This window comes from Dendropsophus ebraccatus, chromosome 1 (genome assembly GCF_027789765.1).
Source record: "Dendropsophus ebraccatus isolate aDenEbr1 chromosome 1, aDenEbr1.pat, whole genome shotgun sequence".
Classification (NCBI taxonomy): Eukaryota; Metazoa; Chordata; class Amphibia; order Anura; family Hylidae; genus Dendropsophus; species Dendropsophus ebraccatus.
In genome coordinates this window covers 150,586,024-150,730,202 of record NC_091454.1, presented here as the reverse complement: position 1 = coordinate 150,730,202, position 144,179 = coordinate 150,586,024, and the positions used below count along the sequence as shown (strand labels likewise).

The 144,179-nt window shown below is 41.4% G+C and overlaps 1 protein-coding gene across 1 annotated transcript; it reads left to right on the top strand.

Moving 5' to 3' along the window:
• Positions 1-31,970: 31,970 nt before the first annotated feature.
• TRPM1 (transient receptor potential cation channel subfamily M member 1) lies at positions 31,971-140,723 on the top strand. Its single transcript, XM_069981942.1, has 27 exons — positions 31,971-32,102; positions 81,106-81,185; positions 81,473-81,668; positions 83,032-83,245; positions 84,482-84,606; positions 85,791-85,962; positions 87,971-88,145; positions 92,300-92,423; positions 102,423-102,495; positions 103,393-103,493; positions 104,904-105,074; positions 112,380-112,514; positions 113,112-113,162; positions 117,045-117,185; positions 117,496-117,525; positions 120,968-121,257; positions 121,440-121,668; positions 123,483-123,605; positions 124,131-124,262; positions 126,910-127,038; positions 128,049-128,300; positions 128,965-129,139; positions 131,919-131,939; positions 133,012-133,156; positions 138,059-138,261; positions 138,845-138,977; positions 139,442-140,723. The coding sequence occupies exons 1-27, from the start codon at positions 31,971-31,973 to the stop codon at positions 140,721-140,723; spliced, it is 5,034 nt and encodes a 1,677-aa protein (XP_069838043.1).
• The last annotated feature ends 3,456 nt before the right edge of the window (positions 140,724-144,179 follow it).

Below are 144,179 nucleotides of genomic sequence, written 5' to 3'. Positions count from 1 at the left end.
GACGACTTGTTTTTGAAAAAATAAAATTCAAAAAATAAAAATAAAAAAAAGATTCAAATCTCCCACCGAGTGACATGAAAGACTTCGGTGGAGCAAGGTAAGGTAACATAACACATAAGATTTTTTGTACGGTTTTGGTAGTTTTCTCTTACATAGCACTTACATGTTGGTTCTCTGAAATACTGTATAGGACTATTATCCTAATTCTTTTACGCTGCTTCAATTTCCTGCCAGTAGGTTATGGAACCAATCACCTCATTTTGCTATGGGGCTCTATGAATTCTAATAACTACTTATATGACACCTTAACATTAAAGGGGTATTCCACTCAAACATTACTTTGATATGTTGCTGCCCATGGCGAGACTAACAATTCCTTCCATAATTGCTTTTATTTATCCAGTCTCCTTCCCCCAGTTCTGAGCTGCAGCTTTCTGCTGAAGACACAAAAACACAAGACACAGCCTCCTCCTCCTCCCCCTCCCTTCTGAGACAGCTGATGTAAACAAGTCCATGACTGCTTTATCTGCAACATTGTATCTTCTTTGTAAGGGTGGGTTCATACTGAGGAATTCTCGCGGATAAACTCTGCGGAATTCTGCAGTATGTCCACACGCACGGCTGCGCGCCTTTCCGTCGGCTCCATAGACACCATTCTATGGGCGGGCGTATTCCGCTATCCGCCGAAAGAAGTGACATGTCACTTCTTTCGGCGGATAGCGGAATACGCCGGCACATAGAATGGTGTCTATGGAGCCGGCAGAAAGGCGGGCGGTCATGTGCGCGGACATACTGTGGAATTCCGCTGAGTTTATCCACGAGAATTCCTCAGTATGAACCCACCTTAATGCTGGGAGGGTTATTCTAAGGTGAAATTGCTGATGAACTCACTAAGGGGGAGACAGAAAGAAAGGCTAAAACTGATTTTTGTGTTTTTAGCAGAAAGCAGCAGCACAGAACTGGGGGAAGGAGACTGAATACATAATAACAAGTATGGAATGAATTGTTAGTCTTACCATGGACAGCAACATATGAAAAGTTATGTTTGAGTGGAATAACCTTTTAAACTCACTAATACATGGTTGATATAAATGCTATACATATTTCAATATTACATTATAACATTCTAATGGGAAGCATTTTACCTTCACAAAAAAAAAATCATTTAAGGATAGCATTACCTGTGTTTCCTTACAAGTTCAAGATGAGATTAAGAATGTGGTATGAATGAGACACCAGAAATATATATAATTTTTTTTTTAAATATCACAGTTAAAGGGATATTCCCATCTTAACTAACAAAGATAAACCTGTAGGGCGTATCACTTTGAATATTTTTGCAAATACATTGATGTAGCAAATTTGTCTCTTTCTACTGATATACCGCTCAGCTCTTTCCCTCCCATTGTTAACAGTTTATTTCTAGGGTACCGACCACCACTCTGCTTTTTAAGGTATCCCCGGTAACCTAGACAAGGAGCAAGGAGGGAAGAAGCAGCATATCAGGAGAAGGAGACAAGATTGCTACATGAATGTGTTAGTTAACTATATTATTTAAGATGAGAATACCCCTTTAAATATTTTGTGATACCTAAATGAGGTTTTGTAACACAGTTGTCTAGGAAACGCCCTTAAATATTAGAAAACAACCATCTATATGTCATCCTTAAGCTATGTTCACACGGTTTTTCAGCTCTGTTTAAAATTTCATCCGTCATTTTAAGATTAAAATGACGTCTGTTATTTTGAGGATTGGTCGCCTGTCAGTGCAATGACGGCTGTTGGTACATTATTCTAGTTCAGATGGACTGATTGCCCTTTGGCTGTGTCTTTAATTGAGAAGTCCATTGAATTTAATAGTAAAAAATGGAGAAAGTACGGTGAAAAACGAAAAACTGTGTCTGAACAACTAAAAAATAATGTCCGCTGTTTTTAAAAGACATCAGAAAATAATTGTTTTGATGATTATTTTGACGTCTGCGCAGAAAACATCCATCATTTTATACACTGTGTGCATTGGACGTCCGTCATTCCATTGATTTCAATGCATTGCATTAAAGTGAATGAAATTCCTGCAATAACGGATGTTTTTTTTAAATAGAAAAAGCGGATGCCTGCTCTCTTTTTTTGATGGTGTGGGAACATAGCCTTATTTTCAATTGTCTCTTGTAGATTTGTTTTGGATTACAGCAGCCATTTTTGGTTTAATCTCTGTGAGGGGTTTCCTGACCTTTGCTATATCATTGTCTTCTCAATACCATTACCTTGGTCAACTCAGAAGTCTTTTTATAAGATAAGTAAAGCCGTAGCAGCCTTTAGCCGCAGTGAAGCTTATCTTAGGGAATTAGGAATTAGCTTTTATTAGAACAACAGTCGATGCTTGGTATGCTTCTATCCTGGAGTTTAAAGACCAACTAGGAATCAGTGGAGGCTGAAAGAGTATGTCAGTGTATGTGACTTCTGTACGATTTAGGAGACATCCTAAGGATATGGTGCTTTCTCTATGTCTGACAAGGTATGTTTATGTTCATAACGTGACTGGGATATTACAGATAATAAGAGTTCTTTAATATATGGATGTTCCTAGTTTATAAATGTATTTTAGCAAAGATAACATGACATGCAAAGAGATGTCTTTCTGCTCTTTGTATGAATTGGTGCCTCTGTATAAGTTTATATTCATGTCTGTAAATAGATTAAAAAACACATATTTAATGCAAGAACTGAATTGTGAACATGTGCAATGGTAAAATGTGTTTCAGGGCTTGTAATGTCCTCCATTAACCTATGAAGCTCATGAAATGCAGTAAATGTGGACACGTGGTGTCAATATAAATTGTATTCAGGTGTTGGTAAATCTTGGTACCCATCTATGAATATGTGTGGTATACCTCTTATATATAAATTATAATTGTAAATAGAAATAAACAAAGCAATAACATTGTATCTAAATGCTCAGTCAATTCATTTGGTATAATAGACTATTATTTTTAATTCTAAGGCTATGTTCCCGCACAGTATTTTTGCTCAGTATTTTGGTCAGTATTTTGCAACCAAAAGCAGGAACGGATTGAAAACACAGAAAGGCTATGTTCACACACTGTTAAAATTGAGTGGATGGCCGTAATTTAATAACAAATAACTACTGTTATTTTAAAACAACGGCGGTTGTTTTGAAATAACGTCCGTTATTTGCCATTAAATAGCAGCCATCCACTCAATTTCAACAGTGTGTGAACATAGCCTTTCTGTGTTTTCAATCCATTCCTGCTTTTGGTTGAAAAATACTGTGCAAAAATACTGTGTGTGAACATAGCCATAACATAGCATGATTTCTTATTTTTACATTTTCAGCACAACACACAACAAAAAAAATAGCCCAAACAGTCATTCATAAACTGAACCTTGGGGTAAAAAAAACTGGAAAAAAACATTTCAGGGGACTGTCTTATGAAGACAATCTCTATATGTCATATTAGAGCAAATGGACTTCATTTAAAGGTGTGCCCCACTCGGATTCCTTTCTGCAGCCAGAGCAGTGATATTGTCTGTAACAGTGACATCATTCTTATGGGCTGGAGCCATCTGTTTATCATATTGATGGCCATTCTCATTCAATTACGTCAAAAACGTAGCTGGCTGCAGCCTTTGCCAAGATTATTAGCCGTTGGCTCTTGGTGTTGGTAGTATGGCTAAACCTATATTATGGCTATGGCAGTGATGAAATACCAAGCTTTTGGGTGATTGTCCCACATTACGTTATCACATAAAGATGAAACTGAATTGGCTAGCAAAATTAACCTTTGTAGTGGATTTTTTAACTTACCATGGCAGACAACTACTGTCAGTATATTGGATTCCAAATGTACAGTATTGTGGTTTTAGTCAAAGCTCACATTTAACAAGAAGACACATTGTTACCATAACCTAAAGGGCTATTCCCATATCAGTAAAAAGGTTACTTCTTGCCCTGTCCAGGGTGTTTGTGGCTGCAGAAGATGGCTGCCTTAGCTGACATTTCTGGCCCTGTATCTGTACCGACGGGCTGCTCAACCAATCACTAACCACAGGACTGTCCTGTGTTGGTCACTGATTGGCTTAGCGGCCTGTCACTGAAGAGACAAAGGCGGAATTGTCAGAGGCACCTGCAGGATGCAGAAAATGCACCAGAACACTGGGGGAGCATGGGTAACTATGAATTTTATGATTTTATAAGCGCTATATATGCTACACAGTTTTCAAGCCATCTAATATACTCAATTAATGAGCCCTCTCTGTAGCACACCTCTCCCAGTTCATAGCAGATAAGGTCTGATCGGCCATGCTGTCTAATTAACCATTTGATTGCCACTGTCAAAATTGGCTGTGGCATTTATATGCTCTTAAAATGCCTTCCCTGGTGGTCCAGTGGGAGGATTAGCTTCTGGTGATTTGATTGCATGAAGCCGATCCATTATACATACTGTTCTGGATTTAGGTGACGCTCCGATGCTGGTCCTGGCTCGGCCATTGCTAGAGGCTGTCTTCAGCAGCCTCTAGGAATCGATTCCAGGTAACATTAATTGATGCAGTACATATGTACTGTTTCCAAAGCTTTAGCTGTCCAGGCATGATGAGAAATTAGTTTTGCAACAGCTGGGGGGCCTGCGCTTATTGTAAAGTGTATAAGGCTCAGTGAAAAGGGAACATGTACTGCACATTTGCTTGGATTTAATACTTCCAACTAGCATATAATTTGCTCTGAGGCTACAAGATAGGCCTAATCTATACATAGGCCTGTGCCTCTTAAAAAAATTGTGTATAATACACCTAGAACCGGACGCAGGGAGTTCCCAAAGTGTTTCCAACAAAAGAAGCAGCAGGCCACCACTACATCACATACTGGGCATATATACCTATGGGCTAACATACTTGAATTATTGGAGCAGCTTTCAGTAACGTAAGTTAGTAGGTCCCTGCTGTAGCCCTGCAGTCATGGCAAAATACAGGCCGCCATTTTTGTGTATAGTGCTGCAGGATCTGGATCTTACAGGTAAAACTCAGCTTTAGGCCTTAAGGAAAATTATCTGAATTGGTTTCTTGCATGCAGCAAACACTGGAAAGTCTTGCCCAGAATCTTAATGCAGGCAAAGATCATGTGCAGGTGCTGTTCTGTGTAAATGGTGTGACGTGTTGGGCTTGTTATTTTCTCTCTGTCATAACTGTCTGCAGATAAACGATGATTGACAGTAAAAAAGAAAAAAAATCTGCAGAGAACTTCCAGACTCTTAAGCATCATTAATATGAGACACACTTAGTTGCTCTTTTCAACTTGTCAATCATCTAAATATAAGAGGAAAGTTCAAAAGGTAACATCATATAGAAATATTTCTGCCATGTCAGCATATAGCAGCTCATAGCTATGTAGTTTGTATTTTAGCATTATAAAAAAAAAAATATTCTCTGATATCATATAACGAATTACTTTTTTAGAGATATGAATAGCATTCATTAAGACTATATATGCAGTCATTAAGACTAGAGATATCTCAGGTTACTATATACCGTACTTTATATTTAGGGCAAATTGCCCTTGTAGCGCACAAGATGTTTTCTGCATACTGACTACACAAGAAAGCTTGCTTTGGCAGTACTTTGAATGTGTTCCAACCATCTGGGATCCAGCAGGACAATACTACATTTTCGTCAATGTCCCGAAAAGCCTGCTGCATATTTCATTGATTAATGGTCACTTTTGTTTCAAACAACTTCGCTTTATTTGATAGCCTAGTTAATGCCAAACATATTTGTAAACCACTTTTTTCACCATTAATTACTTCTTAAAAGGGTTGATCGGGGAGAGGATGGCTTTACACTTCCTGTGAATCCTTGTCTTAGAAACAAGCCTTTGGAGATGTGGAGAAGGCGGAGGTATATCTCATTTAGCTATTGTGATGATCGAGATATACGACTGACCCTCCACATCTCCCACAATAGTGAAAACCCAGGTATATCCAGCCTATGACCTCTTACCCACTGCATGTGTAGCTGATTTTCTGGCTACTCCATTTTAATTACAGTCACTAGATAAAGAGGGTATGGGCTGGACTTATTATGGCCTTTTGATATATATATATATATATATATATATATATATATATACACTACCGTTCAAAAGTTTGGGGTCACATTGAAATGTCCTTATTCTTGAAGGAAAAGCACTGTACTTTTCAATGAAGTTAACTTTAAACAAGTCCTAACTTTAATGAAATACACTCTATACATTGCTAATGTGGTAAATGACTATTCTAGCTGCAAATGTCTGGTTTTTGGTGCAATATCTACATAGGTGTATAGAGGCCCATTTCCAGCAACTATCACTCCAGTGTTCTAATGGTACAATGTGTTTGCTCATTGGCTCAGAAGGCTAATTGATGATTAGAAAACCCTTGTGCAATCATGTTCACACATCTGAAAACAGTCTAGCTTGTTACAGAAGCTACAAAACTGACCTTCCTTTGAGCAGATTGTGTTTCTGGAGCATCACATTTGTGGGGTCAATCAAACGCTCAAAATGGCCAGAAAAAGAGAACTTTCATCTGAAACTTGACAGTCTATTCTTGTTCTTAGAAATTAAGGCTATTCCATAGGAGAAATTGCTAAGAAATTGAAGATTTCCTACAACGGTGTGTACTACTCCCTTCAGAGGACAGCACAAACAGGCTCTAACCAGAGTAGAAAAAGAAGTGGGAGGCCGCGTTGCACAACTAAGCAAGAAGATAAGCACATTAGAGTCTCTAGTTTGAGAAACAGACGCCTCACAGGTCCCCAACTGGCATCTTCATTAAATAGTACCCGCAAAACACCAGTGTCAACATCTACAGTGAAGAGGCGGCTACGGGATTTTGGGCTTCAGGGCAGAGTGGCAAAGAAAAAGCCATATCTGAGACTGGCCAATAAAAAAAGATTAAGATGGGCAAAAGAACACAGACATTGGACAGAGGAAGACTGGAAAAAAGTGTTGTGGACTGATGAATCCAAGTTTGAGGTGTTTGGATGACAAAGAAGAACATTTGTGAGACGCAGAACAAATGAAAAGATGCTGGAAGAATGCCTGACGCCATCTGTTAAGCATGGTGGAGGTAATGTGATGGTCTGGGGTTGCTTTGGTGCTGGTAAGGTGGGAGATTTGTACAGGGTAAAAGGGATTCTGAATAAGAAAGGCTATCACTCAATTTTGCAACGCCATGCCATACCCAGTGGACAGTGCTTGATTGGAGCCAATTTCATCCTACAACAGGACAATGACCCTAAACACACCTCCAAATTGTGCAAGAACTATTTACAGCAGAAGCAGGCAGCTGGTATTCTATAGGTAATGGAGTGGCCAGCGCAGTCACCAGATCTGAACCCCATTGAGCTGTTGTGGGAGCAGCTTGACCGTATGGTACGCCAGAAGTGCCCATCCAACCAATCCAATTTGTAGGAGCGGCTTCTAGAAGCGTGGGGTGCAATTTCTCCAGCTTACCTCAACAGATTAATAGCTAGAATGCCAAAGGTGTGCAATGTTGTAACTGCTGCAAAAGGTGGATTCTTTGACGGAAGCAAAGCGTGATGTAAAAACAATGTTATTTCAAATACAAATCATTATTTCTAACCTTGTCAATGTCTTGACTCTATTTTCTATTCATTCCACAACATATGGTGGTGAAGAAGTGTGACTTTTCATGGAAAACACAAAATTGTTTGGGTGACCCCAAACTTTTGAACGGTAGTGTATATATATATATATATATATATATATATATATATATATATATATATATAAGGAAAAAGGCTTGTAAGTTGGCCTTGGAGAGGACTATGGAGCTAAGAATAAGTTATACTTGAAATCATGATGAGTAGCCCTGTCTAGCACTGTGCTAGGTGAATAAAGAGCACCTGTGACTACAAAAACCTTTTGACACGGTTTAGAGAAATTACAAAAGGTATGGGTCCAACAGTGAAAAAGACAAATTTGGTCAGCGCTCCTATAACACCGTTCACACTAGGCAGGAGCACGTTGCTATGGCTGAAATTGCAGACACACAAAAACTGGCAAAAATGGCAAGACAAAGACCCAATACAGATATGAAAATCACTAAAACAGCCCCTCAACTGCAAAAAAAAGCTCTATAAAAATAATGAGACTCTTGGCACACCATTTGCAAATAGTGTGAACCATCCCACCACAATAAGGTGGCCTCATCCCCTGGATGGATCCAACAGCACTGTTAAACTGGGTTCAAGAATTGGTAGGTAGATGTGGGATGCATGTTAGATTGTCAGTTAACCCAATACTGGCCAATGGTACATGAAAAAGGGAAAAATTTTACAGCATATGTGATTCAGTCAATTTTGTCAAGCTTTATTGCATATCCGAGGACATAACAGTGACGTTTCAACCCATTGGGTTTTTATCAAGCATTCTATTTATTAATAAAGACGAGAGATGAGCGGAAGTCAAGCATGCGTGAGTCCGTTCGTTTGGCAGTTTAATGCAGCCTTAGGAAGTCCAGAGAAACATGGATACAGCCTGTTGCAAATGCCGAATGATCATACTCGAGCATGCTCAATTGATTCAATTCAGACCTCTGCAACTGATCAGAAGAAAAAGTCGGGAGAGTCTGCACGATTCTCTTCTGGATCTCTGTAATGTGCCCTGGATAGCCACACAATGCAAGTCTATGGGGCCCACCAGGTCAGACCGACACAGAGAAGCACAGACTTTTGCCGGCTCATTCTCCTGTTCAGTCATGGTCTGAACATTTAGAGCTCGACTGATCACAGCTTTTGACTTGTCTCTGTGGGATATAAAGGAGATTGTTCAACAGTGTCTGTAGTGTGAATAAATCTGAAGTTTTGCACTACGGATGATCATCTTCTTTCCAAGTTCTGTTGCCAGCATTGGGATTGTGGGCTTTCCAGTGTACATCTATCCTTTAAGAGAAACAGATCGCTGATCTCAGGGAGACCAGCCAAAAAAGCCACAACACTGCCGGCTGCTAATGAAAGCGCTCAGTGCAGTGAAGTCCTCTTGCCCCCTGGGAAACATGAATATGCAAAAGAAGAGCCTGTGGAGCCTCATCAAAGAGTCTTAAAACACAGGACTAGCCAGATATCCCTCTGGGAAGGACCCAGCCAAGAGGTGGCTCCTGTAAGGATAACACCAAAACCACCATATTAAGTGGCCCTATAAGTCAATGTAATGACAAGGGATAAACCAAGACCAAGTTCCATCCACATAAAGATGTTTCGGGGTGTTGCCCCTCATCAGTGTGAAGCAGGATTCTGGCTAGGTGGGAGTAATGCCTCGTAGACTCATAAGAGAAACAGATTGCTGATCTCAGGGAGACCAGCCAAAAATGACAACAATGCCGGCTGCTAATGAAAACGCTCAGTGCAGTAAAGTCCAAGGTGCATTGCCCCCTGGGAAACATGAATATGCAAAGGAAGAGCCTGTGGAGCCTCATCAAAGAGTCTGAAAACACAGGACTAGCTAGATATCCCTCTGCGAAGGACCCAGCCAAGGGGTGTCTCCTGTTAGGATACCACCAAAACCACCATATTAAGAGGCCCTATAAATCAATGTAATGACAAGAGAAAAACCAAGGCCAGGTTCCATCCACATACAGTTGTTTCAGGGTGTTGTCCCTCATCAGTGTGAAGCTGGATTCTGGCAAGGTGGGAGCAATCCAAAGGAAGATAGAGGCTCTCAGCTCCAAAAACTTGTATTTTTATTACAAATGCATCTTAAAATAACAAACAGATAAAAGTGTAGCAGCGCCAACGCGTCCCCTAGCAACATTAATGTTATTAACGCACGTGATTATAATAAAAAAATAAAAGTATAAGTAACACCAACTGGCTTAACACTACAGGCTTTTATAAATGTGGAAGTCCTAAACGTATACTATGAAAATATGCCATTAAACAAACATCAATTACATCATATAAAACAGGACACAATTTTGCAATTAAATCTTTCATTAACTGTAAAAGCACATATATTATTTATGTAGCAGAATGTAATCTATGTAGTCTACAATATGTGGGTTCAACGAAAACAATGTTAAAAATTCGCAGTAGCGAACATTTGACAGATATCTGTTCACACAATGCGGTTCATAGAAAATCTGTTTCTGGTCTTTCCAGACACTTCATTGATTGCCACGGGGGAGACACCAGTAGCCTCTCAGTGTGTGCCCTGGAGAGGGTTAATAAACCCACACGGGGAGGAGACTGGGTCCAGCTATTAAGGAAACCAGAAGCTTTTTGGATTTTGTACTTAGACACTCGCTATCCTAAAGGTCTGAATCTAAAAAAGATTTATATTATATTTATTGAAGTGTATTTATATTTTGTATCTATATGTACTATTAATCCATTTCTCATTTTCCTATGTACCTTGGTTTGTAAGTAAGTCATGTGGTTTCCACGTCAGACTAGTTACGCCCCAAGGGGTGGTGTGTATGTGGAGACATGCATCTTACCATTATAAAAATGTACCAGTATTAAGCACAATTTGCCATGATTAAGAGGTTACACCTCGCAACGCATCGGCGCTGCTATGCTTTTATCTGTTATTTTAAGATGCATTCGTAATAAAAATACAAGTTTTATGGAGCTGAGAGCCTCTATCTTCCTTTGGATTCAGAACGGGTGATGGCCCGCCATACCACTCTACGTGTTCCTAACCTGGAGAGAGTTCAGAGCACACGCATTACGCTGAGGGGGTGCGCTGATTCCGTATTTCCTTGTCTACTAGGTGGGAGCAATGCCTAGTAGAGCCATAAGAGAAACAGATCGCTGATCTCAGGGAGACCAGCCAAAAATGACAACACTGCCGGCTGCTAATGAAAGCGCTCAAAGCGGTGAAGTCCTAGGTGCATTGCCCACTGGGAAAGATGAATCCTTCCTTTACTACTTGACCTTATTGGACTCATTTCCTTGGTGCTGTTGGACTTGTAGTAATGTTTCTGTGATAGGTCAAAAGTTTCTTCTAATAACAGGTATTCTCTAAATCCCTGAAACATGTTATTATTGGACAATAAAGTAGTGGTTTGTTATTTTAAAACATATCCATGAAGGTATCCATGAGCTCATAAGAACAGTGGTTTCCTCAAGCTAAAAAAGCCATTGAGGTTGTCCATACCACCACCTACCGCGGTAATTTTCCCTCCACAACTCCAACAAACTTCCCATCCCTAACTACTGTCAGACCTAGAATAGTAGTGGTCTTTTACTCACTGTTATCTCTGCAACAACAAAGTCCTTCTTGGCAAAGAATCTGAGTCACTTTAACCTCAGAGACTGTTCTTCACAGGACAGGTGACTTCTACAGTTATAATTAGGCTTGTGTCATATTCCCTGGAGTCGAATACACCAGCACTTTAGAGTCATCCAGTCTCTGCCTTTTCTGCAGAAGGACAAGCTTGAAGCCTACTCCTGTTAAACACTGGTCACAACACCCTCTACTAGCACTTGTCCACAGACACTCACCCAGTTGGTGCCAAACTCCTGCCTGTTATATTCCTTAAGGTTTCCCTCAGCCATAGCAGCAAGTAATGCAGAATGCAGAATAAATAAACGTATCACTGAATAGTCCCCCAGATGTAAAGTATCCATTTAAAGCAGCGGTGGGGAACCTCCTGCCCTGCGGGCCGCATACGGCCCCTGAGACCTCCCGATGTGGCCCGCGGCTCCCCTGTGATGTGCGCCGCTCTGGTGGAGCAGCAGCCGGCATACACAGCATCCTCCTGTCTCTGTGACAGCTGCCATCCTCTTCCCCACCAGAGCGGCGAACGTCTTGCTTCTCCTGCGGGCTGCGCACAATGACATTATTTCATCACGTGCCACCTGCAGGAGAAGACGGGCAGAGGCTAGAGGAGAGAGAAGAGGACCTGGGCAGCATGGGAGCGAAGGAAAGGTGAGTGGTATGTTTATTTTTTTTTATTTGGGACAGGCACTGGGGGTTAACTAGGCTACCAGGGACATGCCTGGGGAGGTTAACTAGGCCTACCAGAGGCATCACTGGGAGGGTTAACTAGACTACAAGGGGCATCACTGGGGGTTAACTACCATAGTAGGGGCACTAGGAAAACAATACTTTGCCCTGCCCGGGTGCTGCAAACCCACACTACTAACTGCCGCGCACAGTATGTGGCCCTTCAAATAATTTTATTAATGCCTGACTGTCACTTTAAATCCGGGGTGGGGAACCTTTTCCATGTCGAGGGCCAAACAACTACCAAGAAAGAATACAGGTCGTGCAGAGGTGGAATATATAGCTGTGTCTACTGAAAGGAGGTGGGACTGCTATGTCTACTAGTGGAAAGTTTTCTGTCTACTGGGGGTAGGATGTTGCTGTGACTACATGTGGATGGTGTTGGCTTTCAACACCTAGGAAAGAGGAGAACCTGTTGCCAAGAAGAGGAAAAGTGCTGTTAATAATTGGGGAGAGAGGAGACACAGCTGTATTTCTAGCAGGGACACAGGGACAGTGTGATAATTGCTGTAAGGGGGATATTACATTGGCTGCTCTTGGTGATGGTGACTCCTGGATATTACAGGGGGAGCACTGGCTTTGTTGCTTGTACTGTACATAAGATCAGGTTCTCAAATCTGGTTTAAGAAATTGTTACAAATGGGGACATTGATGTTAGCTATAATATACCTCAGTATCTATCCATAAAACTCATAACCACTGTGCTAGTAGTTAGTGATGACATAAAGCATCTATATGTTGTGTGGAAAGTGAAAATTAGCATGTTATATCCATCTAGTAAGAAGATTTACCAGCAGGGTTAATTCTATATGGCAGTGTGGTAAATCTCCACTGTAAAGACTGACAGGAAAAGACCAATCTACTCCTGTCTTAATTATAAATAAGGACCTTTATGTCATGACTGATATGCTGATGAATGGGAAAGCCTTTTTGTGCTAATCTGCTTTGGTACTATAGTTTCCCAGTTGGTCAGTGATTATCATCAAGGCTGTAAATACAGTTCATGCAGTCCTAACCACTATGTGGGTCATATAGAGAGAGAAAGAGTTGGTGGTTCTAAGTTCAGCCATTCAATATATATATATATATATATATATATATATATATATATATATATATATATATATATGCAGTGTCCCAGAACAGAGTATTTTTCTGTAACTTTATGTCTACACCTTTATTATAGTCAGTTCTGTTCTGGAAACATAATCCCACTGCAAACTGTGTATCTTATGTCACCCCTCTCAGTATTCAGGTCTGCTATTTATTTCTCATGCATATTCAGTTATCAGTGCCTAATGGTGTGATGATGCAATGGCTTGGTGAGTCACGTGACTGTTCACCGGCTGCCATAGTAACCCCAATAGCTGTTGAGCTTTGGCTGGGAAATGCTATGTCACTTCCTGTCTGCCTCTACCTTTAAGAGGGAAGGGTGTTTTTCTCTGCTGCTCCTCAGAGGTCTTCTCTCCACCTTCTGGGTAGAAGGGTGTGTGTTGTTGCTGCTCCTGTGTCACAAGGCCGCAACCCCGCGGTACCTGCTCCTGTACTGACCAGAAGTGCGTCGGTCTGGTCGGGACCTGTTTCTCCTTCTCAAGATTCTCAAGATTCTTCAAGATTATCATCTCTAACAAAGATCTGGGTGTCGTTCTTCAGTCATTTCTCACATCATCCTTCATTATCATCAACAGCAAGTATTCATTTCAACTCCATTCCACCCAGTATCATATCTCCGGCACTACTACTCCCATCATTCAGTCTTCTTGCTACAAGTAACGCTATCATCACAGCCTATTGCAGCATCACCCATTACTCCGTTATATCCAATTCTGCCTTATTCCTGGTTGCATCCAGAGAAACTGTTGCTATGGGTTACCACTGTTAAAATAAACGCACAACTACCGTTGTTTCTGAACCCTGGCATTGGTCTAGTTATTGGTGCCTTGACTAGGGACAATGAAGAATTGCCCAGGCCCCGCATTGTAAGGTTCCCGTGGGTTAGTCAGCTCCCCTCGTGCCTATACCGTGACATAACATCTGACAACTGGCTGCCCGGGTCCTACCCAGTACTACCACCTACTACTACTCTCAGCGGGTCAGCCCCAGTGCATATATATATATATATATATATATATATATATATATATATATATGTAATGGGGTTCAGTAATGGACTGAAAAGGATTGCCACGTTGATGTTTTTTTTTCAGTCAGATTGTAGGTGCGTATGTGGTTGTGCTACATATGCATAAAGGGGAAGATTTATCAAACATAGTGTAAACTGGCTCAGTTGCCCCTAGCAAACAATCAGATTCCACCTTTCATTTTCCAAAGAGTCTGTGAGGAATGAAAAGTGGAATTTGATTGGTTGCTAGGGGCAACTGAGCCAGTTTCACTTTACACCAGTTTGATAAATCTCGCCCATTGTCTTTTCTGTAAAAAAAAAAAAAAAAAAGAGAAAAGGACTTTACTAGAATTTATAACATACATGTAAAATATAAGTGGCATATTGAGAAGTGTTGTATATTCCTCATGAATGTAGTACAAATGTCTATTTTAAGGCTAGTTTCACACAGGATACTCCATTTTGTACATTAGGTAGAAAGTGAGTTGCCCCTATGCAGGGCAGTGAGCACAGCAGAAAGCTTTGAAAATGGTTTACGTGCAACACAGCTATTCATATATGTCTAAAGAAATGACATGAACTTATGGTGCAATATAAGTATGGTATTTTCTATGAAATGGTCATATAGAAGTGGATTAGAAGTCCATTTGTTGTAAAGCTCATATAACACCTAAATTGTATTCCTGTATGCCGTCATATGTTTTCCTATGCGGCCAGTGCCTATTGGTTGGTTTGAGCTATAAGGCTGGGTTCGCACACAGTATATTTCAGGCAGTATTTTGTCCTCATGTCAGGTCCTCATGACATCTAAAACCAGGAGTGGATTGAAAACACAGAAAGGCTATGTCCACATAATGTTTTAATTAAGTGGATGGCCGTCATTTAATGGCAAATATTTGCTGTTATTTTAAAACAACGGCCGTTGTATTGAAATGATGGCAGTTACTTACCGTTATATGGCGGCCATCCACTCAATTTTAACATTGTGTGAACAGAGCCTTTGGGTACAAACCCACTTGACGTATTTGCTGCGTAAATCAGTCTTAAAAATAAGCAGGCAAAACGCAGGTTGGCTTTATACAATTGTTCTGCGTTAAAATACGCAATTGCGTATTTTTGAAGTGTGAAGCTACATGCGTTTTTCGCACAGGTTGTTAACAACTGATGCTTTGCTAACAACAAGCTGCACGCTTCAAAAATACGCAATTGCGTATTTTAACGCAGAACAATTGTATAAAGCCAACCTGCGTTTTGCCTGCTTATTTTTAAGACTGATTCACGCAGCAAATACGTCAAGTGGGTTTGTACCCTTTCTGTGTTTTCAATCCTCTCCTGGTTTTGGTTGCCATGAGGACCTGACATGAGGAGCAAATACTGCCTGAAATATACTGTGTGTGAACCCAGCCTTAAAGAGGATGTACTACCAGATACTACCTCTTTAATCTGAACCAACGGATTGAACGACGCCATCACAGGGAAACCGGTGCCCGGTTCCCGAGCACGGCGCCGTTCTATGCATCGGAACCGGCCGGTGCTCAAGCACTGGAGGCCGGCCGAGCCGCCCCCAGTGGGAAGGAATTCCCTCCACTGTATGACGGGGTCCATTCATTCTTATGGAGCCGTGTCATACAGGGGAGGGAATTCCCACCCACTGGGGGCGGTGCTTGAGCACCGGCCGATTCCGGTGCATAGAACGGCGCCGTGCACGGGAACCGGGCCACGGTCTGAAAAATGGACCACGGCACAGGCTTCCTCGTGACAGCGCCGTTCGATCCGTCAGTTCAGATTAAAGAGGATGTACCTGGTGGTACATCCTCTTTAAGGTGTACATTGGCTATGCATCACTCCTATGGCTGTATGTACTTCAAAGGCAATCTATGATTTGGTGTCTATTATACATTTTAATAAAGTTACCCTAATAAAGTTGGAAGGTTGGGCCTGTTAGGATTTTCTGCACTTTGACATAGCCCTGTATCTAGTCCATGAGAAGCCTGACTTTGGCACTGCCCATGAGCTGACTTGAACTGGCTGTATTTGTGTTACACACAAGCCATATAGCAAACATAAAGAACAAATTGTCTCTATTCACACTGCACTCAGAGGTTCAGTCTAGAAGTTCCATTGGCAGATCCCTCACATTTGTACAGCAACACTAGCACAACATGCAAGAATGTTCTTTCTGTCCAAACAAGAGAAACAACAACAGAACCTTGGCAGGCCCATTTGTAAGGAAAACACAGCCTTTGGGCCAGTTTTTGAGAGGATGGATGGAAACTCCATAAATGCCTAAAAAATAATTTAGAGCAATATCCTAGTAATGGCACATCCACAAATTAATATTAATACAGCCAAAGCTTTATTGAATTCAGTTATACACCCCTGAGGAAGCTAGTACTTACTGGCAATATATGCAGGGCAAGAAAGGTGCTGTATTTAGCCCACTTTACATACAGCACTCATTCTATTTTGCTTTGATTTCCTGACTCAAATGTATTTAGCTTATTTTTGACGTCTCATATAAATTATCATGTATATGTGGGATTATTACTGGGATCAAGTTAATTCAGTTAGCTACATACTGTTTGGCATAGATATATGGATTGAGGTGATGACTGTGTGAATATTACTTTCACAAACCACTTGCACCTGGAAACAGATCATTTTGCTATGTTCCTTTGATCTTTTTCTGTATACAGATTTTTTATTTTGTTGATATGCATTGCTCTGTTGTTATGCCAGCCTTTGCTTTGAGGCGCATTTCATAAAGATATGTTAGACCATGATCAAATGTCACATAGCTAGTGCTCTTTGATTAAGAACTAAGAGCAGCATTTTCATCATGGGCTTAATAAACCAGTAAACAATGCACCCAAGACGGATGAAAATATGTTAACAAGCATAGGTTCTTGGATAATAGAGGTGGCACAAGAGGTACTCAGACACCGGAAGGGGTGTAGCAATTACTTGGATACTAGAGGTGGCTTAGTGGTAACTTTGATACTGGAGGTGGCTTAGTGGTAACTTTGATACTGGAGGTGGCTTAGTGGTTACTTGGACACTGGAGGTGGCACAGCAGGCACTAGGTGGCACTGGAAATGCATGAACTTGTACAAAGGAACATCAGGAACTCTGACACAGGAGGTGGCATTGAAACACAAGGATCTAGGGCTCAGGAGGTGGAATTGGAACACCAGGACCTAAGGCATTGGAACATTTTGAACTGAATGGCCAACAGCCGGCAACTGCATGCAGCAGTAATGACTGGACAAGACAGGGTATTGGCACAGCAGGTATTTGGACACTGGAGGTAGCACAGCAGGTGTTTGGACACTGGAGGGGGCACATCAGGTATTTGGACACTGGAGGGGGCACATCAGGTATTTGGACACTGGAGGGGGCACAGCAGGTATTTGAACAACAGAGATGGCACAAGACATGCTTTGACACTGGAGGTTGCATTGGAACACCAGGAACTTGGACACAGGAGGCGACACTGGAACATCAGGAACTGGGACTGCAGATTGGAATACACACTGTATTTAAAGGTGTAGATACAAAACAGATTGAGCCAGCAGCAGCCAGCAAAATTAGCAAATTTACCTGCATTTTGTACACAAAAATGTAAAGAATGTGTATAAACTGAAAGTATTTCAGTAATACTTGTGATCTTTTTTACACTATTTTTTTGGTGAAAGCATTGATAAATTCACCCAACAGTTTTTGGTCGGACACATATTATTCATGAAGAAAGTTGTGTACTTATTTTCAGTAGTAACATATAACTTAGCTTATTAAGTAGTAACATATATAGCTGTATATGCCCCAACTGCCGATGCCCTGTGCACCGGAATTTACATATACGTTCCTGGCGTGGAAGGCCCTTAAGTGTGAGCAACATCACACACAATAAAGTGCCAGCAGCCAGTACAATGATGGTAAGCAGTGATCACATTGCTGTCTGCCATTAACCCCTTAAAGCCTTAAAGCCTGTCAGATTGGCGATCTCACAATGCTATTCAATTGATCAACTCTGTACAGCTTTCTATGGGAGTATCAAGCTCTGGTTCAGTAATATAAGTGATGCCTTATGTAGCTTTTTAATTTTCCATTAGCTTCGGGAGATGGTTTTTTTAAAGTTAATTTTAAAGAAGAGAACATTTTCTGTATAGTTTAATGTAAATAGATTAACAACTTTTTCAAAAAACTTTCTTACTAAACTGTAGCATATAATTTGGAGAAACAAAAACATATAACATACCAATGGTAATAACAAGGGAAAATATTGAGTATGAAGGGGGAAAATTGCTTTCAAGTACAAAGTAAATGTATGGTAATATGATATAATCCACAGATTCATAATAAAATTGATGGGTATTACTATCTCAAATAACATAAGTAAACTTGTAGGACTCATCAAGTCAAATATTTTGGCAAATGCATTCATTTGGCAAACTTTCTTCTTTCTCCTAATATAGCGGCTCCTTTCCTCCAATTGTTGGCAGCTTATCGGGTACCGGCCACCACTGCTCTGAAAGCAGTGGTCTGGTTGGTATATGTGTAATTTTATCTATCTATCTATCTATCTATCTATCTATCTATCTATCTATCTAGCAAAAGAGAAGAAGCAGCACTGCTTTAATGTGGTAATGGTGGTGCCAGCGGATCTTGATCCAGACCAAAGATCGTAGTGAGTATATATGCAGAGAATCCACAGCACTCCAGTGTAGTGAAAAAGCTCAATAAGCTGTGTTTATTCAGTCAATTCATAGTGCAACACTCCAAACGCAACGTTTCAGTGACTCTCTGTCACCATTTTCAAGCATTTTCACGCTTGAAAATGGTGACAGAGAGTCACTGAAACGTTGCGTTTGGAGTGTTGCACTATGAATTGACTGAATAAACACAGCTTATTGAGCTTTTTCACTACACTGGAGTGCTGTGGATTCTCTGCATATATCTATCTATCTATCTATCTATCTATCTATCTATCTCACTATACAGCTACTATATATTTTTTGCATAGAATGTATTTTTTTAATTTTAAATTTTGGTATGCGTTATAACCACCTGGAATTAGCATGTTTGGGCTACTGTAGAAAAAAATCGGTAAGCCATGGTTTAAATATGTGTTTATTTGGAATTAAATGTATTTTTAGTAAAAGTATTTTTCTGTAGAAGGTTTAGGAGTCAGATGTGTCAGTGTTTAATGCCAGTTACAATATAATGTACATACTATATTCATAATATAATAATCCATTTTAGTCTTCTACAGTCAAAACAAAGTTTTTAGGATTTCTGGGTTACTAGTTATTTTATGATTTTCTGCATTGCCAACAGATGGCAGTATTGACAAGAATACTCTTGGTAAAAACAGTTATGTTGGTCACATAAGGACAAGTTTTCTCTTGGATAATCATGAGACTGTAAGTGGCGTGAAATGTTATGTCTAGCAGGGTTGCCCTAGACGCATTTTGCTCTATCAGAGTATTCAAAGCTAAACCCTATTTTCCATGTCTTGTGATTTCGCAGGAAAGTTCACATCCTAATAGTAGCATCTATGTTTGGTCATCAGTTAAAGGGCAACATCATATGAACTATGTTTTGTAATTTTCAGATAAGAATTGTGTTACGAAACATTAATGGCTCTACATTTAAGAAAGTTTACATTGAGCCCTATGCATGCAGTAATGAAATGAAATGAAGTAATCTAAGAGCTTTCTGTGCTCACAATTTGCATTGTACAGTATTTAGCCATATTGTGTAAATCATTTCTTTATAAATAGAAGGAATGTGTCAAAATGTGTTCCTTATTCAGAAACACTGCTTGTAATCAGATATAGGAAATATATATTAAGAACCTTAATTTAAGATTACATACAGTGCTGACGTTCCATATCTGTAGGTTATATAGGTTTTTACAGGTAGAAGAAAGAAAAAAATATATATATAGTTCACCAATGTTAAATATATGTACATTATAAAGTAACATCCCCACTATGTCTCTAAAGATGGCTTCACGAAGCATTCTGGCCTGTGTGCCACTGCCAGAGGAGGTTGGAAAGCTGAAAACAGGAGGGAATTGCTCATTTTGTGTATCTCCCATTGACTGTTATAGGAGTTGTGCAAAGAGTGTGGCCTGTGAGCTCCACTGTTTAGATAACTCTTGACAAGACATATAGCTCATAGAGCTACACAATTTTTGCAACTCCCATTATAGCCAATGGCTTCCTGACCATGTATGCTAGAGCGCTGTTGGCTATATAATGTTTTTTGGGGTGACAGATTCCCCTTTGATTATGTCCTCCCTTTCCTCCCTTTCCTTCTTTCCTTTCAGACTATACAGATTTAAGGGGAAATTTGCTAAGACTGGTGTACTCCTTAAATAAAGCCGGCCCCCATTTTTCCAGTGCACATCTCTTAGTATAGCCAGCCATCCCTGCAACTGTCGCAAGGCTTGCACAAAAATATACACCTGCTCTGTTTCCAGGTATAAACCATGATAAAGTAAGCATGAGAGGAGGCCACGCCTCCTATCTGCTTTGCAATGCCCCCTGTCTCAGGTGAGCTGGGGTTATGGCTGGCCAATGACAGGGTCCCAAGTTTAATAAATATGCTAGTTTTTTTAAGTGTAACGGACATTTCAGGGACTATTCAGTATGTTCTGTGTGTTTATATGAGGAACAGGACTATATAAGGTTACAGTTTCTAGATATGCCATTATTCCCCCTGGTTACCATCCTGCAAACTCCATCTCTCTATGCTGTTCCTATACAAATAAATATTATTATTATTATTATTATTATTATTATTATTATTATTATTATTATTTTATGCTCAGCTCCTGTGTGGATGCAGACTAGCCTCTGTGCTGCCTCCTATACACTAAACAGTCATTAAAAATAAGATCCTGCACTCCTACTATAGCAAACCTTCAGAAGGTCCTAGACCACAGGCACTGAGCAGTCTAACATGTAAATCCAGCGTTTTGGCAATGGCTGCTTCTCTACTCTTCCTGCTCATTTACCCCCTCGGCCCCTACCTCATCCTTAGATTATAATGGGCTGTGCAAAACCTTTTTCACTTTGCTTCTCTGCAATGTAGACGCCTTTGCCTTGATAATGAACAGAAAAGTAGAGAGGGGAAGGAGGTAGGAAAACAGCCTTGTGAGTACAAGAGGAAGCTCTTTTGCCTACTAGAACCTAATACAGAGTTTCTTATAATTGCGTGTACTATTGATTTCTGCAATGTTTTTTTAAATCACATTTACACCTTAAGTTCTTCCTTCTAAAGCCCCTATTAAACGGGGTGATCGCCGGGAGCAAGCAAACCCTGAACTGTCAGGTTAGTGCTCGCTTGCTCCTTGTTCCCCACTTGCTGCCGGCGCTAGTACACGGGACCTTTCACCCTTCTTTAGACCTGTTCTATTTTATCAATATCTTTAAAAATTTCCTATTCCTATTCTGGAAATTCCTATTCCTTTTTGGAAATTCCTTATTCATACTTTTATCATTCTGTTTGTTTTAGGTGCTTTCACTAATTATGATTGTAATATATTTTTTTAAATACAGTACTATGGTTTTTATTCAAGCTATCACACAGAAGGGATTTTCAGTTGCAAGAGCAGAGTATTCAGGTCCATTCTCGTTTACATGTCTGTCAAAAATAATGAAATACCTCAGCACACAACATTATACACCTACAATAGCCTCTGCTCCCCAAATTAACTGTAAAAGTGTAACAACAATAAAACTAAATAAGTATACTTTTATTGAGCAATAAAATAGCTGATTAAAACAATTAAAATAATATGAATGTGGAGGATGGAGGAAAATGGAGGACGAGACAGGTCATTACAGGCACAGATGGTTAAGGCAAGTAAGAAAAAAGTGCTGATACAAATACACATTGAAAATGCAATAGGAGCAACACAAATAATATGCAGTCAAATACAAAAATAGAAGCTACAAAAAATACCACTGAATGGCTGCCAAAAAGACTAAGCGAAGGTGCAAGAAAAAATGAAACAATGACTACACAATGGGGGACATTTATCAAACCAGTGTACAAGTACGTCACTCTAATAAATTTTACTCCCCCTGTGCGCTGCATTGGATTTACTAAGGCTCTTAATAAATCCAGCCAGCCTGAGACTAGTGGGGAATTATTATTATTATTATTTATTTATAAAGCGCCCTTAATTCCAGAGCGCTATACAATAGATAGGGGTAACAAGCAGAACAATACAAGATCAAAACACATTACATGAAGGCAAAAGACAGGCTGGTACATGGGGAAGAGGATCCTGCCCACGAGGGCTTACAATCTATAAGGTACAGGGAGAGAAACAGAGGTAAAGTGCAGCCAGTCAAGTGTGTTGCAGAATTTTTATAGGTTGTAGCCTAGTTTGAAGAAATGGGTTTTCAGGTTACTTTTGAAGGACTTGGTGGTGGGTGAGAGCCGGATGTGTCGGGGTAGCAAGTTCCAGAGTATGGGGGAGGCTTGGGCAAAGTCTTGGAGGCGGTTGTGCGAGGTACGAACGAGGGGGGAGCGCAGAAGGAGGTCACTGGAGGATCGAAGGTTGTGTGAGGGACAGTAGCGGGATATCAGGTCAATACAGGGGAATACTTTCAAATAATAGCAGTGACTGGTCTGAGCAAAAAATTGTGTTTATTTTCAGGTATTCACCAGGCGCAGCCATAATAAATTTAGCAACTTGGTGCAGCTTCCTGATGTATTAGAGCAAAACATTCCATAGGGTAAAGAGTTTCATGTTTTTTTTTCAAGACATTTTTTGTATTGATCAGCATAAAACCTCAATTCATAGTCCCTGTAGGTGATGAGGTATTCTGCTTCAGGTTCTGTCTAAATAGGATTATAGTGTATTTATTATTAAATGAGACTTAGGGTGGTATTACACGGGCCGAGCAGGGCCCGATAATACCAGTAAACGAGCAGCGATCTGCTAGATTGTTGCTCGTTTACTGGGCCTATTACACGGCCCGATAATCGTTTGACAAGAGCTGCAAGGACATCGTTACCGATGTCCTTGCAGCCCTTGCTAAACTGGCATACTGGTCCGCGCTCTAGCTTCACAGCGGCCTGTCAGCTGGTAGGCCGCTCAGCCAATCACAGGCCGGGACCGCAGCGGCCTGTGATTGGCTGAACGGCCAATCAGCTGACAGGCCTCTATGAAGCTAGAGCGCGTGCGGGACCCCGGGAGAAGCGGACGGCAGGAGCAGCCCTGGAACGTGGATGGGTAATGTATATCGTTAGTCGCCGGCCACGCACCACTATTACACGCAGCGGTGCGCGGTCGGCGCCCGACAAAAATAGGGTCTAACCTATATCAACGATCAGCCGATGATCGTTGTCATCGGCTGATCATTGCATTTATTACACGGAGCGATAATCGGCCAAATCGGGCCAATTCGCCGATTATCGTTCCGTGTAATAGTACCCTTAGTTTTAGCTAACAGTCTAAATATTCCAAGCTAGCTAAATTTGCCATGTTATTTACAAATCAAATAAAATTTACACAGGATTTGGCCAAAAAGCTTCCTAATTAAAATCTCTAAATCCTAACAAAGGAAGCACACTGATGAAGCACATGTTTCTCATCAAATCATCATGCCTTACAACATAACATTTCAAAATCTAGTTTCCAGACCTTTTTGAAAGATTGCTAAAAATTGGTGTCTCCTGTTATTTTCAATATATATACTGAGAATTAAAGGGGTAGTCTAATCTCAGTTTATACAGTTACATTTGTAGGAATCAAGTGTAATATTTTTGCAAATACAATCATTAAACAAACTTGTCTCCTTCTCCTGATATGCCTGCTTTATTCCTTCCATCTTTGTCAGTTTGTTGTCTAGGTTACCGACCACCACTCACTTCTACAAACAGTGGTCTGGCTGGTTTATATAGCTATAATGTAGATGTATAGATTGGGGAGATTTATTACTGCCCACAAACAACCCACAGCAACCAATAACAGCTCAGCTTTCAGCTCTAGTAACATGAAAGAGGAGCTGTGGTTGCTGTCGGTGCCAATGTATATTTTACACCCTTTGATAAATCATGTGACAGAAGTGGGTGGGGGGCAAAGTAGTCGAGTGTTAACATGGAAGTGAGGATTTTCAGCTGTCTTAGGGTGTAAGTCAGGAGGTGCTGCAGACAAAGGGCCCAATGTATGGAATAGAAACCTGTTACAAACAAGCTTAGATAATGGAGTCTCAACATGACAGTTTTATAGTACAGAAGCACAAGCCAGGATGACAGAAATGGCTGCACATCGCACCCATGGTTGATGCGAAAGCTTGTTCAGCTACATTAAAAGCCAACATCAGAAGTTAGTATATAATTTGATAAAACCATATTGCCTCATGTACCACGTGCAGGTCTTCTGATACACATGAGTCCCTACACTAAACGACACTGTGTCGGTTAGTGAACCCCAACCCCACAAAGCAAGCGCAAGCAGGGAAGGGGGGCCATAGAATGGCCATGCAAGACCACTCTCACGGGACCAAACCCCAAGGGCCCCTCCATACCCTGCAGGCGGAGAAGGCAAATGCCAAGCAATACAAGTGTGAACATAGTCTTACTACTCACCAATGCACCAGCAGGTAGAATGAGAGAAATAGGAGGTACCTACCATATGTACACAGGTGCTTCCCGCTAGTTTGGATCACATGGGTTTTACAAGGGAGAAGTGCTAGCCACAAAGAAATGGGAGGGGGGGGGGCTCTGGGTCTGGTCCTGTGACAGTAGGGTTGCAGGGCCATTCTGTGGCCCCCCTTCTCTGCTTGTGCTTGCTTTATGGGGTTGGCAGTCGCTGACTGCACAGTGTCGTTTAGCGTAAGGACTCTTGTATCAGAAGACCTGCACGTGGTACATGAGGCAATGTGGTTTGATCAAATTAAATACTAACTTCTGATGTTGTTTTTTAATGTAGCTGAACAAGCTTTTGTATCAACCATGGGTGCGATGTGCAGCCATTTCTGTCCTCCAGGCTTGTGTATTTTATAGTACTGAAACTATCATGGCAATCAGCTGGGTTCGGCTCTATACACTTTGTAAATTTAACCCCTAATAACATTTATTTTATTTAAGGGAACCAATCAGCAAATTTCTGCAGATTGAGCTTCCAGGGACGCTGCAGAGATGTTGCTAGCACATCTCCTACCATACCGGGGGTTGTGTGTTCCATAGCTTTATTGCTTTGCAAAAGGATCTTTAATCAGGTGTGCGGTTTTTGCCTATGACATTTTTTTGCCTATGACATTTAGGCTGCTGTTAGTACTGTAGGAATATGATTTTTTTTTTAAGAATTATATATAAATTACAGTATGTTAATTTATGATGCCTTGACCTCAATTAGACTTTCTCAAACAAGACTGTAAATTAGAACCAAGAAGCACTTAGTGATGAAAGAAGGATCTTTAAACAGTCTTGGTTGGTTCATGTGTGTGAAGCATATCCTAGCAGTGTGATGTAGGAGAGCAGCTGATGGAAAGAGACATCAGGCACGTCTGCAAATAAGCAAGTGAAGCATTATAGTACCCCCACCACTTACACCCTATTTTTAAAGTGACACTGCCCCCCCCCCCTTTTGCATTCTGGCTCCTCTACACAGATGTAAAGGGTAAATTTAGCAGTTTTCATACCTTATTTTATATCATACGTCATGGTGCTTCTTCCAGTTAAAAGTGATCTTTTATCATCTGCAGATTGTGCCACCCGGGCGGGGCTTCTCAACCGAAGCACCACTTAGCCCCGCCTACATCGCCACCATAGACCCCAACAATTAAGAAAGGCAAAAGCTTTGGAGGATTCCCTAGTTGGATTGTTATAGCGAGATATGCCCATAGAAACAGATTCACCTAAATATCCTGCAGAAAGGTATTTTATTTGCACAGTTTGACCATTGGACTGAGGATGATAGGCAAACTTCAACTTAAACTTGACCTCTAATAACTTTTAGTGAACACCAGAACTTGAAGATAAATTAAATTCCATGGCAGTTTATTGGAAAACTGCCTCTGCAGATTTGTGCCAAAACCCAAAAATGAATTCAAATGGGATAGAAATATAAAAGGAGAACTTCTCTTTTTTATTGTATCCTCTTCTGGCTTTAGCACAAAAACTGTAGTGGCAGTATTCCCAAAAAATGCAGTGTGTGTTTCCAGCCTGTAGGCTCAGGCAACATGTACTGCCTGTAGTCTCTGACCATGCACACAATACAAGTACAGGAGCCCATAAATCCGGACCGTATAATGACATGTCCTTTTAAGGGTTTTCCAATATAACAAACTTTTCCGAACAAAGTAATTGAGAGCATATTACCCATGTTATCTTATGTTCTGGAGACATATTATTTTTAACATTGGGTAAGCATATAGAGGTTGATGGAAGGAAATAAACAATGATCAAGGTCATGTTATATAATTATAATAGCATTAGCTATTCTGTCCTTTGGTTGGATTGTCAACCATAACGAAATAGTCCTTTGCTGGTAAAACAAGGTCTTGCACAATGACCTGTTGGTGAGACCTATAAAACTAAAAGGAAAATTAGTGTGTGCGTGTGTGTGTGTGGGGGGGGTTGTCCATAGGTCTCCAAGTGCTCCATATAGATGTTCATTAGGAAGTAGGGTGAACTAAAACGGGGGGGGGGGGGGGGGGGGGGGGGGTTACCTGCAATATTATTGTTTAAGTATCAGGTCGTTTGGTGAAAGGTTTGTCTCATTTGTGTGATATGTCCTATTCTTTTGCTTTCCGGGCCCAGACCAATGCAATTGCAGGCCCAACATTGCAGATAGTATACAGACCATTGCACATACACACAGGGGGATTGTGAAAAAGTGTGTGCACTGTTCTGTGGCAGGAGCAGGGTCACATTTCAGAGAGGAAATCAGGAAGTGATCAGATCCATGGGGAGAAGAACAGTACAGGGCTGTCAGCTATTGTACTTAAATACAGCACAGAATTATGATCCATATAACATATAGTACATTCATCCATATAACATAGTACAAAACCCCACATTTCATCTAGCTATACTAACTCAATTTTTAATCAGTAATATAATATAATATTTTCCTACTGATTTATTGATCTTCAAAAATGTATTTGTGTTCAAAATTTTGACAGCTGAACACAGGATTAAAATGCTTTATGGATTTGGCTTTGTTCACAGCTGTGTCAGAGGTTCCACCAAAATTCCCAGGCATAACATTGCAGCATGCAATGCTATTTTGTCTGTTAAAATATCTAACGCCAAGTTGGAAACCTGATCGACCCCATTAAAATCAGTGGCTCAGCCGGGCAGCATTAGTGTCTAGCTAATTGTTCTCTTAGTTGGACTGTTCCTACATAGTGTGCATGTAGCCTTATGGACATCAGTTTAGATCCTTTGTTAACAATGAAACACCCACAAAATATTTCAGTCACTAGCCTAACCTTACAGGCTTCATTTACGTTATACAATAAGAGCAATGCTTTTATCCATGTTGAGGCTAAGTTCACACAGTATATTTCAGTCAGTATTTGGTCAGGAGGGGATTGAAAACACAGAAAGGCTCTGTTGTCGCAATGTTAAGTGGATGGCCGCCATATAACAGTAAAGAACTGCGATAATTTCAATATAACAGCCGTTGTTTTAAAATAGCAAATATTTGCCATTAAATGGCGGCCATCCACTCAATTTCAACATTGTGTGAATAGATCCTTTCTGTTTTCAATCCACTCCTAGTTAAGGTTGAAATATGAGGACCACAATACTGACTGAAATATGCTGTGTGCAGGGGCGTAGCTAATGTCTCCTGGGCCCTGGTGCGAGAGGCCAACTTGGGCCCCCCCCCCCTCCTTTCACGACCAAGTGATGCTATTGGTGTGTGTATATATATATATATATATATATATATATATACACACACACCAAGACAGATATTACCACTAACACCAGCATATTGGAAGAGAAAGTATTATCACCGTACATATTACTGCCATACTGTTACCGACCAAATCCTGTATACTGAGACCTATATTACCAGTAATACCAGTATATAGGAAGGAAACATTACTGCCACACCACAACCACTACCATCACCACCATATTGTTACTGACCAAATCCAGTATACTAAATCACCTCATCCAGTCATATAGAGGTGGCCCCAGCTCTACACAGGCTCTATACACCATTACAGTGCAGATATATCAGGTGACTCACAGGGGGACGTCTTCTCTGATCGGAGTTCTTCCCTTTTCATCTTCTTCTCCATTTGCCCTGGGCCGTTATGAGAACTTCTCCGAGCCACGAATCCACAGAATCTGCCAGACAGACATATTAGTCTCCTCACTCTGGCACCATCCTCATCTATATACACACTGCACATCTGTACTGTCCCCTTTACACACTCCTTTAGTGGGTAGCCTGACTCTATGTGACCCCCTAATAATATATGCCCCCCTCTGTGTATTCCCTCTCCCCCTATGTTGCCCCCCCCAAATAGATGGCCCCTCTCCCCCCATGTTGCCCTCCTTATAGATGGCCCCTCTCCCCCCATGTTGCCCTCCTTATAGATGGCCCCCTCTCCCCCCCACCCTCCCTTATAGATGGCCTCCTCTCCACCCTCCATATAGATGGCCCCCTTTACCCCCTCCCTTATAGATGGCCCCCTCTCTCCTCACCCTCCCTTATGGATGGCCCCCTCTCCCCCCACCCTCCCTTATAGATGGCCCCCTCTCCCCCCCTCCCTTATAGATGGTCCCCTTCCCCCCCCACCCTCCCTTATAGATGTCCCCTTCCCCCCCACCCTCCCTTATAGATGGTCCCCTTCCCCCCACCCTCCCTTATAGATGGTCCCCTTCACCCCCCTCCCTTATAGATGGTCCCCTTCCGCCCCTCCCTTATAGATTGTCCCCTTCACCCCCCCCCTCCCTTATAGATGGTCCCCTTCACCCCCCCTCCCTTATAGATGGTCCCCTTCACCCCCCCTCCCTTATAGATGGCCCCCTTTCCCCCCCTCCCTTATAGATGGTCCCCTTCACCCCCCCTCCCTTATAGATGGTCCCCTTCACCCCCCCTCCCTTATAGATGGTCCCCTTCACCCCCCCTCCCTTATAGATGGTCCCCTTCACCCCCCTCCCTTATAGATGGTCCCCTTCACCCCCCCTCCTCCCTTATAGATGGTCCCCTTCACCCCCGCCTCCTCCCTTATAGATGGTCCCCTTCACCCCCCCCCCTCCTCCCTTATAGATGGTCCCCTTCACCCCCCCCTCCTCCCTTATAGATGGTCCCCTTTCCCCCCCACCCTCATAGATGCCCCCCTCTTTCCCCCCACCCGTACAGGCTGATAAAAAACAAAACTTAACTCACCTGACAACGCGCTCCCACGTTGATCCTCACTCCTTCGGTCTGTGCCCGGCTGCTGCGCGGTTGCCGGGGGTGTCGCGTCTTATCCCCGGCAGCGCGCGCATCCCAGAGCTCCCTGCGCGCCGGAACCAGAAGTCAGGGCCCAAGGCGCGCAGGGAGCTCTGGGATGCGTGCGCTGCCGGGGATAAGACGCGACATCCCCTGCAGCTGCGCAGCAGCCGGGGTAAGACAGAGTCGGACTCTTGTGACCGCAAGCAAAACAATGCTTGCGGTCACAAGAGTGATTGAAAGGGAGAGCCTTGCGGGGCCCTGAGGGCCCCGCGGGCCCCCCTTTGTGGCGGGCCCGGTCGCGGCGGCGACCCCCGCGACCACGGTGGCTACGCCACTGGCTGTGTGTGAACCCAGCCTGATTGTGAGTCACACTTACATAGTGGCTATGTTCACAGGGAAAGGTATCCAGAACACAATGGCGCCTTGGACCATCAGGCTGAAAGGATCAATACACCAGCCAGACTAGGCACGGCTCGGGGCCCTCGACCCTTCGTCATGACGCCTAGCAAAGATGCATACTCAGGTGTGTCCTTAAAGCGTAACTGTCATGTTTTTTTTATTGCAGAAATCAGTAGTATAAGCAGTTTTAATAAACTCTGTAATAGGTTTCATCAGCCAAAAAAGCCTCTTTCTGTACTCAAGAAGCAATTTCCCAGCCTCCCCCCTTGACTTCTTATCTTCTCATGTCTTCATTACAGAGAAGCCAGTGAAGAGCTCTGCTCTCTCCATTGTAAGCCTATGAAGGGGAGAGGGGCTGAGGGAGATGAGGGAGAAGGAAGAGGTGACATGAAGGTCAGCTGTTTGTAGACTGTCTGGGCACCTAAAACGCTAAATTCAGGTTTCAGAAAGGTCAGTGCTTATCTATTAACTTACTGAGAGAAGATTGCAGGGTGTTGTGCTCTGCAGAACTGCTCCGTGCTCAGTCACTCCTAACAGCCCCTCCCCTCTCCATAGCCACATAATGGACACAGAAATCCTGCTTCATCTGAAGTCAGGGGGGAGGCTGGGATCATTGCTTTTTCAGTCCAGAAGGAAACTCTTTTGGTTTATAAAAACTATTACAGAGTTTCTTAAAATCGCTTGTACTGTTGATATTTAATGTTTTCAGAAAAATGACCCTGAAATGACAGTTACGCTTTAAGCATCAGTGCTTTTGCTTGCATTGATTGATGAAAGAAATCCGTACCTGGCACATGCCTGCATGGGGAGCGCAGCGTTTTTGCGCAACGTATCCTGCCACCCACAAAACATTATAGTTACCCTTTAATTAAAACGTCCATTGAATTTGATAGTAAAGACTGTGAAAGGACGCTGAAAAAAGAAAAACTGTGAACAACTAAAACATAACATCTATTTGCAAAAGACATCCACGAATAATTGCCATGATGATTATTATGACGTCCGTACACAGCGCACACAGCGTCCGTAATTTAGTACACTGCATTGGGCATCTGCCATTCCATTGATTTCAATGCATTCCATTGAGATCAATTAAAATGTGGTAATAACGGGCGTCATTTTAAAAAGAAAATCAGACACCTTTTCTCTTTTTTTTTTACTTAGTATAACCAACAGCAGAATACAAAAGTGAAGAGTTTATATTTATACAGGTTCCAATGTTAGTAGAATGACAAGTTACTAGGTTAGTCGGTTGTATTTAATCACCTAGCGGTGTATCTGTTTTACATTGTAAGCTCCTCGCGGCAGGGATTTCTGCCGCCTGTGCACTCTGGGAATATACATGTACAGGATATGTGTTTTCATAAGGATGGACTCCGCACACTGTGTTGCTCTTTTTTCTGCTCAGCAGCATTAAGCTAAAGCCACTCTTGTTTTTATGATCCAGATCTTGTCCTTATCTGTAGATCTGCTGTAGGCACTTTTGCTGCACAAGCTGCTCCTGACATTTCACTATGCAGGCTCCTAGCTCCTGGCCTGGACACCATCTGCTCCTTTTGCAGTGATACCAGAATGATTGACCTATGTTTTGCATTGGGAAAAAAAAACAACTTTTTGGGCTGATGCTTCACAAAGTAGATTTACCTTCAATCACCATTTATTAAATCTCCATCCATTAAAAACCATAGCTTGCTGGAGCTGCGTGCATTAAGCCTGATTATAGAGGCTGTAGCAAGGGGGATGGGATGCAGCAGTCTGTACCCATGTGTTGCTCAGTTTTGTTCCCTCTCCATGATAGCTTATTCCCTCCTAGCTATGACTACAAGAGCTTCTATACTCTGGGACTTTTCTATATAAATGTGATGTCTTATTCTCTAGTCTTATATGCTGTCTTTCCAATCTCCTGAGCTGCCTGGCCATTAAACGGGGGCTCAGGCTATGCGAAAAAAAGAAACTAAAGTTCTTCTTAATGGCCTGATGCTGATATAGTGTACATGGAGGGAAAAGGACAAGGGGGTAAAAGACCTGTTGGAGCTAGAGGAGGGAAGCTCTCAGGTTCTTTAAGAAGGATGAGCGGTTCCTTCAAACGCACATCTTTAAAGGGCTCATCTTCTGGATCCCAAAAGGTACGTCCCTAATGCTGGAATTAAACTGTTGCATCTCCGTGTTCTTAAGACCACTATTGGTATATGCACTTGTGTTTCTATAAGTATGTGAGATTTCTATAAAAGGTCAAGGTCAATCTAATTCTCACCTTTAGGCTATGTTCACACATAGTACTTTAATCAGTATTTCTGTCAGTATTGGGGTCATTATCACTAGCTAAAATCAGGAGTGGAACTGACAGGGCAGAAAAAAAAATGCACAATTTCTGTATTTTCAACCCACTCCCAGTTTTGGTTGAAAGAATACTGACTAAAATACTGACCTAAATTCTATGTGTGAACATAGCCTTTTTGTTACTATGAAAAATGTGTGCGTTTCAATGTATAGTATCTTTTTTCTTATTAATTTTTATAAGGTACTGATATGTTTAGACATTGTAGCATTTCATTGAATTTGCGTCAAAATTTTATTTACTCTGTTTCGAAACAAAGTATAATATATTTTTTGTAATGTAATTGCTTCTCTACAATAGAATTTTAACTAATTTTATTTTAAAAAAACTTAGTTTTGTGTTCAGTCTCAGATTTTGGAAGTATATTTTCCTGAATGTTTTATAGTTTGTTATTACTAGATTGTTATGATATCACCATGTAAATTCTAATTAGAACTCATATATTTCCACCATAAAGCTTTGCTATATGACACTTAGTGTCATTTGTCACTTATAGACTCCTATCTTCACAAAATGTATACAATGCTGTATAAGTATTTTTAATCCTGTTCTATGGCATGACACGGAGGCCTGTGCTATTCCATCTAGAAATTCAAAGGGAACCCCGAAAGTAACAACTTAAGAGGAGGAAATGACACAGCTATGGCCCCTGTCAGGTGATCGGGACCTATTGATATGTTTGTCTTTCGGTGCGTTTACACAGACAGATTTATCTAAAAGATCTTTGAAGCCAAAGCCAGAAACAGACTATAAACAGGGATCAGGTCATAAAGGAAAGACTGGGATCTATCCTCTTTTTAAATCCATTCCTGGCTTTGGCTTCCAAAACCTGTCAGATAAATCTTTCTGTGTAAACGCACCCTTACATGTTGACACAAATGGCAAACAGACATCTCAAATGTAGAGCAAGAACCTCTGCATTGTGATAGAGGGATGGAAGGTGTTACTCAGAATAATATATAAATGTGTAACATGGTGTGGAAATGACACAGTCATGATATGCTTACTCTAAGGTTAACGCCAGCCATATTTTATAACATCATCCATCGTTGTGTCAAAAAATATTGGACGTTATTTGCACAATGACGGCCATCATTATGAAATACGGACATCATTTTTTATATAGTGTGAACCGTCCTAGCCTAATACTGTAAGGGCCAGTTCAATATATGGAAGAAAGAAAAACTTCGTCAGCTCACCCACTCAGCCTTGTTTCACCTTGCAACTGGATCTCCGTAGTGATAAAGCACGCAGATGCAATATTGCGGGCCGCAACCCGATTCATCCAAAGTAAAAGGAGGTTCTGCATCCACAGCTTCTAAAATTAGGATTCTTTATTAAATCGTCACAACAAAACAAAACAAAAAAAACAAACTCATAAAAAACACTCCGACGCGTTGCGAGGTAAGTCCCTCTTAATCATGGCAGTAGTCTTCTGGTTACAATCTGTATAAGTAAGGATGGCGGTGACTTTTAAGCCACTCACATCACCTCCGTGGCAGTCAACATAATGCCTAGAGAGGCCGGAGAGTGAGCGAGCATTAGAAGATGACATTGTCATCCTGACATCAGTCAGGTGCTCCCCTATCCGGGTCTTAAGTTTTCTAATGCTCGATCCCACATACTGTAGGTCACACACTGTACAGTGAGCAATGTACACAATGTGGGAGGAATTACAGTTCAGAAAAGATTGAATCTTGAGATCCCTACCTGTATTGGACAACACCACTGAAGTTTTTTTGGAGACATAGCGGCATATGCCGCAGCGCAGTGCCGCACAGGGAAAAAAGCCTGTAGTTTTTAGCCAATTTTGTGTGTGTGGCTGTGCATCCCTGCCGATATCGCTTGGGGACAATAAATTGCCCAAAGTCTGGCCTCTCCGTGCAACATATCTTACACCTTCATTAAGGATTTGTTCACACTTGGGGTCTGCAAAAAACAGCGGTAGATATTTGCTTATAATATTATGGATATCGTTGAACTGTGGACTGTAATTAGTTGAAAACGTAATCCCAGGTTTATCACTAGGTCCCTCTCTAGCATTCTTGGGTGTGTCCCGAGCCCTATCACGTAAATGATATGCTCTATTTTTCTGTTCTGCTAGACTTCGAGCTCGCTTGATAATGTGTGTCTTATACCCCCTAACTAGGAGTCTCTGCTCCAGATTGTGCACACCCGCAACATAAGCCGCACGGTCTGAACAGCTACGTATGAGGCGGATAAACTCCCCGATTGGGAGGTTCCTGGTGACGTGGGGTGAGTGGCTGCTTTTGGCATGCAGCACCCCATTACCCGCAGTGGGTTTGCAGTACAGGCTGGTGACAATTTTACCATTTTCAAATTGTAATTTGACATCCAAAAAGGAAATTGTCACCGGTTCAAATTGTGAGGTGAATTTTAAAATTGAGCGTATTGGCGTTAAGGTAACGCACCAAATCTGCAGCCTGTCCCTCAGACCCCTGCCATACCAGGAGGAGGTCATCTATATAGCGCCCATACCAGGTGATGGCACCTAGATAAGGGTTATGGATGCTATACAGAACCCAGTAGGCCATGTAAATATTGGCTAAAGATGGTGAAAAACTCGCGCCCATTGGGCAGCCAAGTATCTGGAGGTAGAAATCATCTAGGAATTGAAAAAAATTATTAGTGAGGAGAAAACGGGTTACAGTAAGAATGAAATCTGACAGGTTGTTGCTATAATTGCTATACTTGCCAATATGGTAGGCCAAGGCTTGTATCGCCATGTCATGGGGAATGTTGGAATAAAGCGCGACAAGCCATGACACATTCTCCATCGGAGGCAAATCTTCCATACTCGCAAGCAATCACGGGGGGTGATTGGACTCGCATGGTTAGAAAGAGGGAGGCGCTATGGATTCTTAACCTTAATACCAGGTTCCCGAAAGGGCTAAACTATAAATCTGATCTGTATTACATTTACTAGGGTTATACAGCTCTGTGATTCAGGCTAATGGTCACTAACCTGTATTGTAAGTTTGATATGTTGATAAGCACTTTTTTATGTAAATAGTTATGTGACGTACCTGGATCAGGTGCATGGGCAATCATGTGTTTTTGAGCCTGGTGGGCGTTCCACATTCAGCCTAACGTCACATCCTATCCTTACTTATACAGATTGTAACCAGAAGACTACTGCCATGATTAAGAGGGACTTACCTCGCAACGCGTCGGCGTGTTTTTTATGAGTTTGTTTTTTTGTTTTGTTTTGTTGTGACGATTTAATAAAGAATCATAATTTTAGAAGCTTAGGATGCAAAACCTCCTTTTACTAAGGGCCAGTTCACACTGAGGAAACACGGCACTTCGAGTGGAGAGGAGAGGAAGCTGACGAGCGCGCGCTCTCCCATTCGCTCAAAGCAGGACACCGAGCGCGGCAGGATTCTGCGGTGGAGAGCTCCGCCGCGGAATTGCGCTGGGTTTCCTCAGTGTGAACTGGCTCTAAGTGTGGCTGCAATAGTGCATTTATGCATGCTGAATACAGTAGCCTCAGTTTACCAATCTCAGACATAAAGTGTGTCTAATTTTAGTCTCAGACAAGTCACAGCCAATCACAGTTCAGCTTTCATTTCTCAAAATGAGTTGTAATTGGTTGCTATTTGTCTGGAGACAGAAATCAGACTCATTTTTGCCTGATAGATTGATAAACCTGGGCCAGTGAGTTAGCTAAAGAGTAGGCCTCAACAGTCACCAGTGTCTCTCCCCTTTTCTCTATTAGATTTGAAGGATTTAGAGGTGAAGGAGAAATCTATAGGCAAGTTTGTTGTTCTGATTCTTCCTTCTTTTTTTTTTTATGTGTACAATATTTTTGTGTCAAATTCTTTTCAATGTAGCTAGAATTGTCAAATTATCAGACATGATTTACAATGAATTTAGGGGATTGAATCTGAGATAGATTTGCTGTCCATTTCTTTAAGTATATTAGCATTACTTTTTGTAAAATAAATAAGGTGGAGACTTCCTGATCACTGGCATTACCCATACTTAGGCTGTAGCTGAAATAAGGGTTTTAGTTTTTATGCCCCAAAATGCCAATACGGTTCATGGAGTTTTTCCATGTGCTTGCTTTTTTTTTTTTTTTTTGAGGGGGGGGGGCAAATGAAATTTTTTTACTTTTGCCTGTCAGGATTGTGCCTTTGCGCTCCTCGGTTCAGGTTGTACAGCGGAGAAGGCGCTGATTCCTAAGCATTGTCTGAACAGGGATCTATCTTGTTTGTTCAGCCCCACCCGTTTTGTCTGGCAGAGTTCTGGCAGTGAAGCAGTTAGGGCCCTATTACACGGGACGATTATCGTGCAAAAAATCGTTAAATCGTTCGAATTTAAACAATAATCGTTCTGTGTAATTGCAGGCAAAGTTTTACCTGAACATGGCCAGAAGTCCGTGTTTGGGTCAAAATGCTGACTTCGAGTCTGGTCCCAAGTTAACCCCCAGTGGGCCGGACTGTGTGGGGGGGAGGGGATTATAACATCCATTACTAAGTTGGGCCTAGTGTTAGGCTGCATTCCCACGTTCCGTGATCCTGACGGATCACGGAAGTGGAATGCATGTACCAGAGTCCCCCTGTGCCCGGACAGCATCTGTAATTAGATGCTGGGAGCGGGGGAGACTGTATTCATAAGCGCCGCGCTGTAGTAACAGCACCGCGCGGCTGATTCATTACAGTGCGGCGCTTATGAATACAGTCTCCCCCGCTCCCAGCATCTAATTACAGATGCTGTCCGGGAGCAGGGGGACTCCGGTACATGCATTCCACGTCCGTGATCTGTCAGGATCACGGAACGTGGGAATGCAGCCTTAGCCCATATAAAATTGCTAACAACATTACCCCCCCCCCCATTATTACCCCAGTACCCACCGTACCCTTCGTTAACCATTTTATCAAAATGCTGGTCATCAACGTAGCCCACCAAATCTAATACAAGCCTCTGGATACTGATATCTAAAAAACAAAAGGGAAAACACACACAAAACAGGAGCAGAACACGAATCATTTTGACAGATATTCTGCAGCTTGCAGTATGCAGCATCTTGCCAGGTGCTGCTTACAGTCATCCACACTTAACCTTTTTTGTGCCAGACTAAACAATATGGTCCCCAGTGGGTTAAGTGAGGATGCATGCCATCCACACTTAATGCCATGGGAGCCAGATTGATTTCACACTGTACCCATTCCAGCAAGGAAAGGGGTTAAGTGCCCCCTTTTCTTGCTGGGATGGGTGCAGTGCTGGGGGGGTGAAGTGGGGACTGTTCATACTTACCAGGATAGCTGATGTGTCCCTATAGTGCACGGGGTGCTAAAGATGAAGGTAACTCTCTTACATTGATCCTCTGCACTGTTTTGGGGGACCCTGTAGTTTAATTCATATGCTAATGAGGTGGTTTTGAGCACTTGAGTTGCACTAACAATCTCCCCTGCACCAACCAAGGTAAGAAATTTACTTTCCTCCTCAGCGCCCTGTGCACTATAGAGACATATCAGCTATAGGGACATATCAGCTGGTTAGATGCTTCTTATACCTTATATCCTAAAAATTTAGAAAGATGTACTTTGTCTTCCGTGCACTTTGTCTAAGCCTAGACGAAGCGCAAGGAAAGTGAGTGAAACGGTCCGTTGTCCGTCTGTGAAACCTCTACTCCGTGACCCGAATCAGCAATAAAGGTGTTTGAAAGTGACCCACGGTGAGTGCCACATCTATCTTCTGTAACACAGTATGAATTGGACGTATATGCAGAGCACCAATGGAAGGTGTGTTGGAGCCGGCAAATAATGTAGTCAGACTGCCGTGACTATAGATAGATAGATAGATAGATAGTCAAGTAGATGAGCGAGCCCTGTGCTTAGTGCCGGTAGGACACCTGCTCTATGTGCCTAAAATTTTGGAAATACTGTAACTTGTGTAATGTTCCAAAAACACAGCAGGGGGCATTACTACTTGAAAATGTACAGTGACAATTCAAAGCCTCTTTCAAGGAGTTTTTTTTTGAGGCAAAACTGGCTCATTCTGTCCACAGGATAGGTCATTAATCACTGACACCTGGCACCACTGCCGATAAGCTGTTCAGCCTGCACTACACATTAAACAGGGCCAGAAGCTGTTGGCTCTATTGACTGTGTAGTGGCCAGGCCTGGTTAATGCAGCTCAGCTTATGTGGCACCATCACTATACAGTAAAGCAAGCCATCTGTTTCTGACCCCATTCACTGTGTAGTGAAGGAGCTGAACAACTAATTGGTGTGGGTGCTGGATGTCAGCACTTCACTATTAAGTGATTAGCGACCTATCCTATGGATAGATTATGAATCAGTGTTGTCTAGAAACCCCCTTTAGGGTACCTTCACACGTACCGGATCTGCTTCGAATCCATGTAGTGTGAATCCATGTAGTTGAATGGGGTACATACCCGCAGCAGAATTTTCATTCCGCTGCGGGTAGGTAACCCAGCCCCTTTAACCCGTGCCTGGAGCATACACTACCTGCTCCGCGCTGCGGCTCCCATCGGCCCCCATCAGGCAATCAGTGCTGCTGTGCACTGATTGGCTGATGGGGACCAATGGAAGCAGGGAGCCTCACATGCAGCCACGGCGCCGAGCAGGTACTGTATTCTCCGGGCGCGGGCTGTGGGAGGTTAAAAGGGCCGGGTTACAGTTCCGCAGTGGAATGAAAATGAGTGATGAGCGAAATGCTAAAATGCTCGGGTGCTCGTTACTCGAGACGAATATCTCCCGATACTCGAGTGCTCTTTTCGAGTAACGAACCCCATTGAAGTCAATGGGAAACTTGAGCATTGTTGCAGGGGACCCAAGTTTGGTAGAGGGAAGGTCGTGTGAAAACCTGTCAACCTCAGACAATGATGGAAACACAACGGAAATGGACAGGAAACAGCAGGGGCAGCATGTATGCATGCCTCTGAGGCTGCCTAATCGCACCATTATGCCTAATTCTGGGCAACAGCTGAGGGATACAATCTGTTGGTGGCTGCACCTATATACACTCTGTGACACCACTTTACACTGTGTAAGCAGTAGTGAACTTAGATATGCCTTGCATAAGAAATACAGAAATCAGAAAATATAGTAGAGGGCCCAATAAAATAGTACTAAGTACTTCTTAGGGGTCTGTATGCAACACCTAATGTCCCCTTTCTGCCAGCACCCGATCACCACAGTGTGCTGCTGAAATCGTGGTAGCTGAAAAGGGCTGTTTGGTTGTTTCGCTAGTATTCCCTGCCTACCGGAACGCTAATTTCCTCCCTAACGCTCTCCCTGACCAGCAGCAGCTCTGTCCGTAATCTCTTCCAGCATGCATGTGAGCCGATCCTCGGCGGCTGAGATTTTTCAGGGCAGGGTCATCTGATCTGGCCAACCAATCACTGCTATCGACATGTATGGGTCCCACGTGATCGCAGGATGTACTAAAGAGTCTCCTGCATGTTTATTGGCTGAGAAAAAACGCAGAAACTTACAGTTTCAAACTTACGAGTACCAAGCTCAGACGAGCATGTTCGCTCATCACTGGTAATGTATGAACTTTTATTTTACACTTTTAAAGCAATAACTGCACAATAATTAACCCCTTAACGACACAGGGCATATATTTACGCCCTGTGGCCGCCTCGGGGAGTTCAGAGGGGGGCCACGCGGTGACCCCGCTCTGAACCTTCGCGGTCCCGGGTGTCACATGTAGCCCGGGACCGCGGCTATTAGCTGGCACGGTCCGATCGCTGTGCCCGCTAATAAAGTAATCAGATGCAGCTGTCAAAGTTTACAGCTGCATCTGATTACTTATGCAGCCCGATCCGTGGTGGTCTAGTGGCGGAGAATGCCCCCCGGGACGTTGTCCCGATAGATCGATCTCCGTGTCTACTGTCGGACAGGGTTTGCGCCGTAATGGTGCTGATTCCGGCTCGGCACTCGGTTGCTTCCGGCTGCAGCAACTAGAAGCAATCGAGTGCCTATCTCATTGATATATGCTGTATTACTATATATAGCATAGATCAATGAGAGATCAGAGTGCAAAAGAAAAAAAAAAGTGTTAATATTAGTAAAAAAAAAAAACTCCCCTAATAAAAGTGTGAATCACCCCCCTTTTCCCATGTTATAAATAAAAATAAATAAATAAACATGTTTGGCATCGCCACGTGTGCAATCGCCCGAACTATTAATTAATCACATTACTGATCTCGCATGGTAAACGGCGTAAGCGCCAAAAAATCCCAAAGTACAAATTTGCGCATTTTTTAGTCGCATCAAATCCAGAAAAATTTAAATAAAAACCGATCAAAAAGTCACATATGCGCAATCACAGTACCGATAGAAAGAACACATCATGGCACAAAATATGACTTCTCAAACAGCCCCATAGACCAAATGATAAAAGTGCTATATGCCTGGGAATGGAGCGATTTTAAGGAACATATATTTGTTAACAATTGTTTGAATTTTTTGCAAGCCATCAGATAATATAAAAGTTATACATGTTACATATTGTTTTAATCGTAACGACTTGAGGAACATATATAACAAGTCAGTTTTAACCCCGGGGTGAACGGCGCAAAAACAAATACCCCCCCCCCCCAAATAAACAAGAAATTAAATTCGAACGTTTTTTTTGCTTGACAATCGGCCATTGTAAAAGGCCCCTAAGTGGTGTTTTCCCACCTGACCTGAAATTGTTTAACATAACACACAGAACGATAAACGTTAGTTGCAATCGATACTATGATCATTTACTATTTCTGATTCAAGCAAAAGAAGAATGTGTTCATTTAGCGAACATTTAGCAATGATTTTATAGTCAGCTTAAAAGATCCGATCATTGAAACACACTAACAGGTTTTTGATCGTTGCCTGCATACACATGGAAAGACTATCATTTAAAATCCAAAGATATGACAATTTTTTGCTTAATAATCGTCCTGTGTAATAGGGCCTGTAATAGTCGGCTCAAAAAGATTTGTTTTTAAAGTGTTACTGTAATTTGCAGTAAGTTTTGACTCGTCCAGAATCCAGAAGTACACCTGGGGGGAGTGCACAGAAGCATGTGCCTCTTCCTAACTGTTAACCAAATCTGACTCTTTGGGTACTATTACATGGAACGATAATCGGCCGAATCGGCCCGATTCAGCCGATTATCGTTCTTTGTAATAAAGACAACAATCAGCCGATGATCGTTGTCATAAGCTGATCATTGATATAGGTTCTGACCTATAATCGTCGGGCGCCGATCGCACACCGCTACGTATCGTTGCGCGGCCGGCCACTGACGATATACATTACCTATCCAGGCTGAAGGGCTCCTCTTCCTCTGAAACCAACCTGATGAATCCTTCTGAAGTTCTGGGCTTCGGAGGACTTCCCAAATTGGGATCAGTAAAATTGACACCATGATTTCAATGTTTGCTAAAAAGGAATACCTATCTCCAGGAACTCAGGCCACTCAGCACAACTAAGGAGTCTGGTGGTGCTCTTGTAAGTGCCATGTTCTCTTCATTGTCTACAAAGGCACAGCCACTCATTTATATAAAACCACAAAGCCTGCTACTGTAGCTTGTTACAATTTTATTCTGTTCCTTCCTTGTTTAGGAATCCCATAGGTCAGACCCTCACTGATTAGTTTACTTTATCCTTACTAGGCCATCAATGTTTAATGTCCTGAGGAACCCTACAAAGTTATAAACTTAGTACTTGTGAGAAGTAGCCTGTATCTTTAATTAGAAAATGGCTGGAAGCATTATATTCATAGCTCCCAACTGTCTCGGATTCCACGGGACAGTCCCGTTTTCGGGGTGCTGTCCCGCAGTCCTGGAACGCCACCCAGTGTCCCGCATTACATGTGGCCCGACCGAAAAAAACAATAAACCAGTTACTCACCTGTCCGCCGGTCCCAGCAGCTCCTCTCCCGGCAGAGCACGCACTCCCGTCATCCTCTGGGGCGGGCAGCGGGGTATACAGACACTGACTGTGCCAGAAGTGACCTGCAGCCTCTGTCATGAATTACTTCCGGCACAGTCAGTGTCTGTATACCCCGCTGCCCGCCTCGGAGGATGACGGGAGTGCGCGCTCTGCCGGGAGAGGAGCTGCTGGGACCGGCGGACAGGTGAGTTACAAAGGGGAGGATTGGCTACTATGTGGGGTGCTATATGGGGGATTGGCTACTATATGGGGGATTGGCTACTATATGGGGGGATTGGCAACTATGTGGGCACTATATTGGGGATTGGCTACTATGTGGGGCACTATATGGGGGCATTGGCTACTATGTGGGGCACTATATGGGGGATTGGATACTATGTGGGCACTATATGGGGGATTGGATAATATGTGGGGCACTATATGGGGGCATTGGCTACTATGTGGGGACTAAATGGGGGCATTGGCTACTATGTGGGGCACTATATGGTGGATTGGCTACTATGTGGGGCACTATATGGGGAATTGGCTACTATGTGGGGCACTTGCTACTATGTGGGGCATATATGGGGGCATTGGCTACTATGTGGGCACTATATGGGGGATTGACTACTATGTGGGGCACTATATGGGGGGATTGGCTACTATGTGGGGCACTACATGGGGATTGGCTACTATGTGGGGCACTATATGGGGGATTAGCTACTATGTGGGGCACTATATGGGGATTGGCTACTATGTGGGGCACTATATGGGGGCATTGGCTACTATGTGGGGCACTATATGGGGGGATTGGCTACTATGTGGGGCATTATATGGGGGGATTGGATACTATGTGGGGCACTATATGGGGATTGGCTACTATGTGGGGCACTATATGGGGCATTGGCTACTATGTGGGGCACTATATGGGGGCATAGGCTATGTGGGGCACTATGTGGGGGATTGGATACTATGTAGGGCACTATATGGGGGCATTGGATACTATGTGGGGCACTATATGGGGGCATTGGATACTATGTGGGGCACTATATGGGGGATTGGATACTATGTGGGGCACTATGTGGGGGATTGGATACTATGTGTGGCACTATTGGGGGGATTGGATACTATGTGGGGCACTATGTGGGAGATTGGATACTATGTGTGGCACTATTGGGGGGATTGGATACTATGTGGGGCACTATAATGGGGGATTGGATACTATATAGGGCATTTTTTGGGGGATTGGATACTGTAAAGGGCACTATAATTAGGATTGGATACTATATCGGGCACTATTCAGTCAGCAGCATGTGGTGACTGTAGGGGAGTGGCTATGGAGGGTTGCTATGGGGGCGTGGCTATGGAGGGTCACTATGGGGGTGTGGCTGTGGGGACACATGTCCCTCTTTGCTCTTTGCAAAAGTTGGGAGGTATGTTATATGATGGGTGATGGACGTTAGCTACAAATGACACATGCTGACAGCAGTCAGTATTAGAGAATAGCACTAATAAATAGATGTATTCAAATGCACCATCTAAGCCTGCCAGCAGTGGGAGTTGTCCCCAATGCACACAGCAATCTGGGAGAAGCTGGAACGCAGAGGTGTAGTTGGAGGAATTAGGGCAGTTGGAACTAAGCCATCCAGAGTGCAGGATACACAAGGATACACAGCAGTAAAGTGGGCCAAAGGCACAAGTAAAAGCTGGTATAAGAGACATACAAGGATGTTCATCTGCAGTGCCAGAGACCAGCAGGCAATACCTATAGAACAGACCCCGAATCAAAAGGTAGTCTAGAGAGGGCCACAGAAAGGCCAGCAGCCATATTAGTATAAGCATGTAGGGAAAAGATGTTGCTTAGTGCATAGATATATGACAGAAACCTGTGCCTTTGGGATGATCACTCAAAGCCTTGTTAATAGTTGTTCAGAGACTCTATAAGCAACTTTCTGTTCCCAGCTCCTTATTTTGTGGGTTTTTATATAGTCTGTTACCCTAAAAAACAGTCCAATGAGTGCATTGGGATTCTATAGCCTAAGTGGAGAGCCACTGTGGGTTTAAGCATGTATCACATTTGAAGAGGTGTATTAGAAAAGCATATTATGAGCAATTTCTCATTCACAGTCCTTGTTGTAGCCCATTCAAACCATCAAATTATTTAGATAAACTGTATTATGTCCATGAACATGCCTCATAGCAGTGAAAAACAAAAATAATGGGAGCCCCATGGTAAAAATACACTCATTTACCGAAAAATATAACATACAAAGGAGTTGTTGGAGTTTATATGAAACTTTATATGTGTAAATGTAATGATAATATATGTGATTACATATAAAGTGATTACAATTTGAGATAAACAAATTGCCCATCTAAATGAAATAGTCCACACTATGCTCTGAAATCCACCTTGGGGAACATGAATTCCTTGTGAATGATTTATATTATATTCCAGCTGCCAGTTTCATACGTACCAGCAGATTTCACGCTGCGAGTTCTGGTCGCAATTGGCGCTACATTCTCGCAGCAGATTTTCATCCCGCTCGGAAAATGTAGCCCCTGCCCACTTAACCCACTGCTACCAGGCTAATACATTACTTGCCTGTCTCTGGCTTCTGGCTCCCTGACGCCCCGCTCAGCCAATCAGTGACTGATTACCAATAATGTGGAACAGATTAGACTAAAAATAATCCACATGTTTTTTCCACTTTGAAATCTGCAGCATGTCAATTTTTGTTGCAGTTTCTCACATCAATGCAGAGGGATAAAATCCATGATACTTACAATCCATGGAATTCTTTGTGGATTTTTGGCAAATTTCTCCAATGTGTGTGCACCGACCTAACCTACGCTGTTTAAAAAAAAGTGTATAGGGTTTTTCAGGCAAAACTGATTGATGGCCAATTCTCAGGATAGGCCATCAGTAGCTCATCTGTGGGGTGCTGACATCCAGCCTTGTTGGTCCATCCTAAGGGCCCTATTTTACGAAGTGATAATCCTCAGAATCAGGCTCAATCGGCCGATTATTCGGATAGAGACAATAATGAAATCATCAGCTCATCATTTCTATAGGTCCAGACCTAAAATCATCAGACCTAAAATCAATCAAACGTCGGCCATGTATCACTACATGTAATAGCGATGCGTAGCCGACGACTAACTATTGAATAAACTGTTCTTACATTACCTCTTCACGCTCCCGGTCTCCTCCTGTCCTCTGCTTGCTCCCCAGAACCACGTGCTGTAGCTTCTCTGAGCTGACAGGCCTCTCAGGCAATCATTGTCCAGGACGGCTATGGCCAGTGATTGGCTGAGTGGCCTGTCAGCTCAGAGAAGCTACAGCACGTGGTTCTGGAGGACAGGAGGCAGTGGCCTAGCTACCATAGAGGCAGGGAAGGCAGTTGCTATGGGGCCCATGGAGGGAGGGGGCCCAGGGAAGATAAGAGTCTCCTGTGTCCTTTTGCTTAACCTCTTCTTTACTGCAGTGTGTAAGTGACCGAGTGTTCTCTTACATGCTGCAAAACAAAAAAAGGGTTAATACAGAAGACAATTAGCTCTCTGCCTGACTACTCTGACCTCTGTTCTCTGAGCTCCTGCAGAGGTCAGGGGTTATCAGTGCAGGATTAGTGAAAGAGAGAGCTAATTGTCTTCTGTATTAACCCTTTTTTGTGTTGCAGCATGTAAGAGAACATTGGGTCACTTGCACACTGCAGTACATGAGGGGTTAAGTAAAAGGTAGTCTGCTAAATATATATTAGTGTGTAGGGGAGGGGGGCCCCATGCAGTTTTTTGCTATGGGGCCCCATGAATCCTAGCTACGCCCCTGACAGGAGGAGACCGGGAGCGTGAAGAGGTTATGTATGAACAGTTTAGGGCGAGGGATGCACAGATATCACTAACAATGTCCGTGCAGCCCTAGCTAATCAAAATCAAGCCATTTAATGGGCTCTGCCAGATCAGTGCTCATCTACATTATTGATCGGACCGTCAGTGCCCATCTAATAGTTCCCTTGGGAAAAGCCATCAATCAGCTTTGCCTGGAAAAAAAAAAAACATTATACTTTATTCTGTACTCTACTATACGGTACAGCCTTGTAAACTAACTCTGGGAAATGTAAGTTTTACTTGTACTTATATACAAATAAACCTAGATGTGTGTGTGTGTGTGTGTGTGTGTGTGTGTAGACGCATATATGTTTACAATCTGCAAATGCAGGCCAGCCATTAGGCTAGATGCTGGGTTGTATAACCTATATAATGTGGTTATGAGAGCAGAGGGCTCAGAAGTAGCTCAGAAAGATTTCAGCTGGACGTTATGCAAAATGCTGATGTGTACTTAGAGGCAGCTTGAAAAAGACAGCCTAGCTCCCAAAGATTAATCTCTGATAATGGCACAGCAAAAGAGCTAACAGCTGGTGTGGATTAATATAACTTAATATCTGCTTTCATGTGATTAATAGATACATGGCTAAAACCTTTACCTCCAGCAAACCAGAAGAGTTAGAGTGCTACCAATATTTTATAATAGGTTCTAGGGGTTGTACTTTTAGAAACAGTTGCATAAGTTTATTACTACAGACTAATGAACTGTTTGGCGGAATGTAACATACCCGCAAACTTTCCCCCCAGCAATATCAAAAAAAGATATACACTAGAGCAGTGTTTCTCAACTCCTGTCCTCAAGTACCCCCAACAGGTCACAATATGAGGATTTCTCAACAATGCACTATAGGGATTGGTACTATTAATCACTGACCCTCGTGGTTACAGTTGACTGGAGTTACCTCATTGCCCTCTACAATAGAGGGAGATACATAGTAATTACAATTAGCACCCACTGGTTTATTGCTATCAGTAAGATACATATACAAGTGGTACCTTGGTTAAAGAGTAACTTGGTTTAAGAGCGTTTTGGTTTAAGAGCTCACAGTTTTTCCAAATTGTGACTTGGTGTAAGAGCATTGCTTTGGTTTAAGAGCTGCCAGTACTGGGTGGAGCAGGGGGAGGGGAATGGTCTACATAGCATGGTCTACAGCCCTGTACTCTGACCCAGTAAGTCTCCCTCACCTTCCAAATCATGGCAGATCCACTTCAGGCTGGGGCTTACATCAGGGGACAGGACTGTAGAGGTAATCTCTCCATAGCTGTAACCCCTCTCTCCGCGGACAGAAAGTGCTGCATGTATGTGCCCACATCTGCCCTGCTCATTCCTTCCTGCTCCCTGCAGTCTCTGTCAGTCCTTGTGTTTCCCATCCTCTCCATTACTGTACAGTAACTTATAATATCACATATTCAGCTGTTTCTGAATGTTTTGTTTCATCTGTTATACTTGTTATTCAAAATAATAAATCATTATTTTTTGAGGTGTGGAACCAAATATCTGCATTTCTATGATTTCTTATGGGAAAATTTGCTTTGGTTTAAGAGTGGATTTGGATTACAAGCACAGTCCCCGAACAAATTATGATCGTTATCCAAGGCACCACTGTATTAGTTGCTTAGATTCTTCTGAAGTTTCGAAGATAGTAGATAAGTATCATGAGTTTCTTTTACATTCCAAAATTTTTCGGCCACAGGTTGCCGCAAGTGAGCGCCGGTCAGCGAGATTGGCGCTCATTTGCCATGCCTTTACATGGCATGATAAATCGAGTGGCCTTGTATCAGTAATGCAGGTATGGAAATCGACATATAGTGTCCAGATCACAAGCAGTGCATACATACCTTCTGCGCTACTTATGATCTTGCATCCTGCTTTCCTGTCTTGTATTGTCAGGCCCCGCCTACTCCAGCTGCCAATCAATCTGGAGGAGGTAGCCTGAAGATACTGCTGTGGCTAGAGGGCAAGAAAGTCGGAGAGCAGGATGCCACATCAAAAGCAGCACTGATGGTAAGTATGCACTGCTTGTATGCATATCCATGATGTTAGTTTCCCTACACAGGGTTATTGCAGCCAATAACAATAAATTGGAGCCTGCTCTAAAAACATGATCAGCAGATTTTCCCAGGCTGATCGCTGTCACTTTTACATAGGCCGCTTATTGGCCGAAGGAGCGTTTCTAGCAAAAATCCTGGCAGATAATTAGCCCGTGTAAAAGGGCCATTACTTTAAACACTATAAGGCCATGTTCAGTCCTCGTAAGAGACTGGCCGTTCCATGACCTGGCCGGGTAACAGTACAGCCGGTCTCAGAAAAAATCATCCTGGCCGATACTGCAGTACTGGCCGGGTGATCTTTCATGCCCCTGAGCGTTGCGTCGCACAGTGCGCCTTCGTCCAAAGTCGCACTGTGCGACGCAACGCGTTGGGCGGTTCTTCTCCATTGTCCATACGCTATTGGCTGCGGTACAGGTTGTATTCATCAGTCCTTTTTTTCTTGGGGCTAATGTATGTTTGTACCCCAGCCTGGTTGTTTATAGGGGAAAGTGGCAGTTTATTATGCACTTGTGATACCTTGCTATTTTTTGCACTATCTGCACTTTGCCTCTATATATAGCAAACCATTATTTTCTCCATCCTTATTGTGGGATCTAGGTAGCTTACGTGCTTTTATTTTGTGGACAATGGTTTTAGTGCGACTTATCATGGTATGCACTATTTGCATTTGGTTTTTAAATGTTTTTATGTTTGTGTCTGTACTTTAATAAACTTATTTTTTGATACATTACTCTTTGGGTGTGCTGGTCCAGTACTTTCTTTTCTCTTTTCTACAGTCATAGTCCAGTGTTCAGTACTGTAGCACCCCTGTTCTTTTCTGATATTTTTGTGGTGCCCTCCCTTTTCTTATATTCGGGATCCCATATATGGCAATGTAACGTATATTTCCGTATAAATCAGTTTATGAAAATATACGTAGTGTGAACATAGCCTACATCTTCTTTTTACTTTGATTAGTTTTCCATCCTTGAAACTGATCATTTTTCTCATCTACAATGCTGTATGAGGAATTTTTTCTTGAATAAATTGTACTTTTTTATAGCACCCTTAAAGGGGCACTGCAGAGGGTATAGTTTTTTAAATACATTGCTTTAAAAAAAATGTATATATGTTTGTTTATATATCAACTTCCATTGAGTGGCAGCAGTAAGAGATATGGGCCCCTCTGCAGCCAATCACAAAAATCCAGAGAGTGCACAGCTGCACATAATTTTTTTGCTATATACTGTGTTTTCTAATGTATTCGGGCCCCTCTGCAGCCATCAAAGCTCGAGCCACTAGCAGAGTGAGCGGTAAGGGCCAACACTGCTTACTTTGCAGGGGATGTCAGGCACAGTAATATTGATGCACTGCCTCCCCTCTGGGTACTGTATATTTTTCAGTTCCAGACATGAATGTTGGTGGCAGCAGAGGGGCCCCTTACTGCTGCCACTCAATGGAAGTTGATATAAAACCAATATACATTTATTTTAATTAGGTTATATAAAAAATATATTACAAATATATTTTTATACATAAATATACATTTATTTTTATTAGGTTATATAAAAAATATATTACAAATATATTACAAAATATAATATAATTTTAATAAAGCATCGTATCAAAAACATTTAAAAAATAAACTCAATAAAAAAATAAATTACTCTTCGGAATACCACTTTAATTTTACCAGAAATAGTCACATGAAACATTAATAGTCACAGTTAAAAATTGGAACTTTTGGGGGGTAGAAAAACTGGCATGACAACTTTACTCTGTTGGTTGGTAGGTTTTTATTTATGTTTAACTACTTGTAAATAATAAAAAGGTTTAATAGAAAATGAATAAAAAAAATTGCATCATATTCTGATACCTATAAATATTTTCCAAGCTGTGTGAAAATATGTATATATCATTGGTACAGTGGCGGCCTACATTAAAAAAAAAAAAAAAAAATCTAATTTACATAATACAAACTAGTAGCATTTTAACATTTTCAGCTGTACCTCTGCACAGAGTTAAAGAACATCACACTCTGCTTAAGCAAAAGGCATTCTGTGTTAAATGGGATTATGCCAAGAAAAGGCGGGAAGCCAATGTTAGTATGATCTGATTTACATTGTGATGATTAAGCTTTCCATGGCCTGTATGTGGATTACATCTTTACTGCTTGCCTCTAAAGTGCTGGATTTCACAATACAAACCCCTATACCAGTGGGAATTTCCTTAAAATCCTCTCAAAATCTATTTTCTTTTCTGTGTAAAGGGGTTCCCCATGTCCAGTATTTGAGGATTACCAACATGTGTTGCTGCTTTAAACGTGTCTGTTCACGTGCTGAGCTTAGTTATGGGTGGTCCGTTCTAATGTCACTTCAGGATGAATCAGCACTGTAGCATAAAATAGGGGGCATGTTCTTATGTTCCAGACTTGCCATAGGGAATCAAATGGTAACACATAGAGGAGGGGAAAAAAAGAACAAAGGCGCTGAATGTTCTGTTACACAAATAAAAAAAGCAAGGAAAATGAGAAGTTAATCTGAGTGGGTTGTGATTCTGGCACGACTTCAATTAGCACTTGTATATGGAGAGATAGGGAAGCAATGGGCATCGGATGTAGATTCAAACAGGAGGTCAGTAGGATAATATCTTCATCATTGGGTCACATGCAAGGAGGGTAAAATGTTCATTTTTTTATAGTTAAAAAACTAAGATGGTACCTTGAAGGGCCCTGAGGAAGTAAGCGGGGCAGCTCTGCTGAATGTCCTGGACATAGCCCTGTAAAGAAATTTGAAAAAGATGGGATTAAAGTAAAAAAGGGGAAAATTTAAATGTGCTACTCTGAATGAAAAGTAAATATTAATGGAAAAAAAGACATTAGAAAAAAAGAGTTCATTGGCTCACTGAAGCCGAGACCTCCATTCTTACAATCGGCACAATAGAAGAAAGAGTGTGAGCTGTTGTGTCTCCTGTTATTGATATGCTGCTGTCAGTATATAGTGGTGAGAATGAAAATGGCAAAGATTCAGGATTATTATAAACCAGCGCTTTGCAAACATTTTCTACTTAGGCTTAAGCGCCTGGGCCTCACCAACATGACCCAGAGGATGCTGGGGCCTCACCATCCATGCAAAATAAAAACTATTGCTTAGCCTACCCTTTTTTGGCTCCTAAATGTATAAGATCATGTCATGTCCGTGCCTGATAAGACATCAGTGCCATCCTTTAGGGTGAAGTTACAACCTGGCATCAGAGATTACGTTTTTAGCCTAAATATTCCGCTTCTGGTTTTTCTGTGTCCTGTGCATTTGCCTTTGCTTCAGTCATCCGTTCCATGTTTTTTTGTTAGTGGCGGTGCTGGCACTGGTCAGTGGTGTGTGTCTCCTAGCCCTGTGCACTATAATAAATGATATGATAAATTGCTATGCCATGATTTAACCCCAACCTATGTAATAGCCAACCCTCCAATATTGTCCCATATAGTAGCCATCCCTCCCCCATAGTCTCTTATATAGTAGTCAGCCCTCCCCTGTAGTCTCATATAGTAGCTAACCCTCCCCAATAGCCTCATATAGTAGCCAGCCCTCCCCAATAGCCTCATACAGTAGTCAGCCCTCCCCTATAGCCTCATATAGTAGTCAGCCCTCCCCATAGCCTAATATAGTAGCCAGCCCTCCCTCATAGTCTCTAATATAGTAGCCAGTCCTCTTCATAGTTTCCTATATAGTAGCCAGCCCTCCCCCATAGTCTCTTTTATAGTAGCCAGCCCTTCCCTGTAGTCTCATATATAGTAGCCAGCCCTCCCCATAGTCTCTTTTATAGTAGCCAGCCGTTCCCTGTAGTCTCATATATAGTAGCCATCCCTCCCCATAGTCTCTTTTATAGTAGCCAGCCCTTCCCTGTAGTCTCATATATAGTAGCCAGACCTCCCCTTAGTCTCTTTTATAGTAGCCAGCCCTCCCCCATAGTCTCTTATATAGTAGTCAGGCCTCCCTTTAGTCTCTTATATAGTAGCCAGCCCTCCCCAATAATCTCATTTAGTAGCCATCCCTCTCCCATAGTCTCTTACTGTATATAGTAGCCAGCCCTCCCCAATAGTCTCATATAGTACACAGCCCTCCCCAATAATCTCATATAGTAGCCAACCCTCCCCAGTAGTCTCTTAAATAGTAGGCAGCCCCCCGTTGTCTCTTATATAGTAACCAGCCCTCCCCAGTAATCTCATATAGTAACCAGCCTTCCCCAATAGTCTCATATAGTAGCCAGCCCTCCCCAATAATCTCATATAGTAGCCAGCCCTCTCCCATAGTCTCTTATAGTAGCCAGCCCTCCCCCAATGTCTCATATAGTAGCCACCGCTCACATACTCCTAGGCCACATAAAAACTGCCAGCGGCCTACAAGATTATAATATGGGTGGTCCGATTGGCTGTCCGGACCACCCATATTATAATCTAATGTGATGGCGGGCCAGATGTAATTCAAACTCTGAATTGCCTGGTGGGCCAAAAATAATGGCACCACGGGCCAGATTTGGCCCGCGGGCCAAAGTTTGACATGACTGTCCTAGATAGTGTTTACTGCAGGTTCCTGCTGCAGTGGCCAAGCAGGCCTGGCTTAGGCCGGAGCCCTTGGCAGGGACTATGCCTTTTCCTTTATGCTAAACTAACAGCCATTGCCATTATGTAGTGCTGAACCCTAGAGGTGGGGGTAACAGGATACTAGGACTAACCCTTGTCTACACTGAGGATTCTTCAGTTAGGGCAGTCACCCCCTAAGGAGAGGAGGAGGGACTGATCCCCAGTTTGGCAAAGTTGCTACAAGCCAAGGCACCTTACTGACAGATGCTCGCCACCTGGGGATAACTTCAGTGGGAGCTTAACCTAGAGATAGAGTCCTAGGACTCATACTACCTCACTAGGCGGTCTCCGATCTAGTGTAGGCAGAAGGCAGTCAGATACAAAAGATATCTAAATGGGAGTATGAGAAGTTCTTCAAGTATATTATATACAACCCACATCTCGGCAGTGTACTGTTACTAATTAGACAAGGGTTCCTACCCAGCCACAACACTACCCTCGCACACAAGTCTTCAACTCTTCTACTACTTCCACCCTAACTCAAAGGTCTGTCTAATGTATTATTGTATTTTTGCACTAGCACATATGAGCAGTGTTTTTGTTATATATATATTGTGTATTGCACTGAAGTAAAGATAAACCATTGTTTAAGTCGGGACTCTGTCATTTCTGGCGCTGCACCTCACACCAGTTCTACCAGGTCTGGTGCCCGTGTGTCCAGGGGTGGGTATTACCACTTCTTGCCACCGTGACAAGTTGCCCCCAAACACCAGAGGCCACTAGCTGCACACAAAACCTGCAACCAATGCCACAGGTTGCAGCATAGGTACCTCTCTTCCTTCTGTCAAGAGCTTATGATAGCTTTGTCCAGCTTAGCTCTGTTCAACTTGAACAAGCATTTTGTCCTGCTTTCAGAGTCTTCTGGTAACCTGACCGTTTGCCTGTTTCTGACTACCCATTCTCTTTCTTATTTTGTACCTTGGCCCTTGCTACTTTGACCTCACTACGTTTGAGTACTATATTTAGTGTCCTGTCTTTTGCCTTTTTTCTATACTTTTTTTGTCTGTGTTTTGTCCTGTTTTTTTTTGCACTTGTGTCAGAGCAGGGACTGTCACCCAGTTGTGGATGTTTTTTTTTTATGACCTGCTCTGCAAGTAGGCAGGGACAGCGTGGAGGGTGCTACCTTTAGGGCCCAATTGCCTCTTTTTGTTCTCCTGGTCCCTGATGCATTAAAATAAGTACAAAATAAGTCAATAATGTTTGCAAACCTGAGGCTGTTGCAACAATAGAAAAGAATGTGCAGCTTAAAGTCCCTTTTGTAAATCCTGCCTCCCCAGCTTTGCCTCACCAACAACTAGGGAGCACCTCATTTGTTAGGCCTGCCTCAGAGATTGAGAAGCACTGTTTTAAGCTATACATAATATAATGAAATTATAGTGTAATGGAAAAGCCGCCAAAAATTCATAACATGTATATTTAACATAAAAACTCGATTTAAAGTGTTACTATCATTTCAAACAACTTTGCAGAACTTATTACTTAATAAAAGCCAAAACTAAAACTTTTGCTATAGATTTTATTAGGTTTTTATTAGGTTTTATTAGAGCTTCCTTCTGTACTCACAAGACTGTTTTCCCACCTCCCCCATCATTCTTATTTGTTCATTATCAAAGCAGTGTACAGCAAATTGAAGACTACTTTGCACTGTTCATTGTAGCTTCTAGAGAGGGGAGGGGCTGAGGGGCTGAGGAGGAAGCCTTGATCATTAGCACTAATGCTGCGTTTACATGGAGCGATAATTCGCCCGATCGTACGATTAACGATTTAGAAGTAACAAATTTTTTTTATAACGATCAGCGTTTAGACGGAATGATATATCGTATGGAAAAATCATTTTGCGATCATTTTGCGATCGCTTAGGCCTATCTCGCACATAGGTTAAATCGGTGAACGACTGTTTACACTGAACGATCTGCAAATTTTTTGCGAGCGACGAACGATGATTTAAGAACATGTTGTAAGATCAAAATGAATGATTTCTCGCTTGTTGTTTGATCGTTCGCTGCGTTTACACGAACGATTATCGTTTGAATTTGATCGCTATCATGCAAATTTGCACGATAATCGTTCCGTGTAAATGCAGCACTATACAAGCAGATCAATGTTTTCCTCCCCCCAGTGTTAGTTCTCACATAGAGCACAGATGGCAATGGATTTCTGCTATTTCATTGTTCTAAGTCCTGTGAAATGAGAATTAACCCTTATCATAATGAATGCAAAATTGATTTAATCAAGTATTTAATTATAGAACTGATATTCATTTGATGCAGTATAGCAGGTTCACATGAGTTCAGTAGACAATATGGTCCAGGCAGGTGGCCAGGCAGTAATGATGAAGGATGAGAAGGACCAGTTGTAATGAAAGTGGTAGAAGCAGCTTGGAGCCAAAGAATAAATTCATGCATTTACTTTATCAGTAAGTAAATTCTTACTTGGATTGTTTGCTCTGTTCTTCATCTGACTTTGCAGGTAGAAAAAGACCAGTGAACTCTTCATAACTTTTCTAATTACGTGATGTGTCTTATTATGGGGCGGTGTAAAGACCCCTTCTATGCTCATATGCATCTATTAAGAATTCTTCAACTTTTCTTTGTCTTTCCATGAAGGCGTGTAGTTGTATGATATTGTATGCAGTATTCTGAGCAAAAAAAAAATCCTTTTGGTAAGTAAATACTATAGTCTTATCTTACGTATTTTTAGTATGTATGCTCTATTCTATGTGAAGGGGGGCTCTTTCATGCAGTTATGTGTGCCTTGTGTTTCTCATCAAACGTATATAGCTAGGATATGCCATTATTTACTGATCAGTTGCTGATTTACTGATCCAACTGCTGAAGTGCACACAGAGACCTCAACCCTCCCAGCATTTTCATGGTTCAGTGCTGTGTATCCAGACTCAGAGAGTAGATACAAAAGGGCCGCTGAAAGTTGCTACCCTTCATCCTGAGGTTGGTGTGAGTCCCAGCAGTTCATCAGTCATTGATGGCATCTACTACTTGTAGCTATATGCTGTCATAGGCAATATGGCCAGAAGGTGGCAGCATTAGCCAGAGGTGTTTTTTCCTGCTCCTGGAGAGTTGCAAAGAGAAAAGGTGGGTTCTTCTGGCTTTGGAGGCAGGTATGGCCGTCAATGCAAAGGTCTCTGCTGTGTCGTGGATAAAGCTCTGGTGATATATATATCTTCTGTTAGCATGTTGATTCTTGTCCTCTTGCATGTTTGTGTCTTTTTATTTATTTTGTATACATCTATTACATGGCAATGTCATAGAAGACTTTACCTATGAACAGACACTTGTGGAACCACACTTATATTAAGCCACATCAGCTTTTGCTATTGAATACTACATAAGCTGTTACCAGATACGTCTGTATGTAACTTTGCTGAGGGACAAACGCCAATCATTGAGGTTCTGTAGCTATATAAACTACTCACAAAGTTTTTGGCTTCCAGGTCATACTTATGGAAAATGTATTAAAGGGGTTGTCCGGCGATAAAAAATTATTCACAGAATAACACACATTACAAAGTTATACAACTTTGTAATGTATGTTATGTCTGTGAATGGCCCCCTTCCCCTTGTCCCACCACCCCCACCCGTGTACCCGGAAGTGTGGTGCGCTATACATTACCTGTCACGTGCCGACCACGGTCTCCGATCCTCAGCAGTGACGTCTTCTTCGGGAGGCCGGCGGATCTTCCCGAGTGCCAGCCGCCCTCTGCAGCGTCATCCGAAGCTCAGCCGCGATTGGCTGAGCACAACTGTGCTCAGCCAATCGCGGCTGAGCGGCTGATGACGCGGCCACGTCATCAGCTGCTCAGCCGCGATTGGCTGAGCACAGTTATGCTCAGCCAATCGCGGCTGAGCTTCGGATGACGCTGCAGAGGGTGGCCGGCACTCGGGAAGATCCGCCGGCCTCCCGAAGAAGACGTCACTGCTGAGGATCGGAGACCGTGGACGACACGAGATGCGGTGAGTATAATGCACCACACTTCCGGGTCTAGCGTGGGTGGGGGGAAACATGGGGAAGGGGGCCATTCACAGACATAACATACATTACAAAGTTGTATAACTTTGTAATGTGTGTTATTCTGTGAATAATTTTTTATCGCCGGACAACCCCTTTAAGTTCACGCTACAGTGATATTATATTTATCAGGCTGGGTTAAGGACCGTATTTACCATTAGGCACCCGTGGTCCGGTGTAGGGGGGGCAGCACCAGGGACCGGGGAAGGAGTTAGGAGGTGTTATCCAGTCACAGTATGGCGGTATTGTTCGGGTCTGGTGTGGCGGTGTCATCCAGTCACAGTATGGTGGTATTGTTCAGGTCTAGTGTTATCCAGTCACAGTATATCGGTATTGTTCAGGTCTGGTGTGGCAGTGTTACCCAGTCACAGTATGAGGGTATTGGTCAGGTCCGGTGTCGCGGTGTTATCCAGTCACAGCATTGGCGTAGCGCCCCCTTGCAACCGCACGGCCCTCCCCCCATTCCCCCTTGTGATGGCAAGCAGTTTTGCTTGCGATCAATAGAGGGAGGCTGGGACAGGCCCCCGGCTCACGCGTGGCTCCCGTCTCTGTCCGCTCCCGTCCCTGGCAGTACATGCATCACTGGCTGGGGAAGTACTTCTGGCGCAGGGTGCGTTAATAACAAGCGCCCCGTGCCGTAAGTAACATCCCTGCCGCGCACAGAACTCACTGAGCCACGCATCAGCCGACAGCCAGACTGGACTGCAGGAGGAGAGAGCAACGGCGGGGGAGCGTGTTGTCAGGTGAGTTGTTGTTGTTTTTTTGTTTGTTTTTTGCACAGACATGGGGAACCATCTATACTGGGGATACAGGGGGGGGGGCATCTATATGGGGGATACATAGGGGACTATTAGGGGGATACCGGGGGAGGACCATCTATATGGGGGATACATGGGGGACTATTAGGGGGATACAGGGGGGACCATCTATAAGGGGGATACAAGGGGGGGACCATTAATACTGGGGATACAGGGAGGACCATCTATAAGGGGGATACATGGGGGACTATTAGCGGGATACAGGGAGGACCATCTATAAGGGGGATACATGGGGGACTATTAGGGAGATACATGGGGGACCCATCTATACTGGGGATACAGGGAGGACCATCTATAAGGGGGATATATGGGGGACTATTAGGGGGACAAAGGGAGGGGCATCTATAAGGGGGATACAAGGGGGGACCATCAATACTGGGGATACAGGGAGGACCATCTATAAGGGGGATACATGGGGGACCATCTGTACTGGGGATACAGGGAGGACCATCTATAAGGGGGATACATGGGGGGACCATCTGTACGGGGCATACATGGGGGACTATCTGTACGGGGGATACAGGGGGGGCCGACTATAAGGGGGATACATGGGGGACCATTTATAAGGGGATACAGGGGGGACCATCTATAAGGGGGATACATGGGGGACCATCTATATGGGGGACCTTCTATATGGGGGACCATCTATAAGGGGGATACAGGGGGGACCATCTATGTGGGGGATACAGGGGGGGCATCTATTGGGGGGAAACAGGGGGGACCATCTATGTGGGGGATACAGGGGGACCATCTATATGGGGGATACATGGGGGCATCTATAAGGGAGATAACATGGGGGCCATCTATAAAGGGGATAACATGGGGGGCCATCTATCTGGGTGACAACACAGGGGGGCATCTATAAGGGGGACTACACGGGGGGTGTATGCAATAGGGCATGTACTATAGTGGCTACACAGAGGGGGCATATACCATAAGGGGGGTCACAGAGTCAGCCTACCCACTAAATGAGGGTGTAAAGGGGCCAAAACAGATGTGCAGTTTGTAGAGATATAAGAATGGTGCCAGTGTGAGGAGCCTAATATGTTTGTCTGGCAGATTCTGTGGATTCGTGGTTCAGAGAAGTTCTCATAACGGCCCAGGACAGATGGAGAAGATGAAAAGGGAAGAACTCCGATCAGAGAATACGTCCCCTGTGAGTCACTAAATATATCTGCACTGTGATGTATATGGAGTAGAAAACCTGTGTGTAGCTGCATCCACCTCTATATGACTGGATGAGGTGATAGTGATCTGTGTACAGTGGATGTTATTCAGTAGCAGTGGTGGTGTTAGTCAGTATGTAGCGGTATTAGTCAGTATGTGGTGGTATTAGTAGCAGCAGTGGTGTTAGTCAGTATGTGGTGGTATTAGTCAGTATGTGATGGTATTATTCAGTATGTGGTGGTAATATTTGTTACTTGTAATCTGGTACTGTGTTTTATTGGATTTAGTATACTGGATTTGGACAGTAATAATATGGTGGTAATGGTAGTGGTTGTGGTGTGATGGTTTTATTTCCCCCTTGTGTACTGGTATTATTGGCAATATTGGTCTCGGTATACAGGATTTGGTTAGTGACAGTATGGTGGTAATATGTATGGTGACAATATTTCCTATATACTGGTATTATTGGTAATATCAGTCTTGAGATTTTATATATATATATATATATATATATATATATATATATATATACACACACCAATAGCATTGCTTGGTCGAGGAGGGGGGGGGCCCAAGTTGCCCTTTTGCACCAGGGCCCAGGAGACATTAGCTACGCCCCTGAGTCACAGTATGGTGGTATTGGACAGGTCTGGTGTGGCGATGTTCTATGTGATGCCTGGAGCTATTACCTACCAATCTACCAATCCTGTGGTGAGAATTCCCTCACACAGTATGCAGACGGCTCTAATAGCGATGAAAAACGCAATTCAGACAATTCTCCTACATGTAGAGAAATGCATGTGGCCGAAACCACGCTCCCATTTCTTCCCCAGTAGTCATGTGCTGTTACCAGGATTATTGGCCATACGGCTATTGGTTACCGCATTAGGGTCTGGTTTCGGCTGCATGTGGTGATGTACAGTAAACGTGGGAACGTGGCCTAAGACTGATCAGATATCAATATGATGTTCAGAAACTAATGGAAAACGGATCAAAACGGATGGCATACAACAGCATCTGTTTTTACCATCTGTTTTTTGTTTTTTTTCTTTCATAGAACAGATACATTAAACGGACAGCAAAATCGTGATGTGAACCAGGCCTTAGGCTGGTTTCATACATGACAGTTTTCTTTTACATCTGCCACTGCAGTTTTTGACCCAAAGCCAGAAGTAGATCCTGCCGGTAAGTGATATATAAGTGCTTCCTTTATTTTACTTACTTCTTTGAAGCCACTTCTGGTTTTGGCTCAAAAACTACAATGGCAGTTTTGTGAAACCAGCCTAATATCATGAAAGTAGAGCATTTAAGTAGAAGCATGCAATGGTGATTTCCTCATCTCAAACAATTTACTGTAACAAAAGCAAACAACAGTGGTGGGTATACCCAACAAAAAAAGTCAGTGTCTCAATAACGTGTCATGCGCCCTTGAGCACAGCTTGACAACGACGTCTCATGATGTTCACAAGTTAACTTATTGTCTTCTGAGGCATGGCATCCCACTCTTCTTGAAGGGCAGCCCTAAGTTGATTGGCCTCAGTGGTGAATCACACTAAAAATGATGGCCGCCAACTATGGTGGAGAACACTGTGCATCAGCCACTGTTGCCTTTGGTGGTGGTGCAAAGGAGGAGTCCGTGGAGCCTCATTGAAGAGTCTCAAAACACAGGACTAGCCAGATATCCCTCCAGGAAGGACCCAGCCAAGTGGCAGCTCCTGTTAGGAAACCACCAAATCCACCATATTAAGTGGCCCTATAAGTCAGTGTAATGACAAGGGATAAACCAAGGCTAGGTAACCATCCACAGACAGCTGTTTCGGGGTGTTGCCCCTCATCAGTGTGGAGCAGGATTCTGGCTAGGTGGGAGCGATGCCTAGTAGAGCCATAAGAGAAACAGATTGCTGAACTCAGGGAGAACAGCCAAATGACAACACTGCCGGCTGCTAATGAAAGCGCTCAATGCAGTGAAGTCCTAGGTGCATTGCCCCCTGGGAAACATGAGTATGCAAAGGAGGAGTCCGTGGAGCCTCATTGAGGAGTCTCAATCTGTTTCTCTTATGGCTCTACTAGGCATCGCTCCCACCTAGCCAGAATCCTGCTCCACACTGATGAGGGGCAACACCCCGAAACAGCTGTCTGTGGATGGTTACCTAGCCTTGGTTTATCCCTTGTCATTACACTGACTTATAGGGCCACTTAATATGGTGGATTTGGTGGTTTCCTAACAGGAGCTGCCACTTGGCTGGGTCCTTCCTGGAGGGATATCTGGCTAGTCCTGTGTTTTGAGACTCTTCAATGAGGCTCCACGGACTCCTCCTTTGCATACTCATGTTTCCCAGGGGGCAATGCACCTAGGACTTCACTGCATTGAGCACTTTCATTAGCAGCCGGCAGTTTTGTCATTTGGCTGTTCTCCCTGAGTTCAGCAATCTGTTTCTCCTTTGGTGGTGGTGTTATAGTATGGGCAGGTGTCTAGTCAATACAGAACTGCACAACACTTTGTGAATGGTACAGTGACAAGGCCATACTACATGAATAACATTAATCCAGTCACTGTGCCTCTGCATGAATGACACACTTGCCTAATTTCATGTTCATGGACGACAGTGCTCCAGCGCATCAAGGTCGCATCAATAGGGAATAGCTAATGGAGACACTCTGTATAGAATAATGGCCTTAATTGATTATGAACAAGCTCTTTATTTACTACCTGCTTTTGCATAAAACTGATGTTTTTCATCTGTTCAGACATTTTTTTTTCCCCCACTCAAAATTAGGTCCATATTCAATTCATACACAAAATTCTGATGTGTTTTTTATTTAGCCTAGGGGCACTAGTATCAGCCATAGGTGTGAGGTTCAGCGCTCTTTTTCTTCCCTGAACCGCATTTTGTTTCTCTCTTTTCTCCGTGTTTTGCACTCCTCCTGGTGAGACCCACATGACCGCAATTAGCAGGAGACACCTGAGTGCACATGGTTTTGATCCCTCCTGTCTTTTCCCATTCTGTCTGCAGCAGCTATGGTGAGCGCAATACCTCATCCAGACTTGTGCTGTTTGGGGGCGACCTTCTCCGCCGGCGGTGCTGGTTCTGGTGTGGTGTTTTTGGGTCTGGTCCTGTGGCATGGGGGTCGCAGGGCCGTCCCATGGCCCCCGTTCCCTAACTGTGCATGCCTGTGGGGTTGGTAGCCACTGACCGGCACGGTGTGGACTTAGTGTAGGGACCCATGTGTATCAGATACCTGCACGATGGTACATGAGGCAGTATGGCTTGATCACTTCATACACAAAATTCTGATGTGTTTTTTATTTAGCCTAGGGGCACTAGTATCAGCCATAGGTGTGAGGTGCAGGTGGAGTGAAGCTGCACAAATATTTTGCAACCTTTTAAAAAGTTGTATATATTAAGGCTGGGTTCACACTACGTATATTTCAGTCAATATTGTGGTCCTCGTATTGCAACCAAAACCAGGAGTGGATTAAAAACACAGAAAGGCTCTGTTCACACAATGTTGAAATTGAGTGGATGGCCGTCATATAATGGTAAATATTTGCTGTTATTTTAAAACAACGGCTGTTATATTGAAATAATGGCAGTTATTTACTGTTATATGGCGGTCATCCACTCAATTTCAACATTGTGTGAACAGAGCCTTTCTGTGCTTTTAATCCACTCCTGGTTTTGGTTGCAATATGAGGACCACAATACTGACTGAATTATACGTAGTGTGAACCCAGCCTAAATGTGGCTGAAAAAGGACTAAAATTTACACTTAAACCACACTCCTTTTTATACCTAGGCCACACCCCTTTGGCAAAGAAGGTGCAAAAAGGGATAATTGCAGCTTGTGCAAAGATGTAAGACACTTTTTTCATGCCAGAAAACTGACATACCCCCCCATATAAAGTCTTCCTCTATGTGAACTGGATACTACTTAGCACTGAATACAGTGTAACAAAAATATGATTATACTAAATGGTGGTTATCTAATCCCTTAAATTACATTACCCATCTCTTCACCAATGAAAGGAATTACTGTAACTTCAAACCAGCTCTTGTATATTGTTATCAGAAGTATTGCATGACACAGATGCATACAGATGTCAGGCATCACGTGTCTGGAAAAGACACATGTTCAAGGCTGCCTGTCACAAGACTGCATAGGATTGTTACCCAATCTTATAGTGAGCTGAACACATGGCCTTCACATACTCATCTTAGTGACTTTACAAACTCTAAATTGTAAAATGAGTGTTTGACTTTATAGAGAATACTTTTATATGATATTTTGAGCATGATTTATGGTTGTAATTCTACATAAGGAGTTACTAGTTCACATAATATCTCCACCTAGTAAACATTGACTTCCAAGCTATCTGTACATATTAATCTATTAATATCTCTATATATGTCATCCAGATGCCTCCCATCTGTACACATTACATTTATACAGTGACCATAGAAAGCCCCCTATTAGATGCCAAAAAGCAGACAAAGAAGGTCAACAGGCATAAAGGGGGACTCCAGAGGGGGGGGGGGGGGAACTGTTAAAATCAACTGGTGCCAGAAAATTATACAGATTTGTAAATATTTGGAAAAATCTTAAACCATCCAACACTCATCAGCTACTGCATGACCTACAGGAAGTGGTATATTTTTTCTGTCTGACATAGTGCTCTCTGCTGCCACCTTTGTCCGTGTCAGGAACTGTCAAGAGCAGTAGCAAAGTCCCATAGAAAACCTCTTCTGCTCGGTCTAAAGTAAGCAAAAAAAAAAAGGTTTGAGCAGCAGTGAAGAATTAGACAAACTGGCCCAGATTTACTAATGTGTCTGTGCCAGAATTATGTTCATAAAGTGGCACACAGAAGATTTCTCCACATTTTTTGTGCATTATAGACACTTTAGGGACATGTTTCTACTGGGTCCAAAAAGGGGGTATGGCCTAGGGTGCGACACTATGCGCCAAAATCTGGTTAAAAATAAGCTAATAGTGTGAACTGAGAAATGGAGAGTAGACACTGGGCCTTCTTAACATTATTATGAGCCCCTGGGCAGAGCTGGGAACTACCGCCTGCCACCTACCCTGCTGAATGGAAAACATGGCTCAAGTAGGCAACCTTCATATGTGAAAGATTTATCAAACAGCGTGAACCACAATGATACATCTGGCACATTTGAAGTTTCAGACACAGAGGGGGACATTCACGAAGGTCCTGCCCTAGGCATACACTAGGGAGAAGGCGCTGATTCTCCCCCTTCTCCCTGGCTTACGCTTGCCGTATCCCCTTCTCTCCTCGCCGAGCGCAGGTTCGGGCGGCCGGCCGGATTCGGCCAGGCAAAAAGGGGTGGGGCCTAATAAAAGACCAGTGTTCGAGTATGCAAGTCTTTATAAATCTCCCTCCAGGATGTTGTAGTAAATCTGGGCCACTGTAGTGAAGTGCAGTATCTAAGTTAGGCAGTATTAGTAAATCTGGGCCAAGTCTACAATTACTGGGAAAGATTATGGAATCACCACACTATGATGATGTTCAATCATATTTTCTACTCCTCCCTAATATAGCAAATATACAAATCACAGACATGACATGAAAAAATGTTTGTCTTAGTAGCTGTTCATTCTGGATCCAATGAACATATCTCAAAGGAAAGTCAATTATTTTAACTAATAGTATGTGTTTTTGTTGAGGGAAAAAAATGTCATCACTGAATACAAAAAAAATGCAAATACCTTGTAATTTGCATTTCTAAAAAAATGCTGTCACAAACATATGTCTATCCTAATGTGACAATAAAAAGGAAGTTATATACTAGATGCATCTTGGGGACCTTCTATATTTCGTGCATGTGGGCTGATCGCTGTCTTTCAACATGAGCTAGTTAAGGGGGACGGCATTTACATACTCGCAGCGGAATGAAAATTCCACCACCAGTATGTAACCCCATTCAAACTCACAGTAGCTGGAATCGCAGCCGATTTCGTGAAATCTGCTGCAATTCACTGTGTGTGAAGCTACCCATATTGCACAGAGCCAACATTGGGAATGTGTGGTCTGTTTAGTCAGACACAAACTATTACCCCAGGAGGTGATACGCAGGGCAGAAGTTAGTGTAAGCAGTGTTAACATTTCTTTAACAAACAAGCTAAACAAAAACATATCCAAGCATCATTATGTACATATCTCACTTTTTTGAATCCAGATGGGAAATATATATTTTTTTAACATGCTGCTAGATTATAAAAAATGGCTTAGGGGAGGCAATGTTATTCTGGGAAAAGAATTACTGCAATGGTATGCAACTCACTCTGGTCTACATTATGATCATCTCATGATTTTCATAATTTTTTTATATTTATTCTTTAAGGCCATGTTCAAACATGGCAAATCAGAACAGAACGGCCGCTGTCTGAGATGTTTAACCTCGCTTCATCGCCTTCTTTGTAATTGGAATACGGGCAAATTCGGGTGTGACCGCACTCCAATTAGCCACAGCAAATAATGTTAAGTACGGCCGGAGCCGTACTTTACATTGTCTGCACAGTCTATTTAGTGTGGCCGCTGTTCAATGAATAGCGGGCGCACAATATAGACTCATCAGTTTTCTGTGAGGCCGCATGGAATCCCGCCCGGAGGGTATACAGTGTGTATACACTCCAGCCAGGATTCCATAACAGTTAATGCGATTGGCCGCTGTGATTAAACAACGACCATTATTTAATCAAAAATACATTGTGTGATCGTGGCCTAAAGGGGTTATCCAGAATTAGAAAAAATATTACAGCTTTCTTCCAGAAACAGCACAACTTCCATTGAAGTTAATAAAACTGAATTGTAATACTACACACAACATGAGGACACGGGTGTTTACTGTATGCAAGAAAGCAGCTGCGCTTATTATAAACCTGGATAACCCTTTAAAGTAATACTTGTAATTATCACATAATATAAAGTGATTTATGTTTATTTCTTATACAATAAATACAATATATTAAAGAAGTATTCCATTAAAAAATAACTTTTCATATGTTGCTGCCCATGGGGATAACATAACAAATGGTGTATTATTACCTCTCCATGTTTCCCCAGCATCCTCCTGCATCATCTTTGGGTGCCTAGCTGAGCGATCCCACCTCCACTTCTAAGACAGACTTGTCTTGGGGTGACAGCCCTATCAGCCAATCACTGACTGTGGTGCTATCTTATCTCAGTCAGTGATTGGCTGGGCACTTGAAGGAAGATGACGCAGAAGGACACCTGGGGAGCACGGAAAGGTAAGAATATGCAGTTTATGTTATCCTCATGGGCAACAACATATGAAAAGTAATTTTTGAGCGGAATACCCATTAAATAGGTGGTTATTTCCATTTCTCTCATAGTCTCCCATAGTCTAGCAACATTTTGTTTAGGATCCCCTGTGTTATTCTATAGGTTTTGAGCATATTTACAGGGAAATGGGTTCTTGGTCTTAAACCCCTTCAAGAACGAGCTAATTAATGCACGAATGTCCGGGTCAATTTAACCCCTAAACGACTAAGGACGTATCGGTACGCCCTGGAAGTCTGTGATCAGAGGACCCTGGGCGTACCGGTACGTCCTGACCTATGAAGCGTGCTCTGGAGCGGAGTGCGCTTCATAGCAGGTGGGGGCCGACTGCAGTGAGCAGCCTGGCCCTCACCATTAATGACAGGCTGCAGCGTGTCATTAACCCCTTAAATGCCGCAATTAAGGAGTGACTGCGGCATTTAAGTGTAAGTGACAGGGGCAGTCCCTGATCATTGTAACGGACCGCCGGAGGTCTCTCACCTGCCTCCGCGTGGTCCGATTGGCAATCTGCTCACTGAGCCTGCACAGGCCTATGGCATAGCAATGATCAGTGTGAATAATGTAATAAATAACTGTAATAGTCCCCCAAAGGGACTTAAAATGTGTAAATAAAAAAAGGAAAAATCATTATTACACTACCCCAAAGCCCCTCCCCCAATAAAAGTTAAAATCACCGCCTTTCCCATTATATAAATAAAACATATAAAAAATAAATAAACATATAATATACCGTAGCGTGTGTAATTGTCCAATCTATTAAAATATAACAAGCATCGTCACTAACGGTGAACGGCATAAACGAAAAGAGCGAAAAAAGTGCCATTATATATGTAAAATATATATATTTGAAAAAAAACAATAAAATGGATATGTTTTTTTTTCCTGTTTAGGGTCCATAAACACATACCATATTGCAGCTGATTTCAAACTGCGTGTTTTGCTTTAAAATCTAGTGCAATACTTATTATGATTAAAGTTTATGGCACTCCATTCTTGCAGCGGATATTCATTCCACTGCAAGAATGAAGTCCCATAGCCTTGTAATTGTGCTGTTGGTATAGTATGAAAATCTGCTGCAAGAAGGTGTGCCATAGAATGCAGCACATGTCAATGTACCCTTAAAGGAGTTGGCCACTTTATTGTAAAATAGTTCAGTGTACAGTATTAGTAACTGTACTCACTGTATATACTGACAGCAGCTCCATGTGTACCTCATAGAACTAAAATCAGGCTCCCCTCCTCCAGGCTTTGCTGCTTTGCTCTGTGGTGAGTCTGTCCATAAGATGGCCGATATGGAGAAGCATGTGACCATGCTCTGCCCCCAGTGATCAACCTAAGGAACGCATAAACACAGACAGATACCTTTTCTCTCTCTTTTTGGGAGCTCTATTGCCCGATCTGGGACTATATTGAATGGCCAATGGTTGCCGGATGCTACCACAGAATAATAATAATGATAATAATAAGGGATATTTTGCTTAGTACTCTAGGAAATATTATGCTATATAAACTGTATATAGAAAAAGCTGTTAATACAATTATACCCCAGATAAATAAATGAAAAACACAAAAAACAAGACCTTACACAGCAAAATTAAAAAAATGTGTGGCTCTTAGAATGTCATGAGCTAAAAACAAAGAAGTACAGAACGTCCTGAAAGCCAAACCCATGTCCCTAAGGGGTTAAAGATTTTCTTAGTTTCACTCTAATAACCGCACTGAGAATAATATGTTCACATGTTTGTTAATAACAAGCAAACCTCTGTACAGCAGCATTGCAAGCTTCCTTCATCCGTATTAATGGCCACAATTGAGATATTTGTTCTTGGCTGCAAAATTACCCTAAAAGTAATTTTCAGGTTCAAAGGGTTAATTCTTTAAAGAAGGCTTATCACCAGAAATCACTTCTTATTGTAGTCTTTAGGCAAATATCCTTACATATCGGTACAAAACCCTGAATATTCTTAAAAGAATTGTCTAGGGGGCAGAAAGTTCTTACCTCTTCTGCTCCCCAGCACTCACTTCTTCACAAAGTGAGCACTGCACTAGTGTTTGTGGGCCCTTGGGCAACAGAGCCTCAGCGGGCCCCTTTGTTGAGCAAATCATGTGGTGACAGTAAAACAGCAGGTCCCCTTATTGACGGCCCCCTTATAGATGGTCCCCTTCTGAGTAGTCCCCTTATAGATGGCCCCCTTCTGTGAAGTCCCCTTATAGACATTATTTTATAGATGGTCCCTTCTTTATGCTGTATTCTATATTTGCGTTTCTGTCTGTAGTTAGGCCCCCTCTTTGTACCCCTATATGTTGTTATGCACCCTCTTACTGCCCATATCTGTAGTTAGCCCCCTTCTTTTTACCCCTATCTGTAGTTATTCCCTCTTTGTGCCCCCCCCCCCATATGTAGGTGAACCCCTCTTTGTGCTAAAATCTGTAGTTAGGTGCTCTCTTTGTGCAAAAAAAACTTTGCCCTTATGAACTGCGCCATTGCCCCCCAATAAAATGTGTTTCTGCCCCCCCAGAAAAATGTGTCACTGCCCCCCCAGAAAAATGTGTCACTGCTCCCCAATAAAATGTGTTACTGCCTACTAAATCATTGTTTCCCAACCTGCCAGCAGTGCATGGTGGGAGTTGTAGTTTTACAGCAACTGGAAAGAGACAAGAGGTTAAGGTGCCTATAGCCACAATAGTATGTACTTACAATTTGTATGACTATTATTACTGAGCATACATCCAGTCTTCAATTTAGTAAACATCCCTAAATAAATATAAACATAAAAAAATGAAGTATTTTAGAAAAAAAATACTGTATTTTAAGGATTTTATAGGTTTCCTGTGGACAAGACAATATCTGAGGGACACGTAGCCCTTTCTTTTGGTCACACCAATATTATGCCAAGTCATTTTCCTAAGCAAACTCAAGCACAGCTGATCTTTCCCATAGTGTGTGCCCATTCACCCATGAGATCACCCTTTGTATGAGTATATTATTTCTGCCCATCTTTTTTTTTCATTCATCTGTGTTATTCTTGGGAACACTGAGTGTGCACTTTAGCTGGCTACAGCCAACAGACAACTGTGGTCGACTGTGGTTAAACATTTTCCCACCATATTGTGCAGCCAGCTGTATGTGTCTCCTAATATTTCTTTGTACAGTGGGCAGAAAAAACAATTTCTGGTAGATTTGTGTAATTTTCTGAAAGGAGCTCCTATAGAGTAGTTATATGACAGTCAGAGGTTGGCGGCTTCACTTGTAAAGAAAGTCTGGATTTGAGAAAGAACATGTACAGCAAATCCTTGACATCAGGCATGGCAACTGTTTTATGGAGTACATAGGAGGGTGCCAGGCTCGGGCAGTACACCTTCTACTACTGAATCACTTGCATATGAAGAAATGAAGAAGTCAGCACCAGTTGAAACTGACTGTGCTGTCATTTTACATGAATAGCTTAGCAGTTTCAGGCAAAGCATTCAGAACATACAGTACCTTTATTGCCTGTTTTAGTGATTTTATTTACATTTTAAAAATGCCTTTATTCTGGCTATCGATAGTGTCAAGGAGGCAGGGCCTATTCTTCTTTGGGCCCTAGAACTGCTAAGCCTCACGTCACTGATTTATGCAAAGGGGTGGGCATATAGTACAATGATATCAGCCTCCCTGAAACTTTTTACAGTCTGAATTAAAAAGGGAACTCCGGATAAGAAAAACTTATCAATTAAAAGTTATATAAATGTGTCTATACAATGTATTACCGTATCTGTACCGTTCTGCCACACTGGTAGCTATTAGAAATCCAGGAAGTGAAGAAAAATGGCTTTTGTGCCAATTCACATTGTCTCCTGCTCCCACTGCTCTCTCCCCTTTGGAGACAAATGTTCCAAGCCTCTGTCTCACATTGTGTGTGTTTGCTGAGGACAGGCTGATGATGAAGACAGGAGGCTTGGTTGGATCCCACAATCCCCTGAGTAATCCATTTCTGACCGGCCAGAAGCAGGTGCTGCACTAATTTTACTGATTGTGATGGGGGGACTGTGATGATCAGCTGAGGGAAAGCATTGCATTCTGGGAACTGCTCAACCAGGAAGGACAGAAACACAAAACAGAACAACCCCCCCCCCCCTTCCCCCAAAACTAATGGATTTTGGTAGTTTCAAAACTGGGATATACAGGTAACTAATGCTATATGCTTCTGCAGAAGTTTCTTTTTTTTTTAACCTCCACCTGGAGTCCCCCTTTAAGACATTTTTATTTTAAAAAAACAGACACGGGCAACAAAGCTATGTGAATAGCTAACTAAATGCTTTCATTGATATCTATTCAGCAGTATCACCAGCTCCATAGACGATCGGGGGGGGGGGGGTTGATAAATTTGCTTTAGGGGTATATTCACACACTGGCTAAGATATGGACGTATTTTGATAATTATGTCAGGAAATAAAGAACATGATCATTGTTTAAGAATTTTTTTTAGATGTTACCAATAATAGATGTGTGAAGTGTCTGCCTAGTTTTTGTATATTAGTATATTTTGAGGTTGATAAAACTTAAACTTTGTTATAGAAAAAAACATATTTGAAAAAACCCTGTAGCAAGTAACAGTGTAACAGCACATGGATACACAAACAGGAAGCAGTCTCATTCAATAGAAGCATGCAATTCTCCAGGAGACAAGTGAGTGTCCTGCCTGTCCTGCCTCCTTGTGACTCCTCAGTAAGAACGCTTAGAAACCAGACCCATTGCTTTCCCTTACAATTATATGCACACAGAAGAAGGTGAAACATCAAGTTAATACATTGCATGGCATGTTACATACATGACCAAAAAGCATCATGTGGCATTTAGTTATAAAAGAAACCCTATAGTAACACTGCATGACTAGTAATACAAAGAAGCATTGTCAGCTTTACGATGCACTGAAAGCCTACTGGCGAAGCATTACATGGATCTCAAAATGTCCTTCTATTAAGTAGCATACAGTTATAAAAATTACTGTGGTAAAGTATCTGAAAGCGGGATACATACATTTTTGTATTAAATAATTGCCTAATCCACAGCATCCTTATTATTATATCACATGGCTTCCATTTTCCCGGATGTCTCCGGAGCTTACTGTATACTGATAGAGAAGTCTTTTATAGTTCAACAGATTAGTGAAATCTAATTGAGTCTTGTGACTTAATTTTGTCCGTGGCTCCTGACTTTACCATTAAACTATGTTCTCAGTATTCTAGGCCTCATTGTGGGCAATATTTATTACCAAACCAGTAGGTCCAAACTACAGAAAAATTTACATTAAAAATTACAGTTTCTCGCTGTGTCAGTTCCTCACCTGGTTTTTACTAAACAAAATAATGGCAAAAATACAAACAAAATATATTCCAGAACACTGTGTGAGAAGTAAGAACATAGCCTTGGATTTTAAGCTACAGTATGATTTGTTAAAACTGGTATGAATAGGATTTAAGATGCAAGCCAAGACATATATTTGTCCTATGCAGTGCATTGTTACATATTACAGTTATATTACATGTTACTTATTTAGTGACCTTTATCTGCCTAAGGATTAAGCCTGCATTAGCTATAAGCACCACAAAAATGAAGTGTGTTTCTGACATCATTATTACTTCTTTTAACCCTTTAAGGACGGGGCCACTTTTCGTTTTTGCGTTTTTGTTTTTTCCTCCTTGTGTTTAAAAGGCCATATAACTTGCATTTTTCCACCTAGAAACCCACATGACCCCTTATTTTTTGCGTCACTAATTGTACTTTGCAATGACAGGTTGAATTTTTGCATAAAGTACACTGCGAAACCAGGAAAAAATTCAAAGTGTGGTGAAATTGAAAAAAAACAAACACATTTCTTTTATTTGGGGGGGATTGTGCTTTTACGCCATTCGCCCTGGGGTAAAACTGACTTGTTATGTATGTTTCTCAAGTCGTTACGATTAAATTGATATATAACATGTATAACTTTTATTGTATCTGTAAAAGATTCAAACCATTGTTAACAAATATAAGCTCCTTAAAATCGCTTGATTCCCAGGCTTATAGCGCTTTTATCCTTTGGTCTATGGGGCTGTGTCAGGTGTCATGATGTGTTCTTTCTATCGGTACCTTGATTGCGCATATACGACTTTTTGATCGCTTTTTATTACATTTTTTCTGGATTTGATGCGACCAAAAATGCGCAATTTAGCATTTTGGGATTTTTTTTGCGCTGACGCCGTTTACCGTGCGAGATCAGGAATGTGATTAATTAATAGTTCAGGCGATTACGCACGCGGCGATAGCAAACATGTTTATTTATTTATTTATTTGTTTACTTTTATTTAAAACCTGGCGAAAGGGGGGTGATTCAAACTTTTATTAGGGGAGGGGGCTGTTTACTAATAACAACACTTTTTTTTTTTTTTACACATATACTAGAAGACCCCCTGGGGGACTTCTAGTATATACAATTTGATCTCTCATTGAGATCTTTGCTGTATAGTTATACAGCAAAGATCAATGAGATCTGCACTCGTTTGCTTTCGGCTGCTGCTGCGAGACGGGGACGGCGCCATCTTGGAGCGGCCCCCGGCCGGCAGCAGTAACGGAGATCGCTCCTCCGGGACAATGTCCCGGAGGAGCGATCTCCCCCACTAGACACCAGGGAAGTGTTGCATCCAGTAATCGGATGCAGCTGTCATGTTTGACAGCTGCATCTGATTACTGTATTAGCGGGCACGGCGATCGGACCGTGCCTGCTAATACCCGCAGTCCAGGGCTACAAGCATCACCCGGGACCGCGGCGGTTCAGAGCGGGGTCGCCGCGCGGCCCTACTCTGAACACCTCTTACGGGCGCATGACGTACCGGTACGTCATGCGTCCTTAAGAGGTTAAAGGGGTTATCCAGCGCTACAAAAACATGGCCACTTTCCCCCCTACTGTTGTCTTCAGTTCAGGTGCAGTTTGCAATTAAGCTCCATTTACTTCAATGGAACTGAGTTTCAAAACCCCACCCAAACTGGAGACAACAGTAGGGGGAAGTGGCCATGTTTTTGTAACCCCTTTAAACTTGGCTATTTAATTTTTTTTTATTTCTTTTTCTTTTTTTTATTTCTTAGTATTAAACACATACTGTATAGTAATATTTGTGTTACCTCTCTAATCACTGCTATCCAGAAATGAAGATAATGCCAGTGCATAATACACAGACCAACCATAACATTAAAGCTACCTGTGTGGGTACCTGTTTTACCATCAAACCTCGAACCTGTTCAGACATGGACTCTGCAGAACCTCTAAAGGTTTCCTTTGGTATCTGGCACCTTGTTAGCATTAGATAATTTGAGTTGGATCAGACTTCCAGCACATCCCACAGATACTCAATTAGATTGAAATGTGGTGGAACTGGAGGCCAAATGACCCTTTAAGAGGCCCTCTATAAGCCCTTTCTTTGTCATGTTCATCAAACCATTCCTGAACAGATTTGTGCTGTGACAGAGCATATTATCCTTCTGAAAAAGAGCAATGACATTAGATATATACTTTGAAGGGGTGTATATGGTCGGCAACAATGTTAAGGCTGGGTTCACACTACGTATATTTCAGTCAGTATTGTGGTCCTCATATTGCAACCAAAACCAGGAGTGGATTGAAAACACAGAAAGGCTCTGTTCACAAAATGTTAAAATTGAGTGGATGGGCGCCATTTAATGGCAAATATTTGCTGTTATTTCAAAAAAAACGGCTGTTATATTGAAATAATGGCAGTTATTTACTGTTATATGGCGGCCATTCACTCAATTTCAACATTGTGTGATCAGAGCCTTTCTGTGTTTTTAATCCACTCCTGGTTTTGTTTGCAATATGAGGACCACAATACTGACTGAAATATACGTAGTGTGAACCCAGCCTAAGGCAGTTGGTACATTCATGGACACAACATTTTCCAGCTGAGCTTTTTCTGCCAGTTTATATGTTCCATTAAGGCGCATCTTACTACCAACTTGCATAAGTGATACGCAAGGACCTGACCATCAATATGCTGTAAAAGAACATGCTGCCTTGTATCCTTATACTGTGCTCCAGTTCTGATGCCTATTAAGTGCATTGTAGGTGCTTTTGGCAATGGACAGGGGGTTTAACATGGTCACTCTGACTGTTCTGCAACTGTGCAGACCCACACACAGCAAGCTGCAATACACAGAGTTTTCTGACGCCTTTCCCAGCAATAACTTTTTAATCAATTTGTATGAAATATTTAATCAAGTGGTCTAGCCTTGAGCATATAAGCTATCATTGCTTCCTTGGACCACTTCTGATAGGTACTATCCACTGTATATCTCAGATTCTAATCCTCATTTCTGTTTACTCCTAATATATTCCACCCTTAGACAAATATCTAATATGGTTAGACATAGCAATAAAAAGTGATATGCTTGTATGGCATTTGAGACCTTATAAGACAGAGTATGTAGAGTCCTTGATCCCTCAACAAAGCGGAGGAAGCATGTTCTCGCTCCTGTGAACTTAATAGGAGGAATCAGGCAAATAAGCATGATCAGTGTTTTTGGCATCTCAAATTTATTTCAGCGAAAAGTGATCATTCATGTTTTGTGTGGAAATTCATTTAAGGTCATACACATTAATCTATCCGACCTAGTATGTATTAGATGACACAGTGAAGTGTGTGTGTGTGTATGTGTGTGTGTAAAAAAGTAACAGCCCCAACTATATGCCGAAAGTCTAAAGGCATGTTAGATATTTGCAGTGGGAGAATCTCATGGCATATACATTCCTGGGCCATGTTCACACATTGTATAACACCAACTGTTCTTTGACCCAGCCAGGTCACAGAGCGGCCGGTGGTACTGAAGATCATCCCGGCCTGTACTGCAATTTTGTGCGCCCGCATCCCAAATCACCTCTGCACACAATGGAGCATGTGGCCGGAGCCGCAAGCTCCATTGTGTGAACTGACAGGCCTGTGCGGCCACTATTCAATGAATAGCGACCGCAGAAAACTGGCATGTTGGCTTTTCATATCAGTCATTTCCTATTTTGTAGGTATAATGTAATATGTCTACCACAGTCACATCTGCTTGTATGGGTCAGTTGTTATAAACTAAGCCATATTCAGACTGTTCAAATATATATATATATATATATATATATATATATATATAGTTCTATATATTTTTTTTTATATTTGTTCTACAAACATGGTACCCCTTTTAAAAAGCTATGGTTCCAGCACTAGTAATTGGCATTTCTAAACAGCATTACAACTACTTTTTATGCATTTCTGAATTGGTGGTCTAGCCACCCCACTCATTCCCTTGTCAAAGTCGCCCCGTTTTTTCAGTCCATTTTAAAGAACCGACTGTTCACTTGCCTAGTAATCTATTCCATTCCTTTATCACAAGACAAATATTAATTCACTTCACCAGCCAGCAGTTTTAATGTTATGGCTACTCGGGGTGTGTGTATGCACTACACAAACAATATATTTATTCACCTTTATTACATATAGCAAATTTTATAATAATACTGTTTAAGATTTTCTTTATTCATTTACAAGAATTCTCAGGTTTACCCTACAGTATAGAGCAGCATGTCACTAAAAGCTGTAGACATGCCTGAAGTGGACAGTCTTGGGTTTTGAATGGAGGATTGTGGACAATTTCAGTATTTCATGCAGAAATCTCGCTGAAGTTTCAAATTAGTTTTTAGAAAGGATTAGCTGTAATTAATGCAGGGTGACCTCCTTTCTCAATGCTAAAAGAATGGGTAGATTAATGAGGACCCCTGAAAGGGCCTATTATGTCCAATTGTCTCAATTATGCAAATAAAGTTGAAATTTTTACGCAGGGGGAGCAAAGTTTCAGATTAGAAGTTTCAGAGTTCCTTCTGCAAAGTAGGCATTTTTCCAGTTACTATAGTCACACAGAAGTTTTAACAAATTGGAGATTTGGGCATTATCAAAGTAGATTTGTTGTGCCTTGTTCCACCATGAGATGAAAATACCCTCTGGGCAGGGAGATGGATCATGGGACTGGTAAAGGATTACCTTCAAAGGCAGTCATGAGATTGGCTTGGACAAAGAGGCTGCTCACATGCTTATCATATGAGATTCTCTTCTTAAAGTGTTGGCACCCCTTCTCATCAGGGTTTCACATCAACTTCCAGAAGGCAACCAGCGAAGCAAGACGCAGCAGCCTGTCCTTCCAGGACTCTTGAGGTAGGAAGATAGGAGCAGACCCTTGGGGCCACATTAACTGTCTCCTAAAATCACTGGGTTAACTTTCTGAAGCTTTCGATGCAGACATTTACTAATGCTTTTACTTTCTCAAGAATATTATATTTTAGAACATACATCTTTATGCAAACTCAAATGTGTGGGTTTAACTATTTTTATGTTTTTTGCAACTTGTGTGATATATAAAACTACTGATTCCTGATTAAAATATAATAGAAGGAACAGAACAAGAGTTTATCTAAACCAGGTTCACCTGACTGCAGAATGACTCGGTGCCATAGAAATAACAGATGTAAATATTTTTTGAACATGGTCAAAATTTCTACAAAAGAGGATAGTGCTAAATTCAGAGGCAATAGCTTTTATTTTTAATACAAATAATAAAAAAAATGCTCATTCTACTTATGTCACAAGTCTTTGGATGAAATGTATTATAAGCAACAATCACCATTGTTAAAGCCTTCACATCTTGTTTAGCACTAATATTAATGTATGTGTACATTGTATTATAATTTGCAGATTTTTATTTTTTTTTTAGAAAAAAATGATAAAATTTTTTGATGGTTTCAATATTCTGTTTATTTTACTTGTTTCTTAAATCACTAATACAGAATAAGTGAAGTGCAGAATGTCACAATGTTCTTAATGTTTGGGTATGATGATGCAAGAGCCATTTCTTCTAGGCAGTAACATCATATGACAGCAGGTCAAATACAAGTAGTTTCTGCAGTTACATACTCTAAAACACTACAGACCAGGTATGTATGAGTACTGTATAAGTGACTAGGAGACTTTGCTTTTTGTAGGAATAGTGCTTGATTGTTCTAGGGTTTTGACCTGTGTATTATATGCATATGTAAAGATATGTACCTAGAAATTCATTATATCAAGTAATGGCTTACTGCTCCCCTACTGGGCTAAGCAGTTACTGACATGTCCCATGTTCTCCTTACAATGTGCCATTCAGTCTTTCCTTCAGACAGTCACATGAAAGCTCATGCCCCATAAAATCACATCATATGATTGCACTTTTCTATAGGATTAGTAAACAGTATTGCCTTTCATTAGCTCGTGGTCTAAAGAATTTCATACCCAGGCTCTCTTCTAAATGTGAAGAGACCTTATACTAAGCTGTTTTATCCTGGAAATTTGGTTAAGGTAAACATCAGCCATCTATCTAATCCTCGGGACTATAACCACCTTATCATAGTAGAGGTCAACCCAGTCTATTGACAAGGGGTAAGTATATTCTGAAGAAAATTTCCATCAACCCTTTGTTAATCTATTGTACATATGGTCTTGTTCTAAACAGAACACTCTACATATATACAAATTCAGCACTATAAAAAGTCTTTTATTAGACATTTATAATATTTAGTGTATATATATATATATATATATATATATATATATATATATATATAATTACCTTTAGACATTACATTTCACTAATGAATATTAAATTATTTCAAAAAGAATTATATATGAATTGAAGAAAAATGCTACAATAGGTAAACTATATCACATGTATATGTCACAATTAAAAATGCTCTAAATACCTTATAGAGGTCTAATATAAGGCATAAGAAACCTATGGGATGTTGCGTGGATGACTGTGGGAGTTCTAGCCTGATAATATACAGTAAACCTTACCATACACTAAGACAGGAATCTCTCATGGACCAATGAGATTAGTTGAAATAGATGGGATCACTGGGGAAATAACAGAACATTTGCTTAAGACTTGATCTAACTGATAATAGCTGTTTTTCTCTATAGGCAAAATAGGTTTCTGTGCGATTGGTCTGACCACTAGAGTTAATCTGTGATAATCCTAGGAGATTTTTATGCGTTTTAGCAATTTTAGATTTCTTAACCCATTTTTTTTACAAAAACGACTTTTTGGAAAACTGTGATTATTATAACTATATCAGCTTTTAAAAATTTCTAAATTCTAGAAAATTTACTTGTACACTATGTACATTTTTTCTGAACGCGTGTCTGTGGAAGTAAGTGAACTGGAATTATAATCGAGCTGTCAGTAAGAAGATTAAATAGTCAAGAGCCATGAAACTTCAAAGGCTAAGCATGTTTCTAGTACTTGGAACACTAAGATTTATGTATTTCTTTAATGTGGCAATTGTGTTGAAAAAAATAGGTTATTGTTGAGTAAATCTAACCAAGTCCAGCAAAGTTAGGCCCCATTCTGCCTGGTTCACCAGTTTGTTTGTGTTTTCCAAGGAAGGCATTCATGGAAGGATATTTAATATAATTCTTATTCACTTGCATTGTTGCAAATATATTTATTATTCTAATTTCTTATTAAATGTTACAATTTTATGTTTTTATTTTTCAAGAATGATAATGTGATTGTAAATGTAAATTTCTATTTGTTGTATCTAATCATTGCCATAAATATAAAATTATGTGAAATTTACTACTTCATTTCTGGAAGTTTTTCAGAAGATGAAATTTTTTCCTTGTTTTTTTTTTGTATTGCTGAACCTTTTATTTCTCCATCAACATAGCTGTACAAGGGCTTTTTTTTTGCCAGATGAGTTTTGACTTTCAATTGCACCATTTTGAGTTGCATAAAACTGATAGATAAATGTTATATTCTATAGCTTATGGTAATACCAAACATCAATATCATATTGCCTTTTTTATTATTTATTTTTCTGTTACTGTATCTAAAGGGGGCTTGTTTTTGCTTAATTTGCATAATTTTTGGGGATCGTGTAGGTTGGTATGATTGCATTATTTTATATTTTATTTTTTTATACATTTACTAAATAAAATCACTTCCTATAAAAGAAATGGTTACGTTGTTAAATACTTTTATTAGATAAATTGTATTAACTTTTATTTTTTTAGTCCCACTGCAGGACTTAAATATGGCCATGGCAGATCTAGAGGCTTTAGGGTTAAACCCCCAGCTGCCATGGGAACTCCTAGGCAGTTACCTCACCACTATAATGTATATAGTCATTGAGTGGTAGGCAAGAGGTTAAGTAGATTTGTGAAAAGGAACGCCAGAAACAACATCAATCTTGTCAGCTCGGTCCCATATACTCTACTAAGTACCAGTACCAGACACAACCTATAAAAAAGAGTGTTGCTATCTTTAGAAAAATCTTCAGTTCCTTTAACAATCTTCCTTTACTTTTTGATCTTTGATAATTGCTGTTACACCTTTGCACTATGTTCCCGCTTCAGCAACATATGGGGCAAACACAGCCCTCTCATTAAATAGACAGCCGCTAATAATGATCGTGAACTATGTCACCGATATGTTCCTGAAGTGAGAACGTAGCCATGGACAGTCTTTTGTAATTGACACTGTGTTGGATTGGTGTCATAAGACTAGTAGACTTTTAATACTAAATACCGCTCAATTCTAATTTTATACATTCTTTCTTAGGATTTTTCATGTCTTAAAATTAAGTGTACTAAATCATTGAAATTGGAGGGATAAGGTTCAGCTGTCAATTGGAGGTTGGGTAGTTTTACATGACTAGATTTACTAGGACTAGATTTAAAAAAGGAAGTAGATTTCTTCCTTTATACCAGACCCAGACATAGATCCAGAAAATATAAGTTCTATTTTGTATTTATTAGAGATAACCACAACTCCAGCATCCTCAAGTCCAATAGTTTGGCATTTGATTACCGGTGGCTGAAGAAGTTAGCTAGGGAGTCTGGGAAAACATATATCTAGATATGAGCTCAACTCAAGCATGCTTGCCTATGGCTGTCCATGCTTGAGTTGAGCTCATATCTAGAATTTATCATTTCTCTTGAACTATATGAAATGTGAGCTGCGTTGTGGTTGGTGACCATAGACAACAAAGACAGTTTCTCCTTCTAGGACAGCATTTACCCCAATACACACAATGTGTGAAACCCCTATAAATTTCACATAAGTGGCCGTGTTGGAAAATTTTCTTGGCCTTCTGATGGTGGGAAGAGTCTCAATAGTCAATAGCACATCTCACTATTACAAATATAACTCCCTTTTACTTCTCTTCCTACCGCTACCTCTTTCTTCTAATTATGTAAGCATGAGAAAAAAAAATCTGAGAGCATAGAATGGCGTGTATCCTAGGGCAGAGGTCTCCAAAGTGTGACAATTTATTAGTGATGAATAATCTTTTTATTTAATGTTGCACTTATTCTCTCCTAAGATACAAAAAAGGAAATAATATAGGGGTTGACTACACTGACAATTTGGTCTTTTTCTGCCTACAATTTTTGGTTTATGTTTATTTTTATACATGCTCTAGCAAAAAGTGAACTGTACTGGGTTACTCCTAGTGCAGGAACTGAGTGGGGGGGGGAGACACAAGGGGATCTAAGGAGAGGGAATTATGTATCATGTACCATCACACCTTGTACTAGGCATAACACAGTGCATCAGTTTTGGCCAGACAGTTCCTTTAAAGATTTCCATGACTGTCTGCAGGTAAATATCATAGCTTGATTTTCCAGAGACAGTCCCTTTATTCTATAGCTAGTATGGTAAGGTTTCATGGAGTAATTATCTAGATTCATAACAGAAATACTCTACACAGAGCTTAAAATACAATTATGACCAACAATGGGGTTGGTTCCAATTCATCTGTAAAATGCTGCTTGTTGAGTATAAATTTAAGCTATTCTCATTGTCTATCACATCTAATAAGTAATTGGTTCCCAAAACAGGGGGCAAAAGTTAGGTCTACTTACCGTATTATGTTTTCTTTTTGACAGGGTCAAAAGGCTTGGATAGAAAAGACCTTTTTCAAAAGAGAATGCATCTACATTGTTGCCAACAGCAAAGACAGCAACAGGTGCCCGCCACTTTATCTGTGTCCTATTATGACTAATGTATACCAATGTGCTTGCTATTACTTCATTTTATTTGTAGTTTTATATTTTCAGTCAGTCTACTATGCCTTAATACATGGAAGAAATGCAGTATTATGCTATGCTCCCACTACCAGATTTTAGTGGGAAATGACAGCCATCTATTGATAATGCCGGCCACAAATAGTGGTCATGGTAGTGGGAACATAGCCTTGTATATAATGGAAACAGCAGACCGATCTGTCATATACTGGTGTTGTGCTCTTTTCAGATGTTGCTGCGGCCAGCTCATTACTCAGCATGTCCCAGCTCCTCAGAATGCAATAGCCAACAAGATTGGAGAAGACAACAAACAACTGGAAGCTGTGCCTGAAAAATGGTCTATAGGTAAACACACACAGCTTAATCCCACAGATGCATTTGGAATACTGGAGTTTCAGGGAGGAGGACATTCAAATAAAGCCATGGTAAGTAACGATGGGGGAATTTATTAGAGAATTCATGTTAAATGAAGAAACTACAGCTACACAACTAGGACACATAATAAACAGTGCATGGCTATGTTCACACACTAACAAAATGACATCCGGTTTTATTGAACAGCCGTCATTTAATGTCAAATAACGACCATTATTATATGACTACGGCTGTTATAAGTATAATAACAACCATCGTCATGTAATAACGGGTGTTATTTGTCATTAAATAACGGCCATCCAATTGACAGTGGTGAACATAGCCTATCAGAGAACTAGTAATTCCCCAGGTTAATGTAAAAAAAATGCCTCCAAAATGGAATCCACTGGAGCTATCTCAAAGAAAATGATGACAATGTATAATGGATGGTGGGCTAAACATCCGCCATATGATATCTGGTCTGGATACGGGGGTGGTGTTTTGTAGAGGCTCCACTGAATTATAATTGATGCCATAAAAGCACAGGGCGCCCCATAGTGTAAATATGCTGAGGTCAGTAAATAACTTATAAGGTATTTTGATACCTTGATACTGTATAACATATATATATATATATATATATATATATATATATATATATATGTATAAACATATATTAATGCCGCTCGTGTTACTTCATGTTCGGCTTGGTTTGGTTCATGGAACTGGAAAATTGATTAGTTGTTATTGACAAGTAGACAACTTTTTCATACATTTCAGCTCATTTTTCCTTCTTTTTTTTCCATGTAGTACATTATACAACTCAGTATTACACAAGGGATTATCTAACCTAAGATTTCTGTATCATACTCATTAGTATATAATCTGCTGAAGCTTCTATTTCTGGCCTCTGTATGATCTTGTTGTTACGTACAGTACTTGTGAACTCTCATCTTACCCAGGCAGAGCTGCAAAGATTAAGGCTCAGGTCACAATTTCCCACCAAGGGGTCACAATTCTGAATCCCGCTAAATCTTACACAATAGGTGCATTCATGTAAAACCTGAACCCTGTCACAGTAAATAGAACAGATATGTCCTGATGTGGACCAGCAGAGTAGATGGTTCGGCAATACGAAGCTGGTATTAGCAGATTAAGTATCCTGCACTTTGGAGAACATTTAGGCACATGCTTACATATAAAGAAAAATCTGAGAATTCTAAATTGGGAATGGCTAAGATAAAGCTTTACTTTAAGAATGTATAAGCTATGCAGGCTGAACAATTGGCTTTGTGTAGGCTATGTGTATTGGGGCTACCTGTGAAGGCCAAGCGATTCTTAAATCATGTTATCATTACTATATTTTGTTATGAACTGAAAGATATGCACTATACTTTTACTCTAATCATGTCTTTTCTGGTAATCTTCTTTTAGTACATTCGGGTATCTTATGATACAAAGCCTGACTCTCTACTTCACCTTATGGTAAAAGAGTGGCAGCTAGAACTCCCTAAGCTTTTAATCTCTGTACATGGTGGACTCCAGAACTTTGAGATGCAGCCTAAACTAAAGCAAGTCTTTGGGAAAGGGTTAATCAAAGCTGCCATGACCACTGGGGCCTGGATATTCACTGGGGGTGTCAGTACAGGTGAGGCCTCTCTATCTGCCTATGGCTTTTTACATCGCAATTTGCCAATATAAAAGCAGCATGGATTCTTTAAACAGATAATAATTTGTGTACATTCTGTAAGAAAGTTTCATAGCATTGAATGTGGAGCTTAGATGAATAGTTGAATAACTTAACGTGAGCGTAACAAAATATTTAACTCCTCTTTTCTGCCAGTATTCTGTTCACTTCAGTACTTGTTTGGAGGGTGTTCTCTTTATATATATATATATATATATATATATAAAAAGGACTCCAAACAATGTTGGCTCCAAGTTGGCTCTTTGTTTAGCAAATAAAATGGCATATAACTAGAGATGAGCGATTAGCGGTGGCTACTGAAGTTGGATAAAGCCCTAAGGCTATGTGGAAATCATAGTCATTGGCTGTATCCATGTTTTTCAGACAACCTTAGAGCTTTATCCAACTTTAGCAGTCCCAGCTAATCAAATGCCGAAAGTTTGGGTTCGGATGGACTCGAACCCAAACCCAGTTTGCTCATCTCTACATATAACACAATAACACATTTGAGGGTTCACCCCCCTTCATCAGGAATATGGATAATGATAAAACCATTTCTTTCCCTAAAGAATAATAGTTATGTCCAAGTACAGTATGAAGTAAGGTTAATTTAACATCAGGAATATATCATGTGGTGTGGAATCCAACATGTATAAGAAGCAATAGATTGCAAACTCTTGTTTCATTCCATCTGGGGCAACTACATCATCATCAGATATTGGCAGATATGGGCTTCTGTAAAATATCAGACACATATGGGCTTCTGTACAGTTAAAAAAAAAAAAGACTTTTGAATTGAATGATGTCCTTAATGCTGCGTTTACACGGAACGATTATCATGCGAATTCGCACGATAACGATCGAATTTGAACCATAATCGTACGTGTAAATGCAGCGAACGATCAATTGACGAGCGAGAAATCGTTCATTTTGATCTTTCATCTATTCTCAAGTTGTCGTTGATCGTTCGCAAAAAATTCGCAGATCGTTCCGTGTGAACAGTTGTTCGCTGATTTAACCAACGATCGCAAAACAAATTTTCCATACGATATAGCGTACCGTCTAAATGCTGATCGTTATGAAAAAAAAAATCGTTACTCCGACATTGTTAATGGTACGATCGGGCAAATTATAGTTTTGTGTAAACGTAGCATTATTCTTTGTAATCCAGTGATATTAATGCATAACCTGTTGCAGGTGTGATTCGTCATGTGGGTGATGCCTTGAAAGACCACTCTTCCAAGTCCAGAGGAAGAATATGTGCCATAGGAATTGCTCCTTGGGGTATTGTGGAAAACAAGGAGGACCTTATAGGAAAAGATGTAAGATATATAAATATGGTAGTAGTTGAATAATTTGTTGTAATAATTTGATAGTATTCTATGAAATGATTTTTTCAACAGCTGTGAAATATTTCCTATATGGTAAAATGCGGTAATGTAGATTTAAGCTAGGTTCAAACCATGTTTTTTCCATTCGTTTTTACATCTGTTTTTACAAAAAACTGATGCATTTGTGTGCATCCATTTTGGTCAGTTTTTCCATTGACTTCCATTATTTTTTTGTATAAAACGTATGTAAAAAACGTAGTGTGAACACAATCTTTGTAGGTTTTTTGTGTATGTTAATTTTGAATTTAATCATGACATATAATAAATTACAGTGGTACCTTGGATTATGAGCATAATTCGTTTCGGGACCGCGCTTGTAATCCAAATCACTCTTAAATCAAAGCAAATTTTCCCATAAGAAAATCACTGAAATGTAGACAATTGGTTCCACACCCCAAAAATAATGATTTAGTATTCTGAATAACATGTAAAACTAATGAAACAAACATTCAGAAACAGCAGAATATGTGATATTATAAGTTACTGTACAGTAATGGAGAGGATGGGAAACACAAGGACTGACAGAGACTGCAGGGAGCATGAAGAAATGAGCAGAGCAGATGTGGGCACATACATGCAGCGCTCTCTGTCCGGGGAGAGAGGGGTTACAGCTATGAAGAGATTACCTCCACAGTCCTGTCCCCTGATGTAAGCCCCAGCCTAAAGTGGACCTGCAATGATTTTGAAGGTGAGGGAGACTTCCTGGATCAGATTACAGTGCTGTAGACCCCGCTATGCAGACGATGCCCCTCCCCCATTCCCCCTCCAACCCAGTTCAGGGAGCTCTTAAACCAAAGCAATGCTCTTAAACCAAGTCACAATTTTGAAAAACTGTGAGCTCTTAAACCAAGTTACTTTTAAACCAAGGTACCACTCTATCAGTCATTTTGGTGTGCCAGCTTTATATATATATATATATATATATATATATATATATATATATATATATATAGATATATATATACTGTGTTTTCTAATGTATGTGTATGTAAATTTTGAACCATAGCTTAAATAAATGTTCTTTTTTTCAATTATGTGACTATTACATTAGCTATGTCAGCCATTGCTACACATAATACCATAATAATTGTCAATCACTTTCCTTTTATCGCCAGGTAACAAAACCTTATCAAACAATGTCTAACCCTCTAAGTAAACTATCTGTTCTGAACAACACTCATACACACTTCATATTAGCGGATAATGGAACACTTGGAAAATATGGAGCAGAAGTCAAATTAAGACGGCAGTTAGAAAAGCACATATCACTTCAGAAAATCAATACAAGTAAGTGTGCCTATTTAACCATCACACTTCATTTGTTCTTTGTGTAATGTGTGTTTCCACAACTACGCTCTTACAAAAATATTTTATACTACCAATAATGACCGTTTCAACCTTATGAACTAGCATGTAAGAAATAACTTCATTTGTATTGCAGATAATGTATAAACCGTAAAGGAAATCTGTCAGCCGTAATTCACATTCCAAACTGCTGACACTGTTAGGTAGCTGTTAGGTCAAGGAGACACATGGGTGGAGAATTAAGGGTGCCTTCACACCTACCGGATCCACAGCGCATCTCACTTCTGCGAATTTCTGAGCGAGATCCACTGCGGATCTGGTACCATTCACCCTAATGATAGCACATACCCGCAGCGGGATTGACATCCCGCTGTGAGTATGAGCTTTAACCCCCTGGCGCCCGCAGACCCGCCGCTTCACCGCCTCCTGCAGCTCCGCCGCTGCCCCCATCAGCCCCGGCGCCCGCATCCCCAATCGCCGCGCGCCTGCATGCCCGACCATCCCCGCAGCCAGCATCCCTGATCGCCGACTGCCAGCATCCCCCATCATCCCTGCAGCCCGCACGCATCCCCGATCATCCCCGCAGCCCGCCCGCATCATCCCAGCAGCTGCGCCGAGGAGCAGGTAATGTATGCTCTCGGCGGCGGCCGGCGGGCTGCGGGGATGATGCGGGGGGCTGCAGGCGGCGATTGGGGAATGCGTGCGGGCTGCAGGGATGATCGAGGATGCGTGCGGGCGGCGATTGGGGATGCTGGCGCCGGGGCTGATGGGGGCAGCGGTGGAGCTGCAAGAGGCGGGGATGCGGCGGGGCTGCAGGCATCAGGGGGTTAAAGCTCATACTCACAGTGTGATGTCAATCCCGCTGCGGGTAAGTGCTATCATTAGGGTGAATGGTACCGGATCCGCAGTGGATCTCGCTCCAAATTCGCAGAAGTGAGATCCGCTGTGGATCCGGTAGGTGTGAAGGCACCCTAAAGTAGAATTGGCTCAGTTGCCTCTAGCAACCAATCAGATTCCACTTTTCATTCCTGACAGATTTTTTGAAAAATGAAAAATTGCTAGGGGCAACTAAGACAATTCTACTTTACACCAGTTGGATAAATCTCCCCCACGGCGTCTTATCCATCATCATGGGCATATCATAATGTGGGCTGTTTGGGTTTCCGCCTGGGGCCCAAGGCTACAGGGGGGCACATGGTTATCCAAACCGCCCACATCTGATCACTAAGCTGCTGGATGGCAAGTGGCACTGGTCCACACCGACTGATGTGCAGCTCTTCAGGGCCATCCGGGGAATATGGGCCGATTTCCAGGTCCCCAGGTGAGCGCACTATCCAATTGTGTGTGCCCCTTTACCTTAAAGAAGCATAAGTTGGTATATTGACATAAGATTAAAAAAAAAGGTTTGGTACCTGAACATTAAAGGGTTCCTTCTCTTAGTCATCAAGATTTGTTTAGAAATGAACTGTTATGTTAGGTTTGCGCCTTTTGGTTATATGCACATAATAAGCGCTATGAAGAGAAAAAACTATTATATGCACAAGCATTTTGATAATTATATGTATATGTCTGTAATGTCTGATATTTGCCTATGTAAGTACTCCCAGAATTGTAAAGAGCTGCCTGATCTGTTGGCGCTATATAAATAAAATTATTATTATTATTATTATTATTATTATTATTATTATTATTATTATTATTAATAATGCATTTTATATGAAAATACCATATAACTTCCTATTGACATTACATTTCCAGGGTAAGATAATGTGACACATGGGTTTCCCTTTGTCATCCTATGCCTGGGAATAAACAGGAGGCAGGGACAGCAAAGGGATGCTCAGCTGTCATCTCTTGCACCAGTGTGACCACTACGTACATATTGTATGCTATGCATGAAGTCATATAAACATGATATTTTGTGGTGTATATTGCTATCCAATTTCAGTTAACAGTTGAATTTATGTTTTCTCTTTTGCTTATGTTTTAGGACTAGGACAAGGTGTGCCAGTGGTAGCCCTCATTGTGGAAGGAGGTCCTAATGTTATCTCCATTGTCCTCGAATGCCTGCGTGAAGAGCCACCTATCCCTGTAGTTGTCTGTGATGGAAGTGGCCGAGCCTCTGACATACTGTCTTTTGCCCACAAATACTCAGAGGAAGCAGGGTATGCTTTCATTTTGTATGTAGAGTTCTTCTATGATCCTTTTAAATAGTGAGAAAAGACTTCTACCTCCAATCTTAGGCTGTTTTTACACACACAGATAAATGACCAATTTATCTGACAAACTTTTGAAGCCAAAACCACAAACAGACTTTAAACAGAGAACAGGAAAAGACTGGGATTTCTCCTCTTTTCAAATCCATTCCTGGGTTTGGCTTAAAAAGTTTGTCAAATAAATCAGTCAGTTATCTGTGTGTGTAAACGCAACCTAAGGCTATGTTCACACCAGGGCCGTTTCTAGGGCATTTTGGCCACAGGGCGAATCTTGATAAAAGCTCCCCCCTCAAGATTCAGGTTACTAGGAGGAATCAGTGTGTATGTTGTGGCATAGGGCATTTAGGCCTACTAAATAATGTTTTACTGAGTACAAAAACATCATTCAGTGACTCACAGGTGACGTCTTCTTTAATCTGAGGCGTCACTTTCATTTTCCTCTCCATCCGGCCGAGGCCTCCATGATGATTTCTTCCAGCTACAATTCATCTATTCAGACCCTGCAAGACAGACATCTCAGGCACATTTCCAGCAACTTCCTTCCCTTTTCCCACCCATAAGGTCCCAAACTGTAGTAATTCTTGTTGTGCCCTCCATATAGTAATAATGTCTCCTGTAGTATAGCCCCCTCTATGCAGCCTCTATAGTATAGCCCCCTGTGTGGAGTGTAGGCATCTCTGTTGTATTGCCCACCTATGTGCAGTACAGAACTCCCTCCATTGTTTAGTACAGGCCCATGTGCAGTACACCTCTACCACATAATACTAAGTACAAGATGTTGGGAAAGCTGTGTGACCTCTACTATACTGACATACAGGATGCTGGGAAAGCTGTGTGACCTCCACTATAGTGACATACAGGATGCTGGGAAAGCTGGGTGACCTCCATTACACTGACATACAGGATGCTGGGAAAGCTGGGTGACCACCATTATACTGACATACAGGATGCTGGGAAAGCTGGGTGACCACCATTATACTTACATACAGGATGCTGGGAAAGCTGTGTGACCTCCATTACACTGACATACAGGATGCCGGGAAAGCTGTGTGACCTCCATTACACTGACAAACATTATGATGGGAAAGCTGGGTGACCTCCATTACACTGACAAACAGGATGCTGGGAAAGCTGGGTGACCTCCATTACACTGACAAACAGGATGATGGGAAAGCTGGGTGACCTCCATTACACTGACAAACAGGATGCTGGGAAAGCTGGGTGACCTTCATTACACTGCCATACAGGAATAGGGGAGAGCTGGGTGACCTCCATTACACTGACATACAGGATGCTGGGGAAGCTGGGTGACCACCATTATACTGACATACAGGATGCTGGGAAAGCTGGGTGACCACCATTATACTTACATACAGGATGCTGGAAAAGCTGTGTGACCTCCATTACACTGACATACAGGATGCCGGGAAAGCTGTGTGACCTCCATTACACTGACATACAGGATGCCGGGAAAGCTGTGTGACCTCCATTACACTGACAAACATTATGATGGGAAAGCTGGGTGACCTCCATTACACTGACAAACAGGATGCTGGGAAAGCTGGGTGACCTCCATTACACTGACAAACAGGATGATGGGAAAGCTGGGTGACCTCCATTACACTGACATATTGGATGCTGGAAAATGTGTGACCTAAATTATACTGACATACAGGATGCTGGGAGGCCAGTGAACTCTGGCACCGGAGGTCGGCAATGGGGGTGGAGCTTATCGTTTTGGGGGCGGGGCTTACCTGGACATATCGGCAGCTAGGATCATCCTCTGTAAGCAAGCAAAAAACAAAACAAATGGCCATATAATTACCTATCACCCTGCTCTTCATAGCTCCACTTCTGGTCCCTGCGTCCTCTTCTAGCTCATAGAGAGGCTGCCTGCACAGGAAGTGCCCGGTCTCTGCCCCAGCGTGCTGTTCCCAAGCAGCCACTAGGGGACTGGTCCTGGAGGTGTGCAGCGATGGTGGTGCGCACAGCTTACAGCTCCGTGGAGTCCGGCCGCCGTGTGGGGGAGGGGCGCTGATGATGAGGTGAGTGCAAGGGCCAGACGCTGCAGGGTGCCCCCTAGCTGTCGGCGCCCCGTGTGGTGGCCCGGCTCGCCCGCCCCTAGAAACGGCCCTGATTCACACAACATTTTCTATGCTATAGTCTAAAATAAAGGATGTTATTTAGCTTTCTAGCCTCTCCTTAGTGCAATGACTGGTGTTTGTACATTATTCTAGTTTGGGTTACTAATTGCCCTTTGGGTGTGTCTTAAAGGAGAAGTCTGGCAAAAAATTTTAGTAAAGTATTGTATTGCCCCCCAAAACTTACACAAATCACCAATATACACTTATTACGGGAAATGCTTATAAAGAGCTTTTTTCCCTGCACTTACTACTGCATCAAGGCTTCACTTCCTGGATAACATGGTCATGTCACGACCCGACTCCCAGAGCTGTGTGGGCTGTGGCTGCTGGAGAGGATGATGGCAGAGAGATGCTCAGTGTCCCTCCAGCACCCTGTGTCCCCCTGCCATCATCCTCTCCAGCAGCCACAGCCTACACAGCTCTGGGAGTGAAGCCTTGATGCAGTAGTAAGTGCTGGGAAAAGAGCATTTACCGCATTTCCTCTTATATGTGTATATTGGTAATTTGTATAACTTTTGGGGGGCAATACAATACTTTAATAAAAATTTTCGGTGACACGGTGCCTAAAGAGAAAATGTGTGAACAACTAATAAAAAAACGTCCGCTGTTTGCAAAAGATGTCTGAAAATAATGATCATGTTCAGCAGCAAAAACGTCCATTATTCAATACATTGTGCGCATTGGATGTCCGTCTTTCCATTGACTTTAATGCATTGCCATTGCAGTCAGTTAAATCTTGGCAAAAACTGATGTTATTTTAAATTTTAAAATCGGCCGCCTTTTCTCTATTTTTGACGTTGTGTGAACATAGCCTAAGTATCATTTATGTAAATGGCAGAGAATAAAAACTGCATACCACCTTATACTTTATTTCTACTCTATATCAAAATATTCCGACCCATCTTTAGCATCCGTAGGATGAATAGAGCCATATAGATATGATTAGCCAGGAGCATAGATATATACACTAATATTATTTTAATCTAATATATGAAAAGTTACCAAACACTCGTTGATGTTTTGGACCTAAGGGCAATGACAATTGGAAACAATATGATTTTGTACTGTTCTGTACTTTGTAGACTTATAAAGTTTTTGGTGTACAGAAGTTTAAACTTTTTACGTAAGAACGATTTTGTGCAAAACTTTGTAAATTTTTACTTTTTTGAAAAAAGTGAGCAGAGTTTAGTGGATACCTGTAATTTACATCTAAAATTAGTGTCATTTCTATACCTGAAATCTCCTCTCTTAGCTGGTGTCAATTTCACAGTCTGACGCACACTCGAATAATAAGCAAAATTTAAGAGGCTTGCACCTCTTAATAAATTTGGTCCATCTTAAACAAATTTGCTTTCATCAAGATCGATTTAAGAAATACTGATCTTGAAAAATGTCCTCCATGGTTTAATCCCACCACTTAAAGGGGATGTCCAGAAGGCAGGAAAGGTCCTACCTTTACCCCATCTGCCTTTTCCACTTTCCCGATCTGCTTGTCCGTGCAAGTAACCTCTGCAGATTAGAGGTGGGAAGAGAGCATGCTGCGGGCAGTGACCAATAGCTGCAGATGTTACATTGTTGCTTCGACATAGGGCAGCTATTGGACAATGCATGCAGGCATGATTTTGTCCGCACGCAATGCCTGCAGCCTCCACAACATGCTCCAACCCCCCTCTCATCTTTCAAAGTTACATGTACGAATGGGCAGAGGGGGGAAGTGGAGCGGCTGGAGAGCAAAAAAGGTAGGACCTTGCAGGCTCTGGATATCCCCTTTAAATACAGACAAGATGTTTTCACCACTAAACATATAGAAAGATCTAAAGTGTAAAAAGTTGTCTCCCGATCACTTTCCTTAAGAAAATAATGATAATTAAAAAAATTGGTTTTATTTACTTGAGAACACTGTGCAGACTCTATAATTCTTGCTTTGGCTATTTTTGTATTTTGTGATGTATTTTTTAGGATAATCAGTGAATCTCTTCGTGATCAGCTTCTTGTTACCATTCAGAAAACATTTAACTACAGTCGGAACCAGGCCCACCAGCTCTTCATTGTCTTAATGGAATGTATGAAGAAAAAGGAACTGGTAAGACCAACCTAGCATAATGACTGTGTTTGCTAGACCCTTGAGCAGTCTGACTTCTTGCAAATTGAGGCCATGTTCACACACTGTAAAATAAAGGTAAAATACGTCTGTAGTTTTGAGTTTAAAATACAGTTGTATTTTTAGTACAATAATGTGCTCCATTGAAGTCGATAAGAAATTGTCCAGCAATGCATACACCAAATAGAATAACATTTGTAATTGATTATGAGCGTCTAAATAATGAACATGCTCATTAATTACCACCTGCTTTTGCAAAATACAGACTTTTTTTCATCTGTTTACAAACTTTAATGGTTTACTCAAAATTATGGTCGTATTTAGCTTTTATTTTACTGAGTGTGAATATAACCTTAGGCTACGTGCACACAACGTATCTTTTGTATTAATCACGGGCGTTGTTGCAAATTGCAACAACGGTCGTGAATAGCAGCCACACAGAACTGTGAGTTCACACATTGGAGAGTGCAGCTCTGGTTGCACTTTCCATAGTGTGCTATGGTGAATTGGGATATGGGCATACAGGGATGCGCCCGCATCCAAATTCAATAGAAATTAAGTTTATCTTAGCTGGTACTGCAGTTCCGGCCAAGATAAACTTCACTGAAGCCTGTTGTTCTGTGACACGGCAGGGTGACAGAACGGCCGGTGTCATACTAAGGCTAGGTTCACACTGCGTTTTTGCAATCCATTTTTTTCATCTGTTTTTTTGCAAAAAATGGATTAAAAAAAAGGATGCATTTGTGTGCATCCGTTTTGATCCATTTTTCCATTGACTTTCATTGTAAAAAAAAAAAAAAAAAAAACGATCAAAACGGATCCGGTTTTTTTTATGGACACAAAAACGTAGCTGACACTACTTTTGTGTCCATTAAAAAAAAACGATCCGTTTTTTCTTTTTTTACAATGGAAGTCAATGGAAAAACGGATCGAAACGGATCCACACAAATGCATCTGTTTTTTTCATCTGTTTTTGCAAAAAGACGGATGAAAAAAAAACTGATTGAAAAAACGCAGTGTGCACCTAGCCTAAGTGTGAACGGGGGCCTAAGAGTGTGCTATTATATTACCTCTCAGACCAGCCAAACGCGATAATACTCCATCTTCACTGACACTTAAGTTCCATTCTTTGGGGGTTTGGGGTCTTATTTTCTTTTTTATTTTTGGGGTCTGATTTTCTTTTTTATTTTTCATCCATTTTCCAGCTATTTACATCCCAAAGTGAGGGTCAAAAACCAATGTGTGATGACTGTCCCTAACAAACAAGCATCATTCTTCATATAATAAATATATGGGACTGTAGTAAATACTCAAGCGTCACTCATTTGGCTTCTATTACAGCACCCCTAGGTGGCTTTATTGCATACCCTCACAAATATATTGGGGACAGGTTTTTCTGTGGGATCTGATCCCATACTTGTCATAAAAATATGGCTCTCATGTAATAAACCCTTGTGAAAAAAGAAAACCTTTATTATATCTTAATTTACGCAGTTTGGATGGCAAGCATTGCTGTAATATTTCATAGTGTTTTTTTAAAAAAATTTTTAATGTTAATTTCTTTGGGTACGGATAAAATATCCAATCCTTGTGTCTTCCATCAATAAAGATTTGTCTGTTCCATCTGTCCTGTCTGTGTGACTAGTCACTGTGTCATTATTCATTCAGCGTACAATGAGGCCATTCCTCCGCCCAGCATACCATCAGTGTCTAGCTGGTCATGGGGTCATGTCTAATTTGCAAACAACTAGATTTACTAAAGCAGTCATACAGAAGGAATCATACAAAGAGGCAGCTGTATGTTGTTTTAACAATCAAAATGCTAATAATTCTTAAGATTTTAACCAGTTTACTGAAGTTTTAGGATTGTCAGCTGACTGTAAAATAGAACTGAATGGGAGATTATAATGTACTTTATAATTCATTTCCATGATAAGCAACCGTGTGAACCCATTGCTGGTGTAATTCTAGAATTTATTATTCACTCTGGTTTAGTTATATTGGCTATTGCTACTTTTCTTTGCAGTTATTATAATTTATGATGTTATTCATGTCGTTTTGTCATATGTTTTCAGGTCATTTCTTAAGTGAAGTATGCAGTTTAATCTCCCCAATACAGAATGGCATTAGGATTAGTCTCACTAGAGGATAATTAAAGGGATTGTTCTATGATTAAATAATACATTGCTTTGTGAAGCACTACGGCATGTGGAACAACAATTTTTCATGTTGTGTCATTTCATATCCATAAAAAGTACAAAGAAATGCAGATAACCTTAATTTACAATGCAGTGAGGGTCCGAAGCAAATTATGCCTACACAAAATGACCAGTGTGCCACACACGATGATGGGGGCTCATAGCCAGTACAATAAGGGACAGCAAAATCAAACTAGGGACTGGGCAATGGACAGCAGATACCAAGATCTAAATAAATGAACCAGATCTCTCTTGCAGTACACTTGATTTACAGTATGGCTACATTGGCCTGAGGAAGGTCGGAAGCACGACCGAAACGTCGCCGGTAGCATTACCTTTTTGCATAATTTCTTGTATCTTGATCTGGTTGGACCTTACTACTACAGGTCAAATGCATCCATAATGATGATCACTGCTGCCCTGGCTACAAGGAAATATGGATCCAGTTCTGACAATACAGTTACAGTTAATGGCTTTGTTCACACAACGTCTTTTTTAAGCAAAATAATGGCCGTTGTTTGATAATAATGGACACAAATAATTTTCATGAGAATTATTGACGGTTGTTATGGTAAAATAACAGCCGTTTTGTGCATAAGAAGTCATTGTGTGGACATAGCCTAAAGCTACTTTACCTACTCCCTATATGCGTAGTAGTTCCAAAGAAAGATCTTTTCTGACTTGTTTCATATACCTTGAGTAATATTTAAATATGAATGTTTTATTAGTAAAGAGTTTTTCGTGCTGTACTTCTACTACATCTAAATATCCTAAAGCGACAATGTACCCACAATCTTCCCCCCCCCCCCCCCCAAACCGTCAGATAGCCACTTTTAATCCAAGATCTGTCCTGTGGTCCGTTCAGCAGGTGATGCAGTTATTGTCCTGAAAAAGTACTTTTAAACTTGCAGCCCTGTGTCACATTACCGTGACCTAGAGAACAAGTGCCCCGCCTCTCCTCCCCACCCTCTTCATCATTAGAAATGCCCCTGGACAGGATCCCTCCTAATAATCACTTTTCTGAACACTGCACAGGTGCGTTAATGATCCAGCACAGGTGCAGTGTTTAGACAAGTGATGAATAGGAAAAATCCTACCCTGGGGCATTTCTAATGATGAAGAGGAGGGACAAGGAGGCGGAGCAGGCCTAAGGCACGGGTGCTCAAATTGACACAGGGCTGCAAGTTTAAAAGTAGCTTTTTAGGATAATAACTGCATCACCTGCCGAATGGCCCCCAGAACAGATCTTGGATTAAAAGCACCTATCCGACTGTACAATCGGTTGTGGGGGGGGGGGGGGGGGGGCAGATTGTGGGTACAGAGTTGCTTTAAAGGGCTATTCCAGGTCAAAATAATGTATCCCCTATGCACAGAAAAATAGATAAGTGTGGGTGCAAATGCTGGGAATCTGTGTCCTTCAGAAAGGTGGTTTCACACACAACATTTATAGCATTATGATAGTTTGTTCACATAGGCAGAAATGCTCATGTACCTTTAGCAGATCTGTAAACACACATAATAGGCCCAATCTTACAGTAATCAGCTATTTTCACACACAGTATTTTGCTCAGTATTTTTTCAATCGAAAACCACAAGTAGGTTGAAAACATAAAAACTGTGCACATCTTTGCATTATAGCCTTTCTCTTTCTGTTCCACTTCTGATTTTAGCTACAAATACTGTCAAAATATTAAGTGCCATCCAGTAATTTTAAGGGCTTTGTTGAGTGTGGAAAGACATTAGAGCCACCAGTGGATGAAAATGGAGGATGAAGAAAGAGAAAGGACGTCACGTAACCCATCATGACCCTCACTTTACATATGGTCATATTGAGATTCATTTAGGAGAAAGTCTTCCCTACCCTAGACAAATTACTTGCAGGGTATATGATACCTCACTGAAGAATTATGCAACAACACATGAAACCATAGGAGTACTAACTGCGGATTCATACAGATTATGTCAAACTGCCTAAAACCGCCATATGCATATGAAATTTAATAATTTAAGGAAGTATTAAGGAAGTATAAGTAAGAATTTAAGGAAATACAGTGTTTTCATCAATGAAACAATGAAATGACACTTATAACCAGTAGCCACAAAGAAACATACTAGCAGATTGCCAGCAAGAGAAGATTTCAGCTACACAATATTGTCATATTCAGAGACTTCATATTTCTCTATAATATTATTTAAGGTACATTAATATGGCACTAACATTATGCAAGACAAAATAAAACCCTTAAAATATCAAAATCAATACATCCTATATGATAGAGCAGTGTTCTCCAACTCCAGTCCTCAAAGCACACTGACAGGTCATGTTTGGCGATTTCCTTAGTATTTACATATAATTAGTTAGTGCATCTTGTATTGCCATGGGTGTTCTTTACATAGGATATCCTCAAACCATGACCTGTTGGTGGGCCTGGAGGACTGGAATTGGGGAACACTGCTCTTTTGTTTTGGGGGGGGGGGGGAGACTACACAAACATCAATGGAAGGCATCTTTAGGCCAGGTTCACACTACGTAAGACACCGACCGCTCTGTAACCCGGCTGTGTCACAGAATGGCCGAGGTCAGTGAAGATCATCCCGGCCACTATTGCAGTACCGGCCGGATGAACTTCATTTATGTCGAATTTGGATGCAGGCGCAGCCGGAGCCACACTCTCCATTGTGTGAATTGTCAGTTTTTCGTGCGGCCGGTTGGAATCCCGGTTGGAGTGTATACTATGTGTATACTATGGGGGACATGCATCATCCGGCGTACTGATGATTTTCGGCGTAAAGTGCCGACATGCGAAAGATTTTATTTGCAAATGGCCGGGGAGGGGGTGTGGAGGGGGCGGAACGGGGGGCGCGGACTTAGAGTCGTCACGATTTATCATTTTTTCTACTCAAAAAAACGCCGAAAACCTACTCCACCTTTCAGGTGGAGTAGGTTCTTGGCTGTGCGCACTGACGCGCACAGGATTTATGTAGAGGCAGTCCGCCTCTACATAAATCTCCGTAGCGCCGGAGATGAGGGGACATTTATAAGTCCGGCGTAAAAAACGTCGGACTTAATAAATGTCCCCCTATGTGTATACACTCTGGCCAGGATTCCTCTGACTCCTATGCAATGTATGTTCTTTATTAATCATGTCCGTTGTTGCAAATCAGCAACAACGGCCATGATTAATACAAAATACACGTTGCGTGAACATAGCCTTAGATTGCATACAAAAATGTCAAAAACAGGAACAAACATTACACTACTATTCACACTGGTTACATTATCATGAAGACTGAAATTGTCAAGTGACACAGGAATGCTGCTTTGGCTGGATCTACATATACCTTATACACACAGGGAATCCTGTAAACTGCAGGCATACTGTTGCCTTGACAAGTGCATTGCATCTGCCACATAAAGTATCCATTTAAATAACAGAAGATTTACAATTTTTCTATTGCATTTAGACTAGAGATAAGTGAAACTACAGTAAGTTCAGGTCCCCCAAACCCCTCGGAATTCGACTTACAGTGGCTGGAAAAGATTGGTACATCTTTAGGGCTGCCTGGGAAACATGGACACAGCCGAAGGCTCTATACTTCACCTAATGAATTATTATTTCTGATGAAATTATTCATTTTTATCAGTTTAAATCTGCTGTGCCTTAAAGGGAATATGCAAGCTGTAATTCATGCTCCAAACTGCTGACACTGTTAAAGGGAATGTGTCATCAGAAAATGACTTAGGCTGTAAATGCCTCTCCTGGACTGTTTCCCCACATGGCATGATCTATCAACTCTAATCAGTAAAAGAAAATTTAGGTGACACATTCCCGTCAAGGGCCCTTATATAATCCAGAAACGCTCCTGTTGGCGAAAATCGTCTTGTGTAAAAGTGACAATCAGTCGAGGAGCTGGCAAACCCCCAATCTTTGGCTGATCATATCTTTTGAACCTGCTCCAAAATTTATCGTCGTCGACATCCCTCTGTCTATTGTTATTGTGTGGCCAGTAATAATAAAGGGAAACTGATAGAAAAAATATGTATATATCTGTGCTGTCAGTTTCTAGATCACAAGCAGCAGTACATACTTACCATTAGCACTGCTTGAGATCCAAATGCTCTAGCATATTTGGCCACTGCTGTATCTTCAGGCCTATCTTTAGGCCACAGACTGAAGATACAGCCGGCAGCCTGAGGACAGAAGAGATGAATGACGGCTAATGGAAACTTTCCAGTTTCCAGTTTTCAAGGCTGAACAAACTATACAAGGATCAATTGTGCAACTCTGCAGTTCGATTTCTTGTGCCATGTAAAGGTACTTCAAACAAGTGCCAATCTCGCTGATCGGTGTTTGTTTGCAGCTGCCTGTGGCTAAGAAATTTCTTAGTGTAAAAGGTCCTTTAGATAGCTGTTAGTTCAAGGAGACACATGACACCTTTTATATATCTGTTTGCTTCTTTGACTAATTTTACCAGAGAAAAAAGGCATTTTTCTACATCCTGGAAGCACAACTAGATATATGAAAGGTACCATTGACCCCATGACCTGAAAATGATAGCTGGACACAGAGATAGAATGCAAGGAAGTCAGGACTGCAAACACTTTTCAGGTATAGTTATATGCTTCAGACATCACTACACTACAAGTGATCACTACCCCTTTATATGGAGCACAAGGTGTAATGGTAGTATGACCAGTGGCGTAGCTATAGGGGTCGCTGGGGTCGCCATGGCGACCGGGCCCCTACACTAGGGGGGCCCGCACGGCCCCCCTTGACACTTGTGACAGTGTCACTTTAAGCATCCCGAAAAGCTGCGGCCCGCAGCTTCTCGGGATGCACAGATCGCTTTGATGTTCCGCCCGCACAGTGAGCGGGCGGAACATTAAAGCGATCAGAATACAGGAGAAGGACCTGTCAGCGTCCTCCTCCTGTATTCTCTCCCATAGGCTGCCGGCACTTCATACCAGCAGCCTATGGGAGGCCGGGCCGTGACCTCTCCGGCAGGCGTGAGGATGTGACGTCATCACGTCTGCCGGAAGTCCCGTCCCTGCGGCTCGCAAGATGGAGCCCGAAGAGGAGGAGGAGAGCTGCTGCCTGCAGCCACAGCGCGGATTAGGTGAGTAGGATGTTTGTTTTTTTAGGGGCACCTCTGGGGGCATTATTAGTATATGGGGGCACCTCTGAGGGCATTATTAGTTCTAGGGGGCACCTCTGGGGGCATTATTATTGTATGGGGGCACCTCTGGGGGCATTATTAGTTCTTGAGGGCACCTCTGGGGGCACTATTAGCTCATGGGGGCACCTCTGGGGGCGTTATTAGTTCATAGGGGGCAACTCTGGGGGCATTATGAGTTCATGGGGGCACCTCTGGGGGCATTATTAGTTCATGGGGGCACCTCTGGGGGCATTATTAGTTGATGGGGGCACCTCTGGGGGCATTATTAGTTCATGGGGCACCTCTGGGGGCATTATTAGTCCATGGGGGCACCTCTGGGGGCATTATTAGCTCATGAGGGCACCTCTGGGGCCATTATTTGTTCATGGGGGCACCTCTGGGGGCATAATTAGCTCCTGAGGGCACCTTTGGGGGCATTATTAGCTCATGGGGGCACAGCAGGGAATCCTACATACAGGGGGCATCCCACATTCCTACTCACTTTACTGCACATTACACCACACAGCGCAGTTACTATGGGAGCCGACAGGAGGGAGGAAGGGAAGGAAGTTGCTAGAAATGTGCGGAGCCTAAATTGTTTGTCTCGCAGTTTCTAAGGGGATGAAACGTATCTGGAAGGAATCATCTTGGAGGACTGGGCCGGATGGAGAGGAAAAGGGAAAGTGACGCCTCAGATCAAAGAAGACATCACCGGTGAGTCACTGTATGACGGTTTTCTTATTTTGTAGAACATCATTTAGTAGGGGTGCCCCGAGGTGGAAAAGGTTGGGAAGAACTGCGCTAATCTGTCCCGCTGCGCCCGCTGGCACATGCTGTCATCTGATTGGGCCTCTTACCTAATCAGATGACAGCAAGTACCAGCGTCCCCTCCTCCAGACATCTGCCTTGGCGGCCCAAGCTATGTCCTATGGCCGCATCTTTACCGCGTTGAGCTCCAGCTTGTGCTGCATCTACATTATCTGTACTCAGAGATATCACTGTGTTATCTGTGGTGTTACATAGGACTGCAGGGGACATCTACTACATGATCTGTACTCAGAGCTATCACTGTGTTATCTGTGGTGTTACATAGGACTGCAGGTGACATCTACTAAATTATCTGTACTCAGAGATATCACTGCGTTATCTGTGGTGTTACATAGGACTGCAGATGACTACTACATTATCTGTACTCAGAGGCATATCACTCTTATCTGTGGTGTTACATAGGACTGCAGGTGATATCAGGTGACTTCTCCAGGTTGCAGAAGTTCAAACTTCATCATGCCCTGCTGACAGTTTATAATGGGAGTTGTAGTTTTGCAGCATGTGGCTCTTCAGGTTGCAGCACTACAACCCCCATCTTTTCCAACTGGCAGTTCATGATGAGAGTTGTAGTTTTTCAGCTGTAGAGTCAAAGATTGGAATATAATGATTAGACAATGACACAGTACAGTCCATTAATTATAGGGGGCAGTAGTGCAGTACATGAGGTGGAGGCAGTGACAGTGCATTAGAACATGGTGGCACATTAGAGTAATTGGATATAACGTTAGATAGGACTTTGCCTGATCGGGGGGAGATGGGGGGCCCCAAGCTAACATTTTGCACCAGGGCCCATCAGCCTTTAGCTACGCCCCTGAGTATGACCATGAATAAGATCACCATGAGGTGGTTTCAAAGGATGGTTTTGCCTCAGGCAGAAAAAAACCTATAATTGGCCCTGGGTTTAGGAAAACCATTATAAATATCTTGAAGTAAAGCAAACAATGGAGGCTGGAGGAAAATTGGTCTCTTCTTGTAACTTGTCACAGCAATGGATATCTCCAAAATGTGCCTACCCGCTGCTCAATTCAAAACAAAAGAAGTCAGGGTCTGATTCTGTAGATTGGACAGGGAGGCAGCAAACAGAAACCCTGCAATCTCACACATCTCCTATCTATAGAATACCCCTTTGATAGTGCTGGCATGGTAATTTTAGTTCTCTCACTGTTGTTATTGAGCCCTGAGAATCCATTCCATTGTGCAAAGCTATTTGCAATTCCCTCCATTTCAGGGGGTGGGACCAGAGCTGGACAGTTTGCCAGTAGTACACACACAAGACTTTCTTTTACTTAATTCTCTGGCCAGTCACAGCACAGATTACACATCACATAATCCTCTCTGCTATGCTAGTGCTGGTAAAAGTGCACCGAACAAGCTCTAACTATGATGGGCTGATGATTTACACAATACAGTACTCAAAATGGCATGTGATGGAACAGGGGTTAGAGATGCAGGGTTTTTGCATGGCGCTTTTTGAGCAGACATGGAAGAAACAGCAGGACAGCAAGAAAAGGCTAACCCTAGACATTGAATAGGCTGCCCTGTGCTGGGGAATGATTTATACAATATACTTATATACTGTAGATTGCATTTGAGGGGAGAAGGTGTTACTGATACAGTGGCTTTGAGCACCTTCCTCCACAGTAGCACTCCCTGACATCCAGCTGTGTGGGTATTATGTAAATGTTGCAACCACTTTACTGACACAATTGGTGGGAGACCCCAGAATGAAATTCTGTACTGTGTATTTTGTGTTGTTTGTATTTGACTCTTAAAATCATGTTTTTTCATCTACAAACAGATTACTGTTTTCCGAATGGGATCAGAAGGCCAACAAGATATTGAAATGGCTATCCTAACAGCACTTCTAAAAGGTATATAAAATTATTACTTATTTGTATTTTTCCCCCTGTTTTATTAGAATTAATGGAGCCGCGTCACAGAGGGGAGAGGAGATCATCACACTGGGGGGGCCGATGGGCTTCATGCCAGGCCTGCCCCAAGTGGGACGATTCTAATGGAGCCGCGTCACAGAGGGGAGGGCGTTTCCTCCCACTGGGGGTGGGCTGGGCCAGCCTGCCTCCAGTGCTTCAGCCCGGGCTGGTGCTCGGTAATTGACCGGTTAAAAAAAAGGACCGCAGCACTGGCACCGTTCTATTCATATGCAACACTTAAAGAAAATGTACCTGATGGTACATTCGCTGTAACTATCCTGACTTTTTGTAATTACCTATTCAGAAATTGAATACATAGGGTTTACATTACAATTGTGCCTTCTGAGGCATGGATATGTCACCACCCTGTCAAAATCTGATGCCAATTTATCTGTGCACAGAATAGCATGGGCCCCACTTGTATAGGCAATAGGCAATAGGCTTTGGGAGTTGTTGTTTTTTTTGTTTTTTTTTACTGTAATTGCGCAGTAAACAGCCCCAACATGGACCAGACACTTAATTTTTTGGTCTTAAAATGTAATGTAATGTTTGTATGAATACATTTTTACTACTACTAAGTGACTGTTTTATGGGTAAAAACAATAGCCATATATACTAAATAGGAACATAGGGGGAAATTTGTCAAACTGGTGTAAAGTAGAATTGTCTTAGTTGCCCCTAGCAACCAATCAGATTCCACCTTTAATTTTTCAAAGAATCTGTGAGGAATGAAAAATGGAATCTGATTGGTTGCTAGGAGCAACTAAGACAATTCTACTTTATACCAGTTTGATAAATCTCCCCTATAGTCTAATACTTTTTCTATTTTTTTCCCAGGTACAAACGCCTCTGCACCTGATCAGCTTAGTTTAGCATTAGCATGGAACCGGGTAGACATTGCACGCAGCCAAATTTTTGTATTTGGACACCAGTGGCCGGTAAGATCTGCTTAATCTTTTCAAAAGTTTGCAAATAAAGTTTAAATCTTGTAGGGTAATCTAAGAGGGTGTATCAAGGCAGGTTGTGACTTGTGGTTGTAATAAGGACCCAAATCTGTGTTATGTTAAGTGGGAACCCAGCTTTATATGAATAACCATCCTTTGATTTCAATAGGAATCTGGATTTCATGTGGATTTTACCCAGATTTCGACATAGGCCCAGCTTTACTAAAACTATTTAGAGTAGACAGACCTAAACGGTTTACGGTTCAGGGAAGAAAAAGAGCGCTGCACCTCACACCTATGGCTGATACTAGTGCCCCTAGGCTAAATAAAAAACACATCAGAATTTTGTGTATGAATTGATCAAGCCATACTGCCCCATGTACCTTGTGACGGTATCTGATACACATGGGTCCCTACACTAAGTCCACACCGTGCCGATCAGTGGCTACCAACCCCGCAGGCTTGCACAGTCAGGGAACGGGGGCCATGGGACGGCCCTGCGACCCCCATGTCACAGGACCAGACCCAAAAACACCACACCAGAACCCGGCCAGCACCGGCATCCTTTGAATTCAATAGGAGTCTGGATTTCATGTGGATTTTACCCAGATTTCGACATAGGCCCAGCTTTACTAAAACTATTTAGAGTAGACAGACCTAAAGGGTTTATCCAGTTCTACAAAGCATGGCCACTTTCTTCCAGAGGCATCACCATTGTTTCAGTTTGGGTGGGGTTTTGTAGCTCAGTTCCATTGAAGGGAATAGAACTTAATTGCAAACCCCACCTGAACTGGAGACAAGAGTGGTGCTGTCTCTGGAAGAAAGTGGGCATGTTTTTGCAGTGCTGGATAACCCCTTTAAATTAGTTGCATCCTAAGGCTGTCAAGACCAACTATTAATTTGCTTATATGTGCACTAGATTTTTAAACCAGAATGTGGTGAATTTTTTTTACCACACAGTGTTGCACCTATCAGTAAAGTTTCTAAAAAACATTATAAGGCTATGATCACACACCCTCAAAATGAAGGCCATTTATAGTAGATGGCCATCATTTAAAGGAAAATAATAGCCATTATTTTATAACAATGGCCGTTGTTATAACATAGCAGTGGATATTTTCCTTTAAATGAATGCCGTGCAATAAAAATAGCCATCATTTTGAGGGTGTGTGAACATAGCCTAAATATGGAGAAACATCCAGTGTGTCACATTTTGGACATAATTCTGTCTGCCATAGAGTCTATGTCAGAATCTGTGTGGGATCCAACGCCAATTGTTGGTAAAAACAGCTAATAACTAGGGTCTGTCTTCATGCTAGAAGCCTGTTAAGGTTTTGGGGACAATTCCCCATAGTTTGATGTGCATGATTTTATATATTTTTTTTAATTCTATTATTGTGCCAGCCTTTGGGAAGCCTTACCACAGCTGATGGGTCCGCTCAGGAGAAAGAAAAACGATCACCAGCTGCCCAAGCTAAGGCACCCAGGGGGAAGGGCAAAGGCAAAAAGAAAGGGAAAGGCAAAGAAGAACCAGAAGAGGAGACAGATCCTAGGAAGATTGAACTTCTGAACTGGGTATTTCCTTTTCTATTCTGTTTAAATGACCTCCCAGAAAAATATTTTACCAATTCATTTTGACGCAGTGAGCTCCGAAACAGTTAAAGCTCTGCGCTACTGTACTGACGCAGCCTGACACAGCTGTTCTGACAGTTCAGTCTGTGGCATGCAGGCTGCCTACGGGATGTAAAAAAGGTACATGAACCCTAAGGCTTCACACTGTTGTCAGAGTCTTTGTTGTTCTGCTTCATCATTGGACAGAACAACAAAAATATAAGGTAGCTGCACCTGATACAAGAATGGAGCATGTTGACTTTAATGGGGTCCAATTGATTTTTGATAGAACTTGTTATGGAAGAAACCAACTGAGTCTTCTGTGCAGCTCCTGTGTCTCCTGTGAACCCAAGCGTACATGGTATAACAGATAGTGTTTAAGGACTAGAGCTGATTATAGATATGTCTTATATAGCATTACAGATCCTGCTATTCTTATATTAAACCACTAAGTTTTACCCTGAGACACCAAAATACTTAATGACAGTTCACCAGAGGCCCCCAGCTGTGATCTAGGACTGAGATATTTAGCTTTATTAACCCATGAAAGTGTACCAGTTATGATGGCCGGCTTCTAGATCAGCGTCAAGATCTGGAAGTTCAGGTCTCTATGGATAAGAAAATGCAATGAGACCGTGATGCATGTGACCCCTTTGGAACCAATCTAAAGTGTTCTATTGTGACAGGTAGACCTTAATACTTGGCACCCTCATCCATCAGCTATTTGGCATCTGCACTACACAGTGATTGGAGAAAATTGCTTCCAGCCCTCATCACTGTGTGGTGCAGGTGTAGAAAAGCTTATTGTGGGGGTGCCCGACCAATCAGATACTGATAGCTCATTAGTATGTTTTGCTGGGGAAAAAAAACACCTTTAGGCCGTGTTCACACATTGTAAGACACCGGCCGTTCTGTGACCTGGCAGAGACACAGAAAAGCCGGTTTCAGTGAAGTTTATCCCATGCGGTACTGCAGTACCAGCCGGATAAACTTCTTTTCTAGTGAATTGGGATGCGGGCGCATCCGTGTGCGCTAGCATCCCAGTTCACCATTGCACACAATAGAGAGTGCAGCTGGAGCCGCACGCTCCATTGTGTGAGCTGTCAGTTCTGTGCAGCCGCTATTCAATGAATAGCAGATGCACAAAACTGACATGTCAGTTTTCGCTGCGGCCACTAGGGATCCCATCCGGAGTTTATACTATGTGTATACACTCTGCCCAGGATCCCATTCATTTTTTATTGAAATAATTTTTTAAATTATTAATGGCTGTCGTTGCAAATTGCAACAATTGCTGTGGTTAATTCAAAAAATATGTTTTGTGAACATAGCCTTAATGACAACATACATACATATATTTTTAAAATTTTCATCTGTTGGATTCACTTTAGTTTGTTTTTACCTATTTTAAAGCAGTGATAGAAATGTGTTAAGAAACATATGAATAGGTTTACATACATTTATAAGGAGGTGCGTGTCTCCTAATATATTTGATGCATCTTTGACTGTTAGACCAACTTTTCGGCGTAGACTATAGAAATGTGTTAAATACCCTACAACCAAGATCCACTTTTTTTTAACTGCAGCGTAAAAATGACAAAAGGCACAAGATATTTGAACCAAAAATTATTCATTTGTACGCCTATTCAGTAAACTGGCCTACAAGGCTTAATAAATCGCCCCTTAGGCTATGTTCACACAATGTAAAAATAAGTGCAAATGAACTTGAACATTAACCTCTTCACATCAGTAATCTGTATATATGCTTTCCTTCTGCACATACCCTGTGCAATAGGAATGTATGTATACGTTCCTGACTGAAGGGGTTTTTGATGTGTGCGGGACCACTGCAGTGAGAGCGTCCCCGCACACATCACTGTCCCGGGAGCTCAGCATAATGAGATCCCGCAGCTGCCTCTCATTAACCCCTTAACCCATAGCCGCACCATGCAGTTATAGTACGTCCTGGCAGGAGGTTAGTTTCCGCACCAGGACGTGCTATAACTTCCCGGCTCCCGGTGCTCACTGTTCATGTAAACAGTGACCGGGAGCTGAAACTAAACTGTCAGCTGATAGCTGACAGTTTAGTGAAGCCGTTCCTGGACCCCCAGCAGGGGTCCAGGAAAGGCAATCACCGGCATCAGGGGATCGGTAATGATCCACTGATGCTGGTGCACAGTCATCAGTAACCCCCGGGTCCCGGTCTCTGCTGAGGTCCGGGACCGGGGGAAGCTGGGGCAGAGATCCCTCCCTCTCCTCCTCCCCTGCCTCTGATGACCCCCACGATCGGAGCCCCCCCCCCCCCGCACTTGATCGGCGCCCCCCCTCCCCCCGCGATTCCCGCGGCCCCCCCCGCGATCGGCACCCCCCTCCGCGGTAGCCACGCCCCCACCCGCGATAGCCACGCCCCCTGGTCCCGGGACTCACCCTGAGCTCAGGAATCCAGGGACGGCCTCCTCCTGGGAAGCATGTGACCAGCGTTTGTCCAATGACGCTGGTCACATTGCTTCTCTGTACTGTGATTGACAGCTCTGTGATCAGAGCTGTCAATCACAGTGTCTGACAGTGAGGACCAGAGGCTGGATGCAGGGTCTGATCCCCCACTAGCTGAATGCTATGTGAGGAGATCAGAGCCTGCATCCACATAGTGTATACACAAAACACACACACATAATAAATACCCCCTCCCCTGTGATCTCCCAGTGATAAGGGAGATCTTAGTCAGCGTCAGTTAGAAAGCGCCAGTCAGTGTCCGTTAGTAATCGTTAGTCAGTGTCCGTTAGTAACCGTCAGTCAGTGTCTGTTAGTAAGTGTCAGTCAGTGTGCATTAGTAAGCATCAGTCAGTGTCTGTTAGTAAGCGTCAGCCAGCAATCGTTAGTCAGTGTCCGTTAGTAAGCGTCAGTCAGTGTCCGTTAGTAATCGTTAGTCAGTGTCCGTTAGTAAGCGTCAGTCAGTGTCCTTTAGTAAGCGTCAGTCAGTGTCCGTTAGTGTCAGTCAGCGTGCATTAGTAAGCGCCAGTCAGTGTCTGTTAGTAAGCGTCAGTCAGTGTCCGTTAGTAATCGTTAGTCAGTGTCCGTTAGTAAGCGTCAGTCAGTGTCCTTTAGTGTCAGTCAGCGTGCATTAGTAAGCGCCAGTCAGTGTCTGTTAGTAAGCGTCAGCCAGCGTCCGTTAGTAATCGTTAGTCAGTGTCCGTTAGTAAGCGTCAGTGTCCGTTAGTAATCGTTAGTCAGTGTCCGTTAGTAAGTGTCAGTCAGTGTCCGTTAGTAATCATTAGTCAGTGTCCGTTAGTAAGCGTCAGTCAGCATCCGTTAGTAAGTGTCAGTCAGCGTGCATTAGTAAGCGCCAGTCAGTGTCTGTTAGTAACCGCCAGTGTCTGTTAGTAAGCATCAACGTCCGTTAGTGTCAGTGTCTGTTAGTGTAATTCAGCGTCCGTTAATAAACATCAGCCTTCGTTAGTGTCAGTAAACGTCGTTGCATTCACTGCTACAGTAGGAGTGCACACACAGACAGAGGTGCTCCTTCTCTTCTGAGCCGTGTTGTGCGTCCGTACAATTTTTTACGTTCACAAATTGGGTATTTTCTTACTCAGGAGAAATTGCTTTACAAATTTTGGGGGGCTTTTGCTTCTCCAAGCTTTTTGGAATTTGGAAAATTTGGGGTTTCACTAACGTGTAAGTGTGAAAAATGTGATTTTTAATGTTCATGGGCCCCTTTTGCAAAAAACTGTGAAAAACTTGTGGGGTCAAAATGCCCACTGTACCCCTTGTTACGTTCCTTAAGGGGTGTAGTTTTCAAAATGGGGTCACTTGTTGGGGGTTCCCACTGTCTCAGCACTAGGGGGCTCTGTAACTGTAACATGGTCTCCTACATTTATTCCAGCCAAATCCACGCTCCAAAATCCAAAGGGTGCTCCCTCTCTTCTGAGCCATGTTGTGCGCTTGTGCAACACTTTATGTCCACAAATGGGGTATTAATAAAAACTGCAGATTCAGAGGAATAAATGTTTTATTACATTTTACTTTTTATAGCTGGTTTGGTATGAAAAAAATAGGATTGAATTGGGATCTCTGCAAAGAAAGTGGAAATTTTTACTTTCCACACTTTCTTTGAAGTTATTCCTGTGAAATGCGTAAAGGGTTAAAAAACTGTATGAATGTCAATTTGAATACTTGAAAGGGTGAAGATTTCAAAATGGGGTGAATTATGGGGGTTTTCTAGTAAACAGGCCTCTAGAATATGCTTCAAAACTGATCTGGTCCCTAAAAAAATCTGAGTTTAAATTTTCACAAAAATTTTGAAAGTTGCTACTAAACAATTACGGTCTCTAAAATCCGAAAAAAAAGTTAAAGCATGTTCACCAAATGCTGCCAATATAAAGTAGACTTGTTATAGATATGAATTAATCAATAATTTATGTGGTATAACTATCTTCCTTATTGGCAGAAACTTTCAAATTTAGAGAAATGCAATAATTTTTACATTTTTCACAACATTTTGGAGTTTTTCACAAAAAAACGCTAAAGGTATCGATCCAAATTTACCACTAACATAAAGTAGAATATGTCACGAAAAAACTATCTTGGTGTCAGGACTGTATCTTTGTGGAGCGTCATGCGTCCCTCTGCTCATGCTGTGCGGCCGAGAAGGTGCTGATTTTCTTGCATTCTGTTTCTGTGTTTTGTTTTGTAGTGTGTGAACACTGGTTATTTGCTCACCTTGAGAGACACACCCGACTTTACCTGCTGAGTTCTGTCTGGCCATGTCAGGGTTAATCTGTGTTTTGGTTCTGCTGTGACTGACAGGTCTTCCTGCCAGTGGATCTGTTTTGTTCTCAGCTGTCTGTGCTTGGAGTTCAGGGGGATGGTCCAATTATGTTCTGGATCAGAACCCTGGCCTCCTATATAACTACCTCAGTCTGGGATATCTTTGCCGGATATTGAGCTTGTCTCTGCCTGGTTCTGTGTTTCTATTCTTGCTCTGTTGATTCTGACCCTGCTTTGCCTTTCTGACCATTCTTGTTTGCTGCCTGCCCCTGACCATACTGCCTGTATATTGACTTTGCCTTCGGATTGTGATTTTGTACTTTTGCGGCCCGTTTGTTGTGACCCGGACTGTTGACCATTCGTTATTGTGTTTTGTCTGTCTGTCTTGTCCTTGTGTCCCACCTAGCCAGCGCAGGGACTGCCGCCCAGTTGCTCGCCGCCATTTTAGGGCGGATTGTGGCAAATAGGTAGAGGACAGTGGGCGGGGCTGAGCTTAGGGCTCACTGTTTGTCTTGTCCTGCTGTCCGGTTCCTGACACTTGGAATCACAAGAATTGATAAAAGCATTCCAAAGTTACAGAGGCATAAAATGACACATGTCATATTTGAAAAATTTGGCTGTGTCATAAATGCCAAAACTGGCTGTGTCCCCTAAGGGTTAAACCCCACGATCTATAGCGATCGCAGCGTTTAAGGTACTCAGTGACAGGACAAGCTCCTATCACTGAGTAATCAGGACCCCCGCAGATCAGGGGGTCCTCATTACTCAGTGACAGGAGCGCAGATCAGGGGGTCCTGATCACTCAGTGACAGGAGCGAGTACCCAGTGTCCTGTCACTGAGTACCTTAAACGCAGCGAAGACAAAAGATCACAGCTGCCTCTCATTATGCTGGGCTCCCGGGAAACTGATGTGTGTAACGGGCAGGGGTAATTCACTTACCTCCGTCCTGTCGGATTGGCAGCATAGCATAGATCAGTATATGTAATCTAGTAATTGCATGTTTTACTGTAAAATAAAAATGTAAAAAATTTTTTTTACCAAGATTGCTGATTTTTTTTAATTATATATTTTAGAAAAAAATCGATCAAAAATTTTTTGTTACACCAATATGATATTAATAAAAACTAGAGATCATGACACAAAAATGACACCCCAACCAGCCCTGTAGGTGGAAAAATAAAAGTGCTATGGCTCTTAGAAGGCGGGGAGGAACATTGCATTAATTTGACCCGGACCTCCGAGCATCAATGGGCTCTGTCTTGTAATGTCTGTTATTTTTACTTAATTTTACATTGTGTGAACATAGCCTTATCATGTTTTGCTTTATTACTCCCTTTAAACATTTTTTGTACTTAAGTGTCTGGAAATAATAGCTGTACACATCATGTAAAGCTGGTCAGCAGTGGCCCCACATTACATTGTAGTGAATGGCTGATTGATTTGTGGGCACACCCGACAGTGCTTGCAAGTCAATTGTAAAAAAAGGAATGTGCTGAATGCAGCCCTGCATCCGGCAGTTTAACAGCGTCCGTTGCTATGCAACGGACGCCGTTAAACGTAGGGTGAACATAGCCTAAACCTGTAACAGCTCAGCTTTATATTCATCAATATACTGTACTATGCACTGTGTTGCATATAGCATATGATGGAATTAACTGTAATGTGGTATGCCCTAAAGTTCTGTTGTATTACTAACAACAACCCTGAGAGCGATCCAAGCATGATTTTACACTGTACATAGAAAATAGTAGCTAAGCGCACAATTTTTTTTTTAGATGTGCATTCCATCTTCAACAGACTACACTTTGAAAGACTATACTACTCTCTGTAAACAAAAAATAATTTATTTTATTAGCTCTGGTTCTTTTCTTTAAACATCTATGCAAAAATGATGCATGACATCCATCCTTTCTGGCATAATTTTACCATGCTATTTTAGTGCTGGTGTGTATAAGGTCTTAATCATCAGTAATTCATTTTGTAAGTTATAGTGCCTCTATGATTTAGGTTAAATTCCTTGGGTAAACAACCACATTTCCTAAAATACTCCTACTGCACTATTGCATTAACTAATATACTCTTGATGATAATGGTCTATCTAATACCATAATAGTAAGGGCATAATGGAATTTTACTAGACATAAGCGAACCTCAAGCATGCTCGAGTCGATCCGAACCCGAACTTTCGGCATTTGATTAGCGGTGGCTGCTGAAGTTGGATAAAGCCCTAAGGCTATGTGGAAATCATGGATATACTCATTGGCTGTATCCACGTTTTCCAGACAACCTTAGAGCATTATCCAAGTTCAGCAGCCACTGCTAATCAAATGCCCAACGTTCGGGTTCGGATCGACTCGAACCCGAACCCGGTTCGCTCATCTCTAAATTTTACTCATTTATCTTATTTTGTCTTCATTCAAATATGTTTCAATGGTCACATTTTTTATTGAAGTAAATGAAAAATGAATAGTTTTAACTAGGATAATATATAATATTGTTTAAAGGTTAATTCTCTAGAGCAAGCTATGATGGATGCCCTGGTTCTAGATCGAGTGGATTTTGTGAAGCTTCTTATTGAGAACGGAGTCAACATGCAAAGGTTTCTCACTATTCCTCGCTTAGAAGAACTGTACAATACTGTGAGTATAGCAGAACGGTGGTGATGGATTGAAGTCTATTGTAGATCTACCATTATGAGTAGAGATGAGCGAACCTCAAGCATGCTCAGGTTATATGAACCCGAATGTGCAGCATTTGATTACTGGTGGCTGAACAAGTTGGATGCGGCCCTAGCCTGTATCCCTGTTTTCCTGGCTTCCTAGGGCTGTATCCAACTTCTTCAGCCACCGGTAATCAAATGCCCTACGCTTGCATTCACATGTGCTTGAGGGTCACTCATCTCTAATTATGAATGTAAAAATATGGGAACTACTATTCGTACCAGATAGGCTGGATTGAAATTAGACAAATGCATGCATATGAAGAATATGCTAGTGTAAGGTTGTTAATTGATAATTATGGCCGTTAATAATAATTATGATAATTATTTACGGCCACCATTATGAAATAATGGCCGTTATTTTACCTTAAAAGCCAAAGCCTAAATGTAACATGGACTAATGAAAGATGTAGGAAAAACTACAGGAAGATATAGATATTTGAAAGTTTATCATGCTAATGTGTAATATACAAGTGCATATAAACTTGTCTTTACTTGTGATCATTTTCTGTTTCAGAGATTGGGTCCTCCAAATACTCTGCATTACCTTGTACGAGATGTAAAGAAGGTAAACTATATAAAATCCACAACTGAAATATTGATGAGGATTATGTTTACAAAATAATTGTACAACATAGGTATATATGTATTCAGTAGATGATGATGATATTAATAATAATAATAGAAAAACACTGTATTCACAACATTGAGGAACTTAAGGAGCGTGTCTCCTTAAAGAGACTGACAAGTCAGAGTGTGGAGACATACAGACTATGCAAGGCTTCACTGGAAAACATTTGTAAAGTAGCTCTCCTCCAGAAGGAAAAGGACCTGCTCTCTGGCGCCACCTGTTTGAGATAGGAATAATAGATTCCTTCAAGAGTAAGTTACCCACCTTTAGAAAGCTGTTTCAGCAAAGCATACAGCAAGAGGTGCTAACAAATGGGATGGTAGGTGCTGTGGACGTTGTACATGTATGTGCATGTTTGTGCAAGCATGTAAACAATGTTCATTCATATTTAAAGGGGTTATCCAGCGCTACAAAAACATGGCCACTTTACCCCCTACTGTTGTCTCCAGTCCAGGTGTGGTTTGCAATTAACCCTTTGAGGACCAGGCCCAAAATGACCCAGTGGACCGCGCAAATTTTGATCTTAGTGTTTCCGTTTTTCCCTCCTCCCCTTCTAAGAGCTCTAGCACTTTCAGTTTTTTATCTACAGGCCATGTAAGGGCTTATTTGTTACAGGAATAGTTGTACTTTGTAATGGCGTCTTTCATTTTACCATAACATGTATGATGGAATTCCAAATATATTATTTATGAAGATATAAATTGGTGAAATCGCAAAAAAGGATGCAATATGGTAACGTTTGGGGGGTTCCTGTGTCTACGTAATGCACTATATGGTAAAAGCGACATGATACTATTATTCTATAGGTCAGCCCGAACACAACCATATGCAGGTTACACAGATTCTCTAATGTTATATATTTTTTCAAAATGAAATCCTTTTTTTTGGCAATTAATTATAAATAAAATGGGACTATTGTGACGCTTATAACGGCTTTATTTTTTCAGTCCAAGTAGAGAGAGAAAGACAAGGGCACTCACCCATCTGTGGCAAAATGACTCCTTTATTCGCAAAGCATGCAGTTAAAAGTCCATGAAGACATCACAACATGCGGGCAGACGCCATACCACTTTCACAGGCTTTATTTTTTCACCTATGGGGCTGTATGGGGTGTCATTTTTTCCACCATGATCTCTAGTTTTGATTAATACCATATTTGTGAAGATCAGACGTTTTGATCACTTTTTATTAATTTTTTTTTATAGATAATGTAACATAAAATCGGTAATCCACGCACTTTTTTCCCTCTTTTCGTGTACGCCGTTTACCGTTCGCAATGATGCTTGTTATATTTTAATAGATCGGACAAGTACGCACGCTACGTTATATTATATGTTTATTTGTTTATTTATTTTTATATGTTTTATTTATATAATGGGAAAGGGGGGTGATTTCAACTTTTATTGGGGGAGGGGTTTTGGGGTTGTGTGTTAGTGTTTTTAACTTTTTTTTTTTTACACATTTGAAGTCCCTTTGGGGGACTTTTACATCCAGTACTTGGATTTGTACACTGATGATTGCTATGCCATAGGCATAGCATTGATCAGTGTTATCGGCGATCTGCTCATTGAGCCTGCCTGTGCAGGCTTAGTGCAGCAGATCGCCGATCGGACCGCACGGAGGCAGGTGAGAGACCTCCGGCAGTCCGTTTTACCGATCGGGACCCCCGCAGTCACACTGCGGGGGTCCCGATCGGTAAGTGACAGGGGACTCCCCCTGTCACTTACACTTAAACGCCGCGGCGTTTAAGGAGTTGATGACACGCGGCAGCGCGATCGCTGCAGCATGTCATTGCCGGTGAGGTCCCGGCTGCTGATTGCAGCCGGCCCCCACCTGCTATGAAGCGCGCTCCGCTCCGGAGCACGCTTCATAGCGGGAGAAACACCCAGGGCGTACAGTTACGCCCTAGGTCGTCTGGGGACAGACTTCCATGGCGTAACTATACGCCCTGGGTCGTCTAAGGGTTAAGCTCCATTTACTTCAATAGAACTGAGTTTCAAAACCCCACCCAAACTGGAGACAACAGTAGGGGGAAAGTGGCCATGTTTTTGTAGCACTGGATAACCCCTTTAATCATCCATGTATATCATCAGGTTTCATCAAGTTAAGAGCATAAAAAACACACATACACACACACACCAATCTTTCCTAATTTCCTAAAAAAAAAAAAAAACATTACCACACAAAAAGGTACCGCAAAAGGAAAAATGTATACTTGTCAAATGTATATAATAATAATAATAATAATAATAATAATAATAATAATGTATATCTAAAGGACACACTTTTGGCACATAGAGTGCTATGGATATATGACAGCAAATTTTTGCGTACTTTATCTGAACATATCCTTCTGATGTAGGGCATACACGTTATGTTAAAGGGGGCTTCTAAATGTTAATTTACCATTCTGTTATCTATGTATTGCTTGTCATTAATTCTCATGTTTTTCATTGCTCATGTATGAATTCTGTGGCATCATCCATCTTCATCGCTTCATTACCATGCAGAGAATTACTAGGGGATTCGGATGGGTTAACATGGAGGTGAATCTCTTTTCCATATAACTCATAACATCATTGTACATAGTCAGTGTTCGTCAGAATTCATTTCTTCCTAACCCAAGTGTAGATGGGAAAACTGACAAGAAATCCTCTTTTGTTTCCCATTTCCCAAGAACCATCAGAAACATTATATATATATCAGAAATTCAGAAATCTACCCGGTTGTAGCTATAACAGCATAAATTCAATTGACAGGAAAGACGCAGGAGTATGTTCTTTTTTTCTGTACATATTCTCTATTGTTAGTCGACTTTTGCCCAATGGCAGTGGAGACGGTGTATTGCCTGTGGCTATTACTGTGAATAGAACTCAGAATACAATCGTCTTATGCTTTAGAATTTTCCACAGCTTACCATTCCGCCCACAGTATCCCAGATTTATAATGTATAAGGATGGTATAGAATGTAAAAGATGAAGTATTTGAAAAGATATGCTTATCTTATAAAATGATGGCATATCACTAGGATATGCCAATACTTTATGATGTCTGTGATCCCCATGGATCCTTCAGGAAAGAGACACAGCCAGCTGAGCAGAAAAAGTAACAAGGAAGCATTGTGGGCTCCTGTATTCTCAGGATGTGTGTGGATTTTAGAATTAAGATTCTGAACAATGGCATACTTTTAAGATTTATCTTTATATAAAAAGGAATACTCCTTAAGTTAACCTTGGGGCTGGGTTCACACTATGTATATTTCAGGCTGTATTTGGTCCTCATGTCAGGTCCTCATAGCAACCAAAACCAGGAGTGGATTGAAAACCCAGAAAGGATCTGTTCACACAATGTTGAAATTGAGTGGATGGCCGCCATATAACGGTAAATAACTTCCATTATTTCAATATAACAGCCGTTGTTTTAAAATAACAGCAAATATTTGCCATTAAATGACGGCCATCCACTCAATTACAACATTATGTGAACATAGCCTTTCTGTGTTTTCAATCCACTCCTTGTTTTGGTTGCTATACAGCCTCAAACATACAGCCTCAAATATACGTAGTGTGAACCCAGCCTAAGGGCGCGTTCACATGTACAGGATCTGCAGCAGATTTGATGGTGCAGATTTGATGCTGTGTTTAGTTATTTAGAGAAAATCTGCTGTGATACAGTGTGTGTGAAGCTACCCTTAAGGAAGTTAATTTGTTTTGCAAAGATTTTTAAATTTAAAGAATTCTACTTTATGACAAATGGCCCACAGGAATAACTTTCAAAATAAATATTTTTTTAAATGGTATATTCCTTTGTTCTGGACAGGGTAACCTGCCACCGGATTATCACGTCAGCTTGATTGACATTGGCCTTGTGCTGGAGTACCTCATGGGTGGAGCCTATCGTTGTCATTACACAAGAAAGACCTTCAGGACCCTCTACAATAACTTATTTGGACCAAAGAGGGTAATTAGAAAAAAAAATCTGTGTTTTAACAAAGTGCTACTACAATTTCTGAATTAATGATTTTTAGTTCAGAAGTACACACAGTAATTGTAACATTAACGGTCTATACAATATGTATTTTATGTGTAAGGGGATATATGGTTAAATATATCTCAAATCATAGAAAATAGAAATTCTAATGATATAAATGATAATTTATAAATATAGAGATATGATATCATGTGATAAAATAGATTATTATGGCCGATTTATTATTGTTCACAAAAGCTATACTGGAGGAATAAATGAAGGTCTCTGTTGTTCTATGCAGCCTAAAGCCCTCAAGCTTTTAGGAATGGAGGTAAGTGTGTATTCACTTTTTCTGTTCTGAATTCTAAAGTTAATATAGGAGAAAATGTTCTTGTGCTCATACCTGCAGCAATCTCTAAAGATGGCCTCCACACTCACAGCTATTGATGCTTAGCTTGTTTAGTAGTACTGTATGTGAGTGAGAATGTTTATTATTTTAGAAATCTGCTGTCATTTAAAAATACTCTCATTTATGTTATAAAAATCAGCTCTCAGGCTATGTTCCCACAGCATAAAAGTATGGTCGTTGTTGCAATCGGCAACAAGGGCGTACTTTGCACACATAGCTAAACTGCATGTTCTTCTATGGGACCTTGGCCGGAGCGTATACAAAGGGTATATGCTCCGGACAGGATCCCAAGCGGCCCCACAAAGAACTGACATGTCAGTTTTCTGCGACCGCTATTCATTGAATAGTGCGCGTAGGAATCCATGTCAGTGCACACTGTGGAGCGAGCGGCTGTGGGCGCTTGCTTCACAGTGTGCTATGGGAAGTTTTGTTGCGGGCGCACGCCGATGCGCCCGTGTCAGAACTCTACGACCATAAAGATCATCCAATTAAAATCCATTAAAATTAATGGAAGCCTCAGAACTGGCCCAGCCTATATAACCCAGTTGCATCTTAAGCCCATGTGAAAAATACTCTTTGGGGTAGATTTGTCAAACATGGTGTAAAGTGAAACTGGCTCAGTTGCCCCTAGCAACCAATCAGATTCCACCTTTCATTCCTCACAGACTCTGGAAAATGAAGGGTGGAATCTGATTGGTTGCTACGGGCAACTGAGCCAGTTTCACTTTACACCATGTTTGATAAATCTTCCCCTTCGTGTATAAACTATAGCGGTACTTTCCTTTTGGAAGAAATTCTGTCTTTCTCTCTTCTAGATCGGACTAAATAGTACCTATGGCAGGTCGATCTAGGGCAAGCTAGCTAACCGTAGTGTAGAAAGCATAAAACAACTTGAGGTAGCCATTTTTACACATAGATTGTTGAACATTAATGGCTACACAATATTCTCTTGTAGTTTTTATAAAGAATACATTTTCCACATCTGCTTTACTTCCAGGTAGTCTCTTTACAGTGAGTGGAAGAGCAATTGTGGGAAATTTGATTTCCTTTCATTTCTTTTCTCTGCCACTATATGAATACCTCTTACATTTAAATGAGTTTGGTGGTAGATATATATTATGGAATCACATTGATCTTCCAAAAGGAGACAACTTTTGTTAGTGCTTTGTATGGATATAGTGAGGATTGCAGGGTTTTACCCTGTTGATATGATGAATTCATTATAGTTAGGGTCTGTTCATAATTTTCCACAAAAAAAGCATGGCATTTATAAGCTATGTTCACACAGCGTAAAAAAGAGAAAAGGCATCCATCTTTTCTATTTTAAAAGATGTCCATTATTGCTGTGATATAATGTCAAAATAATGTCAAAATATGTCAAAATGTGTCAAAATAATTATCATGACAATTATTTTTCGACGTCTATTGCAAACAGCGGATGTAATTACTAGGTTGTTCACACACAGTTTTTCTTTTTTCACCGTCCTTTCACTGTTTTTACTATTAAATTCAATGGACTTTTCAATTTAAGACACACTCAAAGGCCAATCAGTTCACTTGTACTAGAATAACGTACCAACAGCCCTCAATGCACTGATGGACGTTCAAAAAGCGAAATGGTGTATGTCATTTTAACCTCGTAATGACAGGCTTTATTTATGCGGAGAGAAAAAAAACCTTGTTTGAACATAACCATAATGTTGTTATATTGTATTTTATACTTTTAGAATTATGTGCTGTTTTATATACTGTATTTTCCGGTGTTTAAGGCGACTGGTCGTATAAGACGACCTCTGAATTTCAAAAAGATTGTCAGGGGTTTGCCTTATACGCCGGAAAATGTTAACCTCTGCCTGACTGCAGCCCTGCTGCCATCAGGCTGGGGTTAACTGCAGCTAGATTTAAAAAAAACAAACAGTTAACTTACCTGGGGCCGTTCCCTGCCTCCGCATGCCTCCTGTCCTGTTCCAGATGAAGCTCTCCCGGCAGCCGTGAGTCTCCAAGGTTCTCCGATGAGATGCTCGGCTGCTTGGGAGAGCTTCGGGGATCCCTCTCGCAGTCTGTGTACGTCACACTGCCTGCGCCGGGAATGGGACCGGAGACACGGGGAGGCTGGGAACGGGCCCCAGGTGAGTCAACAGTTTTTTTTTTTATAATGGTCATCCCATACGTTGGGGATGCGACCATTTTTGAGCTCCCCACCATATGGACGTAAGACGACCCTCGACCTCTAAGAAGATTTTTGGGGGTTAAAAAGTCGGAAAATACGGTATGTGTTACATTTGCATTTTACTCTAACTCATATTCAGTTACTTGGAATTTTCCTGACTGTCTCTCCCTTAGGATTATACATCACTGTCATCATTCCTTGCCTCTCATCCCTATACTGGTTCCTGTAGTAAAGACCTCTCCTACCCATCCCTTTCCAAGTGATCCTATATCTGTACACATCTGTATGTCCTGCAGTAAGAAGATTTAACCTTGAGGTGACCATTTCTGCTTTCACAACTTTTGGTTTTCTTATTTATAGTTTCTTATTTTGTCTCTTATAATATATATAGTGTCTATATAATGTCTCTTATAAATTGTTTGCAAGGAACACTGGGAAGAAAATAACTAAGGAGAGTTATAATATAAACTAGACAATGTAGACAACCAGCAACAACAACAACCAGTAATCCTTCTATTACAGTGTTGGGTGACTTTCTACTTTCTACATATTATGCTACAAAAATACTTTCTGTTTAGGGCACTATATATATATATATATATATATAATTTATTTTTATTTTTTTGCAAGAATGTAAATATGTATTCAAATGTGTTCATAGCCTTTATTTATGATAAAATAATTGATTATTGGTTGTTGCATTAAAACTAAAGGGGTATTCCGCTATCATAAAGTTGTACCTAAATAAGTATCACCCCAAAAAATACTTTATTTACATAGTTATATTACAAAATGCTTTTGCTCGACTCACCCCTGATATCATCCTCTTCTATCTCAGACTTGGTTGTATCTCATCTCTGAGCTCAAGCCCCACCCCCTGACACCACCCTTACAGCCTACATCACCATCACATGGCTATACGCCTAAAATATATATATATGACTGTGTGGAGAGATAGTCTGATGTGTCATGAAATGTTTTTCAACAGGGTTGGGCAGGGAACTGGGAGGGCGTTTGTGAGAGAAAAGTAGTCTTTTTTTATATTTTTTTTTTTACCTGATGTCAGAGTACCCCTGTCTTGTTAGGGAGGACAGTGAGCCCTAACAAAACCCAGCCCTTTGTTCCTGCCTACTTGATCAAACCATGCTTTTCTAACCCTGTGCAACCCTTTTAACTATATACTGATAACTTCAGGACGATGAGCCTCCAACTAAAGGGAAGAAAAAGAAGAAGAAAAAAGAGGAAGAAATCGATATTGATGTGGATGACCCAGAGGTTAGCCGATTCCAATATCCCTTCCATGAATTGATGGTCTGGGCTGTACTCATGAAAAGGCAAAAGATGGCTCTCTTTCTATGGCAGCGTGGAGAAGAAACCATGGCAAAAGCATTGGTAGCTTGCAAACTATACAAGTCAATGGCTCATGAATCCTCTGAAAGTGACCTTGTTGATGACATTTCTCAAGACCTGGACAACAATTCAAAGTTAGTGTCAAATCAATGTTTTATAAGCTTTTATTTTAAGTTTCTGGGTGTACATATGACCATCAGCTTATCCATGTAGATTAGAGATGAGAAACCTTCCAGTAAGTTCGGGTTAAACATCTAAACTATGTTGCTAGCACTGTGGTGACCCATCTTTATTTTGGTGTTCTATTTCTTCTTAGGGATTTTGGTCAGTTGGCTGTTGAGCTTTTGGATCAGTCCTACAAACATGATGAAACTATTGCCATGAAACTATTGACCTATGAACTTAAGAACTGGAGTAATTCTACTTGTTTGAAACTAGCTGTGGCTGCCAAACATCGGGACTTTATAGCACACACATGCAGCCAGATGTTACTAACAGATATGTGGATGGGGCGTCTGCGCATGAGAAAGAATCCCGGCCTTAAGGTACTGTGTTAATAATGTACAAACCATAAAAAGACATGTATTGAAAGGAAAACTAAAAAAAGGTTAGTGGATTGGATCAGCTCCGTCCACCCACCACCTCCCAACGAATTTTGAGGCAGTGATCTACAGTGACATCACTCCAGCCCTCATTACTGCAGAACCCTGGATGAATATCCATAGTTCCTATGCAAATGCAAACTTAACAAAAATGGAGCTGAGGATAAAAGTAAGAAAACTACCTTCATCCTTGGCGTCCCCATCTCTATGAGAACATAACAGCAGGTTAGAGTCTTCTAAATTGTTACACTTCAGATCAGTCCATGTCCCCAGTGGGACTTACAGTCTCAACAAAGATATTTCACCTATTAGTGTTTTTTTTTTTCTTTTTTTTCCGAAGAAGAAAAACAAAGTACAAAAAGGAAACACACACAAACTTAGGATATTAGCAAATAAACTGTGTATAGGTGTTTGCTCTGGTCAAAATGTAGTCTATTACACCAGTGCTGTAGGCCACAAGTGCCAAACACTAATCTATGGACAATCAACAGTGGGACTGAGGTGATGTGTCTCTTTGATGAGATTACTAGGTCACCCTGTGGAGACTTATAGGTCATACAATGCTAGGTGGTGCTAGAGAGCACAGCCGTTTTCCTTTGTATATCTTTTTATACTGTATATTTGGCCTCTAAGACTCCATGCGCTGACTTGGTAGTCTCCTTAGGGTGACACATTATCCCTTCTATCCCACAATGGAGGTCACTCTCCCAGCCAGCCAGCACCCTGCCCTGGACTGATGAGAGGCAAACAACCAAAAACTGCTGTATGCAGATGAATAACTCTTCATTTTGGAAAAAAAACTATGGCTTGGCCGATAATCCCAAGTGACATTTTAAAGCTTTCAAATGTACATTAATGTGTTAAATGTATTATTTGATATATATACTTAAAGGGGAACTATCAGCAGGGTAGACAAATCTAACCTGCTTATATACCCCTACCACACAGGAGACGTCGAGGAGGAAGGTATATCTCTTACCTTCCTCCTTGTACTGTTCCTGTTCATTTAGTCCGTTGAGACCATTGGGAACACTGTGGAACCTGTTAGGAGCACTGCCAGCTCCCCATAGCGCTGATCTGGCCTTTCCCTGGCCCAACAACTCTACTCATTATCATTAGAAAGAAGCAGGCCAGTCGGGGACGGATCAGTGCTATGGAGGAGGGCAGTGCTCCTAAAGGGTTCCCTAGTGCTCCACTGGGCAAAAGTCTAGCTGCAGTGGAACAGCACTGAGGAGGGAGGTAAGACAAAACAGAAGGGAAATATCAGCAGGTTAGATTTATCTAATCAGTTTACAGTTCTCCTTTAATATAATTTTTAATATAATATAATTTAATAATCCCCCATAGGCCTGCTTTGTTTTGATAACCTGCTGCTTTTGGTTACAACTAGTGGGTCAGGCACACTTAGTTTAACTGCAGTCTCCTGATCTATCCAGGAAGTACTGGCTTTGATAGTCAGATAGCACTGCTATTCTTCTAGAGGAGAACTAGTGTGTACAATTTGGATTCAAGGACACCTCTGTCATGAATAAGAAAGCACCAGTATTACAAGGGACACATAGTATGGTGGCATTGTTGCAGACCCCCAGGGAGCAGGGTTAGGTAAGAATAGGATCATTAATATTTTCTAATGAACTCCAGCACTATTGGAAAAATGGCCTGAGTATCCCTTTAACAACAGTGAATTAAAAGTTGCTAATGTATAGGTTTATTGCTTTTAGTTTGCAGATTATTGGTTACTTTTTGTTTAATTTCAGGTAATATTAGGAATTATTTTCCCACCGACCATTTTGTTTCTGGAATTCCGGTCTCAGGATGACCTTTCATTTCATACCTCAAAAGAATATGAAGAAGGAAAGGAGAAAGAAGAGGAAAATATGGTAAGAAGCTAGTAAGATATAAATCATGGGAAGCTGGTTCTGTGCAAATGTACTAATACAAATGAATGTGCAGAAAAAGATAAATGTGCAATGCAACTGTTAGAGCAGTAAAATTATGAGACTTTGTGCTCTTTCCCTTTTCCTAATCTATTTGTTTCAGTAATGTAGATATTGTGCTTACCCTGGGATGACATAGTAGGGTCAGTAATCTCTTGTCGCATGACCTTCACCCATAAGGAACATTTTGTAGGGGGGCACATAGTAGGATGTCCATACTCTGAAGAAGTAATCTGTTGATACTACTATGGCACCACCAGAACAAGCACAATAAGTGAACATTGGTCTTTGTAAAAAATATTGCTTAATAGGTTTTACATTGAAAATACCATTGCATAAGCCATTCAGTATATATTTATGCATCTCTTATAACTCTATACTATGTATGCTATTATATTTTCTGCTTTAGTTTTACAATTGCAGCTTTGATTTTTTTGCAAATATATTTGTATATTAAAATATTATTAGGATGGGAATGCTGATGCCAATTCTCGGAAAGGAGATGAAGAAAATGGAAATAGAAAACAAAGGAGTATTCCTATCGGGACAAAGATCTATGAGTTTTACAACGCCCCAATAGTCAAATTCTGGTTTTATACAGTAAGTAAGAAGCCCTTCAATACTTATATGATCTAGAATCATGACAGACAGCATAGAGGTTTTTTTTCAATAAAAAAAAATGTTTTAAAGATGCCTGGAGGTGATGTAAAAATAAAAAAAGAAGGCATGCTCACCAAACCTAAAACAAGGAGAAAGAAAGCATATGCATATATGTTTGTAAATCCATGAAAAAGCATGTTGGGGGGATTTGGAATACCCCAGGCATTCTGCGGAAATGAAAGGATGCGTGGGATGCTCTAAATCACCCCCTGACTCGCCAGGCAAGTCGCACATGGCGAATTACAAACAATACATGTTGGTATACTGCATTAATATTGTTTACTTTTTATGCTATGGACCAAGAGATGTATTATCATACTTATGCTGTCTGATTTTTGGGTCAGGTTGATTTATGGGATATCCTTGGCTGGACACAAGCAGGATCTAAACTAGAAATTTTATTTATTTTTAACATTGTGGTAGTCATTTAGGAGGCTGTATAGATTATGTTTACTAAAAAAGAAAGAATTCATATGCTTGTGTATATTTATATATGCATATGTTGACACTCTAGGACACAGGTGGTGCCCACTTCTTACATTGGTTACTAACCAAACCCAATCCTCTGCAGCCGACCAGACAACCCAGAGCCCTAGGATATAAAATGAATATAATCTAGATAATGTTGATATAATATAAAATATATGTAATCTTTGTATGTATATATTAACCCCTAGACAACCCTGGACACACAGTTATGTACTGGAAGTCTGTCACCAGACGAACCTGGACGTAACTGTGCGTCCTGGGTCTCTAGGGAGCTGTGAAGAGCGCACCGGAGCGGAGCGCGCTTCAAAGCAGGTGGGGGCTGGCTACAGTCTGCAGCCGGGCCCTCACCATTAAAGACAGGCTGCAACGATCTCTTACCTTCCTCCATGCGGTCCTATAACACTGATAAATGCCATGACTAGAGAATAGCAATGATTAGTGTATGCAATCTGATGGACTTAAAATCTGTATTAAAAAAGTAAAAATGTTTAAAAATTAAAATCACCCCTATCACATTTTATTAATAAAACGTATAAAAATAATTAAATAAATAAACATCTTATATACCGTACGGCGTAAACTAAAAGAGAAAAAAAAGTGCCAGGATTGCAGATTTTTTGTTACATTATATTTTTTTAAAAATAATTAAAAGTGATCAAAACGTCCGATCTAATATGGTATCAATAAAAACAAAAGATCATGGCGTAAAAAATTACACCCCATACAGCCTCGTAGGTGAAAAACTAAAACCGTTAAAAAAGTCACAATAGGCCCATTTTATTGATAGTTGATTGCAAAAAAAAAAAGGATTCCATAAAAAAAAAAATGTTAGAGAATCTAATATGTAAACCTCCACATGATTGTAATCACTGGCCTATAGAGTAATGGTATCATGTCGCTTTTACCATATAGTGCATTACGTAGAACCCCCCAAAAGTTACCAAGTTGCATTCTTTTTTATGATTTCACAAATTTATATTTTCATAAATAATATTTTTGGGTTCCATTATACATGTTATGGTAGAATAGAAGACGTCATTACACAGTCAAGATAGGAAAAAACGTGTGCATCCGCAGCTTCATAAAATTCAAAAACTTTTATTTAACGTCACAAAACATAAAATAACAAACTTGTTATTTTATGTTTTGTGACGTTAAATAAAAGTTATGAATTTTATGAAGCTGCGGATGCACACGTTTTTCCTATCTTGGATGAGTCGGGTTGCGGCCCGCAGCACAGCACCCGCGAGCTCTCAAACCACGGAGATCCATATATCAGGTGAAGCAAGGCTGAGTGGGTGAGCTGACAAAATTCTCTTTTGTTTTTTTGCTTATGTCATTACACAGTACAAATACTCCTGAAAAAAAACAAGCCCCCCCACATGGCCCTGTAGATAGAAAAATGAAAGTGCTAGAGCTCTTAGAAGGGGAGGGGGGGGGGGGAACGAAAACACAAAAATGAAAATTGGCGCGGTCCACTGGGTCATTTTGGGTTTGGTCCTCAAAGGGTTAAAAATATATATAATAAAGATTCGTGTAAACGAACAAGTATACCAAACTTATTTGTCCATTACCATGTAAAGAGTACACTAGACTAGATTCACCATGTCTTAAATACAATAAATACTCCACATTTAGTATGGGGTGCATGACCCACTGTATGCTTCGGTTAGCAATATTGGAGGAATTCTCAGGTCAAATCAGAGTTCACCTCAGATGTGATCTGTGTGCTAAACCCTTTGACCTTTTCAGTAATGCTTGGTAAATCATCTTAAAGTGGGATTACATATCAACAGCTCAAGGACAAAAATAATAAGTTTGTTTGCCGAGCACCATTTTGTACTGCACACCACTGTACCACTATACAGATCTATAGTTCACATTCCTACAGAAAGGTTTTCACATCTTATTTGTCAAAATCTAATTCAGTTATTCTGCTCTGCTAATGATGTAATGAAGGATTCTTTTCATACCCAAAGCAGTCTGTAATTTTTGTGTTGGAATACCCATTTGAACAAACTAATATATTAACTGTTACTTTTACAGCAATGCCTGAAATTCAAATGTATGGGACAAAAAATATATTTTTTCTTCACAGATTTCCTACTTAGTATACTTAATGTTATTCAATTATATTATTTTGGTGAAGATGGAGCGCTGGCCTTCACTTCAGGAGTGGATTGTCATTTCATATATCTTAACACTGGGAGTTGAGAAAGTGAGAGAGGTAAGAATTTTGTTCATATTTTGGTTTCAAGTGAAAATAAATCAATGTGTGAACATGTGAAAAAAACCCAGCCATGTTAATGGTCGTAATCAATTACAGCTGTTGTTCTATTTGGTGTTTGCACTACTAGCCAATTTCCCATCAACTTCAATGGAGCGCATTATAACCAGGGATGAGTGAATTTACAGTACTAGCAGAGCAAAGCGCTTTCCTAGACTTAAAGAGGATGTACCACCAGGTAATCTGAACCGACGAATCGAATGGCACCGTCATGGGGAAGCCCGGTTCCCGTGCACGGCGCCGTTCTTAGCCCCCGGACCGGCCGGTGCTCAATCACTGGAGGCCGTCTGGGCCGCCCCCTCTGGGAGTGAATTCCCTCCCCTCTATGACGCAGCTCCATTCATTCTAAGGGAGCCGCGTCATACAGGGGAGGGAATTCCCTCCCACTGGGGGCGGTCCAGCCGGCCTCCAGCGCTTGAGAACTGGCCGGTTTCGGTGCATAAAACGGCACCGTGCACGAGAACCGGGCTTCCCCGTAATGGCGACGTTCGATCCGTTGGTTCAGATTAAAGAGGATGTACCTCTTTAACGGTCGACTTTTCAGCCAGCTGCCTTTCAACTCTGAGTCGCTCTATGCCATTCCTCTCAGGGTGCCTAGAAAAGGCGTATCCAGTCCTGGGAAACTTCTCCCAGTTTCTCAGGACTCAATCAAGCTTTTCCAGGCAGTCTCATGTGAGTGTATTATACAAAAAAGAATTCACTCACGTTTTGTCATCTTCTCTTCGACTTTTTCTTTATTGAGCCATGTATATTTGATTCAGGCTGCGTGTGAACAGAACACTGGAGTTAGCTGGAGGCTAGGCGTCCTCTCCCCTACGGCGTGACGTTTCAGAAGGCGGGTGGCAAGGGAGAGGGGAGAGTGTCTTTTAACTCTTTTTTTTTTAATCTAATGTCATGTGTGATATACATTTTTCTTATTAAGTTTTTTTTCAACCCTCATTTTCTGTCAGATTCTAATGTCTGAACCAGGAAAACTTAGCCAGAAAATAAAGGTCTGGTTACAAGAATATTGGAACATCACAGATCTTGTGGCCATTTCAGTTTTTATAATCGGAGCAATCCTTAGATTACAAAATCAACCATACATGGGTTACGGAAGAGTCATATACTGTGTGGATATTATCTTTTGGTATATTCGGGTTTTGGATATATTTGGAGTCAACAAATACCTTGGACCCTACGTTATGATGATTGGCAAAATGGTGAGTCAGCAAAGAATTTTTAAAATGAGAATGATGAAAAATAATAAGATAAGCATACAATTTATAATGTAACATTGGATGTTTAGACTAGGTTAAATATACAGAAGTTCTCTTTTCACTAGACAAAGACCATATTGGCCAAAATGCTGCAGTTGTATTTTACTAGTTTTTAATCGATTTGTAATGAAGAATTTTTTCTTGTGAACATTGGTCTTTTGCTAATTCCTCGTAAATCATATGAACAAGTTACCAGGAGTTAATTTCTATTGAAAAGGGATGCGGGTGCATCCTTGTGAGCCCGCATCCAAATTCACCATTGCACACAATGGAGAGTGCGGAAGGAGCCACACTTTGCATTGTGTGCACTGTCAATGAATAGTGGCCCCACAAAGTGACATGTCAGTTTTCGTTGTAGCCGCTAGGGATCCCGTCAAGAGTGTATACTATTTATATATACTACGGTCGGGATTCCCTCTGACTGCAGTTTCACATAAATTTTCTATTAATTAGCAACAACGGCTGTGATTAATAGAAAACTTACATTGTGTAAACGTGGCCTAAGAGTTAATTCACTGACAGCCAGCAGAAATCTTAATGGGGGATTATTTCATTTTATTATGAAATCTAGTTGATTAGTTGATTTGTTTTATTTCCTGTTTTATAGATGATTGACATGCTGTATTTTGTGATCATAATGTTGGTTGTGCTCATGAGTTTTGGCGTGGCAAGACAGGCCATTTTGCACCCAGACGAGGAGCCATCTTGGAGGCTGGCCCGAAACATCTTTTACATGCCCTATTGGATGATCTACGGAGAGGTGTTCGCAGACCAGATTGACCGTAAGACTAGAGTTCATAGTAAGACTCTGCTTGCTGTTTCCAAGGCAGATGATCAGTCCAAATTAACAGATTATCTGCTTTAATTTGGAGTGTAAAAATTCAATGTGTATTTGATGGCTACTCCCCCTTATCTTAAAATGCATGTGTTGACATTAAACATGACTGCGTTAAGTCATGGTTTTAGCCAGTAGCAGGATTTTTACATCCCATAAAACAATTATTTATAATTTGAGATGAATAAACCAATAGAAATGATTTTCCATTGATACTCTACTGTGGGAGCGAATCCTATTTTCTGAAATCTATACTACCATAAAATGTAGTGGAATAGCATCATACTACATTACAAGACATCCTTAGGACATGCTAAAGGGGTGTAAAAAAATAATGTTCCTGCAGCCAATACAGCAGTATCGGCAGCAGGAACATGGCGAACGCCGCCGGGCGGCCAGCAGTATGACACTGTCCGTTGCTATGCACAGTATTAGACCCCATGTGAACTTAGCTACAAGGCAGAGAGACAAAGAGCAGAGAGTAAGTTAACGCAGCAGGTGCTACAACCACACTGTGCAATAGTCTGCAGTGAAATGAGATGTTCTGCAACAGCTTTGGGCGGGGAATTGGCAGGAGTTCTGTGAGTGGGGTAAATACAGGGTGATAGGGCTGATGGTGATGAACAGCTGAGAAAAGCAATGCATTCTGGGAATTGTAGTAGTAAGAACTTGCTCAGTACACCTTCTAAATGACAGGGGGCAGGTACCATATCACAATTATCACATGTGGACGATACCACGCCTGCATGGGTTGTTCAAATTCTGCTCAAAGTCATCGCAATATTGGCAATATTGTGTTGCTATTGGCTAAACTACACAAGTGTGGTTTTGCACCCACATGTGATGATAGCGATATGGTGCAAGCTCCAATCAGGTATTGCTGCTATTTTGCTTGTTAACCTTATTAGTAAGTTGTTTTAACTCTTTCCTTTCCAGAGTTCACAGCTTAGAGGTGTCCTACCGGTTCTGCTCTCTGGCCTTCCATTACCCCCTCTGGCTATCTCGAGTGGGGGTGGGTGCATATTGTTGCTGATGGTCTATAGCTACTCGATGTCACAGCAACATTGGGCAGCTGTTGGACATTGGGTGTTTGTGTTTTTGCCCAGACACAACCCCAACAACATACATCCCACCCAATAATCTTTGAAGTACCTTGTTATCTCAGAGACAGCCAGAGGGGGGAAGTGGAGCACCAAAGAGCAGAAAAGGTAAGACTTTACCTGCTCTCCGGATAACCCATTTAGGGCAAAGTTCCAACCACTGGATTTTATCACTAAAAGGCGGCGTCTATTAATGATGACAGCAGCAAATAATACACATGATCATTGTTTGCTGCTGTCATTATGAATAGACGGGCGCCTTTTCCCTATAAGTGCCGACCTATTATTGTAGTGTAGAAAAAAACTGTAATGCTGTACAGAAAGAGGAATTTAAATTGTGAAAGCAGCTTATAGAAGGAAGTTCTCAGCCACCAGACCCTATCTGACAATGTTATCTGCAATGTGAAAAGGGTTTGCTCATCCTACATGCCAATGGATTTAAGGCCACCATATACCAGTCACTTTACCAGACTATAAGAATATAAACACAAAATATTAGGTTTGTAAAATTAGAATTTTTTTCTTTTTCGTTAACATGCTTAAATGACAATTGTGGCAAAAAGGATTACATATTGTCCATGAACATTTAAAACATTTTTGAGGGTTAAATGAAATGTATCATTAAACGAATCAATAACGTTTCATTAAAGCAGTTAAGTTTTTAACCCCTTGACACGGGTGTACATTTACCTCCCCCCCCCCCCAGCCTGAGCCTTGTCGCCTACCCCGCCGGGGAACCGGGCTATGGAGCGGGCTGACGAGCTGAGCTCGCCCAATAGCGGGTAAGGACTGGCTGCCAGGCCCTCACCCTCAATGGTGGGCTGCCACGATCGCACGCCCATCCACCATTAACCCCTTAAACGCAGTGGTCGCTGTGTTTAAGTGTAAGTGACTGGAGCATCTACGGTCACTTACCGATCGGGACCCCCACAGCATTTTCCAACTGAAGGAAATAAAATGTTTATGTGATTTCATCTGTATCATCTGTTACTTCATAAAGTTATCCAGTAATAATAATAATAATAATAATAATAATAATGACACAGGAACTTATAACATAGAGATGCATTTTGAAAATAACACAATGATTGGTATCTGTTGTAAAATCCTGAAAAAAATTGACTGTGATAAGCAACATAAACAGAATGAATAGAAGCTTGCAGACGTTAGGAATAGATATAGTATAATAGTTCTAGGTATGGAGAAGTGCTTCTTAAACTGTTAGGTGCTCCTTAGTTGCTGGTGTGGCACAGCTGAGGAGGCAGTTTTAATAAAAGTGATTATACGCTGTACAGTCCTTTCCCTGGCTGTACCAATCTCTGGTTTAGGAACATTATTAACTCATTCTATACTTCTTTTAATGGTATACAGAGTTTAGAAGACAAATGAAGGGTAGACTGAGAAATAATTTTTATTTTTACATGGACTTCCAGATGTTGAGGTCCTTGCATCCTCTTGGTTAGTTTGGTGAGGCCCAGGCCCAGTTTGAGAAGCGCTGGTGTAGATGACAAAAATAGTATATTTAGTAAAAAAAAATTCTGGTGTTTGTGTTTTTACTGTATCATACAGTTCCATGAAATGATTTCCTTATTTTTCTTAAAAATGTTATCTTTTTTTTCTGAACAGTGTATGCAATGGAAATAAATCGTAAGTATTTTTTGTACTTTAAAATTAATTAGTAAAAAATAGATAACCACAGGCTTTTAGTATTCCAAACAATTTTGCATATCATATTATTCCTATTATTGGGGAAAAAAACTTTAGACATTGCATAGACATGTCAAATGTTTTGATCAGTGGGGGGGTAGTGTTTAGACCCCTACCAATCTTTGAAACGGTCTGGGAGAAGTATTGAATGACTGACTAATGAATGACTCTCTCTCTCTGATGAGCTTTATTATAATGTAATGGAGCTCGTCTCATGCCGAAACTGAAGCAAGCCATGTAGTGAAACACATAAATTCAAGCCTCTCGCAACTTGTGTTAGATACAGTAAGGGTCCATTTACACAGAAAGATTATCTGACAGATTATCTGCCAAAGATTTGAAGCCAAAGTCAGAAACAGACTATAAACAGAGATCAGGTCATAAAGGAAAGCCTGAGATTTCTCCTCTTTTCAAATCCATTCCTGGCTTTGGCTTCAAATCTTTGCCAGATAATCTGTCAGATAATATTTCTATGTAAATGGACCCTTAGACCCTGAACAATCTAAAGTTTTTTTTTCTAATAACAATGACACTTTTAAAGCTTAGCCCCTTGTCGAGCCTTGGATTCTGTTTGTTACTGTGTATCAGTGTTTGTTTCTGTGTAGACAGTGTGGGGCATTATCCTAATGTGTAATATCTGACGTACATAAATCAAACCTCAGCTGTTCATGACAAATGGAGGATGATCATTCCCCAGGCAAAAAGTCATTTCTTTTTTTATAGTTTAACACATGATGTTTATGACAGAAAGCATTAACGCCATAACAAAATATTCCAATGACCATAATGTAATGTACAGTTGTCCATTAAGTTACAATACTAATTGATTCCAGGACGATTGTGTGTTGAAATAATTGTATCCTGAGACCAAACCTCTATGGAAACTCTATGTCACCCAAAACAAGAAAGAAAAAAAAAAAGATTAAAAGGAAAATAAGCTGATAAGTGAATGATCCATGAGTTGTTGCATTGCCTAAATGATGCTGAATTGCTGATAAACTTTATTTTGCAGCTCCCTGTGGTGAAAACCTGTATGATGATGATGGGAAACGTCTCCCTCCTTGTATCCCTGGTGCTTGGCTCACTCCAGCTATCATGGCATGTTATTTGTTGGTGGCAAACATCCTCTTAGTAAACCTGTTAATAGCCGTGTTCAAGTAAGTTTTTCATTACTACACTCTCATTTCATATTGTTTATAAGTAAAAGGAAACAGAAAATTTACTTTCTGTTCTGGCAATAATCTAATCCCAAATAAAAATCTCTATAGGGCTATAAAAGGAACAGTAAAAAAGTTTTGTCGTAGCTTCAGCTTTAAGGATGCCCCCCCCAGTCCTTAAAGGAAAACTCCGGCGTCAGCAAAAAAAAAAAAACAATAACAGACACAGACCTTATACTCACCATCCCTCCTAAGTCGATTGCCATTCAAAAATCCAGCCGGCCGCGATACCCGTCAACCCCGTCCACGTCTTCATCTTCTTTCTCACTTATGGGGTCCCACGGCATGAATGTGAGCGAAAAGGCTGCGATGCGCGTGCGCATCGGCAGCCTTATCATTGGCTGGATCGCATCACATGACTTCCAGATTGCTCAGCCAATCAAAGCTGAGCAAGCTGGAAGCCATGTGATGCATTCCAGCCAATGAAAAGGCGCATCGCAGCCTTTTCGCTCTTATTTATGCCTTGGGAACCCATTCATTCTAAAGGAAGACGGGGAAAAAGAGGATGACCAGGCCTGCCCCCCCCCCCCCCCCGCTTGTGGCGACATCGTCACAAAATGGTGGCGGGAAAAGAGGACGGGGTCGACAGTAAATTCGTAAGTATATGGGGTTTTTTTTACTTCCGGAGGGGTGCTCGATATAAGTGGAAAAAGTGCACACTAAGCACATTCTCTCTCAGCTTCCAGGCAGGCTTCTATAGAAAGTCTATAAGTGTCTTGTTGTGCACACAGAGAGGGGAGAAGCAGTGTTTGGCTGCATGCATGTTCCCCCTCATTCTAGCAATCCGTGGGGGTCTGAATATTCATGTGAAACTGGCCTAAGAAGTTTTCCTGCCATCAAATTTAAACAACGTAATCTCCTGTGATGGATGACACCCATTCCAGTTATGTCACAGCACAGCCAAATGTCAAACTAAACAGTTTTTCCTAGAATTTTCCTGGCGACCCACAGAAAACAGACAGTTACTGTTTAAAGCAGATGGTAACATAAGCTTATTAAGAAAGCAGTGCACAGCCCAGCTAAGCCTAATGATTCTAATGGAGCCATTTCAGGAGGCAGAAAACATGGATTCATGTGAAATTCTGCCATCTGCTGTTCACACTCCATTAAGACACTCCATTACCTATACAGAAGAAAACATTGTACGTCTATATACCTCTCAGCAATACCAGAACTTATATGTACATATGCCAAGCTGGCAGTGATCCTTTATAACTAACAACACCAAACATGTCATGCATTCTGCTTCCAAAGGATGCAAAGTGCAATCTGTGAGTAAACTGATGATTTGTCATAATGTCTTGTGTGAGGTGCGAATGTGTCATTTCTCCTCAAAAGCCAGACTAAACAAGTACATTTTAAAGTCTCTGGGGGGATTCAAGACCAAACCTGTGCCCAGTGTACCAAATCTACAACTGCTTCCAGCAAGTGTAGGTTTGGATCACGCTTTAGGCCATAAATCACAATAAATGAGGCGCTGACCCCCCCAAACCCCCTCCCCCCCCCCCGAGCTCCCCCTGTCCGTCCATGAGGCGAGCTGGGGATACAGCAGGCGTACGCCAGGGAGAAAGGGAGAATCTGTGCCTTTTCCCTGGCATACACCCCAGCCAAAACCTTTGTAAATGTACCCCTATCTGTCAAGTCAGCTCCAATTCATGTTTGAAACTATAAGGCTAGGTTTACACCTGTGTTTGTCTAATTTATGAACCGATCCATCCATATTAAATGAACGGACAAGCTCAAACTGAGGCAAACTGATTGCAAAATTATCCTTTTTTTTTCTCTTTTTGAGTAGAAACTCCTTTTTTATTTTTGTTTAGGCTGGTGTAAAATAGAATATATATTTTTTTAAATTTACTTTTTATTTTATAGACAAAACCAGAACAAATATAAAAAGGTGAAACCTAAAGTGTCGAACATTGGTAGGGACATCGGCCATCAGTACATCAATAATCACAATCATACTTTACAGACTTCATTACATAGAGGTCTTGCCCCCCCCCCCCGATGCCAATACCTCGCCATTAACCAATCTGTCCTCTCTCGAACCCTTGCCTCCATACTCCAATTCATATTTGAAACTATAAGGCTAGCTTTACACCTGTGTTTGTCTCATTTATGAACCGATCCATCCATATTAAAACTGAGGCAAACTGATTGCAAAATTATCCTTTTTTTTTTTTTTTTGTGACTTATATTTTTATTGAGATTTTTCAAAGTTTCAAAGGTACATAGTAAAGCACTTAAAGGAGACGTCCGGCCAAAACTATTTTTTGATATGTTTTTACTTATGGAAAGTTAAACAAATTTCTAATATACACTTATTATGGGAAATGCACATAAAGTGCTATTTTCCTCAATTTAGTAGATCAGGCAGACTTCAATTTTTCGAAAAACCAGTGACGTCACGAACCGAACCAGAGCAGGGCTGGGTGTAATTCCTATAAAGCGTCCAGCAGGGGCGCAGTGTATGGAGAAATTCCATAGTAAGAATAACTATCACAAGTGCCAGCAGCCCCATCCACGGCACATAGGATGGGGCTGCTGGCACTTAAGGTGCAGCTGCCCCCGTGCCAGCAGCCCCCAAGTAAACACCTCCACCACTTAAAGACCCCCAAACTACCCTATCAGAAGTGCCATCAGCCCCGTCCACAGCGCTTAGGACGGGGCTGGTGGCACTTGTAGTGTGGCTGCCCCCTCTCTCCCCCCCCTCCACTCCACAGGACAGTAGACCCCAGACCAGCCACCCCCCCCCCCCTAAAACCCCCAAACTTCCTTTTTCAGGAGTGCCAGCAGCCCCGTCCACGGCGCATAGGTCGGGGCTGCTGACACTTGTAGTGCGGCTCCCGCCCCACCACCCCCGCGAGACCAGCGGACCCCCCTAAGGACCCCCATAGCTTACCCCGCTCTGTCTCTCTTCTTCCGCTGCTGCTGTACGGGAGAAGAGACAGAGCGGGGAGACGCCGCAGCACAGGAGGATGTGTATCTCCTCTGTGTGCGGATCGGGGGGCACCGGGGGAAGAGGCTGTGCATGGGTAAGCTATGGGGGTCCTTGGGGGGGTCCCCTGGTCTGAGGTCTGCTGTCGCGCAGGGGGGGTCGGGAGCCGCACTACAAGTGCATAGGACGGGGCTGCTGGCACTCCTGAAAAGGGAAGTTTGGGGGTTTTAGGGGGGGTGGGTGGCTGGTCTGGGGTCTACTGTCCTGTGGAGTGGAGGGGGAGGAAAAGAGATGGGGCAGCCACACTACAAGTGCCACCAGCCCCGTCCTAAGCGATGTGGACAGGGCTGATGGCACTTCTGATAGGGGTAGTTTGGGGGTCTTTAAGTGGTGGGGGTGTTTACTTGGGGGCTGCTGGCACGGGGGCAGCTGCCCCACAAGTGCCAGCAGCCCCATCCTATGTGCCGTGGATGGGGCTGCTGGCACTTGTGATAGTTATTCTTACTATGGAATTTCTCCATACACTGCGCCCCTGCTGGACGCTTCATAGGAATTACACCCAGCCCTGCTCTGGTTCGGTTCGTGACGTCACTGGTATTTCGAAAAATTGAAGTCTGCCTGATCTACTAAATTGAGGGAAATAGCACTTTATGTGCATTTCGCATAATAAGTGTATATTAGAAATTTGTCTGACTTTCCATAAGTAATAACATATCAAATATCAAATACTTTTGGCCGGAGTTGTCCTTTAAACCAAGTGGCCACAACCGGCCTTGTAACATAAACATAATACAACGAACAATATGCACAACAAAATGCAAACAACCTAATAACTCAGGCAGCCCAGCATTATTCATATAGTTGACAAGGTAGGAATCCTAATAATGTCCTTCACATGTTTCAGTAATGTTATCATATATATTATCATATAGTAATGGAGGATATTTTTTCATGTGCATAGTATTTTCATATACTTTGAATTCTACATAGGGGTATAGGGATATGGGGATATAGGGTTTCATTTTGGCTTTAACCCCTTTGCCGCAAAATGATGTCCCAGGATGTCATAAAAAGCAGATAGTTTGCACATCATGACATCTTGTCATGTCATAATGTACATATGCTTCATAGAGAGTGAGGACTGGCTGCTATCAATATCCAGGTCCTCACTATTAATAATGATGGGCCGCAGCCATCGCACTTAGCGCAGTAATCTCCCGGCTCAGTGTCATGTGAGGAAATGGCCTCCATATTAGAAGTTATACATATAATCAAGTACAAATCACATGAATAAAATAAATGACAGTCTGGTACATAAGGAGAGAGAAATGGACTAAACAAGTTCTAGCATTAGATAAGATTGTGGTGCACGTTGGATAAATTTCTGGTGCATCTACTTAGAGAACTGGACAGATTTAATGTGTGTCCTGCACAAGAATGATGGATATCTAATGACGGATAGCTAAACAAGGACTGACAGTATAAAGGATAGACACAATTGAGAAAACAAGGATAGACAAGGATACACACAAGGATAGACAAGGATAGACACAATTGAGAAATTCTCCTTAGTGTATTCATGTTGAACTCTGCTGGTTTCCTAGGTATAAACATAGTCAATGACTTGCTTAATAATATATGAAGGGCAACCCACAGCAGTTTTTTTCTATCCATGGATCTTCCAGCACTGCCATAATGCATGAAAAGTCAGTCCTCCTAATAAATAATTCACTGTCTTATGCGAAGCCATGCATTTTGATGTCCACTGACTGGATCTAGTTTACCACACACTTACACATAAATAGATTTGTAATTTTTTCAGTTATTTATTTTTACCACTATATTATATATGATGCCTTGTTAATGAATACTATATATACATAATATCCCTCTTTTCATTTTAGCAATACTTTCTTTGAAGTAAAATCAATTTCAAACCAAGTGTGGAAGTTCCAGCGTTATCAGCTTATTATGACCTTTCATGACCGACCTGTTTTGCCGCCTCCATTGATAATCTTTAGCCACATGTACATCATCTTGAAGCGCCTCTGTTGCCGCTGCAGAAAGGGACAAGAAGGAGACCAGGATGAGCGAGACAGAGGGCTGAGTAAGTTAGAAAGTCTTACAAATCAATGTGTGACAATCCCTTCAGTGCCTTCCTTTTTATTAGGAGGTATTATGGGTCCAGCAAACAAGGTATTATTTGTGAAATGAAAAATTACATTTTTGGCCAATGTACTTCTGGGCCAAAGTCTGTTTCAATCAATAGAAACCTGGAAAGAAATCTTTCCTGATCATATGGTGGACACAAAAGTTTCTATGAGTCAACTGTAATATAATTGTAAAGCACTGCTGACTATGGTGGCACTATAAAAACATGATGGTAATAGTGATGATGAATATTATTATTTGACATAGGAAATAGATATGTCGCAGAATATGAAAATTTTGCTTCAAATTATGTTGATAAAATCAATTATATATACACATCTATCTATCTATCTTTGAATTTCCTGGAAGAAAACAGCTTCCATATTTTCTTAGAATTGATTCACCAGAAGCCAGTGAGCGACAGTGTAGCCTATAAATCAAGTGTTTGCATGCAGCTAAATCCACTAGTTGTCAATCAAGTCATAGAGAATCACCAAAGCTTTAACCCTGATGGATGGACTGTGCTCTTAACCTTGCAGAGTTGTTTCTGAATGAAGAAGAACTGAAAAAACTCTATGAATTTGAAGAACAATGTGTAGAGGAATATTTTCAAGAGAAGGAAGATGAGCAGCAGTCCTCTAATGATGAGCGGATTCGGGTTACATCAGAAAGGTATTTTCAAAGATGCCCTTTGGCCATCGACAACTATTTTTCTATTTTGATGTCACAGATCCAAAATATGAGGCTGCACCTGCAAAGTATTCTTATGAATTCTGAATTCTTCTGAAGTTATGTTCAGTGCTGCCATGGAGGCCTGTGTAGCATACTTGCGTACAGTAACACATCTAAAAATGAGCCCCTTCCCAGTAGGCTATGCCCCACCCCAGTTTGGGCAAGGTCAAAAAAATTCCAAAAGAAATAGTAAATGTGGTAGAAAGTATGTGTGCCAGTGTTTAAAACAATTTGCACCAGAATTTTGCATTTGCAATAGTATCTCTAATAGTATCCAAAAGGGTAATCCTTAAAGGGAACATGTCAGTTAAGTTATGTTTTATACCAAATGTTGCTGCTATTGAAGAGACATTTTCAAAGCTTAGTGTATAGTTATCTGATATGTAAAAGTTTTAATTTTGCAGAGTTGAAAATATGTCAATGAGATTGGAAGAAGTCAATGAGAGGGAACATTTCATGAAGGCTTCTCTTCAAACAGTCGATCTTCGTCTTTCTCAGCTGGAAGAACTTTCGGGTAGAATGGTGAATGCTCTTGAAAAACTTGTTGGTATAGACAAGTCTGAACTGATTCACGTCCGCTCAAGAGCGTCCTCAGACTGTGATGCAGCCTATCTTCTAAGACAAGGTAGTGTGAACAGCTCTGATGGCAACAGCGTTTATAAATACCATGTAGAGGGTGATGAAATAGCAGGGGATGACAGCACAGGATCAATGTCACCTGCATTGGGGTTACGAAAAAAAGCCTATTCCTTTGGGACGAAAACAGATAAAGGAGAAGATGATCAAAAATCCCAGCTGGTGCCACGGCAGGCAAGTCTACGTAATGCTTCAAGCGACAATGCTGTTGTCACTAAAGACTTGAGTAAACTGACTTTAGAAATTATTTCACAAAGACCACTTTCTTGTATTGATGCATGGACTCCAGAAAGTGAGAAAGAACAAATAAGCAAGGAAGACACTGGTGGAGAAACAATTGTACAAAATGATGTCATGATAAACGGTCAGTCACTTGCAAATGTTCCCGTTTCTGACTTCGCCAACTCCCATTTAACAGTTGAAAGGACTAAACTAGAAGCCACAATATCCTACCCCTTAGAGAAATCAGTAGCCGCTAAATATTATCCTGGCCAAGCATTTAACACTTGTCAAACAACTATGACTAAATCTAGAAGTTATATATTCAACCAGGCTGGTAAACTAGTTGGTGGTGTTAAGAACTGGACAGCAGAGTATAGCACAATTATGGACCAAGTTTGTCCAACTTCAGTAGACGATTGGGCCAACCAGATCAGCCATCAAGATGCTTCTCATAAGGAAATGTTACCGCTTCCCAACATTGTTTCTGAAGCTGAAGTCCAGGCTGAGCTCAAGCCATTGCTGTCAGATACAGAAGATGAAAGCGATGTCGGAGAAATAGGAAACAGTGCCTCCTTTCCTTTTACACCTTTCACTGAAAAGACAGAGACAGAAAACTTACTCTCTGTAAAGTCAGAAAAGAATTTTCACATTGCATCTCCTAGATCAAAGAGTTTACACAGTCATTCTAGAAAGACCCGATCCTTAATGGATAAACTAGAAAGACCTGGACATGCCAGTAGTGTCATGAACATTGTAGTGGCCTGTGGAAGTGCTACAGAGGACTCGAAAGCTAAAAAGGAAAATGCATCAACAGAGACAGAGTGTTAAATTCAAAGTGTGTGTAAGCTGATTAGTAAAATGGGGGGGGGGGTTAAAGTGAAATGTGGGACCTCAATCACAATGAAATATTATAATTTATTATGCTTCACAATCACTGTTACAAAATTCAGTTCAAAATCTAAATTTTACATTTTTATGTGACTAAGATGTGGTATTATTATTATTATTTTTTTTAATTCTTTACTTAAGAGAGTGGTATTATATTTTAAGACACACTCTAGCCAATTCTTTTTTCAGAAAAGACAAGTAAATACTCTTTATATTTTATTTAAGAATGTTCTAATGAATGAATGAATGAATGAATGAATACCTCTTCAATGGAGTTATTACCTCTTCATAGCTAGAAGATATTAAATATAGTAATATAGTAATTCTAACACTAGTTATTGTTTCTCCCTGCAATTTTTTTTGTAGTCAGCCAAAAATAAAAACTGTGTAGGTTACATTGTTTTTCTTAACATTTAATATCTATAGAAACAGGGTATTTGTCCACATTTTTTGGAGGCATTGTACACATATGTGAAGACGTGCTTACCCATTATATAGAATCCAGGAGAGAATTCTATGAATCCAACACAAAATACATTGCTATGTCTCTGAATAAAATCAATGCTTGGCTTCTTTTCACATAGGGCAAAGGTTTAGGTTGAAACCCTCTAATAATGTCACTTTAGGCTATGTTCACACACAGTAAAATGAAAGCAAAATATCACATATATATATAAAATAGGTATAAAATGGGGTAGTGGTTTAAATCTAGTAGTGCTAAGTTGAAGTGTATGAAAAATGTCAGTCTGTGTACAAATTGTAAAGAAAAAAATTAACAATGTGTGCAAAGATAGCTGTTTCAATATAGACTTTTATTAGAGTAAAAATACAGCCGCATTTTATACCTATTTTACTGTTTTATTTCACTTTTATTTTACTGTGTGTGAATACAGCCTAAAAGAAATATTCAGGCTTTAAAAAACATGGACACATTCTTCCAGAATCAGCACCACTCTGATCCTCACTGTAGGTGGGGTTTTGCAGCTTAGTTATATTAATAAGAATTGTAATGACGAAAAAACAGAAGGTGCAACAGCAACCAACAGGTGCAGGGGCTCACCGTATATACTCCTCCCAGCGTACACACGGTAAACACCTGCTCTGTAGGTATTAAAAAGTGAGGATCTTAGCAAACTATTTAATCAAACAGAGTGTACCATGTCGCCACGTTAAGGCGTCCTTGAGACATGGGGGGACATTTATTAAGTCCGGCGTTTTCTTTGCTGGACTTAAAAATGCCCCCTGCAGCTCCGGCGCTACGGAGATTTATGTAGAGGCGGACTGCCTCTACATAAATCCCCTGCACGCCGGTGCGCACAGCCGAAAACCTACGCCAGCTGAGGACTGGAGTAAGTTTTCGGCGTAACTTTAACAGAAAAAGATAATGAATGGCGCGAACTATGAGTCCGCTCCCCCGTTCTGCCCCCGACCCGCCTCCCCCCCCCCCCCCCCCCCGCACCCGGCGTACCCAGCGGAAAGTGCGGTTTTGCGAATATTTTATGCTCAAAATGGCTGTTTTGCGAATAAAATATTCGCAAAACGGCACTTTCCGCCGAAAATCTAAGATACGCCAAATGATACATGTCCCCCATGGTCTCTGCTCTAGCATTTTCACACTAGCAATGGCCTCTCCTGGGCTGAATAAACTTACAACTGGGCAGATATGAGCCAAATGATCTCTTTTTAAAGCAGCCTTGGGACATGGGTGGAGTGCAAGCCAACAGGAGGTAGCCACACACCCCACATTCAACAGAAAAAAAAAAATTGGCAGCACATCTATGACTCTGTTCACACTGCAGGTTGCACGCTGCTAGTGGCTTAAGTACAGACAAAAAAACAGAAGGTGCAACAGCACCCGACAGGTGCAGGGGCTCACCGTATATACTCCTCTCAGTGTACACACGTTAAACACCTGCTCTGTAGATATTAAAAAGTGAGGATCTTAGCAAACTATTTAATAAAACTATATCAAACTCTAGTGTGAAAATGCTAGAGTAGAGACCATGTCTCGTGGACGCCTTAACGTGGCGATATGGTACACTCTGTTTGATCAAATAGTTTGCTAAGATCTTTACTTTTTAATATCTACAGAGCAGGTGTTTACCGTGTGTATGCTGGGAGGAGTATATACGGTGAGAGTCTGTCTCGAGTAGAGATAAGTGGACTTTTCGGATTTCTGGTTCGTGAGAACCAGAACGATTGGCGTTGGATTCCCGCTGTCTGCTCGCTCCGTGCAGCGGGTGGATACCTCCTAAGGAACACCTGGAAAACTGGGATACAGCCATTGGCATTGGCTGTATCTCAGTTTTCCAGGCGTTCCTTAGGAGGTACCCACCTGCTGCACGGAGCGAGCAGACAGCGGAAATCCGACACTGATCGTTCTGGTTCTCACGAACCAGAAATCCGAAAAGTCCGCTCATCTCTAGTCTCGAGGACGCCTGAACATGGCAACATGGTACACTCTGTTCGATCAAATAGTTTGCTAAGATCCTCACTTTTTAATATCTACAGAGCAGGTGTTTACCGTGTGTACGCTGGGAGGAGTATATACGGTGAGCCCCTGCACCTGTGGGTTGCTGTTGCACCTTCTGTTTTTTTGTCTGTACTTAAACCACAAGCAGCGTGCAACCTGCAGTGTGAACAGAGTCATAGATGTGCTGCCAATTTTTTCTTTTTTTCCTGTTGAATGTGAATTGTAATACCACACACAACCTGCGGACAGGGGTGGTGCTGTTTTTGCAAGAAAGTGTTTTTATATATAATTCTGGATAAACTCTTTAAATCAGAGGCCTACTAAGATATCAGTGGAAGTTACATACTTCTATGGGTGTCGCATTTAGGCTCCATACAACTCGTAGCCTGTACTAAGCTATAAAACAGGTTGTACAGGGGAAAACAGACTATGATAAGCTGTTCAGACCTTCAGACAGAAGTGCTACTAATATAATCTATTCCCTACATAAATTAACTGTTATATAAACACAAAAAAGTAAAGACAAGTGTTCAAAAATATAACTATTTGGGATAATCTGTACATGCAAAATAATAATAAATATATGATAAAAATGTGCAAAAATATATACTATCACATATCCTAGAAAAATGTAATAGACTGATACACAATATAAAAAAAAAATGGTAAAAATATATCATAGCAATATCCAGCAATATAATCTCAGATAAGACAAATAGAGAGACTATATTTAATATCACCCAAAAAATATTTAGTAGCCCTAGAGATGCTCACTGCACATCGGATATAAAATTTATAATAAATGTATGGTTTTGCTTATAAGGATTATCAATCTTGTCACTTGTAATAGTTGTATTTTTGCACACTTGTCACCTGTAGCTTCCTCTGGCTGTTCTACTAAGTAGCTTTCCCACTAAATGACA

What these genes read in the sequence shown, in the direction of transcription:
- TRPM1 (XM_069981942.1), top strand. Translation starts at nt 31,971, where the DNA reads ATGGAGGGAAAAGGACAAGGGGGTAAAAGACCTGTTGGAGCTAGAGGA. An exon ending in AGGACCTTATAGGAAAAGAT is followed by an intron (nt 84,607 to 85,790) that starts GTAAGATATATA and finishes TTTTATCGCCAG; the next exon opens with GTAACAAAACCTTATCAAAC. An exon ending in CTGTTAATAGCCGTGTTCAA is followed by an intron (nt 133,157 to 138,058) that starts GTAAGTTTTTCA and finishes TTTTCATTTTAG; the next exon opens with CAATACTTTCTTTGAAGTAA.